The 137,565-nt window shown below is 36.2% G+C and overlaps 29 protein-coding genes across 29 annotated transcripts in view; 16 read left to right on the forward strand and 13 right to left on the reverse strand.

Annotated features, from left to right (window-relative positions):
• Positions 1 to 2,158: 2,158 nt before the first annotated feature.
• On the forward strand, positions 2,159 to 5,004 carry MONOS_15748 (uncharacterized protein; the record flags this gene model as incomplete). The annotated part of the gene is made up of 1 exon (XM_067868641.1): positions 2,159 to 5,004. The coding sequence occupies one exon, from the start codon at positions 2,159 to 2,161 to the stop codon at positions 4,667 to 4,669; it is 2,511 nt and encodes an 836-aa protein (XP_067719194.1). The 3' UTR covers positions 4,670 to 5,004.
• A 5,108-nt stretch (positions 5,005 to 10,112) lies between these two features.
• On the reverse strand, positions 10,113 to 11,273 carry MONOS_12143 (Rab7b; the record flags this gene model as incomplete). Its single annotated transcript, XM_067864738.1, has 7 exons — positions 10,113 to 10,176; positions 10,306 to 10,351; positions 10,454 to 10,697; positions 10,758 to 10,835; positions 10,892 to 10,941; positions 11,021 to 11,097; positions 11,161 to 11,273. The coding sequence occupies 7 exons, from the start codon at positions 11,271 to 11,273 to the stop codon at positions 10,113 to 10,115; spliced, it is 672 nt and encodes a 223-aa protein (XP_067719195.1).
• A 71-nt stretch (positions 11,274 to 11,344) lies between these two features.
• MONOS_18328 (uncharacterized protein) lies at positions 11,345 to 13,416 on the forward strand (the record flags this gene model as incomplete). Its single annotated transcript, XM_067871338.1, has 7 exons — positions 11,345 to 11,443; positions 11,513 to 11,565; positions 11,615 to 11,676; positions 11,825 to 11,882; positions 11,930 to 12,131; positions 12,588 to 12,655; positions 13,290 to 13,416. The coding sequence occupies 7 exons, from the start codon at positions 11,345 to 11,347 to the stop codon at positions 13,414 to 13,416; spliced, it is 669 nt and encodes a 222-aa protein (XP_067719196.1).
• A 906-nt stretch (positions 13,417 to 14,322) lies between these two features.
• On the reverse strand, positions 14,323 to 15,192 carry MONOS_12144 (putative Dual specificity protein phosphatase 19; the record flags this gene model as incomplete). Its single annotated transcript, XM_067864739.1, has 1 exon — positions 14,323 to 15,192. The coding sequence occupies one exon, from the start codon at positions 15,190 to 15,192 to the stop codon at positions 14,323 to 14,325; it is 870 nt and encodes a 289-aa protein (XP_067719197.1).
• Positions 15,193 to 15,814: 622 nt separating this feature from the next.
• On the reverse strand, positions 15,815 to 17,584 carry MONOS_12145 (putative PX domain-containing protein kinase-like protein; the record flags this gene model as incomplete). Its single annotated transcript, XM_067864740.1, has 7 exons — positions 15,815 to 16,069; positions 16,150 to 16,468; positions 16,569 to 16,867; positions 16,956 to 17,030; positions 17,083 to 17,235; positions 17,306 to 17,459; positions 17,550 to 17,584. The coding sequence occupies 7 exons, from the start codon at positions 17,582 to 17,584 to the stop codon at positions 15,815 to 15,817; spliced, it is 1,290 nt and encodes a 429-aa protein (XP_067719198.1).
• Positions 17,585 to 17,632: 48 nt separating this feature from the next.
• On the forward strand, positions 17,633 to 19,539 carry MONOS_12146 (putative cell cycle checkpoint control protein RAD9A). The gene is made up of 7 exons (XM_067864741.1): positions 17,633 to 17,764; positions 17,822 to 17,944; positions 17,996 to 18,110; positions 18,162 to 18,244; positions 18,302 to 18,416; positions 18,523 to 18,937; positions 19,070 to 19,539. The coding sequence occupies exons 1-7, from the start codon at positions 17,660 to 17,662 to the stop codon at positions 19,155 to 19,157; spliced, it is 1,044 nt and encodes a 347-aa protein (XP_067719199.1). The 5' UTR covers positions 17,633 to 17,659; the 3' UTR covers positions 19,158 to 19,539.
• Positions 19,540 to 19,614: 75 nt separating this feature from the next.
• Positions 19,615 to 28,006, forward strand: MONOS_12147 (uncharacterized protein; the record flags this gene model as incomplete). The annotated part of the gene is made up of 11 exons (XM_067864742.1): positions 19,615 to 19,673; positions 19,833 to 20,080; positions 20,156 to 21,016; positions 21,209 to 24,372; positions 24,544 to 25,469; positions 25,633 to 25,858; positions 25,967 to 26,059; positions 26,151 to 26,213; positions 26,269 to 26,328; positions 26,417 to 27,536; positions 27,740 to 28,006. 11 exons carry the CDS (start codon positions 19,615 to 19,617, stop codon positions 27,988 to 27,990), a joined length of 7,071 nt encoding a protein of 2,356 aa, XP_067719200.1. The 3' UTR covers positions 27,991 to 28,006.
• Positions 28,007 to 28,405: 399 nt separating this feature from the next.
• Positions 28,406 to 32,677, reverse strand: MONOS_12148 (uncharacterized protein). Its single transcript, XM_067864743.1, has 5 exons — positions 32,554 to 32,677; positions 32,379 to 32,503; positions 32,254 to 32,329; positions 32,132 to 32,200; positions 28,406 to 32,080 (listed from the first exon to the last, which is right to left on the reverse strand). The coding sequence occupies exons 1-5, from the start codon at positions 32,632 to 32,634 to the stop codon at positions 28,685 to 28,687; spliced, it is 3,747 nt and encodes a 1,248-aa protein (XP_067719201.1). The 5' UTR covers positions 32,635 to 32,677; the 3' UTR covers positions 28,406 to 28,684.
• Positions 32,678 to 35,068: 2,391 nt separating this feature from the next.
• MONOS_12149 (uncharacterized protein) lies at positions 35,069 to 36,472 on the forward strand (the record flags this gene model as incomplete). Its single annotated transcript, XM_067864744.1, has 1 exon — positions 35,069 to 36,472. The coding sequence occupies one exon, from the start codon at positions 35,069 to 35,071 to the stop codon at positions 36,470 to 36,472; it is 1,404 nt and encodes a 467-aa protein (XP_067719202.1).
• Positions 36,473 to 44,542: 8,070 nt separating this feature from the next.
• On the forward strand, positions 44,543 to 47,545 carry MONOS_16413 (uncharacterized protein; the record flags this gene model as incomplete). Its single annotated transcript, XM_067869317.1, has 1 exon — positions 44,543 to 47,545. One exon carries the CDS (start codon positions 44,543 to 44,545, stop codon positions 47,543 to 47,545), a length of 3,003 nt encoding a protein of 1,000 aa, XP_067719203.1.
• A 2,659-nt stretch (positions 47,546 to 50,204) lies between these two features.
• On the reverse strand, positions 50,205 to 52,159 carry MONOS_9325 (uncharacterized protein). The gene is made up of 4 exons (XM_067879814.1): positions 52,078 to 52,159; positions 51,914 to 51,941; positions 51,361 to 51,851; positions 50,205 to 51,283 (listed from the first exon to the last, which is right to left on the reverse strand). Exons 1-4 carry the CDS (start codon positions 52,078 to 52,080, stop codon positions 50,519 to 50,521), a joined length of 1,287 nt encoding a protein of 428 aa, XP_067719204.1. The 5' UTR covers positions 52,081 to 52,159; the 3' UTR covers positions 50,205 to 50,518.
• A 1,751-nt stretch (positions 52,160 to 53,910) lies between these two features.
• Positions 53,911 to 55,373, reverse strand: MONOS_18329 (uncharacterized protein; the record flags this gene model as incomplete). Its single annotated transcript, XM_067871339.1, has 3 exons — positions 53,911 to 54,801; positions 54,864 to 55,000; positions 55,127 to 55,373. 3 exons carry the CDS (start codon positions 55,371 to 55,373, stop codon positions 54,040 to 54,042), a joined length of 1,146 nt encoding a protein of 381 aa, XP_067719205.1. The 3' UTR covers positions 53,911 to 54,039.
• Positions 55,374 to 64,180: 8,807 nt separating this feature from the next.
• MONOS_9326 (uncharacterized protein) lies at positions 64,181 to 64,483 on the forward strand (the record flags this gene model as incomplete). The annotated part of the gene is made up of 1 exon (XM_067879815.1): positions 64,181 to 64,483. The coding sequence occupies one exon, from the start codon at positions 64,181 to 64,183 to the stop codon at positions 64,481 to 64,483; it is 303 nt and encodes a 100-aa protein (XP_067719206.1).
• A 973-nt stretch (positions 64,484 to 65,456) lies between these two features.
• Positions 65,457 to 65,924, reverse strand: MONOS_9327 (uncharacterized protein; the record flags this gene model as incomplete). The annotated part of the gene is made up of 1 exon (XM_067879816.1): positions 65,457 to 65,924. One exon carries the CDS (start codon positions 65,922 to 65,924, stop codon positions 65,457 to 65,459), a length of 468 nt encoding a protein of 155 aa, XP_067719207.1.
• Positions 65,925 to 68,731: 2,807 nt separating this feature from the next.
• Positions 68,732 to 69,808, forward strand: MONOS_9328 (uncharacterized protein; the record flags this gene model as incomplete). The annotated part of the gene is made up of 1 exon (XM_067879817.1): positions 68,732 to 69,808. One exon carries the CDS (start codon positions 68,732 to 68,734, stop codon positions 69,806 to 69,808), a length of 1,077 nt encoding a protein of 358 aa, XP_067719208.1.
• A 276-nt stretch (positions 69,809 to 70,084) lies between these two features.
• MONOS_9329 (uncharacterized protein) lies at positions 70,085 to 71,267 on the reverse strand (the record flags this gene model as incomplete). The annotated part of the gene is made up of 2 exons (XM_067879818.1): positions 70,085 to 70,267; positions 71,013 to 71,267. 2 exons carry the CDS (start codon positions 71,265 to 71,267, stop codon positions 70,085 to 70,087), a joined length of 438 nt encoding a protein of 145 aa, XP_067719209.1.
• A 1,376-nt stretch (positions 71,268 to 72,643) lies between these two features.
• Positions 72,644 to 75,844, forward strand: MONOS_9330 (uncharacterized protein; the record flags this gene model as incomplete). The annotated part of the gene is made up of 1 exon (XM_067879820.1): positions 72,644 to 75,844. One exon carries the CDS (start codon positions 72,644 to 72,646, stop codon positions 75,842 to 75,844), a length of 3,201 nt encoding a protein of 1,066 aa, XP_067719210.1.
• A 2,660-nt stretch (positions 75,845 to 78,504) lies between these two features.
• MONOS_9331 (uncharacterized protein) lies at positions 78,505 to 80,569 on the reverse strand (the record flags this gene model as incomplete). Its single annotated transcript, XM_067879821.1, has 5 exons — positions 78,505 to 78,670; positions 78,760 to 79,541; positions 79,734 to 80,082; positions 80,440 to 80,476; positions 80,533 to 80,569. The coding sequence occupies 5 exons, from the start codon at positions 80,567 to 80,569 to the stop codon at positions 78,505 to 78,507; spliced, it is 1,371 nt and encodes a 456-aa protein (XP_067719211.1).
• A 4,377-nt stretch (positions 80,570 to 84,946) lies between these two features.
• Positions 84,947 to 94,709, forward strand: MONOS_9332 (uncharacterized protein; the record flags this gene model as incomplete). The annotated part of the gene is made up of 8 exons (XM_067879822.1): positions 84,947 to 84,968; positions 85,027 to 85,106; positions 85,183 to 85,882; positions 86,274 to 88,667; positions 88,859 to 92,419; positions 92,952 to 93,103; positions 93,327 to 93,743; positions 94,128 to 94,709. 8 exons carry the CDS (start codon positions 84,947 to 84,949, stop codon positions 94,596 to 94,598), a joined length of 7,797 nt encoding a protein of 2,598 aa, XP_067719212.1. The 3' UTR covers positions 94,599 to 94,709.
• Positions 94,710 to 95,293: 584 nt separating this feature from the next.
• On the forward strand, positions 95,294 to 105,448 carry MONOS_9333p1 (uncharacterized protein; the record flags this gene model as incomplete). Its single annotated transcript, XM_067879823.1, has 2 exons — positions 95,294 to 95,329; positions 95,396 to 105,448. The coding sequence occupies 2 exons, from the start codon at positions 95,294 to 95,296 to the stop codon at positions 105,446 to 105,448; spliced, it is 10,089 nt and encodes a 3,362-aa protein (XP_067719213.1).
• A 79-nt stretch (positions 105,449 to 105,527) lies between these two features.
• MONOS_9333p2 (uncharacterized protein) lies at positions 105,528 to 109,163 on the forward strand (the record flags this gene model as incomplete). Its single annotated transcript, XM_067879824.1, has 1 exon — positions 105,528 to 109,163. One exon carries the CDS (start codon positions 105,528 to 105,530, stop codon positions 109,104 to 109,106), a length of 3,579 nt encoding a protein of 1,192 aa, XP_067719214.1. The 3' UTR covers positions 109,107 to 109,163.
• Positions 109,164 to 111,784: 2,621 nt separating this feature from the next.
• On the forward strand, positions 111,785 to 113,162 carry MONOS_11368 (BUB3-interacting and GLEBS motif-containing protein (BugZ)). Its single transcript, XM_067863893.1, has 4 exons — positions 111,785 to 111,994; positions 112,063 to 112,154; positions 112,199 to 112,500; positions 112,586 to 113,162. The coding sequence occupies exons 1-4, from the start codon at positions 111,798 to 111,800 to the stop codon at positions 112,655 to 112,657; spliced, it is 663 nt and encodes a 220-aa protein (XP_067719215.1). The 5' UTR covers positions 111,785 to 111,797; the 3' UTR covers positions 112,658 to 113,162.
• Positions 113,163 to 115,175: 2,013 nt separating this feature from the next.
• Positions 115,176 to 117,471, forward strand: MONOS_11367 (uncharacterized protein; the record flags this gene model as incomplete). The annotated part of the gene is made up of 3 exons (XM_067863892.1): positions 115,176 to 115,247; positions 115,322 to 115,426; positions 115,494 to 117,471. 3 exons carry the CDS (start codon positions 115,176 to 115,178, stop codon positions 117,303 to 117,305), a joined length of 1,989 nt encoding a protein of 662 aa, XP_067719216.1. The 3' UTR covers positions 117,306 to 117,471.
• Positions 117,472 to 117,501: 30 nt separating this feature from the next.
• On the forward strand, positions 117,502 to 120,053 carry MONOS_11366 (putative Ubiquitin carboxyl-terminal hydrolase). Its single transcript, XM_067863891.1, has 7 exons — positions 117,502 to 117,544; positions 117,620 to 117,780; positions 117,844 to 117,995; positions 118,065 to 118,182; positions 118,245 to 118,390; positions 118,525 to 118,648; positions 118,870 to 120,053. Exons 1-7 carry the CDS (start codon positions 117,532 to 117,534, stop codon positions 119,866 to 119,868), a joined length of 1,713 nt encoding a protein of 570 aa, XP_067719217.1. The 5' UTR covers positions 117,502 to 117,531; the 3' UTR covers positions 119,869 to 120,053.
• Positions 120,054 to 124,248: 4,195 nt separating this feature from the next.
• On the reverse strand, positions 124,249 to 124,869 carry MONOS_11365 (uncharacterized protein; the record flags this gene model as incomplete). The annotated part of the gene is made up of 1 exon (XM_067863890.1): positions 124,249 to 124,869. The coding sequence occupies one exon, from the start codon at positions 124,867 to 124,869 to the stop codon at positions 124,249 to 124,251; it is 621 nt and encodes a 206-aa protein (XP_067719218.1).
• A 45-nt stretch (positions 124,870 to 124,914) lies between these two features.
• Positions 124,915 to 126,197, reverse strand: MONOS_11364 (uncharacterized protein; the record flags this gene model as incomplete). The annotated part of the gene is made up of 2 exons (XM_067863889.1): positions 124,915 to 125,819; positions 125,882 to 126,197. 2 exons carry the CDS (start codon positions 126,195 to 126,197, stop codon positions 124,915 to 124,917), a joined length of 1,221 nt encoding a protein of 406 aa, XP_067719219.1.
• A 1,349-nt stretch (positions 126,198 to 127,546) lies between these two features.
• MONOS_18330 (uncharacterized protein) lies at positions 127,547 to 129,482 on the reverse strand. The gene is made up of 4 exons (XM_067871341.1): positions 129,420 to 129,482; positions 129,257 to 129,321; positions 128,703 to 129,196; positions 127,547 to 128,637 (listed from the first exon to the last, which is right to left on the reverse strand). Exons 1-4 carry the CDS (start codon positions 129,422 to 129,424, stop codon positions 127,885 to 127,887), a joined length of 1,317 nt encoding a protein of 438 aa, XP_067719220.1. The 5' UTR covers positions 129,425 to 129,482; the 3' UTR covers positions 127,547 to 127,884.
• A 1,402-nt stretch (positions 129,483 to 130,884) lies between these two features.
• On the reverse strand, positions 130,885 to 135,826 carry MONOS_11363 (putative Peptidase C13 family protein; the record flags this gene model as incomplete). The annotated part of the gene is made up of 10 exons (XM_067863888.1): positions 130,885 to 131,882; positions 131,983 to 132,186; positions 132,364 to 133,143; positions 133,206 to 133,409; positions 133,494 to 133,548; positions 134,136 to 134,535; positions 134,710 to 135,409; positions 135,470 to 135,643; positions 135,691 to 135,771; positions 135,821 to 135,826. 10 exons carry the CDS (start codon positions 135,824 to 135,826, stop codon positions 131,139 to 131,141), a joined length of 3,348 nt encoding a protein of 1,115 aa, XP_067719221.1. The 3' UTR covers positions 130,885 to 131,138.
• A 324-nt stretch (positions 135,827 to 136,150) lies between these two features.
• The window catches only part of MONOS_11362 (uncharacterized protein), a gene marked incomplete at its 5' end in the record, with an annotated part of 7,563 nt that continues 6,148 nt past the window's right edge, over positions 136,151 to 137,565 (forward strand). Inside the window, 6 exons of the mRNA XM_067863887.1 lie at positions 136,151 to 136,165; positions 136,227 to 136,391; positions 136,497 to 136,622; positions 136,693 to 136,839; positions 136,900 to 137,007; positions 137,205 to 137,565. The exon at positions 137,205 to 137,565 is cut by the window's right edge and continues 6,148 nt beyond it. Of these exons, the coding sequence (XP_067719222.1) occupies positions 136,151 to 136,165; positions 136,227 to 136,391; positions 136,497 to 136,622; positions 136,693 to 136,839; positions 136,900 to 137,007; positions 137,205 to 137,565 (922 nt within the window). The remainder of the gene's footprint in view (positions 136,166 to 136,226; positions 136,392 to 136,496; positions 136,623 to 136,692; positions 136,840 to 136,899; positions 137,008 to 137,204) is intronic.

Below are 137,565 nucleotides of genomic sequence, written 5' to 3' on the forward strand. Positions count from 1 at the left end.
TGAAGGTGTGAAAGTGGGATAATTTTGGTTTATTCATGGCCAAACACACTCAATTTTGAGGTTTGAAAAAATCGCTTTTGTTTTACGGTTTTTTATATTTCTTACCAAACCATTAAAAATTCGGAAATAGACATGTTTGGTTGAAAAAAGGCATCTTAATTGGATAATAAAAGAATTTTTTTTAAAACTGCTTTATGTTGAAAGAAAATAGGAAAATCTTGGATAGATTGCGCTCCATTGAAAAAAATCATCATTGCCGATGGAATTATACATCAAAGCTGGCATTTATAGAGGTTCGGAATGTTTGCATATGTTTTCATTGGTATTTTTGAATCGATTTTATTTTTCAGACTGCTTGAAACACGAAAGATCAGAGAGTTTTTGAAAAGAATTGGAAAAGTTAAGATGGATGCAGAAAGGAAAGTGAGAGAAAAGGCAAGAGCGCAAAGATTAAAGAAGAGCAAAATATTGCACGTTATTTGATATTGGGTTTTAGGGAAGAATATTTTTGAGGAAATATGATTTGAAGGAAAGAAGGGAAAGTTTGAAACGGAAGAGATGGAATAAAATAAGGAAAAGAGGGATTTTCATATTGTTTTTGATTTTTTTGTTGGAAAGAGAAAGAGGGTTAAGTTGAAAGTGTGTAAAATTCAAAGACTACTCCTCGCTTGAAGAATACGCAGAAACAAAAGATTAAAGCTCAAAGATTTGAATTTCACAATAATTCTCTTTTTATTTGTTGTTCCTTTCCACAAATTCGATTTTCAATCATTTTATCATCATCGTCAATTTCTTCTTCTTCTTCTTCTTCTTCCTCCTCCTCCTCCTCCTCCTCCTCCTCTTCTTCTTCTTCTTCTTCTTCTTCATTTTCTTTTTCGTCTTCATCTTCTTCATCTTCTATTCATTCTTCTCCTTCTCCTTCTTCTTCTTCTTCTGCATCATCATCTTCTTCTTCCTTTTCTGTTTCCTCTGCGCGATCATTGTGAAGCAGTAGCAGACATATGAGCAGAGAAGAGCGGAGTGAATGGGGAATATTTGGAGTTGAGCTGAAGATGAACTTTGCAGAAGTAAAGCACCAGTGAAGAGAGAAGAAAAAGAAAAAGAAGAAGAAAAAGAAGAAGAAGTAAAAGGAAAAGGAGAAGGAGAAGAAGGAGAAGAAGGAGAAGGAGAAGGAGAAGGAGAAGGAGAAGGAGAAGGAGAAGGAGAAGGAGAAGGAGAAGGAGAAGGAGAAGGAGAAGGAAACACATTTCCAGCAAAAATGCAACTTGAGCTGAAATTTCTCTGAGAATAGCACTCGACGAAATAAAAACTATTTTAAAGAATGGAAAAAGGATTTGAAAAAAAGGAAAATAAAAATAAATTGTTTTGTATTTCTTTTAATAATTCCTTAAAAGAACACACGCCTACCCTTTTCAATGCAAATATTGAAGATTGTTCAATCACTGAAGCTGTCAGTCTCCTTTTCCATTGTTTCACAGTGCTCCTTTCTCCATCATCCTTTTTTCCCAATAAACATCCAACTTTTAATGTTGTCTTCCACTTTCTTTGTCAGAAAAAATATCTCTTCATTTTTCCTCTTCAAGAGCCGTCCTATTGTTGTTATTCCTTTTCACTCTCATCCAAATGCTTTTTAATTTTATTCATTTTCTTCCACTTTCTTTGACTGAAAAGAAACATTTTCATTCCAAATACCGTCTTGTTGTTGGCATTCTTTTTTGAAGGGAAAAAAAATTTCCATTCGAATCAGCGGGGAAAAAAATATTAATTAAAATAATTTCTGTTTTCTTTTTGAAAGGTTATTGAAATAAACAACAAATCTTTGATAATAGCTCATCACACAGGATTTGATTTTGCATTTTCTTCAAAACCATGTTTGTTGAAGCTTCAACGAGGAAGATTGACTTTTTTAACAAGAATTTTCTGAAATAATTGAAAATGATGAGTTCTGTTGATGGAATGGAGGATTGAACGCTCAACAGAGCTGTGACAATAAAAATGCTCCAGATTTTCTGATTTTAAAAATGCATTAATTGTTTCCAATTTTTTTTTCAAGAAACATTCACATATGAAAATTGCTTTTAAATGTAATTCATGTGATTGAAATTTTGTGTAATATAAAATTCGATCAAAAGATATTGATTGAAGTCATCTTTAAAGAATGTTTTTGGGATTGTTTCTTTTGCAAATTGTATTATCGACTTACGCACAAGAAGAATCATCTGAATCAATTACAACGGTGTTTGTTAAGCAAAGCGGGAATAATGACTATAGCGGATTGGCAATCGATCAGGAAAAGCAATCACTGAAAAGTGCCTACGGTTTACTGGACGTTAATAATGCATGTGACATGAAAATAGTTTACGATGCAAATCCATTGACTGCAGAAGCGATAACCTTCGAAAAGAACAAAGGAATTACGATCGAAGGAGTGAATGGTGATGGAAGTGGAAACACTGAAGTGACAATTAATTGTGATGTGCGTCCAGGAAGTGATCTGTTTTCATGCAAAGAAGCAGTGGAATTCAAATATTTGGTTTTTCTTTTTCCAACAACATTAAGAAAAGAGGGACAAGGATACGGGGAATATTTTTTAATAAGCAGTCGTTCAGCATCTTTGTCAATAAGTAACTGCAGATTTATTCGACCAGAAGCTGGAAGCGACAATGTTAATTATGGTCTTCTGTACGTATATGAAGGATCATTGACTTTGGAATCTGTTGAATGTGCAGACGAAGAAAATACATTTACAACGGGAAGAGATTTGTTTTCGATTAGTGAATGTGAAACTGTGATATTGTCTAATTTGACTTTGAATAAGATTGAGACAACATCCTATTCTATTATAAATGTATCCAGTTCAAATATAATTGATGTTACTTTGAATGGGAGCACTTTTTCAGAGTTAAAATGTTATCATTCAGTTTTATTTGTTGGATCAAATCATGACAGCAGCACGTTTTCGGTTGGAGATGGAGGTGCAACAACGTTTTCATCATGCAGTTGTGATGATTTTGAAGGCTCTGGAGGAATGTATCTACGAATGCTAGCAATTGAATCAGCAAGTAAACTTAAGTGGCCCGAAGACGGAAGGAATCTTATATTTGACAAATGCACAGCTGGAAAAGGATCGTGGGAGACTGGACTATCATTGATGATGGCGAATGACTCATTATTCGAAGAAATAGCAGCGGCAATGAAGAGAAGTTTCGCAGCCAATTATACGAGGAAGGACAATTTTATGTTCGTTATGGGATTCATTGAAGATAGCTATAACTCTTACCCTTTTGTTGTATATTATTTTGATCAATCTGGAAAATTATTTGTAAAGAACGAAGGAGAAGGAAACGGATTTTCAAGTGATGATCCCTTGTATTCATTGAAGTTTGCATGTGAGAATATAAATTTAATTACTTGCACCGACGGATACTACGTGGAGATTGTGAAAGATGACAGTCCATTGACAGGTGAAGAAATGACAATTAGCAACGAAAAGGGAATAACCATTGAAGGAGTGAATGACAATGGAGAGGGAAATACTGAAGTTGCCATTAATTGTGATGTTAGCGCATCGTCTGCTTTATTTACATGCGAACAAAAGGTGGAATTCAAGTCTTTGGCGTTCAACTTTCCTGCTTCTGGAAAAAAATGGAATTCTTTGATTTTTGGAAATGAAAGGTCAGAATCACTTTCGATCAGCAATTGCCGATTTGTCAGAGCTGGAGCCAAATCGCTAGAGAAAATGACTGCAAATGCAGATGGGGATGATGTTGTTGTTGGCAGTCTTGTGAGTGTTGATGGCGGGAAAGTTGCAATGAACACAGTTTCATGCGCAGATAGCAGCAACACAGTTTCGTTTTCTTCATCGCCATTTTCTTTGGGCGGTGTGAGTTCGGCTTCGTTGAATGGAGTGGAGATCAGCAATGTTAATGTTCAAAATGGAGCAGCGATTGCGATTAAGAATGAAGGTAGCACGCCTTCAGAAGTTAGCATTGAAGGGCTGAGCATGAATGGAGTGAATTCAGAAAATGGAAAAGTGGCTGGGTTGGAGATTTTTTTGAGTTCGAACGAATCTTCAGTGGCAATTGGAAGAAACAACAAATGTTTATTCAAGTCGTGTTCAGCATCAAAGGGGAAATCAGGAGCAATATTAATTGAAATGCCAAAGACGAAATCGAATCTTCAGCTTCCATCTGCGAACAACCTGGAAATAGACAGCTCAAACACAGCTGACTCAAAGTCAACTTCTCTATTCATCATTGCACCAGATTTAGATGAGTTCTGCAAACAGGAAGATGCATTTGAGTTTGCAAATGATTATGACAATTCAACAGCGGGCTGGATTGTGGGAGCAAAAGACACGGAATCAGATCCGGAGGATGCGCACAAAAAATACATGAAAGCGAAGCAAGATCGAATCGATGAACAAATCAGAGAGCAAGAGAGAGAGCGAGAGAGAGAGCGAGAGCGAGAACGAGAGAGAGAGCGAGCGAGAGAGAGAGAGCAAAAAGAAAAGAAAAGAAGGATTATTGCTATTGTTGTACCTATAGTTGTTGTCGTCGTTGTTGTTGCTGTAGTTGTGGTTGTAATTGTTATTGTGGTTGTCAAGAAAAAGAAGGCCAAAAGCAAGAAAGACGAGGGCAAAGAACAAGAAATGAGCACCCAAGAGTAGAATTGAGATTTCCAATTCTTTCAAAGCAACTTAACTTTATTTTAATTTCATATAACATATATTTGTGAATTAAATAGTTTTTTTAGTCTTTTTTTTAGTCTTTTTTTTTTTTTAAATTAATAGCATTGAAAATGTGATTAATAGTTGAAATGTGATTCACAGATTTATTTAATTTCGCACACAAATTGTTATTCATCCTCATTTTTTTTCCCGTCAAATTCAATAATCTTCATTGTTTTCGAAATCTTTTCCAAAATTCAAATTTTCTTCAATTATTTTTTTATTGTTGAATAATCTAAGAAATTTGACAATATCGAACAATATAATAATTTTATGAATTTTTATTTTTTGTTTGTAAGTGTGAAACTGCAAAAATAAAAAATGGGGTATTAAAACATTTTTTGAAATTATTCACATACGCTCAGGACAAAAAGGACATAAGTCAAAAACAGAAACAGTCATATCGAATAAAATCAACTTGGCATCTGTGACATGAAAAGAGAAATTTGAAAAAATAAAAGAATATGAGTGATAAGATTTTGAGAATATATCAAAAATGGGTTTTATTTTTCAGTTTGACATTTTTATATCACAAAAAAAATTAATTTGAAATACTTTATCAAACAATTTAAACTAAAAAAAAAATCAAAATTGTCATTTTGAAGATCAAACTCCCAACAATTATTTTTTTAATTACAGATATCGCATAAAATACCGGACATCGCACAAAATACCGGACAAGATCGATTTCACAACAACCGCAAGAGGAAAATTTCTGGAAAATTTCCTCAAAATATATTTCATCAATACAAACTCGCGTGACATAAAAGACTTCACTTCAGCTTTATTTGTGCTTAGAAAAAAATAATTTTTGAAATCTCGGAGAAATATGATTTTAAGTTTCTCCGAAATTTTCAATATTATTTTTTCCAAGCAAAAACGAGAAAGTGATGAAAGTCTTGTATGCCACATGAGTTTGTATTAATGAGGTATATTTTGAGGAAATTTTCCAGAAATTTTCCTCCTGCGGTTGTTGTGAAATCGATCTTGTCCGGTATTTTGTGCGATGTCCTGTATTTTATGCTTTATCTGTAACTGGAAATGTCTATGGAGGAATTGTTTTGTCTCATTTCGTTATTGAACATAAACGACAAAATTGAAAATGACTGATGCTTCTGATGCCATCAACATATCTTTTCCAAAGAGCTAAGCAAAGTCTTTGAAAGTTTTTGTGGCCGTTTATCTTATTATTTCTTATCTCATTATCATACACCAAAAATTATTCAAAGTCGAAAAACTTTCAATCGAAATCGAAAAACTTTCAACCAAAGTCGAAAAACTTTCAAACGAAATCGAAAGTTTTCATTCGAAGTCGAAAAACTTTCATTCAAAGTCGAAAACTTTCATTCGAAGTCGAAAAAGTTTCAATCAAAGTCGAAAACTTTCATTCAAAGTCGAAAAAGTTTCAATCGAAATCGAAAAAATTTCAATCGAAATCGAAATTTTGACAAAAATAAAAACGTTTAATAAAGAGAATTCAATTGAAGTGGATCTTTGTTCTTTTGTTTTTGTGATTATTATTAGCAATGTTTGTGTTATTGTTTTCTGCATATTTTGAAATTTTCGAATCAAAATAAACTCAAAAATAAACTCTGAACGAAACACTAAACATTTGTTTCCTTCTACAATAAATGAGTTTTTTGATATGAAAAACGCGAAATAAGAGAGCCAATGTTGTATGCATCATTTTTCATTTATTGTGAAAAAATATAAATATTTATTTTTTATGCAAATCTTTTGAAAAGCAGTGTTCTTTCAATTAAAATAAGATAAAAATACATCAGTATTACTCTCACATTTCTTATTTTTGTGATTGGACAAAAGAAGGCAAAGAAAAACATCTGAAAAAAGATGAAAAATCATGAAAATAACAAATATCATTGATATTTCAACAATAAAAATGTTTTTTGACTTTTATTGAATTTTGTCAACTTTTTGAAATTTTGAAAAATTTCGAACTTTCGACTTTGCTTGAAAGTTTTTCGATTTCGATTGAAATTTTTTCGATTTCGATTGAAACTTTTTCGACTTTGAATGAAAGTTTTCGACTTTGATTGAAACTTTTTCGACTTCGAATGAAAGTTTTCGACTTTGAATGAAAGTTTTTCGACTTCGAATGAAAACTTTCGATTTCGTTTGAAAGTTTTTCGACTTTGGTTGAAAGTTTTTCGACTTTGAATAATTTTTGGTGTATCTTATTCGAAATAAATTAACAAATTATTCGAAATTGTTTAATTTTTTATTAGAAATTTTTCATTTTGAGTGTTATTTAATATAAGATATTTTGAATTAAATAAAACACTGATTGAGTGTCTGAAAGTGATCAAAATGTTTTGTTTTTTTATTATTCATTAAAAGGATGAAAATTTGAATCCCAATAAATATTATTTGTTAATAAACATAAAAATATCTGATTCAACTGAAAAAAAACTATCATCTTTGAAATCTGATAATTTCCAAAAGAATTCACCTCAAACATCGGCTATTGAAATTATTATGTTGCATTTGGAGCAAGAATGAATATATGTTGTCTTATGAAAAAATGTTTTTGAATCTTTTGCACACTGATAAAAGAAAATTTTTCAAAAATTATCACTCATATTATTTTTTCAAAAGTTACTGATTTTCTGTTAATCAAATATGAGTGTTTATTATCTTTAAGATTTTTTTTTTCATTTCATTCGATCAACACATTTGTCAATGAAAATCGAATGTGTGAATGGTTGAAAAAGAATTGAGTTATGAATCTTTTAATGAGTATTATTCAAGTTTTTTCGAATATTATTTATATATTCAAATATTATCATAAGTGACTTGATTCAAATAAAAAGAAAAAAAAACGGTTTCTATCTGGTCCATCTTTCACACAAATTGAAAACAAAAAATTATTTGTATTCAATTGATATTGCAAAAGCTCTATCCTGGCATTCAATTCAAAACAATTCACTTGAATCATTTTATTATATAAGATACAGTTGGAGAAAGGGGATTTTTTATTCGGTGAGCTCGCTCACAAATGTGGTAAGAAAGACAACAAGTTATTGGAGGAGCAGGAATAACAGTGGAAAGTGATTAAACGATTTGGAGAAAATGAAAGAAAAAGCAAGTGAGGATTTTAGGATGCATGGAAAGATTGAAATGTGGTGGAGACGGAAAACCGTTAATGGTTGTTGTTTCTGATAAAGAAATGGAACCGTTTTCAACAAATATCCAGAGATTTGTCAAAAATGGGGCATTCATATAACAAGATGAATGGCATTATTATTCTTTGCTTGAAGCACAAAAATTTATTTATCAAAGAATTTTCCACAAAGAACAAACAAGAGACTGTGAAACTGACTTGAAAACAAATGCAATAAATGGATAATGCCAACAGATGCGATGCATTTCAACAAGATTTGGAACACAGATCAGGTCAATGAAGGATAATTCTACAATGTTTTCAGTGACATCAATTCGTTATTAGAAGTCCAACAAGATAAATACATTTCCATTCTTTGAAAAGTGCAGCGTGCCAGTTCAAATTGTTAAAGAAGATGTTTTAATTGAAGAAATCCGAAATAAGGAAGATATAGGAAATAAAGAAAATAAAGAAGAACTTGATGAAGATAATAAAGAAGATGATGATGCATGAACAATTCAGCATAGACATTTATTCTTTTTTCAATTTTAATTGCAAATAATCTTATTTATTTGAAAATTTAAAAATCCTTTTTTTTTCCATATCAGTATCTTTTATTAATTAAATTTAAAAAATTAATTATTGATCAAAGGTTCTTATTAATTAATATTTCCTGTGTAACAAACCCTGGACAATGGAAAAATTTCAGCTTTGGTTAAACTTTTCGTTCATTCATTTATTTCAAATTAAATAAAAGAAGTGTTTGAAAAATTTATAACTGCTTTTTTTTATTGAGAAGTGGGCATTCTGCAACAAAAAGTCCATCAGTTATTTTTCACAATTATATCATTCCAAGAATAAATTTAAGATATTTCAGTTAATTATGATTCCTTAGTGATGAAAGCATGAAAATTTTTAAAATAAGATTTAAATTGATAAAGAAAATATAAAAAACAAAAAATATTGATCCTATAATCACTTTGATCTGGGTGATAATATTTGAAATCATAATTTCTCTTTCATAATTATCTAATCTGAAAATTTTTTTGAACATTAACAAATGAACACTGAAATATGAAATGGCTTATTGAAGACATCTTCATCTTTATTTTCACAAAGATATTGGTTTGTGAAACAATTGGGATGTATCTAGCATTTGAATACAAAATAACTTTCCAAAGACAAACAACCATATAAAAATGAACACGCTGAAAAAAGTTATAATTTCTTAAATAATTTCACATCTGATATTTTCAAATTAGGTATTCTCTCGAAATAAGACTTTTCTTATTTGAAAAAGAGTATTTTTGCGAAGACGTGAAATGTATGTGTACGTATATTAAGAAAAAGAGACAAATTTTTAGGATAAAAAATGGTTTGTGTTTTGAACTCTCTCAGTTTTGGTTATTTTTTTCTCTTTTAAAACACTTCATCGTCAATTTATCCATTGATTTCATACATGTTAACTATCCTGGAGTGAAATAAAAACTTTTGAAACAGAATAATAATGATTAATAAATATTATTTTGTTTCATTGATATCCTTCAAGTTTCATTATTCCGAGAAGTGTGCACAAAAACCCTTTTTCTTCTTTTTTTCTTTCAAATACAAAATAAGAAGAAAAAGGGTTTTTGCGAACACTATAATATTAAAAAAGCAATTATTATTCTTCAAACGCTTCCTTTATTTAATATCAAACAAATAAAAAGGCGAAAAGTTTATTAAAAGTTGAAATTTTTCCATTGTCCCGGATTTATGACATTTCACGGATTTGTGACACACTATTCTCCATAGACACATTTCCGAAATTTGTCATACTCATATTACTTATGCACAACATGCATTATAATAAACAGCGAAGTTTCAAAGAAATCTGAACGTACCGATATATTTGGATTATTCAGGCATTTAACTCAGGAAAAAATTAACATTTCAAAATTATGAATTACTAATAAAAACATGAAAAACAAAACAAGAAAAAAAAGATTCAAAATAATAAAAATCAAAATTCAATATCCTATTGAAATGATTTCAACGTAAAGCAAAGCACAAACGGATCTTAATGCAGAAATAAACTGAAAACGCGATGAAAAAACTTTAAAGAATAACAATTTACTCCAAGATTAAAAACGAAAAAAGAATTTCATATCATGAAATGAACTCAACGACTTTGAAAATTGAAGCTAATTATGTATTCGTTATGAAGCTAAAGCCAATATTGATCTTGATCAAAAAAATTTCCCTATTTTTGTTCGAAAATGTTCAACAACAACCTGAAGGTTTTTGTTCCTCCAATTCTACAGGTTGCAAAGAAGGTTCAGTGGGTCTTTATGATTCCATAAGGTTATTTGTTGAATTTTGATCAGGGAATTGAAATGATAATTATTTAAAGAATATTAAAAATAATCATGAAATAACATTATATAAGAAAAGATGAAAATATAAAAGTTCACACTCTGTTTCTTTCCTTTGAAGTGTAATTGTCGCAATTGTTGTGAAAACTTTTTCAGTTACAAGTTCGAATTAGGTATGTTCATAAAAACAAAAAATAAAAAATCAAAATAAAGAAAATTATCAAGATAATGATAATATAAATTTCAAACTGTCATCCAAATTAAATCCAGATTTAGCAGAAGCCTCGAAATATGGATGGCCCATTCCTAACTGTCTGCAAAATCGTTCAGCCTCAGCAGACGAGACAGCACGCTCAGAGACCGGTTTATCAATTTTGTTCCCGATAATTATGAAAGGAAATTCCTCAGCTTGATCTTCCGACATTTGAGAAAGAAAATAATCATGCCAAGTTTGAACATGCTCAAACGATTCACGGTTGGATACGTCAAAAACCTAAATAACGATAATATTTTGTATTCAATCAACTTTAGCAAGATCTTAATTATCACATACCAAACAACAAATATCTGCTCCATGAAAATAAGATGTTCCAAGGCTTCGAAATCTCTCTTGTCCTGCTGTATCCCAAATCTAATTCAAATGAAACATATGTTATGAATTTGAATATAAGAGAGAGAGAAATGAACCTGCAGAACAACAATAACATCTCCTATCAAAATTTCTTGAACGAAAAAGTCTATTATATCAGTTGTTATGTTTTACAAATTGTGAAATAGAAAAAATCATTAACTTCATTTTTTGAAATAAAAGCAAACCAGCGCCTAATGTAGCTTTATACCTTTTTTGAAACTTTTTTGATATGTACTGATTAAGAAGTGACGTCTTCCCAACACTGCATTTAATTATAAGGGTAGAAAAAATAAAAAATTACCATCTTTCAATAATAGATTCATACAACATATCGCCAAGAAATACGCACTTGACATAAACATGATTGCCACCTGTTTCACTCGACCATAATGCACCATTTAGCAATGATGATGAAATTGTCGTTTCAGGCGAACTCATAGAAACATGAATTATTGACCCCTAATTTAAATTTTGTTTTTGAGAGGCTTTTCGAAACAGACTGTTTTTTGATGGAAGTGGAAATTAAATTTGATTTTCCCGAGGAAAAAGTTTTTTTTGAAGCTTTATCATTATTTCCCGGGGATAGAATTGTGGAGAATCAAAGAAATGTGTGAATTAAGAAAAATTAAAAATTTTAATTTCGAAAAGCTATTTCTGTTTTCCAAAAATTAAATTAGATAATGCTTATAGACGTAGACAAGAAAATGCATGAAAAGAAAATTTCGCTAAGGTTTGGAAGCGAAACTTTCTTTCATTTTCATAATAAAAATTATCTTCAGATTGAGAAGGACAGATAACTGCAACTATATTACCGTTAAGCATTCACCTCAACTGATTGATGGTTAAGCGTTATTGTTAATTTTTAAAATTTGTTTTATTGTAGTTATATGTTTATCATCAGGGATCAAAAGAACAAATGAGGAATGATTATTTTGTTCAACTTCACATGTATAAATAGAATTTATCAAAATAGATTGAATGCACGATAGGCAATGATGTTGCAGATCTGATAGAAAAAGATCCGAATAATATTTTAGATGTTAAATGGTATGATTATTTTGGTTTTCTTTATTTCTAATTTTTTTTCCTGTAAGCGAACCAATAGACGTACTCAAAGAGCTTGTACCATCAATTGGAATGATTGAAAACTTTGGAAATTTCGTTACCCAAAGAACAAAAGTGAAGTGGGAGTGCAACATATCAAGCACACAAAGCTGCAGTCAGTCATCATCAGCAGTTGCAGAAAAAGCAGAAGACGAAACTTTGCAATTAACGTTGGAATTTGACAAGTCAACGGTTTGCCTGAAAAACTGAAATTCTCATTTTGTTGAAGCGTTCTTTTTGTTATTTTGAAATGTTTTCGACTTTGGAAATTTTTTTTTATTTCATGATTTTTAATTTATTCTTTTCTTTCTCTCTCTCTTTCTCTCTCTCTCTCTCTCTCTCTCTCTCTCTCTTTCTTTCTTTCTTTCTCTCTCTCTCTCTCTCTCTCTCTCTCTCTCTTTTTTTTTTTTTTTTTTTTTTCTTTCTTTCTTTCTTTCTTTCTTTCTTTCTCATTCTCTTTCTCTTTCTTTCTCTTTCTCTTTCTCTCTCTCATTTTCTTTCTTTCTTTCTTTCGTTCTTTTTTCCTTTCTCTTTCTTTTATTTATTTATTTAATTATTTATTAATGAAAAATCGCATTCGTTCCAAATTATTCCATTTTGAAATGTTTATTTAAATGAATTTATGTCTTGCTGCTTTCACCTTCGAAGTTTCCAACATACATGTGGTATCAACTTGAAATTGAAACAACAATCCCAGAGAAAGTAAAGCCCATAATGTTTGCAGAATGAATTCGCTTATTGTAGAGCTTTGTTTTTATACATGTATTTTTTTCTTTTCTTTTTCTTTTCTTTTGTTTTCTTTTGTTTTCTTTTGTTTTCTTTTGTTTTCTTTTGCTTTCTTTTGTTTTCTTTTGTTTTCTTTTGTTTTCTTTTGTTTTCTTTTGTTTTCTTTTGTTTTCTTTTGTTTTCTTTTGTTTTCTTTTGTTTTCTTTTGTTTTCTTTTGCTTTCTTTTGTTTTCTTTTGTTTTCTTTTGTTTTCTTTTGTTTTCTTTTGCTTTCTTTTGTTTTCTTTTGTTTTCTTTTGTTTTCTTTTGTTTTCTTTTGTTTTCTTTTGTTTTCTTTTTCTTTCTATTTCTTTCTTATTTTATTTTGTTTCATTCTATTTTATTATTCCTTCCCCCCCCACCCCCCTTCCCTCCCTTTTCCTTTCCTTTCCTTTCCTTTCCTTTCCTTTCCTTTCCTTTCCTTTCCTTTCCTTTCCTTTCCTTTCCTTTCCTTTCCTTTCCTTTCCTTTCCTTTCCTTTCCTTTCCTTTCCTTTCCTTTCCTTTCCTTTCCTTTCTTTTTCTTTTTCTTCTTTATTCTATCTATTATTTGATAATTATTTTATTATTTTTTAAAAAATACATTAGTGAAGAAAAGTTCAAGACAGCCTCAATTCCGTATTCAATGGGAACAACCTCCAAAATGCTGATGTTCATGCAATCACTTGAGCAACTAAGGAAAGAAAACTTAGGAGAAGAAAAGAAAGATGAATAATTTCGAGTTTTTTAATATAATTATTAAGAAAATATTTTTGATTTATTGATTATTATTATTATTATTATTTTTAACGATTTGGGACGATATTTTTTGCTTTATGAATTTTGTTCCATTCTGCACATTTAATTAATTTATCAATTTTGAAAAATTTCTTATGTTTTTTTGACATGTGAACGAAAGATTTCTCATGATAAGGTTATGGAAAAAGTGTGGAACAAATTGAAGTTTTTTTCATAAATGAAAGAATTGTGCCCCATTTGGGGTAAAATTCTTTCATTAATATAAAAAACAACGATTTGTTCCAAACTTTTTCAAAAACCTTTTCATTAAAAGTCTTTCATTCCCATTTCAAAAAAATATTGCAAAATTTAAAAATGAGGAAAATACTTGAAAGTGAAGAACGGAACAATAATCATATCGAAAAAAATTTCTTCCCATTTCAAATTAAAATGTCGTTTTTGAATAATTCAAAGAAAATGAAATTCATTTCATAAGATGGCACAAAGCTCACAGATATGCAAACATTTGGGAAAAAAAAATCGTTTTTGTTAAAATAATATTTGTTTTTGAATTTGAATCATTGAGAAGATCAAATAAATTGCAAAGAACAATCACATCATCCCACAACAAAAAACAAAAAAAAAAACAAAAACAAAACAAAAACAAAAAAAGAAAGACAAAAAATAAAAATTCAAAATTATTAAAAAAAGAAATGAAAGAAAATTAGAAAAATTCAACTAAATTTGGCTTAATAAGATTTAAAAGAAAAGAAGAGAAAAGAAAAAAAAAAGAAGAAGATGTAAATTAAAATAAAAGGCAAACCATATTCTCAAATATGTTCCTAAAATTACAGTTAAAAATTGTCCAATATTAAATAACTGGAAATTGCTCAAGGTGAACATTTCAAAAAATCACACAATTCTCAAATGAATTCATTTTGCCCTTTCCCCTTTTAACCTGTAGCTTCCTCACAGTTTCCAACAAGCACTCAGTTTCTTCTTTATTTGGAGGGAATGGAATCTCATCAAAATTAACTTCTTCTTCTTCTTCTTCTTCAGTGCTGCCTTTCGAAACAGTCTCCGATGGAGTTGAAGAAGACGAGCAAGACATCTCGTCATTCGCTTTATGCCCCTCATCGAAGTTGCAATCTTCTCTACAAACTTTCTTCTGATCTTCACAATCTTCTTTTCTGCTTTCTTCAACTTGACACACTTTTCTGCTTTCTTTCAATTTCGCTTCATATTCAATCAGCTGCTCCAAAAACCCATCGTTAGGTCGAATTATCCTTCTTCGATTCTTCACAAAAACTAGCGCCTTGCTTAAAGGTATGTTATACCTCCACATCAAATAAGCAATGATCATTGATGAAGATCTTGAAATTCCAAGATAACAGTGAACTAGAACTCGTCCTCCTTTGTCCAGCGAGCGAGAAATAAACTGAACGCCATCATCAAAATCGAGTTCCACAGATTCAATGTCGTCTACGCAAATGAATTTTCTTGAAACTCCTTCAGGTAAAGTGTAATCATTTTCAAGTGATATATTCAAAACATGTGTTATTCCAAGTTGCGTAAGAAATTCAATTGAATCCAATTTAGGATAATGCCCAAGGAAGAGATTATGCACAATCTCACATGGACATAAATAAGGCCTTATTTCAGGAGATGTAATGGAAAAGGGCGAAGTGCAGATAAACGGATAAACTTTATTAAAATTACAATATGTTTCATCTAATATAAAGCAGTATTGGACTGCAATAAGTTCTTTAAACATATCGTCTAGGCAAAAAGGTATTTCTTTGAAAATTCAAAATTCAAAAAATTTTCATTTCGCAAAAACTCATTTTCAATTAAAAACATACCAATTTCTTTCTCCCCAACGATTAATATTTCCGAGTTTTGAGCACTCAATAATATGTTTATGATATCATTTTGTTTTAGCTGTGTGTTTATCGAATCCAAATTTATTTTGTCGCTTTTCTTTAAGAGCTTTAAAACCTCCGTTGATAAGTCGAAATTAATAGATGCACAAATATGAGACTCATCAAAATCCATTTTGCTTCTGAAATCAATAACTTTTTTAATATCAGCTCCACATGTTGTTCTGTTATAAAAATCTTTCGAATTCAAGTGTTTAATCATAATTACTTTATGGTTTTTGATTTGGTTTTTTTTTAACATCAAAATTTCTCCAAATATCCTTTTTAATCATCAGCCTTTTTTAAAATCATGTCATGATGAAATTCATTAAATATTGGATTCATGCTTATTTTTGATATTTTCAAAATTATTATCCACACATTTGTAAATTGTAATTAAAAAAAGAAAACTGAAAACTCTCCTTGCTGAAATGAAAGAAACAAAAAAATAACACATGTGAAATGGGCACATTATCATCATATCGAGGTATTTCTCACTCTTGCAAATTCCAAACGAAGTTGGTTCATTGCAGAGAGGAACGAATCACTCACTTGTGTTGTTGCAGCGTTTTTCCTGCGCGTAACAGAAATATGCTGCTTGAAAAATGGATGGAGAAGAAGAGATATCAAAGACAAATGAGGGGTCGAGAAAATATGTGTGCAAAATGAATGCAAAAGAGGATGAGTTGGAATTGAAGTAGGAAGCTGCAAAGGATGGGTAAGCTCAAATCCCTGTGAAAAATAATATTTTGAATAAATAAGATAATAACAATCACAAAAAAAAATGTCAGAAACAATCAGAGAAATCAAACTGAAGCCATTTCATAAGCAACAACAGCAAAGGAGAGAACATCAGGATCGATCTGCGAAAGAGGCAAAAACTTTCGCGGCTGTTGCATGTTTTCTATGCATGACTGCTCTGCGTTATCTCCACTGCCACTTGATGATGATGTACTTTTAGTCTTCTCTTCATCGTCTGAATCGTCTTCGTCTTTCACTTTCTTCGCACTTTCAGCATCTTCCTCTTCATTTTCGGAAGAGAGTCCAGCTTCTGCCCTTTGATCGATAGCATCTCGCAATATTTGTGGGCGCGGAGAAACTCCAAGCAGCGAATTCCAATAATCAGTCAAACTTTCATTTGAAATAGAAAAATATTTGTAAAAATTTTTAGAAATAGATTGACAATGAAAGAGAAGATAACAAAAAATCAAAAAGAAATATCAAAGCGTACAATGCTGTTTCGCTTCCCTGTATTAGAATGTTACTAGATGTGATGTGCCCGCATTGATAGTGATGCTTCCTCAAAAACAGAACTGCTTCGAGTATCTGAAACAGAAACTCGCTAATTAGTTCCTCGCTCATTGTTGGTCTTTTTTTGAGCTTTTTCTCCGAAAGAAGATTGAAGCCTACAGAACATCCCATGTCACGGAGAGAGCCATTTGTTGCTATTGGCGTGATGATAAGCAGAGATGGAGATCCTCCACGCGACTTAGAAAATGACACATGAAGACATGGGATGATGTGTGGATGCTGTAAGTTGTCAATAAAACAATGAGCACATAAAACCAGGAGACCGTTAACAAATTTTCAATTGGAAAATTAAATAACTTAAGCAAACTCGAATGGATGTTAAAACAGCAGACACAGCTTTGCGAATTCCATCATCTTCTAACAGCAAAGTACAGTCTTCTCCCTAGATTCATTTAAAAAATCTTAAATTTTCTCACAAACATTAGAAATCAAACCTTTTCAATCAGTTGGGCCATGCAAGGTAGATTTTGCTTTTCATGAGTCACCTGGAAGTAGTGTTTGTCAAGCCTTGTTCCTATTAATCCAAATGAACCAGAATACTCCCATTTATCAATGCTTCTCAAGCACAACTGAACAGCAATTTCGGCCTATTAAATATACGTTTCAATTATGAATGAGGTAATGTGGGTCTTTTTGGGAAATATATTAATAAAAAACCTGATTGTTTCTTTGAATCAAATTTGCTTTTGAATCGTCTTTAACTTTCCGAGGTGCTAAAAGAGGATATCTTTCAGGATCTATTGCAATTTTTTGCGAGCGTCTGCAACAGCATACAATTACTGTTATTAAGACACACACAAAAACAAAAGATCTTTAAAAATTACACAGAAAAACAGAAGTGCACAGTTAGAATTGTTAAAAATTTAAACATCAATAAGATATTTTAGATTATTTTTCAAACGTGCTTGCAATTGTGGCTATGAGCCACACTTCCATCGAAATGAATTAGAATAATTTTTATGAAGGGTTGCCCAGAATTAAACATTTTTGAAATCAGTTCCACTTTTTTGTATGGAAGCGCAGATTCCATCGCAAAATTTACGAATATTTCTCCGTGCAATTACTTGTTGCGCAAAAATTGGCGATGAACTTTACTTGAGAGGTCGCCCAGATGGAGTTTGCTAGAATTCATTTGAATATGTTAGTATTTAATTGGATAAAACATTTGTTCAGCTTAATATTTCCATTGTGAATTCTACTCGTTCTGTGTTTTTTTCATTCGCATTTCATTCATTATTCTTTGATAATTACACGGTTATTGATGAAAATGCCACAAGATGTAAAATTCAACTAAGAGTATGCTTTTAATAATAAATTTGCACAATTTATTTTTTAAAAAATAATTAGCAATTTTTATCTGCGCTTAAAGTTTTTAAGCCATTTGATGTTTCTAATGAAAGCAAATATATTCTTCGAATCACAACTGAACCTCCAAGAGTCGTCGTTCAATACACAAGTTCAGGTATGATTGAAGCGCATGCACATAAAAATTTAACAATTGCTTTTTTTTAAGATGGAATTGTGCGAGCGAAGTCATTGACATTTGAATCATCAAGAGCTGTTCATGCAGCAACTGCACAGAACACCCCAGGAAAAGTATGCAAATTTTCAGCATTAATCACTTTTTGCGTTTACGCAATTTTGTTGAAATAGATCCAGTGCAGTCCAGCTGTATTTGATCATCCTTCGCTTGCAAAAGTGACAGAAGTTGAACTGCAATTTAGAGCGGACAGCATAAAAATGCTCAACTTTGTTGAATCTCAGCCAGGTTAAGATAATATTTTCCTGAGCGAATAACATTGTTTTTAAATATTTTCTTCTCTTTTCTCAATTTGCTCTGTTCTTGTACATGCGGAAACAAACAAATATCACAGGCACCGAAAAGAGGATGAAGACCGCAATAACAATAAGAGTCGCACCACCACATTTTTCTCAGTACGAAATACCTTCGATGGACAGAGTCGAGGAAGAGGGCGAAAAAGAAGGCAGAATGGAGCCAGATGAAAGCAAAAGTGATCGAATGAAGGAAAGAGGCGATGAAGAAAATGATATCATGACAACACCTTCAAAGCGAACAACTTTTGAAGGAGGAAGCGCTCTTCCTTCGTTCACTTCAATTTCCTCTTTCTCTTCTTCTTCTGCTTCTTCCGCTTCGAATGCAAGCGCCTTGACATCTTCGTATTCAAAGCCCTTTTCGCTCATCTTCTGTGTGAAAGAGTTTCGCGCTCTGCTTCACTTCACGTCGGGCATAGGCAGCCCAATCACTCTTTCTTTTAGTCAGCCTGGAAAGTATGTGCAATGTCATTTTTATTTTTTTCCTCGTTCTCTTTTAAATATCTCTTTTTTTCATTTAATTTTATAATTTCACTTTTTCATCTTTTTCGTTTTTTTCTTTTCTCCATTGAATTCTTTGGCTAATAGACCTCTTTGCATTTCGCTCAACATTGACAGATATTTGCAAGCCAACTTTGTTCTGGCAACTCTTCTTGTGAGATCAGATATCGAATGAAATCGAGTCATTTTTTTATGTCAATTCTTTTATTTAAAGTCTTTTATTCGTTTATATCTTCTGCTCCCAGTCAAAATTGGTATTTCAAATGATTAATATGAGATTATATACATGTAATTGAAAAAGGAATCCATTTATTTGCATATATAAACACTTGCATTTATGTTTCACGATCTTTCGAACTTTTTTGCTGTAATTAAAATGTTTTGTTTCGCTTTTCTTTGTTTTTTCAATATCCAAGTTCATGAAGTAATTTTTTTTTTCGAATAAATGTTTAGTTTTTCAGTAGCCTTGCTTCTAATGATTAAATGTTTCACTTCTCTTTTTGTTTATTATAATTTTTGCAGATTGAATAATCCAAGATTGAATATATCGAAAGAAAGTAATTTTTTCGTTTTCCATTACACAAAAACTCTGTTATGGCTTTCGCCCACAATAGCTCCTTTTGTTGAAAAGAATGAGGACTGACGGGTCTCCACCTCTTTGGATCGATTCATCTTTAGTCGAGAGAGTTAAGTTTGATTGTTTCATAAATTTAATAATGATATATTCTGTTTTAAACTTATATACTTGATGCTCAAAAATTAACGCAATAACTTACCATTTGCGACTTCATAATTAAAAATCAATGAACAAACGCATTATATTTATTTAATTTCAACTTTTTATTTTTAGGGATCCTCAGCTGTTCATTCCAGATTCATCCTCTTTCCATTATATTGCTGTATCAAATGAAATAACTGAACCTTCAGATGTATCTTCACAGCCAACCCCTTCAGATCGTTATCCTCTATTTCAACTTTCACAAATGTCTCAAAGTGGTACAGAATCTCAAACACCTCCACCATTTGACGCAGAATTATTTTCATTTCAACTTTTTCATTCACTTTTTCTACCACCAAAAGGTCCAAGAGATCTTCGAAGTTTGAATTTTTTGATGCATATTTAATTGCAATTCTTTATTTTATTAAAAATCCGTTGTATTCTTCTTTTTTTAGACATTAACATGGGAGCAATGTTTTTTCCTGGATATTCTGTTTGGTCATTGGATTTTGCCCCGAATTCTCCTCAATCGCCGGAAAATTCACCTCACTTTTTGGCTATTGGAACTCGAAGCTGTGATACGCACAATTTGCACACGAAATGCACAGCGCCAAATTTCATCCAGATTTGGGATTGTGGAGAGTTAAACTCGCCCTCAGGCCCTCAGCACCCTCCGCTCTTCCAACTTGGGCTCTGCCACAGATTCGGGTGCATCTGGTCGCTCAAGTTCTGTCCCCATGTTTACTCCAGTAATTGCATGGACCCGTTTTTTGCCTCAAAGATGGATGACAAGCAGAAATCAGCAGCTTGCAACGAAGCATCATCATCATCATCTTCTTCTTCTTCTTCTTCCTCATTATCCTCCTCTTCCTCCTCCTCTTCTTCTTCCCCTGTGCCTATTTTGGGGCTACTTGCATTCTCCAGCGGCAACACCGCACATGTTACGCTTGTGCCTCATCCACACTCACCACACACACCTTCATTGATTCATCTGTCAACCTCCTGTGAGGAAGAGAACACACATTCTAATACACAGTCTCCCAATACTTCCTCTTCTTCTCTCACTTCTTCATCTCCATCTTCTTCTTCCCCCTCTTCCCCCTTCTCTTCCTCTTCCTCCTCCTCTTTCTCTTCCTCCTCATCCCCTCCCTCCAAGCGCCCTCTCACCATCTCCCTCTCTCTGCCTGCCAACAGCGAGTGCTGGGACGTTGAGTGGTGTCCTCTCAGTCAGAATGGCTGGATTCTGCTGTGCGTCTGCAGCGACGGCTCTGTCTCCTTGTTCAACATTTCACCCGAGCTGTTCCCGTTCTGTGTGGGTGTGTGACATAAGGATTATTATTATTATTATTATTCAGAAGACATTTTATTTTATTTTATTTTATTTTATTTTATTTTATTTTTTTCAATCTGTCTTTTTATTTATTTTTTTGTAATTTATAACTTTTCTTTCCTTCTTTCCCTCTTCATCTCCCTTCGCCCACCTTCCTTCCATTCCCACTCCCTCTCAGAAATCAACCCCCACCTCCACATATCCTCCCCCTTCTCCCCCTTCTCCTCCTCCATCCCTTTCCCTCTCTCTCCTTCTCAATATTCCATTCTCCCCTTCCGCCCCACTTCTTCTGTTGATGCGTTCCCTTTCACTTCCACTGGGATTCAGCTGTCTGTTGTCCCGCCTTATATGAGGGAACTGAACAACGCTATAAACAATGCTAGTATTAGAGCTAATAATAATGCTAATGCTAATAATAATGTTTATAGTAATGCTAATGCTAATCTTTCTTCTTCTTCTTCTTCTTCTACTGCTTCTTCTATTTCTTCTGTTTCTTCCTCTACAAGCAGTTATTCTTCCATGCAAAACATGTCATATCCACCATCACAATCTTCTTCTTCTTCTCCTTCTCCCGCCTCTTCTTTTCCTTCTTCTTCTTCTCTATCTTCCATATCTTCTTCTCCTCCTCCTGTTTATTTCGGTTCACAAGCATCTCTTCCTCCTCTTCCTTTGTCTTCATCATCTTCTTCTTCATCTTCTTCATCTTCTTCATTAACATTAGCTTCACCTTTATCATCATCATCATCATCTTCTTCTTCTTCTTCCGCTTTTCCTCCTCCTCCTCTTCCTCCTTCCTCCTCCTCCTCTTCTTCTTCTTCAATTTCATACCCATCTCATTCTATTCAATCATTTCATCAACCTTCACAAGATATCAATTCTTCTTCTTCATCCCTTTCTCTTTATCAGCCTCCATCTTATATAACTCAACAATCTCCTTCTCATTTCACAAATTCTTCATTTCCTCCTATTCCTTCCTCTTCTTCTTCTTCCTCTTCTTTTGTTCCCATTCCACAACCAACTTCCCTCTCTTCTTCTTCTTCTTCTCCTTCAAAATACCCTTCTTCATTCAACTCAAACACTAACACTAACATCAACATTAATTCACACCTCAACCCTCCTCTTCCTTCTCCTCGTCCTTCCAATCTTCATCCTTCCTCAAATCTTCCTTCTTCTTCCTCTTCCTCTCCTTCTTCTTCTCCTTCTCCCTCTCACACTTCTCCATACTTCCTCCTCTCTCCTCCTCTCCACACTCCCTCCTCACTTCCCCCGCTTCACACCCTCCGTCTCTCCGTCTACCCTCTCCGCTGCGGTGTCTTCTCCCCCACCAATCCTTCTCTCTTCAGCGTGGCCAGCCACGACGGCAGGCTGTTTCTTGTCACTTTCAGCTCGGATTCGATCAGTGCGATTTCCCAAACACTCGCCAGAAACTGGATTTTGTGCATGGATTGGATGAGGGTGCCGGCAGATGCATACCGATATGATGGTGGAGTGATGGGAGGAATTGGGGGAATAGGAGGAATAGGAGGGATGGGGAGTGTGGGTGGAATGAATGGAGGAGGAAGTGGTTCTAACAATTCAACAGGGAGTGGGACAGGGAGTGGAATTGTGCTGAGCAGAGAGACAGGAAGGATGGAGATGACAAGAGCAGATAGTATGAATGTGAATGCATCTTCATATTACTCCTCAACAGTATCATCATCGTCATCATCTGGCTCTCCATCAGATTCAACCTCATCCTCTTCTTCTCCTTCGTCTTCTCCTTCCTCCTCTTCTTCTTCACCTCTATCATCATCAACCTCATCATCTCCACAGCCATCATCTTCATCTTCATCACCTCAACCTTCTTCCTCTTCTTCCTCTTCCTCTCTCTCTTCCTCCTCCCTCCTCCCCAACACCCTCACCCGCCCTTCTCTCCCTGAGATGGATGTGATTGTCGTAGGACTCGAAGATCACACTGTCCGCTTTGTCGTCTTGAAGACAATGAAAGATGCAGAACGCACATGGAACGAGGAAGAGCAGAAGCACCCGTGGCTCACTCTCCCTGCGATGGAGACGCTTTCTATTCCTCTGCTGCCAATCGGGAGAGATGCAATGGCAGAACACGATGCAGATGCAGAGAAGATCAAAGCAGAGGTGCAAGGAGGAGGAGTGTATAGCTTTTCAAGTGGGTTTGGAGAGAAAAGCCAACAGATACAGATGCAGTTGCAAATGCAGCAGCAACAACAAACTGGAAAATTAGATGGACAGGATGGTGCAATGAATGGAACAACAACATCATCATCGTCATCATCTTCCTCTTCTGCTTCCACTTCCTCCAACCTTGACTCAACCTCTTTCAGATCGACTGGTCAATCATACCCCTTCAACGATCCCCAGAGCAATTTGAACTCCACCCTTTCCTCTCCCCTGCCTTCTTCTTCTTCTGTGCAGCTTCAACCACAGCCATCTGTGCGTGTTCCCAGAAGAGGAGTGTTTGTCTTTCCCTCAGATGCAATTGAGAGGTCTATGCGGGATGCCAGCTTTGCATTGCCAAGCAAGTGGCTCACACCTTCTCTGGACTTGTCGATGAGTGCACTGGGAGGAGTGTATGGGGCAGGCAGGTTTGGAGATATTGGGAGAGTGATGCGGAGGAGAGGGAAGAGAGGAGGGAGAGGAGGTGGTGGGGGAGGAAGCAATGGAGCTATTGGAGGAGGAGGAAGTGTGGGAGGAGGAGTAGGAGTTGGAGGTAGCGGGGCAATGATGGGGATGGGAGGAGGAAGGCAGCGTGGAGGACAGATGGGAGGATTTCCGATGTTTGCAGATGAAGGAGACGAAAGATTGAAGGATGGAATTGGTGGGAGAATGGGAGGGAGGAGAAGAGGGAATGGAGGAAGTGGAGGAGGAAGTGGAGGGGGTGTGGGGAGAGGAGAGAGAGATGATGCGGATGGGATGGGGGGAGATGGAGGAGATGGGAGTGGAGATGTGCTGCTGGATGGAATGATGGGAGCAGGGATGGGAGAAGACGTATATGGAGGAGTGGGGCTGGGAGGAGAAGGATTAGGCGGTGTGGGTGGAGTTGGAGTTGGTGGAGGAGGGAGAGAATCAGGAGGTGGAGGAGGGCTGGGTGGAATGGGGGGAATGGGGATGGGAGGAGGAGGCGGAGGAGGAGGCGGTGGTGGTGGTGGAGGCATTTCAGCAGTGAATGAGAGGATTGTGATTACGTTTGGATCATCACATCAGTTTGATTTCCTTGATACACCATGCTGGGCACTTTCATATAGTGCTGCGGGGAGTGTGATTGTTGCCTGCTCTACTTCTGGATTGGCCACGCTGCTGTCAGTGGCGAATCATTCTTCTCTAATTGTGTGCTATTTAAATCTTATTTATTATTTTATTTATACTAAAATTTCTTTTTGTTTTAAATGCGATCATTAAATGGTTGTTGCTTTTATATTTATCATTTCATTCTGTTCCTTCCTTCCTTCCTACCTACCCTCTTTTCCCAATCTTAATCTCCAAACCCTCGAATCTCAGATCTCCTCCACCACTCTGCAGCAGTCCATGATCTCCCAGACACCACTTGCTGTTCAGATGAACGAGTCCACGCTCAACCGCCTTCTCACCCCAATCCTCCACTTTGTGCAAGCCCAGCTGTCGAGCCAGGCTCCTCCTGCCATTCAGCAGCCATCGCAGCAACAACTGCCACAACCCGGCGAAACTGCTATTACACCTACATCTTCTTCTTCTGTTTCACCTTCATCCGCATCCTCATCATCTACCACGACATCCTCTTCCACATCCTCCACGTCATCCTCCAACCCTCTCCTCCTTGTCAGCCAACCCTTGCAGCTACCTCTGCAGTATCTCTTCCCTCTCCTCCAGACTCTTTCACTTACCATGCCCCGGCACATCCTCCTCTGCTTCTCCTGCCCGCCGATGCCTGTCAAGATGCACAGGGCATCAAAAACACGTGTGCTCTCTCAGATGCGCTCGGCAGACGCAGCAGCGAAGAGGTGGATGAAGAAGATCGCAGCAGAAGAGGAGAAAGGGGTGGGAGTGTCTGCAGTGGCAGCAGCCGCCGCTGCAGCAGCTGCTTCTGTTTCCTTTTCAGACGGGCTGGTGATGATGATGCCATCGTCAGCACAGCAGAGCGCACAAGCAGTGGCTGCACAGTCACAGCAACAACAGCAGCAGCAGGCATTGGGAGTGAATATGGGTGTGAATGTGGGAATGGAACAACAAGGGAGAGGAGGAGAACTTGGAGCAAAGGAGATGCTTTCTCCTTCTAAAACGGAGATGGGCCAGGGGAGAATGGGTGAAGAAGCTCCCGGACAGCTCCCATCTTCGTTTATGATTCCGCCTTTTAACGACCAACCTGGACAGGCTGTGCAGATCCCAATAGCTGCTCTTGCACTTCAATGTGTGTGTTGGAATAGAAATCAAGGACTGAGCTCGCAGTGGTGTGCTTTTGGAGCAAAAAGTGGCTTTGTCAGACTTATGCGTATTGATGTTTTTCATCCATTTTTCAAAAATACTTAAAAATTTTTATGAAATGTTAAAAAATATGAGTATTAAAATAAAAAAGGGTTTATCGATCTAGATTTTTATGTTGATTGATACCAGCATTAAAAAGCCCAGTAGATTCTGGACAATTGTTTTTCTCGTTCTAGATGCTATTATAGCAATTGTTGGACTACTTCTTACGATCGCATCTATTTATACATTCGCATCATCAAAAGAATTTGACTTTTTCTTCTTTTTGCTTCTTGTGGTGGGTCTTGGTCTTTTAGCATTTGCCTTAATTGGTCTTCTAACAATTGTAACTAATGTTGGATTTTTCCAAAGAATTGTTTGCTTCTATTTTGCTTTTAAAGCCATTCTAAATGGAATTTTTAAAAATTTTAATTTTGTTTTTTATACAAATAATCATCATTTTTGCAAATCATTTTCAAACTAGTTTTTCTTTGGATCGTTGATTTTGTGCGTTCTTCTATTTATCGTTTCGACAATCTTTTTGTTTAGTCCTTCTCTATTAGACTCAATTATCTCAGTGTGCAAAAAAAAGTCAAACTTATTTTTAATGCTAAAATTTTCATTCTCTCTTTTTTTTTTTTGCATCTTTTTTTTTTAATTTCAAATAGTCGATAGAATTCAGTCATAATTGTGAAAAGGATAAAAGTTCGACATTGTGCACTGTTCTTTCAGTTTGTTTCATTTGCATTCGATATCAAGACTTTTGAAATAAAAATATTGTTGCAGGCGTTACGTGGATTAGTTTCTGCTGTTTCCATTGTTGGATTTATTTGCAGCTTCTTTTTCGTATGTGTTTTTTTGAAAAAAAGCATAAAGTATTTTTTAATTTTTTTTTCAAACATTTATGTAACAAAACATTTCGACAATTTAACAGATATTTGAACTGTTCATAACCGGAAAGCTGATTGGACTTCGTAAAGTGGTTACCACGTCTCTTGCTGTGGGGTCAATAGCCATTTTGGTTCTTGGTGCACTTGTGATTATATTCACACTGTATTTAATGGTCGGAAAATTCCGCCGTATTGTCGCTCTGCTTGTGATTGCATGCATTGTGGGAGGCATTCTGCTTGCCTTTGGCATCTACGCGACATGCGGCGCAGTCAAGAACCTGATGGGGAAAGGGAGGCAGTCGACGATCATCGTGATGGGTGTTGTATACTTCATCATGGGCATCGCCATGTTCATCGTCGGGATTGTGGGCTTTGTGCTGAACGACAAGTCTGCGCGTCTGGTGACGGAGACGACGATGCCTTCTCTGTGCGACACGGCGTTCAAAGAGGTGCCCACAGGGAAAGTGGACAGAGACGGAAACCCGATCACGATACTCGAGCCGATTGAGAAGGACACGTCGCTTGGCTATCCAAAGGAGTGCTGCACGTTCCTGGGGGTCAGACTGGACAATGAACTGCCTCAGACGAAAGAGGCGACGAAGGAGAAGATGGCAATGAAGGAGATGAAGGTGATGAAGACTATGAAAACAATAAAGACAGTGAAAGGAATGAAGGAGATAAATGAAGCGAAAGGAAAGAGGAGCAAAGGTTTCATCGCTTCTGGATCTGGAAGGTATTTTGGAGGAGAATCCAACGCTCAAATAAAAGACAAGACATTTCAACTTCTCTTGTCTCAAGATGAACTCCTTTTAGCCAGCAACAATCGCTTTTCATTGGGAGATGAAGAAGAAGAAGGGAATACAAGCACACATTGCCTAGTATCTAAGTCAGTTTATTCAGTCTTCAATTTGTATATGAAGACAGTTACTGGCCTGGTGTTTCCAGTGTGTGTGATCGTGTTCTTCCTCTCGTTTTTTGTGGTGTTTTTGGGCATTTCTGGGTGCATCGTCTCGTATTACACGGTTGAATGGAGGCAGGAAGACGAGCAGGAGATGATGGTGAAGAAAGGGGAGATGATAAGTTCAGGCAACTTACAGGGAGGGCCGTCGAATGAGCCGAAGATATACATGCCGGTGAAAGGGGGGATGGGGGTGTATACACACGGTATGAAAGAGGATGAAGGGGAAGGAGAAGAATTTGCGTTGTGTTGGGAAGGAAGGTGAAAAAAACGTGATTATTTGTTAGCTTTAACAATTTTCTTATTCTATTTTAAATAAATGACTCTTTATTAATTTATTTATTTGCATTTGTTTATTATCAATATTTGAATTTTGTGTTTCTTTTCTTTTCTTTTTTTATGTTTTCAGAGAATCTTTCCAAAATCGATCCGAAAACGAATGCTGAACTTATGAAAAAAGAGCAACTGAAAGCAGAAAAGAAAAAGAAAACCAAAGAAAGCACGAAAAAAGCATTGGGAATCGATGGAGAAGCAGAGGCAGAAGAGTCAAGTGAGAGTGAGAGTGAGAGCGAGAGTGGAGAAGATCATATGGAAAATGAAGAGGATGATGAGGACATTGATCCAGCTACACTGGGAGTGGCTGCGACGACTTACTTTTGAGGAGGAAGAAGAGAAAGAAGAGAAAGAAGAAGGAAAAGGAGAAGAAAGTGAAAAAAGAAAAAGAATTAAGTTAAAAACTCCTCAAATTTTTCTGTTTCTGTTCAGAAATGCAATTATTTTTTGGAAAGATATTCAATCAGAGAAATTTTATATTTGTAAAGGAAAAAACAATTAATTAGATTGGGAACTAGTCAATACACTTCATTTGAGCGTGTTTATTAAGTGCTTTTTTATTTTATTTTATTCTATTTTTAAGTTGTTCTTTTCAAGAACATGATTTTTTGTGTAAACACGTTTCACTTCGCCTCCATTTCATTTCATTCACAGCATCGCTGCCTTCTTTTTTCGCACATCGTTTTAATTCTTCGTATTTTATATCCCTTTTTTGACGTATGAAATAAACAAAAAATTGCAATTTTTTTTTGTTTCACCTTTTTTTGGTGCTTAACATGCAACCATTCAACAAGATTCACTTTAACATTTCCATTCTTTTAACAAATTTACTTTTATTTTCATATTTTTGATAATTTTTCCTTATTTTTTTTTTTTTTTTTTTTTTTTTTTTTTCGTTGCAGAAGAATTTTAACTTTAAAATTCTAATCTCCGTTTAAGAATTTCAAAGAAAAATGAATTGAAATGATGTATAACACACAGATGAAGTGAAAAAGCAACTTAAAAAAAAAAATTGTAACAATTAATGCTGAGAAGGTGATAAAGGAGGTTTTTGCAAAGATGATTGAGGTGTTGAAGAAGAAGAAGAAGAAGAAATTGTCTTGTTTGAAGTGGCAGTTTTTGGAGAAGAAGCAACTTTTGGAGAAGAGCTGACTTTTGGCGAAGGAGAAGATTTTGATTGAGCTGTCGATGTTGTCGCTTTATTTGCAGAAGAAGAAGAAGAAGAAGAAGGCGTTGAAGGAGGTTTAGGTGAGGCTGGCGGTGTTGCCAAGCCTTTTGGAGCAGAAGAAGGGGTTTTTGGTACAGAAGACGAAGGTTTTGCTGAAGAAGAAGAAGAAGAAGAAGAAACAGAAGCAGAAGCAGATGATGTGGAAGGTGAAGTGGAAGAGGAAGAGGAAGAAGAGGAAGAAGGTGAGGATGAAATTGTGGATGCTTTCTTAACTGCAGGCTTTGGAGAAGAAAGCTGAGACGCTGTTTTCGGTTGTGTAGCTGACTGCGAAGCTGTTTTTGCAGCCACTTTTGGAGAAGCAGAAGGAGATTGAGCTGTTTTTGGCTGAGTTGAAGATGAATTTGAAGCAGAAGAAGAAGCAGAAGCAGATTTTGGCTTCGCAGTTGTTGTCTGAGGAGAAGCTACAGTCTTCTTTGGAGAAGCGGCAGGGCTTGCAGACTGTTTGGAAACAGGTTTTGGAGTGGCTTTGGATGATGAAATGGAAGGAGAAGGAGAAAGAGAAGAAGATGAAGAAGGAGAAGAAGAAGAGGCAAAAGAGGCAGAAGAAGCAGCAGAAAGAATGGAATGAGAAGAGGCCGAAGGAGGCTTGAACTGCAACTGCGCTTTCAATCTTTCAATCTCTCTTTCGCTTTCCAGAATCTTCTTTCTGTCTTTCTCTCTCTCCTTTTCCCACTCATTCTCCTTCTCATTCACTTTTCGATTTCCTTCCTCGTATTCCTTCCGCTCTGTCTGCAGCTGTGCTATCAGAATGTCCATGTGATACTTCAGCTTCTCAATCCTCCCTTTGCAGTCGCTCGATATCTTCTTCTCCATCTCCACTTCCTTCTGCAGAATCCTCTTGTTCTCCTTTAGAATTCGCACCTGCTTCTGCTGATGCACACACTCATCCTTCAATTTCTCGACAATCGCCCGCAGCGACGTAATCTTCGCCTGATGCTGCAAAAGAACACTTTGCATCCTCCGCAATGAAATGCCATCGACTTCTTCTCTTTCTCCTTCTCCTCTGTCTTCTTCTTTGTCTTCTTTGCTTTTCCGACTCGACGACATTTTTTTGCTTTTCTTCTCTTTCTCCGCAAATCCTTCTGTTTCACTCTCACTTTCCTCGCTTTTACAACATCTCACTTTCGCCCTTGTGGATGAATGCGATGATGACACTGCCAAGCCCTCTCTCTGCAATCTTTCTTCATTCAGCTCCCTTTCAGCATCCATCCTTCTCACCTGCTCGTCCTGCCTGTCCAGCTGCGCCTGGCACAGCTTCTGCCGCAGCTCATCCACAACATGCTGATATTCTGTCTCTACTTTCTCTATCGTTCCCCGCAAATACTCAATCTCAGCATCCTTCAGCTCCAGCGAGACAAGCATCTGTGGATCAGTCAGCATCGATGTGGATGAGCTGTCACAAGAAGAGGAAGAAGGAGCAGACGAAGAGGAGGAAGAAGAAGAAGAAGGCGTTGTGAATCTTTGTGATGCATCTCCAGCAGGTGATGGAGAAAGCGCAGAAAGCGAAGAGCTCGCTCCAGAAAACACAGGCACACCTGCCGTTTCTGGTGGAATGGCGCTGGATGGAAGCGGCTGCGGTGGCTCAGACAGGCTCATTGCTTGCATTTGCACTGGCATTTGTGTTTGTGATTGATACATTTGTGGCTGTTTGTGAAGTGTGGGCTGTTGTGTGGTTGGGTATTGCTGGGAAAGAGAGGGCTGCTGCTGCTGCTGCTGCTGGTATTGCTGTGAAAATGAAGTTGGAGCTGACACTGCGCTTGGCACTGGAAGTGCTGAAGGAGACGGTTGGACATCATTAGCCATAGGAGCAGGATGGAAACTGCTGATGTTGTTGCTTTGCTTTGGATCCTGTTTAAAGTTTGATGACTGGTTTTCTTTCTCTTCTTCGAATTCTTTCGAACTTTCGTCGCTTTTTGACTGCTCCTCTGACGAAGAGCTGTCGTCGCTGCTGCTTGAATCATCTGCACTTGACTCATCTTCTGAATCTTCTTCATCTTTTTCTTCTTCGCTCGAATCAGAGCTTTCTTGTTCAGAAGGAATGGCAGCGCGCGATTTTCTCTTTGAAGCGGAAGGAAGACTGCCATCGTCTTCTCTTTCTTCTTTTTCAGGATCTGATTTACTATTCAATTCTTCGTCTTCTTCTTCTTTATCTTGTCTATCTTTATGCTTGCGTGTTTTTGAAGCATCTTTTCTGTTTTTGCTGCTTTTCCGTGCTTCAGAAGACGATGGAAGCTGCTTTGAAGAAGTACCACTTTTCTGTGTTTTTTTGTCCTTTTCCTTAATTTTTGATTGTGCACCTTTATCAGCTTCATCAAAATCTGGTGAAGAAAGCGAGTCTCTTTGCTTTTTCTCCTTCAAATATCTCGGGATGATCATCAAAAGCGAATTCTCAACTCCGCTTGTGCTTTCTATTGTGGACGACAACTCAGAAGTGTCCGCAAAGTCGTTCTCTTTCCCTGATTGCTCCCTGTGCTTCGATTGTGCAGCTGTCCTCTGCCCATCAATGCGATGCTTGCCCTCTGCTGATAACGAAGAACACTCTTCGTATGAAATATCACTCGAAATGCTGCTGCTGATGCTGCTGCTGAGTGAAGTGACTGTCCTGTCTGAGGAATGAGGAGCATGAGAAGAATGGCCTCTGGCTGAGCTGTATGAAACAGACGATGGAGAGGCGATTGGAGGAGAAAGTGTTCTTGAACTTGATCTGCTGCTGCGGCTATTCTTCCTTCTCTTTGCGCTTTGACTGCGCGACCGATGATTGAGATGTCGATGGTTCGCATGACTAGGCGAAGACGAAGTGGGGCGAGAAGAAGAATGCCTTGAAGAAGAATGTTGTCGTAACGGAGAGTGCATCTTTTGAAGTTTGATTTGTTGCTCTGCAATTTCTTCGCTCATTTCTTTGATTTTTTCTTTTTCTTTTTGCAATTCTTCTTCAAGAAGTTTATTTTTTTGCTTCAAAGCAATGTTTTCTTGCTTTAGCCCTTCAATCACCCCAATGAATTTGTTTGTACTGCTTCTGCTTCCAAAGATAGAACCTCCTCTATTTCCATCAAGTTCATTTCCGGATATCAAATTATTATTAGCTGTTTCCAATTCATTTTCAAGGCGTTTTATCTTTTCATTTAAAGCATCCACTTCAAATTGATATTTCAACTTATTAACATCATTTGAAGACTGAAGCTCATTTTTCTGACGAATATCAAAATAAAATAAAAAATAAAAATGTTGAAAACAAAAAACCTGATGAACAAGCGTTTCTCTTTCTTTGATATACCGTTCATTTAAAAGTTTCATTTCTTTTTCGTGTTCCTGAAATTTTAAATTAAAACAAACGGAAACAAAAATTTATAATTAATTCGAACCACACGAAGCTCATTTGCTGTTTTTTTTTCATTGTCTGTCACTTCTTTCAGCTGTAATAGTAATGCTTGAAAGTTTCTGCAAAACAATTAATTTCTTCAAAAAAAAAAAAACAAATAGAGCAAACTCATCGTGAGATTGTTTTTCTCTTTGAAGGTGTGCAACTTGTAAGTCTAATGCCTCAATTCGCACTTTTTGATTATCTACAAGTTGTCGTAATTCATTTTCCGATTGTTTTACAGCATCTGCCAACTGAAAAAATAATTTATAAATACTTCAAATTTTTTAACTGATTCAAATACCTCATGAATATGAATAACAAATTGATTAAAAAATGCGCTCATCTCTTGAGAAGAGGTATCCATCTGATCATTAAAGCTCATTTCAGAAAATTACAATCGGTTATGAATCTTTTTATTTAAAACTGATCTTTTTTATTTAATAATGGCGACAAATATTTGATGAAATATGTTTGTGTTAAGTGAAAGATATCATAAGCAAATTAATATATATTATTAAAACATCTGTGTTGCGTTGAAAAATGAAAATCCACATTAGTCAGTGCCCGTCAGTTTATTTTTCATCTTTTTAATTTTTTTTTTATTTTATTTAATTTTGTTTTATTTTTTAAATTGATCCATTTTTTAAAAATGTTAAATGAAAAATGAAAGATTGTTTTGGTTTTTTTGAAATATCAAATCATAATTTTTATCTCATTTATTCATCATGTCACATTTAATTAATCTAATTTCGTTTTGATTCTGTTTCATGCTTTGAGAGTATTCCCAGCATTCACAGTGATAACTCAACAAATTTCTTCCATTTGTTAAAAAATATTTTGGTAAATAAAAAGAATATCGGAACTTTCGAATTAAGATAATTTTTGTTTCTATTGATTTCTTTTGTGTTAATAAAGTGTTGAAATGTGAAAAAAGTTGTCGGAAAATTTTAAAAAAACTTTCAGTAATCTTTTATTCAAGCTGATCAAATGAAAATTTCTGCTTATTCATCAGAATAATTTGAAGCTTCCTCTCCGTCATCAATGCTATTTGAATCTTCTTCTTTTTCATCATCATGCAGCTCATGCAGAATATCGTCAGTATCAGGAATTTCTTCATTTTCAGAAAAATTAATTTCTTTATCCTCAATAATTGGTTTTTCTTCTGGAATAAAATGAATCATTTTTTGCTAAATATCAGCAAAACTTGGTTTAAGATTCTTTTGAACAAGCCACATGGATAAGCAATCTTCAATGAATGTTTTTCTGACTCCATGCTTTGGAAAAAACGCTCTTAAATGACTCCACAACACTTCAACGGAATTGGCACATGCACCTGTTTCTGGATCTTTGAAGTTCCTTTTTTGACAGACTGTAATATGATCATTACGTGAATATTTCAAACTATTGAAGCTTTTCGATTCGTCACAAATAATTGTTGTGTCTGCTTATATCCTTTCTTGAATAATTGGGATCAATGTTTCTTTTTTCCTGTCTGGCACGATGATAACAAAATTTGTTCCAGCTCCTCCTCCTTCCTTCCTCTCAACTCATCCGAAAATCCACAACAAATCCTTCTTTCTTCCTCGTCTAAATTTCCTTTTCTATAAAACAGCCTCTTCAATATGAACACATTTTCATGGTTCTCCAAATGGGTGATTATTTTTGAAATCATAACATTTTTCAGAGTGTTTATTCCACAAAAGTTTTATTTTTTTTGGAAAAGAATTAGACAACCAAAAGAAAAAAAGTTTGATAAATGTTTAAATAGTGATTTCAATAGTTTTTGTCATGTTGAAATTAACTTAAGAACGAGTTAAAACTTCACAGTGTGAATTTATCGATATTCGAAGTGAATTCTCAAACCGAAGTTTTTAAATAAAAAAATATGAATTCTAAAATAAACATACAATTTTTGACAACATTTCATTCTGTGTTTGTGTTCAAGCAACTCGTGCAACGCTTGTCCAATAACCAATAGTTGGATATGAAACACCTATCGGTTATTGAATTTATTTCAATCCAGTGTAAATTCAATAGTCCAATTGAATTTTTAAAACTATATTAATCGAAAATTTCATTTTGGAAAAAATAAAATTTTTAAATATTGATGTTTTTTCCTGCAAGTTTGAAACAAAAAATATTTGTATCCTTCTGTTTCCTCCCCGATTCTCCTTTTGCTTCTGTATTTCGGGCAATCCTTCGTGGCGAACTCTTGAAAACATTGGAAAAACAAATTCCACATTTTTTCTACATCATGGAAGATCGTATTCAATTGAAATACTGTTTAACTATTTTTCTTCTTGAGATCTTTCTAAAAAACTCTTTTGATCATAAACCATATATTTGAATTTCAATGACTTTTCGATGTTTATTTCTCTTCTGAAAAAGACTTTCCGATAGCTGAAAATTATTTAAATGTTTCGGTTGAGAACGTAAATGTCTTTTGCTGTTTTTTTGTCCAAAATTGAGAATTCCGATAAACATTCATTTTGCTTCAATATGCATTTCTATTACACATGATTTATTTGTTAATCACATTGAGAGAAAATTTTCGATCAAAACTTGAACAAAAGTGTGATTTCAAAAAGGATCAGCCATGTCATATTTATTCACCTCCAATCTTTTCAAAATAAAACTTTTCTGTGTATTCTTTTTGCGATATATATGAACTTTTAAGTCGAACATGTGACACATATTTTTAGTAAGGAATTCTGATGAAAATCTTAAAAAAATATAAATGACAACTATCACACTTATGAAATATTGGAATGAAGACTGTAACAATTTTCAATTAATAAACGTTTGTCAATGAAAATATGATTATTCCACTTGCAATACTCACGATCAAGTTGTTGTTTGTGATTTCTTTGTGTTGTTCCGAAAAGGGCACAAGCAGCAACGAATTCCAAGGGGTTAGAGAAAATTCTTCAAAATTCAAGTATCGATTTGAAGATGATGCAGAGAAGCACAGCATCACCAAACACAGCTTGGAAAATAGTTTTTCTCAGGTGTGGGTTCCGCGTGGAAACTCAACAAGCGTCCTCAGTTCGAAGTGTGAAAAATGGATGAAAATGCGATCAACAGTTTTATCCTGCATGAAAATGAAAAACAAAAGCGCGAATTTAAAAGAATTGGAATTCCGCCAATTTGTTGATTTGAGTGTGATGGAAATGGATGGATGCGAAAAAGTGATTTTGTTTCCATGTGTTTTGGAACAGAATGGGAAAAGTGGAGCGAGTGAATTTATTGTGAGCAATGGTGAGTTTTATCTTCAAAATGTGAAGATGGAACTGGATGAGCAGAATATGATTCAACACTCGATTGTTTCAGGAGGCGGTGAAAAGGCAGGATTTCTTCTGAGAAGAGGTGCATATTTTGATGGTTGCTGTGCTTCATCGATATGTGCTTGCTCTCCATCTCCATTTTTGTGCAGCGAGAAGCTGGAGATGGCAGAGGTGATGGATTGCCTTTTCTGCAACGTCACAATGCACCACAACGGGAAAGGGTGTTGCGACAGGACGTTGCAGAGAAGCGTTGTGGAGAACTGTGAAATAGAGGGATGCGAGGATGTGTTTGGGGGGGGGATAGTGAGTGGCGCGAGAGGAAATGAGTTTTCTGCACGAAATTCAACATTCTGCAGAATGACAAGTGCCTACCATGATTCGCATTACACCACGCCCTTTGACGAGTTCACAACAGGAGAAGTCTCGTTTGTGAACTGCGATTTCGAAAACTGCAGAAGCACAAGCCACGGAGGAGGGGCGATCTATGTTGGAGGAACAGCCTCACTGTCTGTTCAGAGGTGCACATTCACCAATGTTTTAACAACAGTTGGCAGGGGAGGAGCAATCTACAGCTATTCGACAAGTTCTGTTGAAATAAATGGAACAAGTTTCACAAGATGCTCGAGTGATGGCTTATTTGGTGGTGCTTTAGCAGTTATTAATTCATCTTTGTCCATGGGTTTATGTGTTTTTGAGCAGTGTTCATCTTCATATGGAGGTGCCATTAATGTGGAATATCAAAGTTTTCTCAGAATTATTGGCACAAATTTTTATAACTGCAAAGCAACAAATCAATGTGGAGGCGTTGCACATTTTTATGAACCTTGTTCAAATGAAGAATTTGAAGAATGCAAAATTTGTTTTTGCTCGTCAACAACACCAGGAGGAGGAATTGATATATATGGAAACAACCAAAACAAAGAAATCCATTTTTAACGTTGCTTGTTTGTGAAAAATATAATATTTGGAAATAAAAAATACGGACTTGACATATATTTTGGTTTCGGTTTTGCGTTGAAAGCGACTTCAGAATGGATTATTGATTCATTTACAATTTCAAATGATGCTAATAGAATTTGCATATGCGATTTTGATGCTTTTTCTTGTGAAAACCCATCTTTTAAAGATGAATGGTTGCCAGTGAGTTCTTCTGAAATGAACAGGATTATTCTTGTGGATGTGAAGCAAAGCACAACAGAATCCACAGGCGATTATTACCTGTGTGGGGCTGTGTCGCATGAATGCAAGACACTGAAATACGGTGTATCAAGATGGGTGGATTGGTATCATGAGCTGATCAGGGTGCGAGGGGGAACATACGAGGAGAGCGAGATGGTGATTGCGCAGATGAATGTTGTGATAGAGCCGAACAAAGACGAAAATGAGGAGGAGGAGACAGTGACAGTTGTGACGAATGCAGTTGGGCATGCGATGTTTGAAGTGGAGAGTGGATCTATGCAGATGGCTGGGATGATCCTGAAACACACCATTTCAAATGAATGCCAGCAGGCGTTGCTGGAGATGAGCGGCAAAAGATCAGAAGTGAGCTTTCTGAGGTGCGAGATCATGTCTGCAGCGACAAGTGCGGTTGGGCAGCATTCGTATTTTGGAGTGAAAGCTGGAAAGATGAAGATGGTGCAATGCACAGTGAAGAACATCGAGCTGGAGAATTGTGGGGTGATTGAGTGGGGGATTGGGGGGATGGTGGAGATGGATGGAAGCAACTTCTCAAATATCACGCGCAGAGAAGGAAACGGGGCAGTTGTTGGGAAGAATGGGGGAGCAACAGAGAAAGTGTGGATTCAGAACATTAGCATGAAAGACTGTGTGTGTCAGAAAGGGAACGGTGGGGGAATTGAGGTGGTGGTGGAGAATGGGTGTGATTGTGGAATTGGGGGAGCAGGGATGGAGGCAGGATTTGAGAGATGCAGAGCAGAAGAAGGAAGTGGAAGTGGAAGCAGAAGTGAGACAACAAATGAAAAAACGAGCGGAGGTGGAAACGGGAATGAGGTGGAGGAGGGAAGGAGAGGATGTGGAGGAGGGATATGTGTGAGAGTGTTGGGAGAGGAAGCAGGGTTCAAGATTGGGGCTATTCAATTTTCCGGAAACAGTGCAGCACACGGGGAGGATGTGTGTGTGTTTGCTCCGCACCTGGAGAAGGTTGTGACAAGGGCAAGCTTTGGATATTACTCTGAGAGAGAGGAGTTCAGTATTGAGAGTGCAGAGGGGATGAACGATGGATTGCGTGGAGTGTGGGTGCCGCTGGTGTTCTATCTGAGAAGCAGAGAAGGGAATGTGTCAGTGGGAGAAGATGGGACAGATGTGAGGGCCTGCGGGTTTTCGGAGTATCGGTGTCTGAGCGTGGGATATGCACTTGGGCAGCAGTCAGATTGCCACCAGGTGCTGGTGTGGGGAAGCTATCAGCTGAACGAGAGCCTTGTGCTGGATGATGAGAAGGGATATGTGTGGAGCGGGACAGAAGAGATGAGCAAGATGAGGATGGTGGGGAGCAGCACGGGAGTGAACGGGATTATTGAAGTGAAGACGAGCGCCAGACTGAAGAAGTTGAGCATGACGGTTGGAGGGGCTCTGCCATCGACACAGCGAAGTGTGATTATTGTGAGCAATGCGAGAGCCAGCTGTGTGATTCAAGACTCGCGGATTGGCTCGGAAAGCAGCGTTGGGGAGATTGGGTTTTCGATATTGGTTGTCGAAGCAGGGCAATGCACAACATCGGGCGTAACTTTCGAGAAGCAGGAGTTTTGTGATCGGGCGATGATTGGATGTTCAGGATCTGGGTCAAAGCTGATCATGAGTACTGTGAGGATTGAGAATGTGAAATGCAGGAACACAAACGGAGTGATGAATGTGGATGCGTCAGCAGAGCTGACTCTGAGCAACACGACAATATTGGGGATGGAAAATGGAGACAACAGCGAGTCTGTGATTATTGGAAACCGACCTCGGCTGGTGATGATAAGCGGGGTGAGTGTGAGTGGTGTTGGGTTGGAAGCAGGAAACGGCGGGGTGGTGAAAGGAACAATCGGGAGCGGACAGAGGCTGTGTGTGGAAAACAGCAGTGTGGATGGGGAGTGCATGAAAGGGAATGGTGGAGGGATGGAGCTGAGGCTGGAGAAAGGAGGAGTGGTTGAGATTGGGATGAGTGAGAATGTGGCATTTGCGGGATGTCGGGCTGTTGCTGCGGCAGGAGCCGGAGGGTTTGGAGGAGGGATGCATGTTGTGTTTGTTGGAACAGCAGATGATTTTGTGGTGAAGAAAGCAGAGTTCACAGGATGCAGCGCAAGCAGGAAGGGGAGTGGAATGTTTGTGAAGGCGCCTCTGCTGTCAAAAGTGATCAACAGCACAACAATCGGGTTTGGGCCTGACCTTGGGGATGAAGAAGGGCTTGCTGGGGTTGAAGGGGACGATGAGTCGTTTTATGTGCCACTGGAGCTGTATCTGCGGGGAGAGCCAGATTCTGTTGCAGTTGGAGGAGGGAATGCGAAGGATTTTGATCGGTGTGGGTATTCGGGCTATCCGTGCCAGACAATGGATTTCGCATTGTACAGGTGGCAGCAAGACAGAGGTTTGACATGTGTGGTCGACAGGTCGACGAGTCTGTCATGCGAGGTTGGATTTCGAAAGGGGATGTTCAGCATTGAAGGAAAAGAGCAGAAAGCGGTATTTGTGGTGAATGAGAACTCGGAAAAGGCTCAAGAAGGGATGATTGAGCAGAGTGCAGAAGAGACCAACATGAGCAGGATGGAGTTTAGTGTTCCACAGCAACTGAATGGCCGAGTGGCGCTGGGAAAGTGCATTGAAGGGTTGATGAGGGTTATGGAGTGCAGTGTGAGTGTTCGGCTGTCGACGAACATTGAGTTTTCAGTTTTTGTTGTTTCAGGAGGAGAACTTGGGCTAGTGGGTTTTAGGGTTGATGATGTGATGTTTTCAGGAGGATGGATGGTGAGGGTGATGGGGATGGGAATTGGATCAATGAAGGGATGCGAGGTCATTGATGTGCAGAGCGCAGAAAGCAAGGAATTATTAGAAGTGAGGGATGGAGGGGTGATGAGAGTGGAGAACACAACTATGGAAGGTGTGGCGGATAGTTTTGGATCGGCAATAAGTGACAAGAAAGGAAAGGAGGTTTCAGTGAGGAACTGTTCGATATGTGGGATGTGGAAGGCAGAAGGGAATGGAGGGATGATAGAAGGAGAAATAGAAAATGGAATGAGGATTGAAGTGAGTGGGGTGAGGGTGAGGAACTGTGGAAGCAAAGCGGGATGTGGTGGGGGAATGAGAATTGCTTTGAAGGGGAGTGGAGAGTTTGAGTGCAGCAAAATGGAGGGGTTGAGTAAAGAGGAAATGAGGATTGCGGAGTGTGGAGCAGAAGGGAGTGGAGCGAACGAAGGGTGCGGAGGAGGATTGATGATTGAGTGTGTGGAAGGAGGAAGTGGCTTCGCCTTGAAGAGTGTGGTGTTTGGAGTTGGAGAGGAAGAAAACAAAGCGAGCAGGGGAGGGAAGAATGTGTTTGTGAAAGGAGAAGGTCTTCGGAGGCTTGTGAATGAAGAATCATTTGGGTTTGAGTTTATGAAGGATGTTGGGGGAACAGACCTGAAGGAGTTAGAGGGATGCGAGGATGGCTTGGAAGGGATAGTGATTCCGCTGGTAATGCTGTTTCGAGAGGCGCCGGAGCGATGCTATGTGGGCGAAGATGGAGAAGATACATACGAATGTGGATTCAATGATTATATGTGCGAAACAATAGAATACGGGGCAGAGCAGCGTTTTGGTGGGAAGAAAGCAATGATGAGGCTAGACAGGTCGTTTGTGATAAGAAATCGGATAGTGGTTGCTGAACAGGAGATGGAAGTTGATGGGGAAGTGAACGGGTCAGTGATTGCAGTTGAAGGAAGCAAAGGGGATTCAGGAGATGGGGTGATTCTGATTGAGAATGCAACGGTATTCACTGGCCTTCAGTTTTCTATTGGAGAGCTGTCTGATGTGCCACGAAAGTGTCTTTTTGAGTGCAGTGGAGGGGAGTTGACACTGACAGATTGCTCGATTAACGCTCAGTCAGGAGAAGGCTTGGGAATGGTTGAATGTGCGAATGGAGGAAAAGTGAATGTCATGAGACTTCGACTTTGCGATGTGGAATTAGGATCGGTGGGAGCAATTGAGGTGAAGGGAAACGGGAGCACAGGAGTTATTGAGTGGAGTGTCTTTGAAGATGTTGAGACGAGAGGAAAGGAAGGGGTGATAGTTGCGGAAGAGTGTGGACATGTGGAAGTGATGAACAGTTCAGTGAATTGGTCTTCATTTGGGGACAACAGTGGTGTGCATGTCAGCGAAGGAGCATCAGGGATAATTGTGAAGTGCAACATGAGCGAGCTGAGGAGGGAAAACGGGGATGGAGGAGGAGTGAGTGGGGTTGCAGGAGATGGAAAGAAGATAGAGGTGAGAGAATGCGAGTTTTTTGATGTGAAGTGCTTGAGAGATATGGGAAAAGGAGGGAGTGTGAGTGTGAGAGTGAGGGGAGGAGGAGCACTGGAGTTTGAGGGGAATAGCGTTGGAAAGAGCATGGTGAAGGAAGAAAGCGGTGTTGGAGGAGAGGTGTATGTGAAGTTTGATTCAGAGGAAGGGGTGTACTGGATGAGATACGACAGATTTGAGGAGAACAAGGCGAGTGTGGGAAGAGATGTGTATTTTGAGTGTGTGGGTGCAAGCAAGATGTTGAAGCAGATGCGATGGGTGGACACGGCTGATGAGGACGAAGAGGAGGAAGAGAAGCAGCGGCTGTGGGTGTATGACAGGAGCAACGAGCCGGTGATCAATGTGACGATGTTTGCGTTTCTGTTTCCGGCTGGTGCAGACATACTGTTTGTGGACAAAGGCGGGACCAATTTTGAGGAGTGCGGGATACAGGCAACGCCGTGCAAAGATGTGTCGTTTGGGTTTGAGAAGCTGGGGAGCACACGAACAACGATACGGATTGTGGAATCGGCAGCTGGGAAGAGCGAGATGAGACAGAAGGATGAATCGTTGACTCTGCAAGGGAAGAACAAAGCCGAAGTTGCATCTGTTCTTCGGATGGAAGAAAATGGGGGCTTTGTTGTTGAGGGGAGCAGAAAGATGGAGCTGAGTGTCCAAAGGCTGCAGGTGGTTGTTTGTGTTTCTTGGGCGAAAGAAGCGGTGTTTGGAGTTGGAGGAAAGGGGGCAGTTTCTGTGCAGAATTGTTCAATCTGCGGGGAATTGGGATCAACTTTAAGTGGAGTGGGGAATGGATGGATTGGGAAAGGAAGTGGAGGGGAGATAAGTTTTGTGTCAGTGAATTTTGAGCAAATGGAATTGGGAGCAGGATGCGGAGTGGCAGAGATGAAAGATGGAAAACAAATTGTGGAGAAGTCTAACATGAGTGGGCTGTGCGGGAGCGTAGGAGGGTTGATCTGCGGGAGGGGAGAGAGCGATGTGAGTATTCGGGAGACAAATGTGAAGGGATGCAGAGTGTTCGGTGGAAGTGTGGCAAGAATGAGTGGTGTGTCGCAGATAAAGGTGTGGCAGGGAAGTTTGATTGAAGAGTGCAGGTCCGATGAGAACATGGATGGAGGTGGGATGTGGTGTGAGCTTGTTGGAGAAAGCGAGGTGATGATAGAGGATTGCAGGTTTTGCAAGTGCATGCTGACGAAAGATAATGGAAGAGGGGGAGGAGTGTTTTTGGATTTGCAAGAGAGTGCAAGCAATAATTTTGCGTTCAAAAGAGTGACATTTGAGGGGAACACAGGAGCCAAAGGAGAAGATGTGTTTGTTGTGAGCAAATCCTTGAATGAATCGATCATAGCAGATCGCTTTGTTGATGTATCTGGGGCTGAGGAGGGTTCTGGCCGGGCAAAGATTGCAGGAATAGACAGTGAGTTTTTTGTGGAAGAGGCGATTGATCTGTATGAGTTTCTTGTTGAGCGCAAGTCGGAAGAGATCAGAGTTGGAGAGAAGGGATACGACTTTGCGGGGTGTGGAACAGACAAGTATCAGTGCAAAACGCTATGGAGAGGATACAGAAACATTGATGGATTGGCGGCGAGAAAGAGGCTGTTGATGGATGGAGAAGTGTATGCAGAAGAAAGCTACGATCTTTCATCATTTGAAGTGAGTTCGATGCAGGACCAGGTGGAGTCTTGTGTTCGGATTCAATTGAAAGATGAAGAAGGGGTGAACGGATGTGTGTTTGGATCGTCCACAGTGCTGGAGATGAAGTGGATTGTGTTCAAATATGAGGAGTCATTGGAAGCGGGAGCGGGATGTTTGGTGTATTCCAGTGGCAGCAAGCTGACTTTGAATCGAAGCCGATTTGAGAATATGACAAGAGGAAATGTGAAGGTGACGTTGGTGAAGTGTTCGAGTGGAGTAGTGATGATGGAAGAATGCGAAGTGTTGTGCCAGGAGTTTGATAGTGTTCCGTTTACGCTTTGGAGCGGAGCGGAAATAGAAGGGTGTGTATTTGATGGCTTGAGAACACCAAAGAGCATGAAAGGTGGGGCGATATATGCCGTGCTTGGAAAGGATGGGGTGTTGAAGATGGAAAACAACACGATAGCGAGAAGTGAGTGCTCGAGGAGCGCAGGGAGAGGAGGAGGGGTGTATGTGGACAGTTTGGAGAGTGAAGCTGAAAAGCCATTTGAGTTTTGCAGGGTGCTGAAACTGGAAGGTAACGAAGCAGCAAGAGGGAAGAACATGTTCATTGCAGGCAAAGACCTGAATAAAAGTGTGAACAGAGCATCGTTTGGGTTTGAGTATGAGTTAGCTTTGGAAGACAGGAATCTGTTTGCAGGAAGAGAAGCAGAATCAAAAGAGACGGATCTGATGCGCTATCTGGTGAAATACACAAGCTGGGAGATTCATGTGTCTTCTGGAGGATGGGATGTGGAGCGGTGCGGATTCGAGGAAGATCCGTGCAAAACGTTCTGGAAAGGGATGGAGCATGTGGATGCGCTGGCGCCGGAAAAGAAAATTGTTGTTGAAGGAGAGATTGTTATAGCAGATGGATTTGATGTGACCAACTTCAGGATCTGTTCAGAAGGGCAGGAAAGCGGAGAGCAGATGCACTCGATGCTTATTTTTGAGGAGAAAAACGAGCATTGTGGAAACGCTTCGCTGTTCAACAGAGGAACGTTAGAACTGACGCATATAGACGTGACTGTGGGTGAGCAGTTTGAGAATGAGGAAAAGGCGATCATTGTCAGTGAAGGAAAGATACTGCGCATGCAAGAATGTGACTTGAAGTCGAAGGCCATATTTTCTGAAGCAGGAGATTATTCGTTTGTTGTAATGAAAAGCGGAGGAATTGATGTGGATAGAGTGAGTGTGAAGCAGACGAATGTGATTCGCAGCGTATTTGTGATCTGCACTGGGAGCGGTGAAGGCGAAATGGGTGAGGATGGGATGATTGGGGTACGAATCAATAGGCTCGATGTCGGTTCAGTGAACATTAGCAGCGGATGTGTGGTGGATGTTGTGTGTGTGGCAGCAGAGAGAGGAAATGGAAGAAGCAAAGATGTATTGAGTATTATTGTGAACGGGTCAGAGTTCAGAGAAATTGCAGGGAAAAAGAATGGGGCTGGAGTGATGAGCTCGACTTCAGAAGGGTCAAGAGGGATTGGGATAGAGATGAATGAGAGTGTGTTTGTGGTGTGCAAGGCAAGTGAGTCTGAGCGAGGAGGGGTGATGGAAGTGGGGCTGAATGTTGGAGGATGGTACGAGGTGAGGAAGTGTGGGATTGAGCAGTGCAGCTGCTCGACAGAAAGGGGAAAAGGAGGGGGTGTGCATTTGCATTCATCGGTGCAAACAGGACTGGACTTTCTGTTCCAAGATTCGGTGTTCGTTTCGAACTCAGCGCACATTGGGCGAGACATTTTCATCCTGTGCTTCAGCATTGCATCCCAGATCAACGAGACGCAGTTCCGGTTTGATCTGCGGGAGTCGCATTACAGCCGGCTGAATGCAGTATATGGGATGGATGAGACAGAGTATTTTGCGGAGGCAGTGGACCTGATGGACTTCATTGTGGTGTATCAATCAGACATAATATTTGTGTCGAGCAAAGAAGGAGAGAGAGGCGAAGACACAAAGAAGTGTGGGATTCTGACACTACCGTGTGCAACACTGGGATATGGGATAGAGCATCTTGCGTTTGAGTACAAGAGCCAGCTTGTGGTGATTGAGGAAGGGAAAGTGGACAGCGAGATTGATCTGTTCAATGTGAGTGTGACATCTCGATCGTTTGAAGAAGCGGTTGTGAGAGTGGAATTATTTGGAAGGAGCAGCAGAAGGAATGTAATTAAGTGTTCAGAATCAGTGATGTTTGTACTGCTTCATTTTGTGTTTGGAGAAAGCACAACAACAGATCACAGCAGCTTCATAAGGGGCGGAAATGGGATAACGCGAGTGTCGAATTGCTCATTCAGCAGCATGACAGAAGGAGGTGGGCCGGCTGATGTGCTGTGGCCGCTTGCCGAGGCTGTTTGTGGGGAGGTTGTATGGGAGAATGTTGTTGTGAACAATCTGAACTTTCAGAGAGGCATCGTTTGGGCAAACACGATGGCAAGAGTGGTGTGCGACCGTGTATCCATCAGGGATATAGGATTGGGAAAAGAGGGCTTGTTTGATGTGAAAGGGGCAGGAAATGATTTGAATATGGATGAAAAGACGAATGGGGTACTGACTGTGAATCTTTCATCAGCAATGAATGTGAGCAGTTTGAGCAACGCCTCTGAGGCACTTATACAGAGTGCATCAAGTGGGGTGTGCATAAGCATGTTCAATTGCACATTCTCAGATTGCAGATCGGTATTGGAGAAGGGGAGCATGATGAAGGCGGCTTCTTGCTCAGATGTGAGTTTGGACTCATGCCTATTTGATGGAATGAGCAAAGAAGAGGATGACCATAACAGAAGGAACGGCTTCGAAAACGCTATGGAGCTGTGCAGATGGAACGGGTCGCTGATTGATGTGGCAGGATGTGAAACAGCAATGAAGTACACCACAATATGGAATTCATGGAAAGGCGGACTGTCCGTATCGGGAGGGAAAACAACAATAGAGAAAGGAGAGTTTGCGAACAACACTGGGCTTGCGGAGAAGTATCCCTCGCTTCGAAGAAACGCATTGTGTTCTGGAGGAGGGGAGCTGAATGTTGCGAGCTTGAAAGGAGGGGATGGGATAAAAGATAATGGCTCGCTATGGTTTTTGAATGAGGGATGTGAGCTTGGCGGAATTGCTTCTGAAAGACTATCAGCATTGTTTATTCCCATATTGAATTCTGTGGAGACAGAAAGGTCGGGGAGTGATCTGAGCCTGAGATTCAAAGGGCTGCTTCTTCTTCCGTGCAACTTGTCTTTTCGGCTTGTTTCGACTGCCGGAATTGCAGAATCTGTGGAGACATATGAGCTTGAAGAAAACGAATTTGTGTCTGAGTCCGAGGTTTGCACATCCATATCATTGGCAATGATTGAAGCTGCAACAGAAGAAGAAGAAGTGTTTGTGGCAATTGCATTTGGAAATCATTCATCAGCAAGCTCCACAGAACGCTTCATAGTGAAGAATAGAAGCAAGCCTGAGGCGAGTAGAAATGATAAAAGTGTAGAGGGAGGAAAGGAAGGAAAATTCTTATGGGTTTTGATTGTTTGCATTGTGATTGTGGTAATACTGTTAATAGTATCAATAATATTCATTGTTCGATGGAAGAAGGTGAAGAATGAAGCAGAAGATCTGAGAGAAATTGTAAACGACAACATCAGAAAGGATCCGAAGGCATTTGAAATGGTGACAATGGAGATGTCACCCGAGGAGCAATGGAGGAGAGCAGAGAGGGAGGCAGAAAAGAAGAATGAAGAAAGAATAAAGAAGAGGGTGTATGAAAAGACAATGGAGCATTCAGAGTCATCGGAGCATTTGTTGAGTGAGAGTGGATCAACTGAATACATTCTGGGAAGAGATTCAGATAAGATCCCTGATTGGGCATTGGAGAAGGTTGATGAGAAAGAAGAGGAAGAGACAAGAAAGAGAGCACCATCACCATCCATTTCATCCATTTCGTCCACAGACACTTCAGACACAGATTCTTCTTTTATTCATGGGGAGGATCTGTGCCCAACCACCTCATCGATGTCGAATCTGGTGGATGCAATGGCATGCTCATGTCCATACGAGAAACTGATTGTGGATTTGAGGGATTCGCTGTTTATGTTGTTGCACGGGCTGAATAAGACAAAAGAGATGGCGATTGGCACACCAAAGGAGAGGGAGATGACAGGTGCTCAGATTCTGTTCTGGGTTGCGAATGGGGCACTCCATTCATTTGATGAGATGGAAAATCCACTTCAATCATTGACAAATCTGAGTCCACACATTGTGTTGTTCTCAGAGCACATGGTGATCACAGTTGCAATGCACTCAGATTGCTTTTCTTCATCCGATGACTCTGATTCTTCATCAATCTCTTCATCAACCATTGTCACCTCTTCCTCTGACATTTCATTGATGAGTAGGAGAGGAAGAGACTCGCCACTACCTTCATCTGCGTTTGAGGATGATGAAGACAATCGATATGAATGTTTGCGGTGGAAGGCACCAGAGCTGCTGAATGGGATCAAGAAGCACACCACAAAGAAAACAGTTGCGTTTTCAATAGGGATGATGCTCTGGGAGTGCTTGACTCTGAATGTTCCGTTTGGGGAATATGAGGCAGCGGTAGCTGGGCAGAAGATTGCTAATGGGGAAAGACCAAACACAGAAATGATTCGAAGCTCCAAATTGTTTGGCGCAGTTAGGGCATGCCTGTCGCAAGAGGCAAAACAAAGATTGCAGCTGGGTGATTTGAAGAGAGAGTTTTTCCAACTGTTTCCGGCCGGAGCCACAATAATGACGATGAGTGATGCAATCATCGATGAAGAAGTGTCTGGAGTTATCGAGAGCAAAAGCGGCAAGGGCACGATGAATGCAGATCAAAAGATATAAGACAGGCACAAGGGATTACTATCATCAAGCAAAAGAACCGTTCAATTGGAATGTGAAAGTCAAGTCAACTGGCTTTTGGAACTGAGATCGATTTTTTTTTAAGTCATCCACACTACAGCAAAGGCAGCAACAGTAAAAACAAAAGAATAAGAGCTTATTTCAGATATTGAAATATAATAATTGATCGAATCGCATTCCAAAAGAAAGAGAGAAAGAAAATATGTATTGATTTATCTTCGATATTTTTATCTTTTCTTTTCATTTTCCAAATAATGTTGATTTTTTTTAAAAAAAAAATAAACAACGCTAAAAAGAACCTTGTGCAAAAGCACTTTTCATTTCATAACAACAAGAACAGAAATTTAATGTTTCAATTTTTTTTTATTTTTTCACCTTCATAATTGTCCATTGACTGATGGCTGAAAAATACATTTAAAAAAGTCACCAATGATTGAAATCTACCTTGACTTGGCTTGCACAACCTTGTTGAAGTGTTTTTTAAACATCCACAAATGAGTTATGAATGATGCCAAATAATATTTGATAGCTGCCATTTTCGAAAATAGAGAATTTTACAGGCAATACTTCAACCATTTATGGTTTGTGATAATGTTCAGGGTTGTCATCAAATCTTGTGTTCACTCTTTTTTTATTAATTAAAAATTAGTAATTTCTCGTTGAAAATAGATTTTTATTTAAAAAAATTCAAATCAAGAATCAATTTAACGAATCATCTTTCTTTTCTTTGTTATTTTTGCGTTTCATCATTCTCTTTATCAAAAAAAAAAAAAAAATACAATTTGATCTCGTTCTTTTTTTCTTTTTCTTTCTTTTTTTTTAAATTACCTCTCAACCATTTGTTCAATTTTTATTTATTTTTTCTTTCTTTCTTTTTTCTTTCCATTTCCTCATTTCGCTTCAAATGCGCTTCACAATTGTTTATCAGTTATTTTTCTGGATTTGACGGACAAATAAAATAAAATTTGTTTCTGAACGAAGAAAGAGGATATTTTGATATTTTCAATATTTTTCGAAGAAATGGACAAAAATAATTGCGGAAAACACAACTGCACATAAAATCATTTTATCAGAGCAAAATTATGTTGTTAAAGTGTAAATGGCATATGGAAGAAAACTTCAAGTGAGTCTCTATCTATCTTTCTTTCTTTTTCTTTTGCTGAATAAGAGTACAATTACAGAACGTTAAATAATGATGACAGAGAAGCTTTGAGTATTTCAAATGGTCCTCTGCAAAGAAGTTGGAGAAAGTGATTGTTGTGAGGAATAAATGCGACAATATCGATATTAATTTCACTGAATGATTTGCAAATAGACGGAATTCCACATGAAGAATGTGAATAAATGAGAAAAGGAGATTTTTCTATTTCTTATGATAGAGTCGAATTTTTAATGGGACATTATTTTTTAACTCTTATTTTTTTATTTATGCTTGCCAACTGCTGAAAAGAAGTGAATGGCTTTCAGCTCTTTCATAAACTTTTTTAAAAAAGTTCAATTCATTTTATTCAGTGTTTATTTTTTATTTTTATTTTTATTTTTTGATAATTTAAAAAGGATTTTTTCCAGCTTACTGATCATCGCACAAGAAATCAATCACTTGTTTCACATGTCTAAATTTATTTGAAAAGTTCCTTTTGCTTAATTTTCAAATAAAATTGTTAATTCAAATGTCGATCAGATTTCAGTTCTCTCTATTGAAACTTCACAAGAATAGAAATAATACAATTGTCAAGATTTTGTTTTCATGACGGAGAAATTTGGTTTGTTAAAACAGTGATTTGATCGAAATATGAATTTATAATTTTATTTGAAAATTAAACAAAAGGAACTTTTCAAATATATTTAGACATATGAAACAAGTGATTGATTTCTTGTGCGATGCCCAGTAAGCCGGAAAAAATCCTTTTTAATATTATCAAAAAAAATAAAAAATAAACACTGGATAAAATGTATTGAACTTGTTTTAAAAAAGTTTATAAAAGGGCTGAAAGCCATTCACTTCTTTTCAGCAGTTGGCAAGCATAAATAAAAAAATAAGAGTTAAAAAATAATGTCCCATTAAAAATTCGACTCTATCATAAGAAATGGTGCAAATTTTTTTGCTTTATGAATTTTGTTCCATTCTTCTCTAACAAATATTTTTCTCAATTTTTGAATTTTTCTGTAATTATTTGCATTGTTTCGGTTGATTTATAATGAAATGATTGTAGAAAAAGTTTGGAACATTTCTCAGTTTTTTTCATAATTGCAAAAATTTTGCCCCAAATAGAAAAATTTCCTTTTCTCATTTATTCACATTCTTCATGTGGAATTCCGTCTATTTGCAAATCATTCAGTGAAATTAATATCGATATTGTCGCATTTATTCCTCACAACAATCACTTACTCCAACTTCTTGGCAGAGGAGTATTTGAAATACTCAAAGCTTCTCTGTTTTCATTATTTAACGTTCTGTAATTGTACTCTTATTCAGCAAAAGAAAAAGAAAGAAAGATAGATAGAGACTCACTTGAAGTTTTCTTCCATATGCCATTTACACTTTAACAACATAATTTTGCTCTGATAAAATGATTTTATGTGCAGTTGTGTTTTCCGCAATTATTTTTGTCCATTTCTTCGAAAAATATTGAAAATATCAAAATATCCTCTTTCTTCGTTCAGAAACAAATTTTATTTTATTTGTCCGTCAAATCCAGAAAAATAACTGATAAACAATTGTGAAGCGCATTTGAAGCGAAATGAGGAAATGGAAAGAAAAAAGAAAGAAAGAAAAAATAAATAAAAATTGAACAAATGGTTGAGAGGTAATTTTAAAAAAAAAAGAAAAAAGGAAAAAGGAAAAAGGAAAAAAGAAAAAGGAAAAAAGAAAAAGGAAAAAGGAAAAAGGAAAAAGAAAAAAAAGAAAAGAAAAGAGTGATTTTTGAGTTACAAAATAACGTGAGTTTCATTTTCTTAAACATTCACATTATAATCAGAAATATTCAACGATAACTCACGATCATTTTTTTCTTTTGCAAAATAAATGAATCCGTAAAGGCTTTCAATGACATCTTCGTATCCTTCTTCTTCCAACATTCTGAACAATTGCTTTTTCAACTCTTTTCTTTTCGCTTCTTCAACTTCGCCTTTCGTCTTTTTCTTCAATTTTTCTGAAAGATCCAAAAAGAACATCAAACTCTTTCTCACTATATTTTGATTAAATGTCAATTGATGAATCTCCTCCAAAAATGCATCGATAGCTCCGCCTTTCAGCAAGCAATCAATTTTTATATCTTTATCACCGATGGCTACGTACAATACATAAATGCATTTCCCGAAAAAATCTCCGTGTTTATCCTTTGCTGCTCGAAGCACCCGAACAATGCTTTCAATAAGCGCAGCAAATTCTTCATTCCACATTCCGCAACTGCGAAAAAAAAACACCAACTTTCGGAGCCATTCCATCAAAAGAATCTCTTCTTTTGTTTCATTCACTCTTTCTTCTTCTTTCTCTCTCCTCCAATCCACATATTTTGACAGATCTTCGATTTCTCTTGCTGTCTCTCTCGCAAAATGCAAATCATTCACTATAACTTCTTCCACACTTACATCGAAAAATAATCTGTCTATCAAAAATTTCCAAGCACACCAATAGGCAAGTCGAGAGAGGTTACGATGCTCATGATGATATTTGATAATCTCTTTGATTTCATTAAAATATTGTTTTTGCATCAAAAGCTAATTAGAAATAAGAAAAATAAGTAAAATAAGAAAAACATGCAAAAATATAAAAAAGGAAATAGAAGTGCCCATACACAAAATCCCATATCTCTCAAAGTCAGCAAGGCCATATCCACTTCTTTTTGTGTTTCCTCGCTTTTCTCTTTCTTCAACGCAACTTTCATAAGGTAAGGCATACACATTAAAAGCAATTCAGGTTTGAAACTAATGTTCAGAGAAATATAGCATTCGCAAAGATCGACAAGAAGTTTTTCATCCTTTTCATCCATTTTTTTGTTCTCCGCAATTATCATCTGTTCGAATCTTTTGTTCAACGAAGATTTTTCAAAGCGAAGACTTCGCATATTTTTAAGCACACAGTAATATCCAACACGCTTCAACAATAAAAGCACATTTTCCATTGACAGTTTCTTATCTTCAATCATTTTGAGTATTTTATTGAAAAGTTCAATCGTGAAAACAGATTTGAATTCTTTTTCATCCATATCATCCATTGGTCTATCCATTTCTTTGATTGTCCGTTTCTGCCCGTCCTCATCACAATCTTCAAGCTCAGAAAACAATTCTTCAAAAAAACAAGAAAAACATATAACAAGCAACAATTCAAATTCAACAATAAGCACAAACCATTAAACCTTTCAGTTCCACTCGTTGTCTGCATTTTTGAAAATGCATTGCGAACAGAAAACAACGAATATTCGTCATTCGAATTGAATTCAGATATCATTGGATAAGAGAAATTGGTGCAAAATATGAACTCAAAACAACCATGAAAATATAAATTGTTACACCATTCAAGGTTATTAGTATTATTTGACAAGGCGCTACAAAGAAAGAAAGAAAAAACGATAAATATTTTTCTGGTTTGTTGTTATGGATATAAGATCATCAGATTTGAAAGAACAACAATATTCCTTGCTAAAATGAGAATTCCGTGAGTAAACATTTCCTGTTGAATTAAGAATATTATTTCCTATGATGGAATGAATGAAGAAAGGCATTCCCAACAATGGAATAATAAATGATATTTTTTGTTTTTGAGCCAAGTGGGATAGAACAATTTGAAATTTGAATAAAAATATCAGCATGCGTGTATTTTATATTATTCTTTTGATTGAGCAGATATTTCCATCTATATCCTTTTCAAAGTGCAGGAATGTGAGTTATTGTTGAAATGGCCAATCCCCGCTTTGGAGAGCAATACGATGAGAATGGAGCAGATTATTATGTATCCATTGGGAAATAAATGAAGTTACGAAAGATACATGATATTTATTTGGAATAAGAGGCGAAGGCAAATTAAAACAATTATTTATTAAATGAAGATTGTAAGAAGGAATTATGTAAAGGACAAAATCTGCACAAAATTATATAGCATTTTGGAAGCATAAGGCAGTGGGAGAAGCTTTTTGGGCAAGGAAAGTGGCTGGCCAAATGGAAAGCTGGACATTTATTGTGAAAAAAAGACCAAGAAATCTGAGAGAAGCAAAAAGACAGGAGATAAGCAGCATTAACTTGGGTGATATGACTTTTCTGACTTTTTGGGAGTAAAAAAGTTTTCTATCCTTTTTGGAATTTTTACAAGCGAAGCGCAGTTTTGTTTGTCGATGTGCTGTTGAGGCGAGGACGATCAGCAGCTTCAGTTTTTGCACATTTCATGCGAAAATCGCAAGACATATAAAACCAGCTAAATATGTTTCTTATCTTGCACCTTTAATGGCATTTGCTAGAGGATAGGACAGAAGTCCTGGAACTTCAACATCACAATCCACTTTTGATGATTTGAAATGGCAATATTCTTCTGTTATTTCATCTTCAACAACAACATGAACAACAACTTCATTGTCTTCTTCTTCTTCTTCAATGCATTCTTCACTGATTTTATAGAAATGTTGTTTTATTCATTCCATTCAACTCTCCGTCAATTCTTCTGAAAATTTTGTCTTCTATTTCTATTCACAAACACAAAGGTTCTTTTTCTTTCTGTAAAGAGGAAGCAGCCAAAGGGAGGAGGTACTGGACTGTGTATGATATTGATGTCCAATCAATGAGAACAATTCCGACTTTTTTTATTAGGCTGTTGAATAAAGTGCAGATGAAAAGGAAAGAATATCGAAATAATTTTGATTTGGAATAGATGGTTAAAGAAATGGCATTCAACAGACTTCATAATGTGTCATCTCTTTTGTGAGTGGCAGAAGAGTCAAAAGGTGATGAGAGAAAGACAAAAAATTTGAAATGGAGAAGGAAACTGTCACAAAAGAATATTGGAAATGACAAATGGAGATAGGATTATTGGGTGCAGATATTTGTGTGTAATGTGTGATAATTTGATGATGATGCAATTGGTGATCTTTCAGAATAACTGAAAGGGAAATTTTTTAATTTGAAAATGTTGGCTTCTGGAAATGATGTGAATGAAGAGGATCCAAATAAAAAAAAATGTTCTTTTTCCTCTGTTGTTATCAAATAAACTTTTGAATGTCTTTCTTTCTTGTTTTTTTTCAATCAAAGAAATGATAATGATTCAATGTTCTTTTTTGAGCATTCTTTTTTCCAAATGCAAGTCATTCAAAATTGAAAAATAAAAAAAAAAAAAGAAAGAAAGTTAGCATTTTTTTTTTCAGATATATTTTTCTATTTGCATTGTTGGAAATTAAGATTTGAAATGAAGCAAAACCTCAGCCAACTCCTTTTCAAACACTTCCTCTCAAATGATAAAAATAAAAAAGGAACAGAAAAGCACTCTTAATTCATATGTTTACTAAAAAATCTCCATAATATTCAGGAAGAAAATTAAAAAAATTGAAATTCAGATAATGTAAAATAATATGAAAGCTGGTGATGATGTCTTCGTATCCTTCTTCTTCCATCTTTTCAAATATCTTTCTTTTCAACTCTTTTCGTTTTGTTTTGTTCGTTTCTCCGTCCCTCTTTTCAATCAGCCTTTCTGAAATCTTCAAAATGAGCTGCAAATAATTCCACGTCAAATTGTGATTTAATGTTTGTCGCTGAATTTCCACCGGAATAACATCAATGGCTTCCCCTTTCAGCAAGTCTTCAACTTCCACAGCTCTATTTTCTGCTGCTATTCTCAAAGATTGAATACAAAAGAAGTGAAAATCCCCATTATCATCGTTTTCTGCTCTGATTACTCGAACAATGCTGCCGATAAGGTTACAATTCTCTTCGTTCCTCATTTGGCATGAGTAGAAGAAACGATTCAGTTTTTGGATCCATCTCAATAAAGCAAGCTCTTCTTTCGTTTCTTTCTCTCCTTTTTCGTCTTTTCTCTTCCAATCAATGCATCTTGTCAGCTCATCCAATTCTCTTCTTGCCTCTCTCACAAAATGCAGTTCTTTCGTAATCATCCCTTCCAAGCCGCGGCCTGAGGAAAATTTACTGATCAAAATCTTCCAAACAAACTGATATGCAAGTCGTGTCAGATTGTGATGCTCTTGATGATACAGGATAATTTCTTTGAGTTCATTCAAATACAGTTTTTGTTCAATATCCTTGTTAAAAATGAAGAGAGATAAAATCAGTTACATCAAAAAGGAAATAGAAATGTTCATACGTAACATTCTGGAGCGCAACACAAAGCCAACAAAGCCATTTCCACTTCTTTCTGGACTTCTTCGCTTTCCTCCTTCTTCAACGCAACTTTCAGAAGATACGGAACACATATTGAAATCAATTCGTCTGAAATGAATCCTACAACCAGAAAAACAAAGCATTCACAAAGGTCAACAAGCAGCTTTTCATTTTTTTCTTCTTTTTTCTCTATTTCTTCAAAAATCATCTTTCTAATTTGTTTTCTCAATGAAGAATCTTGAAAACCGAAAAGATAAATTTTTTTCATAACTTTGCAATATCCAACGATCTTCAACAACAAGATTGCATTTTCCATTGAAAGTTTCTTTTCTTCAATCTTTTTTGTAATTTTGTCGAACAGATTTTTTCTGTCCATTGTTTCAAATTCATCTTTACTCATTTCTTCAATAAGTTCATTCATTTCTTCAACTTTGAATTTCTGTTCATCCTCGTTGCAACCTCCAATTTCGTCAAACAATTCTTCGAAATGCATAAAAAAAATGAAAAATCAAACCTTTTTTAAAACAAGTTAGAAATGAACAGACCCCAAAACTTTTCGACAAGTGATGTTCTTTGCATTCTGATTTTTAGAATGCTCGTTCTGTTTATAATATGTTCAGGATTCAATAAACACAATAACAATTCAAACATAAGATTATCAGCAAAAACAAACCGTTTTATCAATCAGAGTTTTTGAAAATGCTATCGATTCAATACTAATTGCAAGGCTTTTAAAAATAAGTGTGTAATATGCCACGTCAACAAAACCAATGATCAAAGCTATATCCGACAAGAAAAGCACACTTTTTTTCTTTTTGATCGAACCAAAAGCTTATTTTTTTGTCAAGAGATCAGATGAGGCAAAATTCTTTCAATTGTGAAAAAAACAACAATTTGTTCCAAACTAGCCCTGGGTGACGTGAAGAAAAAAATTCGTTACGTCCGTCACCAATTTTCCACTTCAAAAAAAAAAAAAAAAAAAAAAAAAAAAAAAAAAAAAGAAATTTTTTATTGAATACATAATGTATTTATTTTAAATAAAATTTTTTCAACTCTGAAAACAGAAGTAGAAATCATGAATACCATTATAAAAGATATATCGATTTTAAAACAATTTTTTTCCAATTAATGCATTGTTTTTGACACCAAATAATGGATGAACTGTGTTAATGAAGAAATTTTGATAGTTATAGTAAGTGTTTGCTATGTGCGAATATTTTATTTCCCATCTTGTATTCATCGAAATTAAAATTTAAAAGTGGCATAGCATCAAAGTGTCATATCATATAGTAGTGCAGGAGAATCTTGAATCTGAAAAAATTGCATGTGTGCAATTGTTGAAATATATGAATTCTTGAAGAATTGGATTGTCACTTAATTCGAAATTCAGACATTAAAAATGAATTTGAAGAAAGTACTGTGAATGTGCGGGAAAAGAAAAATGAAGAAGCGATTTGTATGACTTATTAAAAGCACGTTTGTAATTGATTTATTTTTCAGAATCGTATTTATCTATCAAATCGAAAAAATATAAAAGAAAAGATAATATCAATTGATGATACATGTTTGCAGTTGAAGCAGATTGAACAGCGGAAGCAATGAAACTTTTAATGATTCATTTTGGAGTTGAAGTTGAATTGAAGAACAATAAAGATGATAATGAATGAAAATGAAAAGATAGCAGAAAAGGATTAAAGGCTACTGGCTGATCTTTGTGAATACTTTGTTTTGCTTTGTGATGATTTCTGTTCAACAAATTTACGATTTATCATCGTGACTTGCATTCTGAAAGCCTCATTGATCAAAGAAGATAACAAGGAAGCTCAAAAAGAAGTTGAAATGGCTTCATTGTGTTCAAGTTGCATTGATAACGAAACTGTGTGAGTATTTCAAATTCCTTTTTGATATTATAGATTGTTTATCTCTTTTTTTGAAAGGAAAATGAACAAAAACTGTATCTGTATGAAATCAAAGGAATTATCAGATATCAAGTGATGCACAACTTTACTCATCTTGCCTGTCAGTCTGCCTTGAAGTTATTGACAAAATGGTGCAATAACGTAGAAAAGTTGAAAGAAACTATCGTTTATCGGAAACATCCAGGGAGAGAAGCAGCCAGAAAACAGGAAGAGTCGATAAAATGTGTTCAATGGAAGAGAAAAAAGGAAGAAAAAGGAAGAATAGAAGTTTTAATAATTAGGAGATGACTTGATGAAATTTTAAAGTTCTTTACTGTGTGCAAATTGAGAAATAAAGGATATATTGGACTCATAGTGAAAATTCTTCAGCTGTTTAAAAGCTGCAACAGAAAACAACGGGAGAATGAGCAAAAGATGTATTCGCATAATGAAAAACGGAGCTTCCAACGGGGGAAGCGAAAACTGAAGATTTGCAAATAGTCAGAGCGATTGATGTTGTTTTTTTACGATTCATCAACCCATTCAAAATGATATAATGACACTCGAATTTTCACTGTTTTTTGTTGATTGAAAGAACATAAGAACTGTTTATTCTGCGAAAAAGAAAGAGCAAAAAAACGATCATTTTTATTAAGAAAGAAGAAAAGGAAATGAAGATGTCCAAAATTTTTCTTGAAATATTGGATTTTCACAACACAAAGAATTTCCTGCACTTATCGTTGAGTTTTTTTTTATTCTTTAGTGATATTTTGAGGAAATGAAATGTTTGTATTTTCCAACGATAATATTCTATTATTTTCTATTTTTCTCATTTCACAAATAGAAAACAATTGCTTTTGGCTTTGATAAAACAATTATATTTATTTATTATTATTATTATTTACTATGAAGAGAAACTTCAACAAAAAATCATTAATAAAAAATAGAAATGTCTTGCGTTTGTGACTTGACCTTTCTTCTTCTTCTTCACTCCTCCTCTAACTTCTTTCACACTTTTTTATTGGAGAGTAACAAATTCTGAGTTCCTTATTCTATTATTCATCTTCTTCGCTTTCATAATCTCCGTTCTTTTCCTCAGTTTTTTCTGGATTTTTCTCGGTTTTCTTTAATATTTTTATTTTCAAAAAACATAAGGATGAAACGAAACAATGAAGAAAACAGGATTAAGCAGTAATAATTACAATGGGATAAAGAAGATGCACTTCCATTTCAATCAGACGATGCTCAGAATGCAGAAAAGAAAATATATTGATCTGATTAGCTGATAATTAATTCACAATCACAGTTGAAATATAATAAATAATCATTCACAAAGCATTCCTTTGCAAGACTTTTCAGTTCAAGCAGTTATGAGAAATCAACATCACATGCATAAATAATGTGGATTTTAACTTGTCTACACTTTGCACGAGGGATTCCACTCCATTGGGGGAAAATGTTCATATTACTTCCAATTCAGTCTGTGCATTTTCCACATATATATCTTATGCCAATATTTCTATTTTAATTGGGAATAGAATGGATGGTTTCATTCCTTTTTGTTTGTTGATTTTCATCAAAAGCAGAATTGGATGTCGAAAACGATTCATTCTATAGTTATAAAAAAGACATGGCTTGATGTGAAACTTTCTTTCAATGATAATTGCTCACTTCAAATCGAATAAATAGAAAAATGAAATAATCAAAAATAATTGTTGAAAATAATGAAAAACTTGTTCCCAATTCAGTTTCATATTGAACATAATATGAATAAAGTTATTATTGATTCGGTGCTTCATCTTTTGAGTTTTAAAGTGATACGTTTACGAGAAAATAGAGATTCTCTTTTCACAATTGATTTATAATGGGCAAAAGTCACTCTGAAAAGCTATGAATCAGATTCCAGTTTCATTCATCCGATGTTGAAGTTTTGAAAGTTCTTTTGCATTTTCAAATAATCTGACTTCACCTGACGTCAGCGCCTTGAGACGTCAGTGACGAGTAAAAATTCCGATTGCCGCTATCACGTCAGTCAAAAATGTGATATAGTTATTTTGATTAGAAGAATTAGAAAATAATTTCTCACAAAAATTGAAAAATACAGTTTTTTCAAGAAAAATATAAAATATAATGTTGAAACTTTTATTTTTCTTTTGTGACTTGGAAAAATCTGTCACGTCCGTCAAAAATAGAAAATGTCACGTCAGAAGTCACCACGTCACCCAGGGCTATTCCAAACTTGGTAAGTGGGCAGATAGCGGCCGGTAAAAAATGAGTGTTTTTCATTTATTTTTTCATGGATAAGAAACAAAGACAAATGCAGAACATGATTATTCTTTGTTTTTCTGAAAATGAAGTGCAGAAAAATTTGAATGAATTTTTAATCAAAAAAAAAAAAATTATTACTAAGATCGGAATTATTCATGAAAATTCTGCATATTCAGATGCAGATTCACCATCGCCAGCTTTATATATGTCACTTTCAGTTGATGAAACAAGATCATCAACTAATGGAGTTAATGATTCATCTTCACTTTTAGATTCATTAGAATCACTATCATCGCTTTCTTCTTCTGTTGGAACAGGAAATTGAATTTTTTTCACAAAATCTATGAAAGAGCATTTTTATGAGGAGTGGAACATGTAACTTGCATAGTTGTCATCAATAAACTTATTGTTAACTCCTGTTTTCTGCAAAAACTGGAGAAATCTGGACAATAATCCCTCTATTCCGTTCGTGCAGACCACAGAAAGTGGATTTTTGAAAGTGAATTTATGGCATTCTGATAAATATGAATTATCGTATTCAGATAAGCAATGGAAAGGATGCAATTCGTCACTGTAAATCATTGTCTTGGGTTTTATATTTGCTAGGATGATGGGAATTAAGGTATTTTTTTTTCTATTTTTGACACTAACAATAATGAATCTTCATCCACATTTTTCGCTTTTTCTTTCAATACCTCCGAAAAGCCATATCTTCGATTTTTTTTCTGCCCTTGTGGAATTTTCTCCTTCTCAGAATAGCCTCGTCAATTTCTACAATTTCTCCATCACCTCCAATTGGCTGAAAATCCTGAAATGTGATTTTCGAAGAAATTGTTCGACACTAAGAATACCAAAAACTAACGGTCTTTCTGTTGATGTCTAGGAGAAAACTTGTTTGAGTGATATTCAATTTCAAACAAAAATGCAAAATGATTCTGAGAAGTTTGTTCAATGGTATTTTCGTGTTAAAGAATGAAGTATTTTCAAATAAGCTGATCGATTTATCGCATTTTGCACATCTGTATTGTTTTCTTGTTTCTGATCTTGAATAAATGTTCATTTTATTAAAACATCTCTGACATTTTTTGTTGAGAACGTTCAGCACATTATTGATGATCCAACCAAATGAACATGAAACGCAAGAAAATTTATCATTCAAATCTGCAATATCCTTTCTCGAATCGTTGATACTTGTTGACATTGAATAGAAATCAAGCAATAAATCATTTATTTTATTTTGTTATATATTATATTCAAATTTAATTGATTTCAATTTGAACACAAATTTATCATTTTGTTAATGGGAAAATTGAGTTTTTATTAATTTTTATCAGTTATAATCAGTAATAAAATATCAAAAAAACTAATTGAAAGAAATCATTATATCCAATTGTGTTCAAATAAATTATAAAATTTCACAAAATAACGAAAAAATACCGGTCGCTTTGCACCATCTTACCCCAAACTTTTTCCACAATCTTAAACATCTGCATCACATGCCTTCTAACGTGAACATTTTAGGAGTGACGTGAGGTGACTGAAAAAAATTACATTCACTTATCAAAAAAATATAAAAAAATAATAAACAAGACATTCAAAGAAAAAATGATTTTTTTTGTAATTTATCTTTCATTATTGAGTGGGTTTTTTAATTTTTTTCATATTTTTCAAATGTTCATTTTCAATTTTTGTATGAACAATTGGTTGTGTCGTGATCGATTTTTTATGGTATATATATAAAGGCATTCGCGTCACTACCTGTCACTGACGCAATTCAAGTCAATAAGGCATTTGGCAAAATTTCTTTTTTTGTTATTCATGGATGCCTCACAAATATGTTTTTCTTCATAAAAAATACCCAAAAAATGTTTCTAAACAGTTATAATTTATATTTTTATTTTTTTTTTTGTATTTTCAATAACACTTTTTTATTCTTCTTGATCAAAAAAGTTAAAGATGGATAAAGAAACCGAGAAAATGCTCAAATCACACAGATGCGAGTGGATAAAACTGAAAAAAAATAGAATCCAATGAGTACACAAACTGTTTGAATTTATTGATTTATCTTAAAATTTATTTTGAACAAATATGTAATATTAACATAGGTTATTATTATCCTATGCCGGAAGAATTAATTATTTCCAAACCTTCTCTTGATATTGTTAATCATTAAATATTTGTTGCATTCACTCCATTGTATAAAGATAGGATTGCAAAAAAGGATATGCACAGACTTTATATGTCTCCGTGCGAAAAAGATGGAGTTGCTAGTGGAGAAACGCGTCGGAAGGATTCCTCTTTGATTTTTAATCATAAATGTGATTTGATTGCGAATAATCATATCTCTTTATTTTTTTCTCAGAAGTCCAATTTATCAACAATTTCTACTGAAAGGTGAAAAAGCAATGGAACTTCTCAAACAACATTGAAAGGTGAGCTCGCTGAATCTTTCATCAATATCGTTGCCCATAGTAATATTTCTTTTCTATCAGAAGCAACAAATGAATTCAATGATTTTATTTCAGCATTAATAAAGTCATCACAAGCGAATCCACACATGAGCAGAGAAGATATTTTCCCTCTCTTAACAGAGAGAAATGTGAGGAGACTGCTTCATGAAACGAATTCAAAGAAAAATAGAAAAAGCAATTTCAATTATTTCTAATAATCCCCTTGGAGTTGTCATTGACGGAGGAGTTGTTGGGGGAGAAAGCTACACAGCAGTGGGCTTTTCAACAATGGATCAATTATCGAAACCTATCTTTTGGAAATTGTACAAAGGCTGTCGATCAGAATCCGATTATAACAATTTGGGAACAGAAATAATGACAGAGTTGAGCTCTTATGGATGATCTGTCAGAGCTTGGTGCTCAGATGGACTGAAACCACAAGTTTTAGCTTTGAAAAGGATATCAACTTATGATGGCAAGGAATTATCTGGTTTGTAACACACAAATAATTATCCCAAACCAATTTTTATAAGATGTCAAAACCATTTAATCAAATTGGTTGTCAGTCATGCTTTTTCTGAAAATGTTAAACTTAAGAAAATGAAGGAATTGATTAAAAACTTCAGTCAGCAAGCACATTTGTCAATTTTCAGAAACATTCTGAAAAAAAGATGCACATCATTTATTGCTACTCGATGGCTGTGCTTGCATAATAATTGTTTCTTCATAAGGCAGTATAAATCAATAACAAACAAATCCAGCATGCTTTCAGACAACGAAATCTCTGAAATTGCACTCACTGAATTGTTGCTGTATCCACTTTATTCGATGCATCTGATTTTTCAAAAAGAATCGACAAAACTTGGAGATGCTTTTCCTATTGTAATTCAACCAATGAATTTGTTTTATTCTTTTTCAACAAATGTGTATTTCGTTGATGGAGAATGGCATAACGCATTGATTGATATAGTTATTCTGTTATATAATTACACACTTTGTGATTTTTCTGGACAACTCATAGCAACATCACACGCGCTAACTCCAATAGGATCACATAAACATCGAATCAACAAAATTCACTTGTGACCCTAGGAAACGTTTGAATATTTTCAAAAAATAAATATTATTATAAAACTATTCAAGTTTTTCTTTTATCTCGAAAATATTATTTTATTAAGTTTCTAAAACTATTATTGATGTGTCCAAAAAATCAAGTGAATCTTTATCACATAATTGCGGGGAAGATTCATGTGGATCAATGTGTCTGATCCAAAACTCATCAAATACTTCTTCTTTGTCAAATTCATCATCTTCTTTTTCATCCTCCTCTTCATCCTCCTCTTCTTCTTTATCTTCCTCCACCTCAAATGTTTCCTCTTTAACCATGTTTCCTATTTTCCAGAATCCTTCTTCGTTTCAGTCAAAACAAAATCATTATAACACAACATGTTCGGATACACATTTGTCAAACCTTCCATTTTTATCTACTGAAAAGTTGAAAACTGCTTTTGAAAATTCTGAAAAAGAAAATGATAAATATGGAAAACGTGTTATTGGATCTTCTTTTTCAACTTCTCTAACCACAAATTGCACAAAAGCTATGAATGTTGAGTCCTCAAACTCAAAACTGCAAAGTTTGTTTGATTTCATTTCGACTCTTGATTCGAATTCTCAAGAAAACACAGAAGAATGTGAAAAACAATACGAAATCGAAGATTTTGATGAACAAGATTTGTTCAGATTGATTCTCGCAGAAGAAGAAAAAAAGGATAATGAATATCAACACAAATCCAATGAAACGGATCGTATCAATTTCTCCTTGACTAGAAAAACAGCTCAGCATGATGAAGTGTCAGTAAGAATGTCAACAGACATTACAAAAAAATGACAAACTGAAGAAGAAATTTCTTGAAATGAAAAAGAACCAACGAATAATGAAGAAAACAACGAAAGTGAAAGCGAAAGCGATAGTGATGTGGATTTCATTTGCAATTTTTCTCGTTTCAGAAGAATCGAAGAATGTGATGCTGATTTTGAAAATCAAACTTAGAAAAATATTTGTGATAACACATTTTCTGATTGGTGTGGAGGGATTGTGGCAGGTTTTTGAGTTATGTTTGATCACATGATGTTCGAAAGGCACAATAGAAGAAAATCTCAATGCATGAAGTTTTTTTTAGAATTATCACTTTTCAAAGAGAAAGATGAAATCACCGAAGAAGATGGTAACAATTTTTATCAAGATTTAAGTAATTACAGAGAAACACATTCAATACTTACTAACATTGCTTTCAGCATAACAACCTCTCCTTGCCGTGAATCATTATATGAGAGAATATTTTCAAATTGCTGCATAACAATTGGAGATCATCACCTCAATATTTCAGACAGAACACTCAATGCTCTTCTTCGTCTTTAATTTCTCATGGGAATATTTTTTTTTCAGTTTTGAATCTGTTGAATCGATCATTTTGTTTGTCACTTATTTATTTTCTTTCCCATATCTCTCGACCTTAATAAAAAGCTGAAATATAGTACAGAATTTTAATGTTTTTTTGTTTAGACAGAAAATCGAAGTTAATTAACTGAATATTGAATGAGCTGAAGCAAAAAAAAAAAATGAAATATGTGATCTGAGGAGAATAGAATCGAACCTGCATGGAGATGGAGCAAAGAGTGCGTTTATGGTGGGAGGCGGGGCTCTGGATGTGTTGGATGGTCAAGTTGTGTTTAACAGTCTGGAGGAAGAGGTGGAAGCAGAGGCATGCAATGCGGAAGAGTTTCAGCTGGTGCATGGCACAGGCTTGGAGCTTCCGGTGAGGAGCACTTGCGTCGTGCTGCAGAATGAAGTGAGCGTGCTTTATGAGACAGCGATTGAGGTGGTGCAAATGAAACGCAAGTCTGTGGAAATGATTCTTTTGAATATAGGTGTTCCAGAAAGCATGGGAGGAGGAACTGTGGAAGTGGATCTTGGATCTGCGAAGTGACTGAAGCAAAAACAGAAAAGCAGTATTAGGAGGAACAACTTCAGTGCGCTTGCGCTCGGAGTTCTGTGGGCGATGCGAGTTTTTGTATGTGGGGAGAGCTTGGGAAGCACGGAAGTGGAGGTGAAGCTGTTGAGGTTCAGCAAGAACAAGACGCGGCGGGGGAAGAATACGCATGTGCGGGAAGTTTGTCAAGGGGTAGTGGCGAAAAAGGAGCGGATACTGTTTGGGTGATAGATGTGGATGGGAGACGAGGATTCTGAGGAAGAAGAGGAAGAAGAAGAAGAAAATATTTGCTGTTGATTGAGTTTTGTTGAATAAAGGAACTGAATTTGATCTGCCTCTGCCTTTTTGATCGGAATTGTTGAGCTGAGAGTCTTCAATATCAGCTGCTGAATGGTTGATGGAATGCTTTGTTGTGTGTTGTGTTTTTGAGATTCTCTTCGAAAGACCATATGAATCTGTGTTCAAAGAAGAAGCCAATGAACTTGATGAAGACAAAAAGGTTTGCATCTGAAGAAGATAACTAGATTTTTCAGAGGGCATGTGAATTGCTTATGATTTGTGTGGCACACTGCACATGCTTCCCATCCACTAATGCCATCACACACGGCAGAGATGAGTCAAACAATAGAACAGTCCCACACAGAAGTTGAATGCTGCTTCTGGACACTTCTCTCAGAAACATTGAGGATGTGAACGACTCTGCCCGCTTCTTCAGAGAGAATATCGTTGACTGTGTGCGATTTTGTGTATGTGTCTGTGTCTGTGATTGTGATTGTGAATGAGAATGTACCTGTCCCTCTGCTTTGCCTGGTGAAACAAACAATCTTCCTGTGCTCGCTTTTTCCAGCATTGCCAAGTGCTTCGAGGAAGCAGAAGAAGGCAGAAGACAATCGAGTCTGGCTGTGTTTCCATCTTCATCTGCAAATAGAGGATAATCTGTGATTCTATTGCTTCTATTGTTTCTATCATTTCAGCTTCTTCTATTGCAGTTGCGGTTGCTGTTGTTGTCTTCGCAAAGCAGAGAAAGCAAAGAAAAAGAAGCCTTCATCGATAGGAGGAAAGATGTCACTCCTTTCAGCATTTCCACATCATTTGATGGCAGACGCAGATAAAGCAAGGCTGCCGGGGTACGCGACGACTGCAGAACAAGAGGCCTTTCACGGAGCATTGAATGTCTTTTGAAAGAAGAAGAAGAAATGTTGATGGAGCGAAGGAAAGAGGATGTTGAATGAGACTGCAGCTCGTCAAAGTGGAGGGAGGACTTGAGAGAGGAAGGCTGGTATGTGCTTTGTTGGGTGTAGGGGTGCTGAGAAGGATGTGAAGATTGTGAAGAAGAAGAAACAGAAGAAGAAACAGAAGGACGAGAATTAATCACATCGCTCTTTGTTCTTCCATGGACTGACTTCACAGGCACAGCGGAAGGGGCTGACAAGAACATCGACTGATAAGAAGCGAAGGATGTGGATGAATGGAGCTGATTGCGAGAGAAAGGGAGCATTCCATTTGTGTCCTTTTAGGAGTGCTTTGTGGCTGCTTCTTTGCCTCTCAGCAGCAGACTGCCTGCGGAGTCAGCTTTTGCAATGGAAGAGTGAGGGTCATGTGGTGATTGATATGATTGAGATGATTGCAATGAATTTAATGATTGATGTGATTGGGTAGATTGAATTGGTTGAGATGACTGAGGCGATTGAGGTGTTTGCAATGGAATAGGAGAAGAATGAGAAGGAGAAGAGGCTGAAGGTGAGGCTGAAGAAGGAGAATTGTCTGAGGTGAGTTAAGGGGAAAAAGAAGGAGTGACTGTTGATAAAGATGAAGATGTGGAAGAGAGGCATAGGTGTATTTAAGGTCCTTTTTCGATTCTTGATTATTCTTTAAAACATTATGATAAATAAAAAGTAGAATTAATAATAAAACATTTGTATGGACTGGAATTTTGAAATTCTTTTTGATCCTTGAGAAAAAACTATTTTTAAAAATCACCCATAAATCTGAGTATTTTTTCAAAATTTTGATAATAATTGATAATTTTAAAATAATAAGCAGCTGAGAAGTTGTTAATTATTATATACTCTTATTATAAAAATGATTTTTCAAAAAATAAAACATAAAAAAAAATAAATTAAAAAATTAAAATATTTTGATCTATCCCACAATTATATTTTTAATATCCAAAAAATAAGAAATTACTTTCTTTCGTCAAGAATTGAACCCCAGCTTGTAAATCTGAGACAAATCAAATGTTTAGAAATATTATTAAAGTGTGCAATTAAAGATTATTAAAATTTCATTCTATCCTTAATGAATTTTGTTTATGATTTTTAAGCTGATCAATTTTGTGCAGTTTGAGGATATTAATGTTATGCCGTGATGATCTTGAATTAAGAAACGCTGGTGACGCCAACAAAGTTTGAATTTCATATGAATTAACTTATTTATAGAATATTTTAACGATTTTCATTATATTTTAATTTATTTTCTTCTGAAATAAGATAGAATGCAAAATGCAAGAGGATATTTATTGGATTTGAAGAATGCATTCTGAAAACAGAATCGCTGGCAGAAATAAAATTCTTTGGGATTGTTGTTCCATCGAGTTTTAAAAGGACAATCTCTACAGTGATTGAATCGAGCACTCGAAATGGAGAGTTACACATGTCGAACTGCGCAATGAGTGTGAATGGAGTGAAGGGAAACACAATTGGATTTTTCTTGATCAAATCTACAGGAAAGATGGTTGAACCGGACTCTCTCATGATTTCAGATGTGAAATCATCAGTCTCGCTATTTTCAATTTCGCTTTCGTCTGGAAATGTGAATAATCAGAACTACAAGATGAAACTGTTGAATTGCACACAAGAAAGATTGGAGATTGATAGCACATCAGCAGTTGATGGAGAGGCAGCAGCATTTGGAGGGAATATGTGTGATATTTTATGAGATCATAAAATCGTTGCATCGTTGATCTTTCATGAGTAATTTTTTTTGTTGTTTTATAATTTTCATTTTAAAAAATATTTGTAAATCTGAAGAGGGATCCTTTTTGAATTAAACAACAAGCAATCGATATAATGTTTTTCAATTAAAGATTTATTGGAAAAAATGTTATGGCTAATTTGATTGTTCAGTTATCTTTTTTCCATGAAAGTTTATAGACCGGATAAGAAAAGGGATAATGAACATTCTATGTGGGATAAAAGATATAATTTTCCTCAGAAACAAGGTCAGTGAAGATTGGGAATTGATGATGGAATTTGACAAGATGATTTTTGTGAAAAGCATCTTTGAAGGAAATACATTTTCCAAAATAACATATGAAAAAATTAATGTATGCTTTTTTCTTTTGTTCTCATTTTGAACGAGGATGTTTCCATCTGTGGATTTCTCAGAGCTCAAGAATCTGATAAAAAATATAAATGGCTATTTGTTTGTTTTTCTGAGGAGAACATCAGAAGAGGCTGGATGACGAGAGACAACCATCAGATGGGAATTGCATGCATTTTGTTTTCATTTGGTACAGGGGAAGAAAATGAATAAAATTGAAAAGCATTTGGATGAAAGCGAAAAGGAATGAAAACAATTGGGCAGCATTTAGAAAGAAAATAATTCGAGATATTTTTTTCTGAAAAAAATTGTAGACAACATCTAAAGCAGGACATTAATGTTTGAATAAAGGATTATGGGAAAAGGAGCGTTGGGAAACAATCGAAAAGGAGATTGACAGCATTAGTGATTGGGCAATCCTCTGCATTTGTGATTAGATGGTTAGGTGCGTTCTTTTGAGGAATTTTTTAAATCAATGCAAAACTAACTATTTTAATATCTTTTTTATAACTTTTTTTCTCACAGACAACAGCCTTTTTTTATCGAGTGTCATTCGCAGGGACAATCCATTTCAAGCAACATTTTACGAATTATGTGGTTTCTTCTCAGTCTTCTCCTTCTTCTCATTCTTCGCTATCTTCGCAATAGTCTGCTTCACATGCATTGAATGTCGGGAGTCAGCCTCATTTTGAGCATCCAAGCAGCAGTGCTTCTGTTCCAATGCAACAAGAAGAAGACAGACAAATTCCTCTATCATCATTTTCTTCCTCATCTTATTCATCTTGTTCTTCTTCTTCTCTCAAAAATGCATATTATTCTATTATACATTTTAAAAACCACATGTTTTCAAGATTAGTGAAATGTTTGTTCATTTCAAGAAATTCTTTAAAAGAAAACGTGGGGAATAAGTTAAAGATGATTTAAATGAAACAAGAAGAAAAAGAAAAAGGTTTCGAAGAAGAAGACAACGCGGATGATGATTTGGGCTGCGAAATCGAAGGATCGATCACACACAATGCACACTCAAAGGATAGCAGCATGTTGTTGATCGTTAACTCTTTCTCGCTCGGGAACTGCTTGTGCTGTGCTGAAGAAGAAACAGCAGCAGAAGATAAAGGCAAGTCATCTCCTCCTTCGTCCTCCCTCTGCCACGCAATCTACTCGTGGAACTGCACCACACCTTTCTCGTATCACAGCAGCATCCCAAAGCAGTTCGCCACTTCAACCTCATTCCTCCTCAGCTACAGCCCCACAAACTCCACCAGCAGCCGCACAATCCAGAACAGCGCCCGCCGCCTTCTTTCTTCTCCACCGCCGACTATACAGCCTCCACACGCAGCTTCAGCCCTGCACCTCCCGACACTTCCGATAGCACCCGCACGCAGTCGTACAGCTCCGGCTTCAGCAGCTCCAAGTGCAGGCTCACAGTCTTCGCAGCTGCTCAATTCTCAGACGCTGTCAGAGGCGCCTGCCGGTCGGACAAATCGCATACCTTCAGCAGCCGCGGGAATCGCGCGAAGATGTTGTTGGGCTGTCACACCTCCCGCACAGACGCAAACGATGACAGACAGCTGCCTGACAGCCTGTACGCATCCCGGAAGATCCGCAGCGACAGCGACTTTGGAGTATGCAAATAACACACACAGAAGTGATTCCAGTTCTCCAAACACAATTCCTCTGAAAACTGCCTCTGATGGTAAAAATGAAGAAGTCCATGCATTTCCAGAACATTTGACATCACACAGCACCTTCATCTCCTCCTTCAGCTTCGCTGCCTCTGCGCGGCAGTTGTTTGGCAGAAACCTCCGAAACACAGATGCATCTGCCTCTCCCTTCTCCGACTTCATCCTCTCAAATTCACAAAAAAATATCTTGATCTTCTTCTCAGAAGCCCTTTCAAACAACGTGTTGGAGCACTTCTGGTACATTTGGAACGATTCTATCAGGAAGTTTTCGCTCTCTTCCGTCAGCTGCTGTAACAGAACACACTTCAAGCAGTAGCGTGTCACAGTGCATGAAGAACAACAGTTCATCTTTAGTGAACAATTCATGAACAAACTTTCCAAACACCCGTTCCTCCGCAAAATCCTTCAGGAACAGCTAAACACAGTGAATCATCGCCTTCTGCACAGCTTCACTCTTCTTCTGATTCTCAATCACCCCTTGAACAGGGCCCTTCTGCTTTCTTGTTATCTGTGCGTGCACTTTCAGCAGCTTTATCAGAATCTTCGTTTCCTTCTTCATCTGGTTCGTCTTCTGCTTCTCAGTTGTATCCACTCATCCTCCATCACCATCGCCAACGTTTTCTGCTCCACCACTGCTTGCTTCTCCCACAACACTCACTCCGCTTCCCACTTTCATATCAACCCGCTTCCAGCTCGGGTTTGTGTCGAACATCACAGCGCTGCAATCTTCTATGCTCGCTGAAAACTTCTCCTGGAATTTTTCAAACAGATGCGACTGAAGTATCAACGAAATCAAAAACAGAACCATCACTTCTTGCACAGAGAAACCAACGAAGAAGATATGAAAAGCTTAACCCCCATCCACAAGTTTTCGCTAACCATCCACACTCACAACTCCATCCTGTTGCATCTTGCGTTTCTTTTCATTCGAAATCCACTCAACACTCAGTTCAACATTCTCATAATCGCAACATACTGACCTGCAGCTCCTTCACCTATTCATTGCACTTCTCGCTCAGCTGAAGAATCTTCCAATCACACATCTGGATGAGATTGCCATTCCCTCACACAACTCTTTTAGTCACTCGTCAGCTTCAAAAGCCTCTTATCATTTCAAATATAATGCATCCTCATGTTGAACTCCATAAACTTCTTATCCGTCTCCTGTTTCACCACTTAATGTTTTTTTTTCTCTTCTACTACTCCTCCTCAGTCTTTTCCTTCTTCTTCCACTTCTTCTGCTTCTTCTGCTCCTTCTCTCTCCTCCATTACAACCAGCACAATCGCTTCCATCACATGAACGATATCCTCCATCTTCAACATTTCCGCCTCCATCGCCATCTCCCAAAATTTTCCTGCACTTTGTTCACTGCAACCACAAGCCGCATCACTTCCTCTTTCATCTTATTCGTCATCACAACGCTCCTCGACTTCATCGATTGCAAAACCAGCCACGCTGTCTCCAACGGAAGCAGCTACGGACAAAAAAGATATGTAGATCGATGGGAACGCATCCACACTTGCACAACAAAGACATTCTTGCTTCCAGACTTTATCAACAGCGATTCATCAATAGAAGGAAGCGGAGCAACAAGCGCAATAGAAAGCATCATCGAAAGCACAACTTCAGAGGTGCACTCAACGGCCCCAAGCAGCACCGCCTTCCGCGCCACAACATAACCTAGCAGTTTCTGCAGCAGCATCTGCTTGTTACGTACATACACCCCAGCCGCCTTAGGCACCAAAATCCGTAGTCGAATCTCGATTTCATTCATAGCTGCTACCGACATCTATGATGCCACAGCAGCCGAGGCACCCGATGGATAAATCGCAGGCGCTGATGAAGATACGGATGATTTATTACACCTGTCACGTTCTTCTCTTTTCTTCTCAACATCTAGATTGAAGAGCCAAAATGGAGTTATGCTCCAGTTGAAGAAGAAGATGAAGATGGAGAAAATAATAAAGGCGCAGAGTGAAGCGAAGACTTTGGTGAAGGATCAACCTCAAGAAGCTTTTTCAAATACTCCAAAACGTCAATCCGTAGCTCTTCCAATAACAGAAACACTTCATTTATATCAGGATCAGATATATCGATCATCGGCCAATGCTCACCGTTTTTGTGTGATAAGAACTTTTTAACAATAAATTCTCCTTGAAATATCTAAAAGAGGAAAAAAAAGATGAGAAAAAAGCAAAAGAGAAAATTTCATCCACAAAAGATGTGATTCGTCATAAGATTCAAAAAATGATTCATATCATTTTGAGTTTTTGATTTCAGGTCTTTTGATGTTGATATTGCAGATAATATTAGATTTTTTGAAACATAAGTAATCAATTAATTTGTTTTAATTCTTGAATATAATTTTTCGTTCTTGAGTATTATTACGTTTGAATTCTCGTTATCATTAACTTTCAAAAAAATAATAAAAGACATACGACTTTTCACCTTTTCGTATTTTCAACTCATTGAAATATAGAAATGTTTATGAAAGTTCAAAAAATAAAAATGTCTTTTCAAATGGATGAAACAAAAAAGGCAAAAATTAATGGAAATAAGTGTTTGCAACAAATAACAACAAATAGTTAACTTTTTAAATCAAATATGAAAAGTTAATTCAAATATTTTGTGAAATAGATCTTTTTGAAACTTTATATTCGATGATACGCAAAAGAAATACAAATGTGAAATTCACAAAAATAAATGATGGGAACGGAATGATCAACATTTAATAATCATTTTTTTTAAAAGGGATAAAATAAATATCATGTAACTTTTCAAAGAAAAATACCCATTTGTTATTATTATAAATATTTTTATTAAAATAAATTGTTTTTTTCTCCAATTCAATCTGTCACATTTGAAGAGTCGAATTTAATGATCCCATAAAAAATCACCCATATGGGTCATTCTTTTTGAAAAGTCGCAAATGGTTTATTTTTGGGTTTAATAAAATTGAACGTTTTTTGACCAATTTTTTCTTTAAATACTGAAACCTTAATAATATCTTGAATTTGAATTAACGAACCAATTTGATGTGAGGAAAAGTGCATGCTCGAGAAATCTGATTGATTCTTTCCTAAAAATTGTCAAATTAGGAACATTTTTTATTAAACTCATTAATTAAACATTTGCGATTTTTCAAAAAGAATGACCCATATGGATGTTGGGATGATACTGAATGGAAGCAATATTGAAGGGGCATTATCAGAGAAGAGTGAAGAAGGAGGAGCATTGAAGATCGTTCTGAAGAATGGAGGATATATGACAATTCAAGAGAGTTCATTTACTGGATGTATTTGCAAGAATATGAGTGAGGGAGGAAAAGGAGGAGGGATGTATCTGGATTGCTGTTCGAATGGAGGAGGATTTCAGCTTTTATTGATATCCTTTTCTGGATGTTCAGCAACAGTTGGGAAGAACATGTTTGAAAAGAGCAGCAATCTGGTAAACAGTGTGAATACAGAGCGTTTTTCAATTGTTAACACAGATTACGTGGAGAATGGGAATGCATTTGTTGGGGAAGATGAGAAATATGGAGAAATGGATCTGCGAGTGTTTCTCGTTGAACTGAAGTGGGTGGAGGTATCTGTATCGACTGGTGGGCATGACACATTGGGGTGTGGAAGTGATGCGTTTCCTTGTTATTCGATATATCACGGCCTGGTGCATCTGACATCAAAATCTGTTTGTCTGATGTTCATTGTTGATGAGAGTGTGATTGATAGAGAGATAAATCTGGAAGAATTGAATTTGAGTTCGAAGAGCAGAGAAAATTGTAAAGTTGAAGTGAAATCAAGAATTGAAAAAACAAAGGATTCTTTGATTTCAACAAGAGAAACAGTCTCGTTGGTGAGAGTGAATTTTATGTTTGATTCGTATTTCATCTCTTCACATGAATCATTGATGTCACCCGAAGGAGGAATTCTTGAGATAAAAAATTGCTCATTTGACTCAACACAATCAGCTGGAGAAGGAAGTATAGAATTAGCAAACATTCCATTTCACATTATCAACATGGAAAAAGGAGAATTACAACTTGATGGATACACAATATCAAATCTCATTCTTCAAGAATCTGCATTATATCTTTCATCATCACTTCCATCAGTGATTTATTTGTTTGAGATCAGCAATCCAACAGTTTCTCATTCGCTTGTTGAAATTATTGAATGTGGACAGTTGAATGTGGATAGATTATTTGTTGAAAATATCACAGTTGAAGGAAATGAAGAATCATTAATATCTTGCCTGTCAATGAAAAAGACAATTCAGTTAGCAAATTGCACAATAGGTGGAGTCAGTTCAAAGACTACAAAAGGAAAATTGATGAAGTTGGAGAATTGTTTGGATGTGAAAATGGACAGTTGCATTTTCGATGGAAGTTCAAAGGAAAGAAATGAACAATATTTGAATGTGAAAGAAGAGATGTGCAGATGGTCAGGATCTCTTGTGGATGTTGTGAAGAGTTCTGTGATGATGAAAGATACAGCAATCTCGAGTTCAGCAGAAGGCGGAATAACAATGAGAGGTGGAAATGTGATTATTGAAAAAGGAAAGTTTATGAACAAAAATCCATCAATTGAAGGATATCCATCGCTGAGAAGGAACATGATATGTTCAGATTCTGGAACATTGAATGTGAGGAGTTTGAAAGGTGGTGATGGAGTTTTGCCAAATTCATCACTTTGGATGTTGAATGATGGGTGCAATTTTGAAGGGATTGTTTCAGAGAGAGATTCATCGTTTTTCATTCCTGTGTTGGAGAGTGTGGAAGCAAAAGAAGAGACAGATAGAATGAAGCTGACATTTAAAGGGATGCTTCTTGTTCCATGCAATCTGTCATTTTCAGTTGTGAAGAGGAAGGGAGAGGAGAAAGAGATTGAACATTATGATTTTGATTCAAATGGATTCTTTTCGGAAATAGAAGTTGAAGGAAGCGTGTCAAAAGATCTGATCAGCAGTTGTGAAGATGAAATTGATGTGAGCGCGCATGTTTTGTTTGGGAATGCAGAATCTTCATCTTTAACAGATTCATTCATTTTGAAGAATGCGAGCATTACTCCACCAAAAGGAGATGAAAAGATTGTTGAAGGAGGAAAAGAAAGGAGGCGGTCATGGGCGTTGATAATCGCTGTGATATTTATTTTATTGTTTTTGATTGTTCTTGTAGTGTCTATTATTCTGGCAGTTCGATGGAGAAAGGCAAAGAACGAGAACAAAGATTTGAGAAAAATTGTGAATGATAACTTCAGAAAAGATCCGAAGTTGATTGAGATGGTGACGATGGAGATATCGCCTGAGGAGCAGTGGAGGAGAGCAGAGAATGAGGCAGAGAAGAAGAATGAAGAGAAGATCAAGAAGAGGGTGTATGAGAAAACCTTGGGGCATTCAGAATCATCAGAGCATTTGCTGGCTGAGAGTGGATCAACTGAATATATTCTGGGAAGAGATTCAGACAAGATCCCTCAATGGATGCTGGAGAAGGTTGATGAGGAGACGAGAAAGAGAATACCATCACCATCGGTCTCATCCACTTCATCCACTTCAACAACTGACTCAGATTCAACATTTGTTCGAGGGGAAGATCTGTGCCCCACCACCTCATCAATGTCGAACTTGGTGGATGCAATGGCATGTTCATCTCCGCACGAGAAATTGATTGTGGATCTGAGGGATTCATTGTTCATGTTGTTGCATGGAAGGAATGCGAAGAAGGAGATGGCGATTGGATCCTTGAAGGAGAGGGAGCAAACAGCTGCTCAGATCATGTTCTGGGTGGCTAATCTTGCTCTCCACTCATTTGATGAAATGGAAAATCCTCTTTCTTCTCATTCCAATCTGAGTCCTCATATCGTTCTGTTCTCAGAGCACATGGTGATCTGCATTGTGATGCATTCTGATTTGCTTTTGTCTGATGACTCAGATTCATCGTCGATTTCTTCATCGACTGTTGTGACTTCTGCAAGTGATGAAGATGAAAGTGACTCTCTTCCCTCATCAGCATTTGAAGATGAAGATAGCTTCAAAAAAGAGTGCCTGAGGTGGAAGGCATCTGAATTACTGATCAACAAGAAGATGGGCGCAACAAAGGAAACAGTTTCATTTTCGATTGGGATGATGGTGTGGGAGTGTTTGACGCTGGAGATCCCATTTGGAGACTTTGAGGCAGAGACTGTGGGAGAGAAGATAAAGAATGGAGAGAGTGCGGTTGTGGAGTTAAGAAAGTTGTGGAGAGCACGCACAGAATGTGGAAGAAAGGGATATAATGATGGATGTGAATTGTGTATTGTTCAAGCGCATTCCATTGGACATAGTTTTTTCGATGATGATTCATTCAAAAATTGTTGAGACAGAGTCTTAAAGCGAGAATGCATTACTCGAGTATTTTCATATGTGTGGAGTGCGGATGGAAAAATGTTGAGAAGAAAATATTCTTTCCTAACAATTCTTTAGGAGAAAGACCAGAATGATAATATGAAACAAAAGAAAATTTGATTCAAATGAGTTTTTATATGTTTGAAAAAAATTGAGTTTGCAGCGATGAGTTAACAATTGGAATTTAACAAAATGGAAAACAAATTCAAACTTTTTAATAAATAAACTAAATTATCACGTAGGGTTAACCTTTTGAAATAGTGTTCTCATTATTTTTATGAGTGAAGACAATGCTGTGATCATGTTTGTTTTTGATTATTTTTTTTTTTTGTTTTGTTTTTTTGCAAAGAGAACATGATAAAAATTTTGCAAATTATTAACAAAATATACTTAAATTTTATATCAAAAAGAAATTTAAAATCTAATTCCAAATGCAATTTTTTTTGAAATTTTTCCATTATAAATATTCAAAAATTTAAAAATTTGATCATTTGCAGAACAATTATATCAAAAACATGAGTGAGAACGAATTATTGGAAAAAGAATTAACTTTCAGTGAGTTTATTATTCAATAGAACAACAAAAACCATCTTGCAGTAGAATTGTTATCAAAATACGGATTAATCAGAAAAAATAGGAAATGTTGGAAATACAAAAAAAATATGAATCTGAAGTTGCAAAAAAAGGAAAACGATTACTATGCCTACAAATGTTCAAAATGTGGAAGAATTTTTCGTTGGAGTTATAATTCAATATTCATGGAATTTCACTTATCACCAATTAAAATTGTATCTCTTTTATATCATTTTTGGTACAAGCATTCAATAAAGGAAGTTACTTTCGAGCTGAATGTTGCAAACAAAACTGTTGTGAAATTTAATGAAAAGATGAGAAGAATATGCTGCTTTTTTGAAACGAGCAAAATAGAAAAAGTTGGAGACAATTGCATTGTTGAAATCGATGAAACTTTAATACACAAAAGAAAAAATGGAGTGGGGAGATGCACAGAACAGCAGTGGTTGTGGGGTGTTATTGAAAGAAAGGAAAAAGGAAAGCCTCAAAAGCTGATAGTTGAATTTCTTCCTGATAGAAAAGCAGATACAGTTTTTTACTTCGTTAAAAAAAACATTGAAAGATCATCAACAATAATGTCTGATAAGTTGTCAGCATACAACTGCATAAGTGATAATGGCTTCACTATAGACAGCGTAAATCACACTCTTAATTTTGTTAAACCAGAAAATCCAAAGGTTAACACGCAGACTATTAAAAGCATCTGGTCTCATTTGAAAAATCATATTCCAAAACGAGGGAGATCATATTAAAAGACAAAGGAATATGTTTACGAGTTTCAATACAGATTCAACAATCGACTTTCTCCAACCGCATTTATGAAAGAATTATCAAAGATTGATAAGAAAAATTTGGATGTCTTTCTTCGTGCTTACAATGATAGTGCTGAAAATATGATAAGTGTTTTGAATAAAGAAAGAAAATTCAAATTATCATCTTATTATTTGAAAAAAGAGGAAATGAAAAGAAAAAAAAAAGAAACTATGAAATGGTTGATGAAAGTGAGCTGGATGAAGTTTTAAAGAAAAAAAGATTATCGAAGAAATTGATTGAAACAAATAATATTGAATTTTTAAAAAGAAGAAAAATTGATGATGAAGAAGAGAAAGAAGAGAAAGAAGAGAAAGAAGAGAAAGAAGAGAAAGAAGAGAAAGAAGAGAGAGAAGAAGAAGAAGAAACCATCTCAGATTTAGAAACAAAGACTGTTAGAAAAAAAAGAAATATTAGAAACAGATCAAAAAATGGTAGATTCGTGAAAATTACAGAGAATCAACAGATTGAAACTTTTATTCTTGAATCAAAACTGTTTTGTGAAAAAAAGGAAACAAAAATTGAGGAGATGGAGAAAAAAGAAAAAGAAAAAACAAAAACAATTCAAAATCGAAAAATTCTTGGAAGTTTCATCAAATCAAAAGATATTGGAACCGAGCAATATCCTATTGGTTTGTAGATAAATGTATCACAACACTTTATTTCACATCACTTTTAAACGATGTTCAAACAATGCAATAAAATTACAAATTATCTTTTTTTGTTTATCATCAAATTTGTCAAAACATGTGAAAAGATTCTTATCTAATTGTTGGAATTGCATTTATTGAACTGAAATTCAATTATTCTATTTGAATATCCATATTGCAATAACAATCAGATTGAATACAATCACTCAACCACAATTTTCTCATTCTCAAACAGCATGATTGTTGTTGTTTCAGAAAACAAACTGGAAATCAAGTTCTTCCCAAAATAACCATCATCTCACCATTAATTGAATTAAGTTTCGCCTCATCTTCTCACTTCACAAACTTTCCTCTCCTTTTTTCTTTTCCAGTTTCTTTTCACCCGTGTCCACATCACTCTCTTACTCCACACCATTCCTCAAACAACCCAGATAGTAATTCCACAACTTTCATCTACTGTTCCTTTCACAAATACAAACTCAAATCAGTTCTTTTTTAAACATCGTTCTTTGATGTTATTCTCTTGAAACTGTTTTGATCTCACAAACTTCAGCACATTAGCTCAAACACTCTATTTTTTTCATCCACATTACAACCACATCATTCTGCAGCTGCACTTCTCAGAACAGTTTTCTCCTCTCCACTCAGCTCAATCTCCATCACTCCCCCTTCTCTGCTCCTCTCACTTGTAACTCCATCCCCCTCAAAGCTCTCCACAAACACACTCGAATGCACAGCAAATGGCACATTCTCAAACGATGCTCCCCTGACAGAGCAGTTCTGCACATTCAGCATCCCAATCAGCGTGCTCACAATCCTGTATCCAACAACCCCACTCTCTCTCTCCACTCAAACCCCACATTCAACACATTCACCACCCCACCTTCTGTTCCCAGAACTATGCTTTGCCCAGTTCCAAACACCTGCGGAAGACTTATCGCAAACATTCTCACACTCAGGCGCTCATCACTCCACATCACAGCTTCACATCCATTGCTCTTTAGCTCCCATTCAACATGCATCTTCGCCTGCTTTGCTTTTTCTGCCTCATGCCCACATATTATTGTTCTTCGCTCATACACAAAGCAGTCACTCACCACACATCTGTCGATCACCACAACCTTCTGCTCTTTTTGCTCACTCTCTTCCTTCAGATGCACTATCCCACACCAAAGCATCTCACATGCAATCTCCTCTTTCCCACGCCCCAGAACATCCATCCCGCGCCCTTCCGACACATGCACCTCATCTCCGCTGAACTTCACCAGGAACAGAAGCAAATCAACACTCTCCCTTGCAAATCTTCCATCATCCCTCCCTCGCAGCTCCACTTTGCTTACACCATCTTCGCCCACAAGCTCCATGTCAAACCGTTTCGGAAGGATTGTTGCATTCAAATCCTCACACACCACAAACATATCTGCTCCTTCCCCTGCCCTGTTCCTCTCAAACACACACCCCTTCTCCTCAAAGTAATATGAGCAGCTCTCCCCAACAACACTCATACACATCCCTCCTCCTTTCTCTTCACTCCCCCTTGCCGAGCATCCTTCAAATGTGCTGTTCTCAACAACAACCACCACGCCTTCTGCCACCTCACACTTCAACTCCCTCCCACTCCCTTCTTCAGATCCACACTGAAAATATCGAATTGTTTCCCACTCTGCATCTCTTTCCTCGTTTTGCAACAACCCCGCTCCTCATTCTCATCTCGCATCTGTTAATCCTTCTCCAACTTATCTCCAGCTTTGATCGTTTCTCTCCAACAACTACCCCTTCTCCTCCCTCAGAATCACTCCTTCATAAAACTCAGTCCCTCTCACAAATACGCTCTCCTTCTGAATCTCTATGCATTTCACGCTCACCATCCACATATCAACCACCAAAGATCCACTTTCTTCTTTGCTTTCTTCACCTCCAATCTGACAGTCAACAATCATCACAACCCTAACACTAATCGTTGCATTCTCCTCCTTTTTCATGTTTTTCATCCCTTTCCACGTTGTGAAGCACGGCTCTTCTTCACTTCCACATCTTGCAACATCAAATCCTTCTGATGAAATAAATATCTCCATTGAGTTGTATGGAACGAGGAACATGAACAAATCTTTATTCGAATGATGACTATCACTTCCTACAAACAAATTGTTATCGCCTGTCATTGATGAGTAATCAAATCTGAATGCTAAAGTCGTAACAGAAAAATTAAAATCCTTTCCCAAAATGAACTCATTCTTTCCTATGACTGCATTGCTGTTCTCAAAAATTACATCAACATCAAAAAGAAATGGCTTCTCATTCAAACAATTTTGGAAATCCAAATAAAGAAATCCTCCTTTTCCATTTATTGATGAAAGCGAACAAGATGACGCATTTGTTGATTTTATTTCCAGTTTTTCATTCCTTTGCAATGTGATTTTTGCAACACCACCTTCTCCACTGCCCTTGTTCTCAATATTTGTTAAGTTGCTGCTTTCAAACAAAACAGAAGAAGCCATCACCATGGAGATTCACCAAATGAACGCTCTGCCAAACTGCATCCCTTGAATGTGAAACTTCAACTGGTTGTTATCTACGAAATTTGATCAATATACTTTGTTAATAAAACATTAAATATGTATTTCATACATTGAAGATGTCCACATGATAAGATCAAGGACTTCATGCTTAGCGCATATTGATTTGGGATGTGATGTTGATGTAATCAATGTAAATATCATTTCCCACTTTTGCTGTGTTTGCATTGAACTTCATTTCAACAAATCCATATTCGAATCTCCTCTTTTTTGCTGCCAAATACACTTTTCCTCCTTTTCTTGTGCAGTTGTTGTTGCTTCAATAAATATCTTCTTGCATTTTGCATTCTATCTTATTTCAGAAGAAAATAAATTAAAATATAATGAAAATCGTTAAAATATTCTATAAATAAGTTAATTCATATGAAATTCAAACTTTGTTGGCGTCACCAGCGTTTCTTAATTCAAGATCATCACGGCATAACATTAATATCCTCAAACTGCACAAAATTGATCAGCTTAAAAATCATAAACAAAATTCATTAAGGATAGAATGAAATTTTAATAATCTTTAATTGCACACTTTAATAATATTTCTAAACATTTGATTTGTCTCAGATTTACAAGCTGGGGTTCAATTCTTGACGAAAGAAAGTAATTTCTTATTTTTTGGATATTAAAAATATAATTGTGGGATAGATCAAAATATTTTAATTTTTTAATTTATTTTTTTTTATGTTTTATTTTTTGAAAAATCATTTTTATAATAAGAGTATATAATAATTAACAACTTCTCAGCTGCTTATTATTTTAAAATTATCAATTATTATCAAAATTTTGAAAAAATACTCAGATTTATGGGTGATTTTTAAAAATAGTTTTTTCTCAAGGATCAAAAAGAATTTCAAAATTCCAGTCCATACAAATGTTTTATTATTAATTCTACTTTTTATTTATCATAATGTTTTAAAACATTATCAAGAATCGAAAAAGGACATTAAATACACCTATGCCGAAAATATTATAATAGAGAAGAGAAATTATCAAATAATTACAAAGAAAAGCGTTATGCATTGAAACTGATTTGAATAAACAAACTCGTATATACTTTGTTCTGAGGCTACACAAATACAAAGAATTAGGAAATAAATTGGGAAGAGAGAGAGAAAGAAATAGAAAAAGAAAAAGAAAAGGAGAAGGAGAAGGAGAAGGAGAAGGAGAAAAAAAAGAAAGAGAAAGAGAGAAGGAGAAAATAAATATGACATGGATAAGTTAAAAAAGAAATAGAGAAAGACGATTAATTTGACACAAACATGTTGCTGTTGCTTTCTCGAATGCAGTCTTTGTTGAGCAGCTGATACACTTTGCTCCATCCTCAATGGCTCAGATGTCAGCTCTTCTATTTCCTTTGACAAACTTGATGCAACATTTTCCAAATGCTGGAGGTGAAAGAAGAAGTAGAAGAAAAGAGATAAAAGAAAGAAATGCAAATATTCTGATGGAAGAAGAAGAAAAGAAGAATTAATAAGAAGTATTCGAAATGAGTTGATGGAAGATGAATAATTGAATCAAGTAATATCGATACGAGGAGAAGGAGAAGAAGGAGAAGAAGAGAAAGAAAAAACAGAAAAAGATAAAGATAAAGATAAATCAAAATAAAAAAGTCAATGCGAATCGCTGTAATGATCACTAACTTTTCATTTGAACAAAGCTAAAACTATCACAAAAAATCAGAGCAACAATTAAATGAAAAAAACAAATAAAAATTATAAGAGACTTAAATAAAAATGAACTTTTAATTCAAATCAGATTGTTTTTAAACATTTTCATAACAAATAAAATTTATTCATATTCATGGAAATTGATTCTCTCAAGTCAATTTATTTCTGAACAACATATCAAACAAATATTTTTTGAAAAAATAAACAATTGTTAAATAAAAAGGAATGAATTTTCTTTAACGAATTGCAAAAAAATGCAAAATAAAAATTTCGATAATTATGACACTCAGAAAAAACTTGTTAAACATGAAAAATCACTACGGTTTTAAGCCTTTGAAAAATGATAAATAATAAAAATGAGATACTGAAAATAATGCTTCAAAAACATTGAAAAATGAATTGGAAAATCTTTATGTGAATTTGCATAGAATGATAAGACGTCTGTCAAAGCGAAAATAGTATTTTAATAAATGAAAATTTTGGTAAGGTTTATTGATAGTGAATTGTGAGTAAATTTTTGTTTTGAAAATTTTGAATTATTGGAAAGTGTTTTATTTTTTTCAAAGCATAATTAAAAAAAATTGTTTGCTTTTATCTTTTAAAAAAAAACAGTGCCGGGCACTGACTGACGAGAGATCCACATTTTTCAAGGTGACGCAGATGTTTACACAATCTAATCATGATAAGTCTTTCATTCTCATTTCAAAAAAAGCATGTGAAATTTTTCAAAATTGAAAAATTTATTAAACGCGCAGAATGGAACAAAATTCATTGGGCAAAAATTTTTATCCCAGACAGGTGATTTATTTTTTTGAAATCATAAATTTATTGTCAAAATATTATGTTTGAAAATTTGTTTTTCATTTTCGTGAAAGAACATTGAATAGTGATAACAATGTCTTCAAAAAAGAATTTTCATGAACGAATCTCGAATGAATGCTTTCGTGACAAAGGAAATTCAAAAATATATGGAAATGATGATTTCCAAGCCATTCACAAAAGATAACTATTAATTCATCTCCCCGAAAAAAGTTATGATTGTTATTATTATTTCCAAAATTTAATTGAAATAATGCATGACAAAATTTTTGAATTAATTTGAAATACAACGAATTGTTCCAAACTTTTTCTCCATCGCATCATTTTTTATCTATCATTCCCATGCATAATAATGAAAAAAAATACAATTAATTTGTCCAAATTTTTTGAAAAGTTCATTTTATTTAATTTTCAAATAAGACAAAAATATCATATTTCGATCGAATTTCTGTTCCCACTGACAATACTTCACAAAAATGGAAACATAAGCATTGTCAAGATTTTGTTTTCATGGCAGCGAAATTTGGTGAGAGGGAACAGAAATTTGATCGAAATATGAAATTTTTATTTAATTTGAAATTTAAACAAAAGGAACTTTTCAAAAAAATTTAGCCATATAAATGATAAATTTCATCTAAACCATTTCAAATACTAATGTTTAAGATGAAATAAAGAAAAACATTTGTTGGATAAGAATGTTCACTTTTCAGTGATCATTTACAAATATTCAGATAAAAAATTTTTTTCAGTATTTTTTGATAGAAAAAATTGATTTCAAAAATAATCGCCCATATGAACACTAAAATAAATTATGCGCTTTTATTTGTCAGAGAACAAATAACAAAATAGGGCATGAAAGTGACAAAATCCAATTAAAAAGTGAAATCAATTAAAGCTTGACATTCTATTTGCAAATTTCAGATCGAAAGAAAGATGTTGATGAAATTAAGGACAAGGAAAGAAAGGTTGCATAATGATGTTATTATAGACGAAAGAAATGGAATTGAAAGACTTTTGAATAAGTTTTCAAAAAGTTTTTTTAATTTTGAATTTTTTGATGATTCTATTCTTTAAATTTCCTCAGGTTATTAATAAAGAATTATTATTTTTTAAATGGGACAAAACATTTGTCTTCAGGCATTTTAAATGGAAAATTTTTCATCTTTGATGAACTTTTTGTGATCAAAAATTTTGAAATAAACGGGTTTGTTTTTTGAAATACGTTTGATGTCACAAAACATAATGTTGTCATATCAATGATGTTTGTGTTCATATTTGAAAATCAAATTTATTTTGAAATCTGAAAGTTATTGAAAAAGTTATTTGTTAATCAATTTTTTCATGCATTGTACAAAAAAAGCTTGAAAGTCTATATTTTCCCTCATATTTTTTCTTCTTTTCATAAACTCTTATCTTTTATAGTATTATCACTCCTTGACGCATATATGCGGTCCACAAATAATTATAAAAATTGTTTGTTGTTTTATTTTATTTTATGATACTGTTTATTTTCGAAAATGTCCAATATATATTAAAAATATTATCATAGAATTTCATCTTCGAACATTATTGAAATGTCTTTCATGTGAATTCTTATCCTGAAAAGGTGAAAAACAATATTTTCTCTATGCATCATCTTAATTAATGGATTTTTTTATCACTTATAATTTGTTAACAGTATTCACATTCTTATTTTTGTATTTTTTTCGTTTTCCTTATTTTTGTTTAATTTTTCAATTTCATTTATTCAAACATGAACACTCACATACACAAACACATACAAAAAAAAAAAAAAAAAAAAAAAAAAAAAAAAAAAAAAAAAAAAAAACATTGACCTGACTTACATACATATATATTTTTCTCTTTTAGTTGTGCTCAAAAAATTGTTTTTGCGTTTTAAAAACGTTTCTTTAATATTTGAGTAAAGTTTCCTATGGGCATTGATCATATTGTTAACGGTTTTTAAATAGTCGATAAGACCAGGAAATGGCTGAACAAATTGCTTTAGGTATTTTATTGCATTCTCATTTACTTATTATTGCAACTTATGTGAAAAAATTTGAAAGCTGTTGCCGTTAACGATTGCACGCGATTGAAAGGATCAAAATCCGTTGTTGGGTTCGAATTTGGTGATGAATATTGCGAGGTTGCTCTTTTTTACATATTTTAAAATTGATTATTCCTTCAATATTACTGTGATTTTTTATTTTCTTTTTGTGAAGTCAAATGTTGTTGAATGTGTTCAAAATGGGACAGAATTTAGGGCAAGCTATGATTTTATAACGACATTTAGTGATATTACTGTTGATGAAGATTTTGTTAATCAATTAGCTTCGACTCCTTTGGTTTTTCGATTTTACGAATTTGTCGAACCAATTGGAAAGAAAAATGACAAGCAACAAAAGAATTCTTCAGGAAAAGCACCTCTTTCAAAGGGAGTGGGAGCGCCATTTCCAACTGGGAATCCTGCCGATCTTCCCCCAAACACTATTGCAAATCCGCAAATCGGTGATCTACAGAAGAATCTAATTGGCACTGTTGAAGTGTCGCTTCTGCCTTTTGTATCAAATGCAGGATTGCAAAGTATAGACACAGGAAGAGTTACTATTCAGCTAGCACCAGATTATGATTTACCAGCATTTGCAACGCAAAAAGATAGCCAGGTTGAAAAAAAGGCAGTTAGGTCTTCAACCGATACAAAAAAGCAGAAGGACTTGCAACAACAGCAACAAGACTTGCCTGCGGCCATTGAAGAGGAGCTTCCTCCAGCTACAACACAAATACGGGTTGAGCTCTCTCAGGCGTTGTGCCGTGTTGTGGATCTGCGTGAATGGAATGTGTTGACTGTTGCTGTTGGTGGACTATGCGGCCTTCCGCGTGCGTGGGAAGAAAAAGCCAAATACAATGTGGATGCGAAACAATGTTTGAATGTTTATCGATTTTTTGATCATATTTATATTTCTGTTTGTTTTTCTTTCTTTTTTCTTTTCTTTTTTCTTTTCTTTTTTCTTTTCTTTTTTCTTTTCTTTTTTCTTTTCTTTTTTCTTTTCTTTTTTCTTTTCTTTTTTCTTTTCTTTTTTCTTTTCTTTTTTCTTTTCTTTTTCTTTTCTTTTTTTCTTTTCTTTTTCTTTTCTTTTTTCTTTTCTTTTTTCTTTTCTTTTTTCTTTTCTTTTTTCTTTTCTTTTTTCTTTTCTTTTTTCTTTTCTTTTTTTTTCTTTGTGTTCATATTTCCTAAATGAACTTATCTTCTTTTTACAAATTGAATATGATTTTCAATCAATTTATTAATTTATTTATTTATTTGTTAATGCAGTGCCTGTTTCATACACACTGGCCCTTCCGCTTCCCTTCACACGGCGCGACATCAGCGCTCTTTCAAGCGACTCTGCCAGAACACAAACGCAGACACAGACACAATCTCAATCACAATCTCAATCACAATCTCAATCACAATCGCAGATGCAGATTGCATGTTCACTCAGATCTTCTCGTGCAGGCACCGCAAATGGAGGAGATAATTCATCTTCATCGTCTTCTTCTTCTTCTTCACTGCTTAGCTCAAGCGAAACAATGCAAAGTCCACTGCCTGCTTCCAACTCTTCTTCTTCAGCTTCTCTCGCTCCATCTTCATCAAACGCAATTTCCTCTTCCATCACCATTCATTCATCATCATCATCATCTTCTTCTTCTTCTTCTCTTTCCCTTCTTGCCATCCCCTCCACTGCCCTCTTCACAAACGGCTGCTTTGTCCCTCCTCCTCCTCTCCACAGCACCGACCCTTTGTCCTTCCAAAAGCCCTCTCAATTGCAATCCTCTCTGCTTCAGTCTCAATTCCAATCCCAATCGCAGTCAGCATCCCAATCAACTGCCCAGCTTCCCTCGCCTTTGCAGGCACAACTCACACAACTGTCTCAACCCACTCCACTGACACAGCTGCCTGATGACCCTTCCTCATTCACAGATGCGGCGGGCGTTCCTCTTCCCTTTGAGGCTGCCATCCTCCCTTCTGCCTCTGCTGCCAGGACGCTTTCGTCGCAGCTGGCTGGGCAGCCAGAAAAGAGCGAAAAAGCAGAAAAAGCAGAAAAATCGGAAAAATCAGAGAAGAATGCAAAAGGAGACAAAGATGCTTCGCTTTTTCCCGGAGGAGAAAACGGAGCTGCAGGACTTGTGGATATTGCGTGGAATGTTGTGGATGATGGCCTTCCGCCAGTGGGAATGCTACGCCTCGCCCCGCCACGCCCTCAGCTTCCTCAGTTTTCTCAGCTGGGGCAGTCAATGTCTGCCTCACTCTCGCGCAGCAACGGATCACATCTGAATGCAAGCAACGGGATGAATGGAGCTTCAGGTGCTGGTTCTTCTTCTTCTTCTTCCTCCTCCTCCCCTTCTTCTTATCCATCCGCCTTCTCCTCTCTCGATGCCTCGCACTCATCAGACACCAACTCCCCCTTTCTCGACCGTTCGCAGGGGCTGTCATTGGCAAGCACTGGGTTAGGTTCTCCTGCATTGAGCAGCATGAGCATGCTGTTTGGAGGGGTGAATCCGCTTGTGGACGATCCAGACGATGAAGGATGCCTCAGCAGCCAGATGTTCATGGCAGCGCTTGCAAACCACGAGGGGGAAGAAAAGAAGGAAGTGGAAGGAGAAGGAGAAGGAGAAGTGGAAGTAGAAGGAGAAGGAGCTGCTTATGATTCGATTCAAATGAATCCATCATCATTGCCTTCTTCTTCTTCTTCCTCTTCCTCTTCCTCTTCCTCTTCAGAGGAGAAGAAGCAGAATGAGTCTTCTCTTCTGTCTATGTCCCTTCTCACTCTCCATCAGTCTTCTTCTGAATGGCGTCGCCCACACGTCGCCTTCCAGTCTGCCCTTCCTCCTTCAATGGCAGCTGTCTCAACAGTCAAACTGCCATCAACGATGATGATGTTGCCTAATGCTTCTGCTTCTGTGTCTGCTTCATCGTCATCTTCTTCTTCCTCTTCCTCTTCCTCTTCTTCTAATAATAATAATAATCAAAATACAGCTCTTCTATCTCTTCCTTCTCTCCTTCCACCAAAGGAGCATTTATCTGCCTCGCTCAACACCATTCCTCCATCAGTTGCTGCAAAGGAAGCCAGTTTATCAGCCAGTTCTAATCAGAATGGACAAAATGGATTGAATGGAATGAATTCTTCTCTTCTTCCTTCTGCTCTGATGGCAACCGCACAGCTGAATTCTTCGCAGAGAGGAGGAGGTTTGGATTCTTCTTTGGCTCAGACGAGCTTTTCGCTGTCAGCTTTTGCAAACACAAATGGATTGCGTTCATCAGCAGATGGAGGGAAAGAGCTGGGGAGAAGCGGGATTGGAGCACAGGGTGTATCAGAGGGGGAAGAAGGAGGAAGAGAAAGAGGAGAAAGAGGAGAACGAGGAGAAATGAATGAGGAAGAGGATGGGATGCATGGGTTGCCACTGTTTGTGCCTATAAACTCTTCGTCTGCTGTGCATGTTTCGTCGCTTTTTGCCTCTTTGACACCTCAATTGCCAAGTGTTTTGAGTGGGATGGTACCTTCTTATGCAGCAGAAGCAGGAGAGGAGGGGGGAATAATGATGGGACAAGGGCAGAGAGAAGGAGAAGGAGCTGGTGAAGATGGGGCGAATGCGCAGAAGGAGGAGAAGAAAGAGGAGAAGAAAGAAGAGAAGAAGGAGGAAGGGAAAGGGAAAGGAAAGAAAGAAGGTTTGACTTTTTATTTATTTTTTATTTTATTTTATTTATTTTAATTTTTATTTATTTATTTATTTATTTATTTATTAATCTTATTCTTCACTCACATATTCCATCTTCTTCTTATCTAATTAATCCCTCCTGCCCAATAAATAAAAAAATAAAATAAAATAAAATAAAAAATAAAAAATAAAAATAATCAGCTCAAACAGAATCTCATTCATTGCATCCTTCTCTTCCCCAGTTCCCTTGTCTCTACCGTCGCATTCTTTCTCCTCAGTCAGTTGAAGCACTGAAGAATCTTGCACTGGAGAAGGAGAAGAACGATGAGAAGGAAAGGATGAAGAGAGAAAGGAAAGAGAAGAAAGGGAAAAATGCGAAGAAGAGTAAGAAGATGACAGGAAAAGAAGGGAAAAGAAGCAGAAGAAGCAAATTAGAAGAGGAAGAAGAAGATGATGAGAAAGAAGAAGATGAAGAAGATGAAGAAGAATATGATGAACTTAATTCACAAAAGAGCAGAAACAAAAATTTGAATGGAAATCCATTTGAAGAGTCAACAATAGCCAAACAAGAGCGATCTTTGCTTCTTTCCTCAATGGGATTGGAAGATCCGATACATTCACATCTTTCTTCCTCTTCCTCTTCCTCTTCCTCTTCTCATTCAATTCCACCAACAGCTGCTCCTCTTGCCTTCACAGGTGGCATTGGCCATCCTCTCATCCCCCCTCCTTCTTGTCTCTCTCTCCTCTGTGACAGAACCTCTCCTGTTACTTCTCTTCTGTCAGACAACAACTCTTCCTCCTCCTCCTCCTCTTCTTCTTCTTCTTCTTCTCATAACTCTTTTGTTCCTTCTTATCCCAATCCTTCTTCTTCTTCCTCTTCTTCTGCCTTCTCTGGTTATAACTCAACCACTTCATCAATTGCTCAGCTTCCATCTGTTGCCTCTTCATTCGTTGGAGAAAGAGGAGAAAGAGGAGGGTATTTGAACAGCAATTCGAATGTTCCCTCTGTTTTGCCTTACAGACACAGTTTTGCAGCTTATATCCCTCTTCAGCCATTAGCTCAGCCCGGAACGACTGTTGTGTGTGGGAGGTTTGATCTGTTTGACTTGAATGCCCAGGGGAAAAGCGTTAAAAGGGTGGAGTGGGAAGAGGAAGAGGCGGAAAGGAAGAGGAGGGAGAAGGAGAAGAAGGAGAAGAAGAGGAGAGGAGAGAGGGAGGAGAATGGGGTTGAGGGAGGGGATGAGATGTTTGGGAGGGAAAACAAGAAAGCGGATGAAGGAGTTGATATCAGAAAGAGCACAGGATCAGTGGCTGGTGGAAGGGGCGATAAAGGAAAAGGAGAAAAAGAGAAAGAGAAGGAGAAGGAGAAAGAGAAAGAGAAGGAGAAAGAAGGAGATAGAAAGAAAGGAGGGGAGAAAGGGAAGAATGCAGAGCAAGACAAGAGCGATGCGTATGATGATGGCGTTGGAGGAGCGAAATGTGTTGAGAGAGCAAAATCCTTCGCAATTGTTGCATTGGGCTTGGAACACCCGCTTATTCCTGTTACTCCGCCTCCTGCGCCTCCTCTTCCGTTGGCAAGTGGCAAAAAACAAGGAAAAGGAGAAGAGAAGAATGGGACTTCGGGAAATTCGATGAAGAATGTGAAGGATGTGAATGGGCAAGTGTCAAATTCATCATCATCATCTTCTTCTTCTTCTTCTTCTTCTTCTTCAAATTCACAAAAATCAAAATCCTCTTCCTCCTCTTCTTCTTCTTCCTCCTCTTCTTCTCTTCTCCCCTTCTCTTCCCCCATCGACCCCCACCATCTTCAGCAGAGCCCCTATTCCCTCTCTCCTCTCCACTGCATATCCCCTCATGTTCTGTCTGACGGCCACATCATCGACACCTCTTCCACTGATGTTTCTTCTGTTCCTCCTTCTCTCTTGTCCAATTCCACTCTTTCATCTGACTCTGCCCTTGCCTCAACAATCAACCAGACAGTGGAGACATTCGCACACGCTGTGTTATCACAGACGGATCCTGAATTTGTTGCGGCTTCTTCTTCTTCTTCCTCTTCCTCTTCTGGTTCTTCTTCTTCTTCTTTTGATTCAGAAACAGGTGGGTTTGGATTTCAGGGTATTGAATTGCAATCACAGCAGACCCAACAACAACATCAAAATTACAATTCTTCTTCTTCTTCTTCAGTCTCCAACACACCACGTGGCATCTCCCGCACTCCTCTCAGCCCCTCTGCAGCTCAGCTCCAGAAGGGAATGAATCCTCAAAGCTCTTCAAAAGCCATCTCCTTCTCAACTCCTCCAACAGACAGAACAAGCAACGACGGCTTGCAAACAGTGCGTTCCTCTTCTTCTGCGCTGAGTGGCTTCTTCTTCCCTTCCTCTTCGTCTTCCACAGCCCCTTCCTCCTCTTCTTCTTCGAGTGGGGCGGTGGCAGAGATGAAAAGAAGCATCCGAAGAGCGCTGGAAGGGTCAGGGCAGATGGCGACAATACAAAGAGAGATGATGGCTATTCTTTTGATGCAGATGAGGGAGCAAGGAGTGGCTGAACAAGCAGAAGGAGAAGGAGAAGGAGGAGAAGGAGGAGGAGGAGGACAAGAAGTGGCGGTGGCGAAGCTGTTTGCGAGTGTGAGGGAGAAGATGATGGTGCATTTGGAGAGGAATGTGTTTGGGGTGAGTGAGAAGGAGAAGGAGAAGGAGAGAGAGAGAGAGAAGAAAGGAATAGCTGGGCATTCAACAGGAATAGTTGGAGGGAAATCGCTTTCATCGTCTTCTCCTTCGATTGCTGGAGGAGATGGGAGAAGCGGAACAACAAGAACAGGAAGATCACAGCAAGGGCAATCACAAAATACAACTTCTGCCATCTTTCCTTCGCAGAATGCTTCTTCTTCTTCTTCTTCAAGCTCATCATCTTCTTCTTCCTCCTCTTCTTCTTCTCGCAAGTCAAACATTCCCTCTTCTTACCCCACTTCATCTATTCCACCCACACCATCATTTATCACCTCCTCCTCTTCCTCTTCCTCTTCTTCTTCTTCTTCTTCTTCTTCTTCCGTTCTCTCTGACTCCCACCTCCTCTCTTTATACGATGAAGCCATCCTTCTTGGCCTCCACTCACAAGCAGAAGCACATCTGGATGAAGTGATTGCGAGGCATCCATTGAGTGAAGAGCTGTGGCTGATCAAAGGGAGCACAGCATTTCGAATGGGGGACACACCCAGAGCAGAGGAATGCTTCAGAAGAGCTCTGCATTGCAATCCACGCTCAGGGATGGCGCTGTTGTGTGTGGGGTGTCTGAAATCAGCAAACAGAAGGAGTGAACAAGAAGCGGAAACGTTTTTGACTTCGCTGGTTGTGGAGAAGGATAGCAGGAATCCGATCTGCTGGGCGGTGCTGGGGCTGCATTATGCGTATGTGGGGAAAGAGGAAGAGGCAGAGCATGCGTTCTCAAGGGCAGCACAGCTAAGGAGGCATTTGTTGGGTGCGGCAGGGGTGGAAGGAGGAGGAGGAGGAGGAGGAATAACAGGGATGGGAGGGATGGGGGGGAGTGTGTCAACAACAGTTATTAGGAAGCCTGTATTGCAGAGGGAGAACAGCAAGATTCGGATGGGCGAGCAGACAGGAGGGAAAGGGCAAGGGGGAAGTGGAGTGGGGTCGATGAGATCATCAGTGAATAGCGTGGGAGAAAGAGAAAGAGAGAGAGAAAGAGAGAGTTTGGTTGATTTGGATCCGTTTTCGCAGAGGAAGGATGTGAGAGGGCCGGGAATAGGTGTGAAGAGGGAGGAGAGGAGGGAAATTGGATTGCGATATTTGTGAATATGCATTAATTTATATTGCATGAATTTGTGTTTTATGAATATTTTATCTGTTTTCTTTTTCTTTTTCTTTTTTCTTTTTTCTTTTTTCTTTTTCTTTTTTCTTTTTCTTTTTTCTTTTTCTTTTTTCTTTTTTTCTTTTTCTTTTTTTTTTTTTTTTTTTTTTTTAATGTTAATTTTCGATAAATTGCAATATATTCTTCATTCATCTTTTTATGATTTTTATTCTTAATTTATGAATTCTTTTCTTTTCTCTTCTCTTCTTTTCTCTTCTTTTTCTCTCTCTCTTCACTTCTCTTTTGTTTCTCATTTTTTTCTTTTCTTTTCTTTTCTTCTTTTTTTCTCTTCTCTTCTCTTCTCTTCTCTTTTTTCTATTCTCTTCTATTCTTTTCTCCTTCATCCTTTTCTCCTTCATCCTTTTCTCCTTCATCCTTTTCTCCTTCATCCTTATCCCTCTCTTCTCTTTTCCCTAACCCTTCTCTTCAGATGAGCCTAATTATGAGCGATTCCAGATCCCTGTTGTGGAGAATGGGCTGAGGAGGGAGAATGTTGGGCATGACCCCTTCTGCTTAGAAGTCGCTATGTTTCTGTTAGAACAGTGTGGATGCACTCATCTAGCTGAAGTGGCTGTGAAAATGGTTTGTATTCGAAAAAAAGAGAATAAATAAATATAAAAAATAAAAAAACAGAAATAAATTTAAAAAAGAAAAAGATAAATTTCGTTTTTTTTTTTAAATTATAACTAACATTTATGAAATCAACATTTAATTCTTTTCCTCTTTCTCTCTTTCTCTCTTTCTCTCTTTCTCTCTTTCTCTCTTTCTCTCTCTCTCTCTCTCTCTGTCTCCTTCTCTCACTCAGGATCTCAACCACATTGGCCTCGCAGCGTACTTCCCTCTTCCCACAGCCACTCAATCGAGACAATCCAAATTGCGGGTGACAATTCCAGGCGCCGGAATAAACGATGCACAAGGCGAAGAAGGGGATGTTGGGCAACTCCGAACATCAGTTACATCAGCTGTGTCTGTTGGAGGAGAAGAAGAGGAAGAGGCAGGAAGAGGAGGAAGAGGAGAAGGAGAACAAGAAGGAGAAGGGAAAAGAAGTGCGAAGGATTTAGCATTCACTTATCCCTCAGCGATGGGGCTGTTATGTCTGGGGAAAGTGGCATATGACAGAGGAGAGGTGTCTTTTGCAGCAGAAGTGTTTGCGATGGGGCTGGCACTGGAACAAGAGAGCTATGACTTGCACAGATGGCTGGGCCATGCACATTACTTGATGGTGTGGACTTTATTTATTTATATAATTATTTATTTATTAATATTATTATTATTATTTTTGTTATTGTTATTGTTATTATGTTTTTTTTTTTTTTTTTTTTTTTTTTTTTTTTTTTTTATTTATTTATTTATTTATTTTATTATTATTATTGTATATGTATATGTATTGTTTTTTCTTTCTTTCTCTTTAAATATCAAATATATTTCTCTTTCTCATTTCTCTTTCAAATCTTCTTCTCTTCCTTTCTTTCCATCTCCCCATCTTTCAATTAATAATTTCTATCTATCTACCTTTATTTATTTATTTATTTATTTATTTATTTATTTATTTTTTCGCCCCTCACCCTCTTCACCCTCTCCCTCCCTCTCTCTCCCTCTCCCCCAGAACCATTATGATGACTCCCTCCGTGAATACACCAAAAGCATGGGCATACACGGCATCACCAAAGACGCCTCAGTCTGGCTGCGCATCGGAGAAATTCAGCTGAGCGAGCAAAAATTGAGCGAAAGCAAAGATGCATTTCTCCGGTCTGTGGCAGTGTGGAGGACGTGGAGGGGGCTTTTGGGCATTGGCGTGTGCTGCGTGTGGGAAGGGAACTATACAGACGCTGAAGACGCTTTATGTGCTGCTCATACCCATAATGTGCATAGTGCTGAAGTGTGGGGTTATTTGGCGCTGCTGCTGAGTCTGTGCTCGCGCGCGGAAGAGGCGCTTATTGCGCTGTCGGAGGCATTGTCGCTTGGTTTTGCGGATGGAATGGTATTGTCAAGAGTAGCTCAACAGCTGGCAGAATTAGGATTTGTAGAAGAAACAGAAAAAATTAAGAATAGAATTCAGGCTGCCCAAGAAGAATAAATAAATAAAATAAAATCATTTCTAATGTTTTCATTACATTCGTTTTCTTTCATGTCTCAATTTCGTTCTTATATCCACGTCACATTAAAAATTCATTTGTTTGAATGTACGTATGGCTTAGATCATTTTTGATCAATATATCAAAATAAAGACACCGTTAGCGTCTTATTGTCAGGTATTAAAGCTACTCTGACTATGCCATGATAATAGACAAAGTAAAAGAAGACCAAATTAAGCACTATTGTCATGTTCTTGACAGTACTGCAGTTGGAAAAATCATGAATGACGATTCAATTGCTGCTGTTAAGCATTTATCACACACAATTATTGACTGTGAAAAAACTGGAGATGATTCTCTTTTTGGGTTTGTTGGACATTTTGTTTCTTAAATTTTGAAAGCCTAGTTATTTTTTTATTTTGAAATTATATCTTTCCTTGCTTTTTTGTACAGGCTTATGGAAACAGCAATTTTCAAAAGTTTTAAAAATGTTCTTTCATCAAAATGTAATCCATCTTTCAAAATGGAAATTTTGCAATCTTTGAGCCTTATTGTACAAAACTTTAAACATGAGACATCTCTCCTGTATATTCTGTCTGGAAATAGAATAAATGATATTATACGGATTCCATTTGACTTCGGAAATCATGAAATGGTTTCATATTATGTATCAGTTTTAAGAGCGCTTGCATTTAAAATGACTTTAAAAAATATACCTCTGTTCTTTGTAGATGTATGCTCATTTTTTTTAAAAAAATTGTTCATTTCTTAATGCTAAATTATTTGATTCTATTTGCAGCAAGCTACTGTCCAACAATTCCCTGTCTTTATGCTGACTTTACGATTTTTCTCATATCCTGACAATCTCATCAAAACTGCTGTAAGAACGACATTACTCACCATCTTAAAACTATCTAAAGATGAAATAATCGACTACGCAATGAGCACTCAAAGTCAGTTTCTGTCAACTGTTTGCCTCTATCTGATGTGTCTCAGTTTTGACATCGCCGAGGCCGTCTCAATAAACTCCCCTCACAACGGCAGCTCAGCTTCATCTCTCCATTCATTCAAGCCATATTCGCTGAAAGTGTCTGAGTGCCTGTCTGTTTCGTCGCTTGTCCAGTCGCCTCAAACGCAGCACAGAACAGCTGTTATTCTGTCACTCACTCAGCAGGCGTATGCCACTTCACCTCTTTCATTTCAAAAGGAAACGAACACACTCAACATGTCAAATAGCACTTCACGTTCGAATTCTTCTTCAACTGCTTCTTCTTCCTCGTCTTCTTCTTCCTCTTCTTCCTCTTCTTCTTCTGCCATTGCCTCCCACATGCGTTCATTAGACGATCTTCTTTCAGACTTCTCCGAAGCACTTCTCTTCATCTGTGACTTATACCGTCTCAATCATTTGGAATTTTCATATACCCTTTCTCGTCAGTTCCTATCTTTGTTCCTTATCCCTCTCATTCGACACTTCTGGATGTTCAACCTGAAAGTGAAGGAGGAAGAAGAAGAAGGAGGAGGAGGAAGAGGAAGAGGAAGGGAAGGGAAAAAATTCAACATTGGACAGAAAATGAGAAATAGCAAGAAATTATCGCAATCACGTTCTGAGGCGAAGATGGAACCGTATCATCCATTTAACTCCTCTCCCTTTGGATACCCTGCTCCTTCTCTTCTCAACCGATCGGGGACTTATTCTTCTTCTTCTTCTTCTTCTTCCTTTTCGCCTTTTTCTTCTTCTCCTCATTTTTCTTCCTCTTCTCATTTTCCTTCTTCTTCTTCTCACTCTTCTCACTCTTCTTCTGCTTACTCTGTTTATTCTGCTCTTGTTCAGTCATCTCCGCCTCGTGTGGCAGCAGCAGGGGCAGCAACAAGGCCTGTTTCATATTCATTGACAACATCTTCATTGCCATCTGTTGAGAGGAGGATGTCTGATTATGATGTGAGGAGTGGGTGGATTGATAGGAAGGGGAGAGAAGGAAGAGGAGAAATGAATAGAATGTTGCAGTGGGAGAGAGGGAAAGAAGAAGAAGAGGAAGATAAAAATGAGCATATGCAAAAGCAAAATGAACAAAAACGTAAAAAACATAATAAAAAAGAGAAGGGAAAAGGAAAAGGGAAAGGGAAAAAGGAAAAGGGGGAAGCGAATGATGATTTAGATTTTGATGATTTGTTCAGTTTGATTCGGAGTTACAATAAGAAAGAATCAGAAAGAAAACAAAAAAATGAAAAGAAGAAGAAGAAGAAGGAAGAGGAGGAGGAGGAGGAGGAGGGTGTTGACAATGAAGAAGGAGAAGGAAATGGAAGAGAAGGAAATGATGAAGAAGAAGAGGATGAGGAGGAAGAAGAAGAAGGCGAGGAAGATGAGGAAGGCGAAGAAGAAGAGGAAGAGGAAGAAGAAGATGATGATGATGATGAAGACGAGGAGGAGGAGGAAGAAGAAGAAGAAGAAACCGAAGACTCCAGCACAGATGATAAAAGAAAGCACGTCAATGCAAGTGGCAAAAGGGAATTGAAAACTTCTGAAAGTTTTTGTCTCTTTGAAGCCAACAGCTCCTCTTCTGATTTTTCTTCTTCTCTGAAAAATTCTGCTAAGTCAAAAAATTCCTTTTTCAGCAGCAAAACCGAAACGAATGCGAAAATGAAGCAAAACTCAGGGGCAATCAACCACACGCCATTTATCCCTCCATCTGTCTCTCTCTTTTTGTTCTCGATGATTTTGACTTCTCCTCTTCCCCCTGTGATTATCCATTCGTTATGCACTTTGCTATCATTTCCTACTAACCCACTGAATTTGGGTTCGATTTCTCTTTCTTCTTTGTCTTCTTTATTTTTGTCATCATCATCATCTTCTTCTTCTTCTTCTTCATCTTCTTCATCTTCTTCATCTTCATCATCATCATCTTCTTCTTCTTCCCCTTCATCTTCATTTTCTTCTTCTCCTCTTTCTTCTTCTTCTTCTTCTTCTCTTTCTTCTTCTCTTCCTCAATTGTTATGTCTCAGAGAAGATGCTGTTGACATCCTCCTTCCAATTTCTGCCAAGTCAAACGAATTTTTCAGCTGGTTTGCCATCAGAGAAGAATTCAACAGCAAAAAGAAAGCGAAAATTGATATTCATACAAATCCCATTGAAACAAGGTTTTTCAGAGGCATTATGAAGGAAAAGAAGGAAATGGAAGAGTTTGAGAAGAAGAAGATGATTATGAAGAAGAAAACTTATTTGAATGGTTTTTGTGCTTCCGAAGAAGAAAAAACAAATTTTGGTGAAATAACATCATCATCTTCTTCTTCTTCTTCTTCTTCTTCTTCTTCATTGTCATCTTCTTCATTTCCTCTTCCATTCTCCCTCTTCCTCTCTTGCTTAGAAGAACAACATCTTCTTCCACCTCCTCTTCTTCCTGATATTTCTTCACCATTCTCTTCTTCTTCTTCTTTCTCTCTTTCTTCTTCTCCTTCTTCCTTGTCTGCCACTTCTTCTTCTCCTTCTCCTTTCTTCTTCTTCTCTTCTTCTTCGGATATTCCACCATTGCTCAAAAGATATTCAGTGATTGATGAGTCAAATGTGAATGAATGGAGTGTTGTTCAGTGTGTTTACAGGGAGAAGTGGAAGAAGATGGTTGAAGAAGCTATAGAAGGATGGAAGATGTGGTCTGGAGATAGAGGAGAAGGAGAAGGAGAAGGAGAGGAAGAGGAAAGAAAAGAAGAGGAAAATAAAGAAGGGAAAGAAGAAGAAGAAGAAGAAGAAGAAGAAGAAAAGGATAACAAAGAAGAAGAAAACAATAGAAACATAGAAGATCATGAAGGCAGCACAAAAAAAACTGAAAGGAAAGCAAATAGTGAGCCATCATTTTCATCATCACGTTCTTCTTCTTCTTCTTTTCCAATTTTGCCTTCGTTTTCTTCTAACTCCTCATCTCCTTCATCTTTCCATTCATTTTCTTCTTCCTCCTCCTCCTCTTCTCTTCTTCTTCTTCCTCTTCTTCGCAAAACTCCTCTTCGTGTGCTTGTTGGCATTCCTTCTGCTTCTTTCTTCAGAAGAGCATTTTTCGAGTCATTTTCTTTGCTTTCTTCTTCTTCTTCTTCTTCTTCTCTAATTTCATTGGCTTCTTATTCTTCTTCAATTAATTCTTCTTCTTCTTCTTCTCTTCCTCTTCCTCTTCCTTCTGTCTCTTCTGTCTGCTCCACCATTCGCTCTTCTCCTCATCTGTGGCTGTCTCTTTCTGGCTCTTTCCTTTCGTTCATCAGCAGGCAGAGGAAAATCAGGAGAGAAGGAGCGGAGTATGTGTGGAGGGAGGAAGAGGAAGAGGAAGAGGAAGAAGAAGAAGGAAGGATGAAGAAGGAGAAGGGGAAAGGGAAAGGAAAGGAAAGAGAAAAAGAGAAGAAAGAAAAAGAAAAAGCAAAAGCAAAATATAGATCATATGATATGGATGATGAATATAACAGATTTAAAAGTGAATGGAGAAAGAGCATAAATGTGGAAGGAAGAAGAACGAAAAGAGGAGAAGGAGAAGGAGAAGAAGAAGAAGAAGATGGAGAAAAAGAGAAAATTGCAAATGTGATAAGAAACAGAATGAGTATGAATTTAGAGAGAAACAAGAACTATCAGTTTGGTTTGGCTTCTTCTTCTTCTTCTTCCTCTTCTTCTTCATTTGCTCCTTCTTCTTCTTCTCCTTCTCCTTCTTCTTCTTCTTCATATTCTTCCAATAACTTCCTCAATTCACCAACACACAGAGAAATTTCAAGTAAAACCGAAAATCTTCCATTGAATGAAGAATCCGTATTGCTGATACCTCATTCTGCTGATGTCCCTCAAAACACAGAAAGAACTGTTAATTCTTCTCTTTCTTCTTCTTCTCTTTCTTCTTCTTCTCTTTCTTCTTCTTCTCCTCCTCCTCCTTCTCCTTCTCCGTTATCTTCTTCTTCTCCTTCTTCTTTATCTTTATCTTTGTCTTCTTCATCGTCTTCTCCTTTATCTTCTCCTTTATTTCCTTCCTCTTCCTCCTCTTCCTCTTCCTCATCATCATCATCATCCACTTCTTCTTCTTCTTCTTCTTCTTCTTCTTCTTCTTCCTTTACTTCTTCTTCTTCTTCTTCCTTTACTTCTTCTTCCTCTTCTTCCTCTTCTTCTCCTTCTCTTTCTTCTCTCCCTCTCACGTTCTCTTCATTGCAGCGTTCTCTTCTTCCTCCTTTTGTTCCTTCTCTTTCTCCTCCAATGCTTGTTTCATTGTTGTCTTTCATCATCAACAGACAGAAGAAGAAAGAGAAGGAGAAAGAGAAGAAGGAGAAAGAGAAAGAGAAAGAGAAAGAGAAAGAGAAAGAGAAAGAGAAAGAGAAAGAAGAGAATTTCAATAAAAAACAAGGAAATAACATAAAAATAAACACAAATAAAAAATCAGATGAAAATTCTGTTGGAAATGTGAATGAAGAAAATAATAATAATAATAATACTTTAGCATCAACATCTTCTTTTTCTTCTTCTTCTCTTCCTTTCTCCTCTTCCTCTTTCTCCTCCTCTTCTTTTGCTTCATGTCACAGCAATCTTTCGTCTATCCCTTCTTCTCTTCCTTTCTCCTCCTCCTCTTCTTCTTCTTCTTCATTGGAAGAGAAAGAGGTATCAAATGATGTGTGGGGTGAAGCACTTGTTGAAGGGATAAGAGAATTGGCAGATGTGGAAGGAATAAGAAGAATTATTGAATGTGGAAGAAGAAGAAGAAGAAAAGAAATGGTGAAGAAGAAGAAGGAAGAAGAGGGAGAAGAGGGAGAAGAGGGAGAGGGAAAGGAGGAAGAGAAGGAAGAAGAAGAAGAAGAAACAATCAATAAACCTCCTCAAAGCATTAAACCTTCTCTGAATTTCGCATTAAGCTCCTTGTTTCAGAAAGATGAGTGGGAAATGGCTCTTCTTTCTCTCCATTCATCAAGCGATGTTTTGACACGGCTGTTTCAAAAATTCATAAGTCAAGAGCCAAATTCAGTTCCGATTGGATTCACACATAATGTTGAGATGAATGGTAATAATGATAATGATAATTCGAATTTTGCTTCTTCTTCTCTTTCTTCTTCTTCTTCTTCTTCTTCTTCTTCTTCTTCTTCTTCTTCTTCTTCCTTCGAGAAAAACGAAAGGAAAGGAAAAGAATCTAAATTGGAAGCGAAGAGAAAGAAAGAAATAGAAAAGGCAAAGAAGAAAGAAGACAAGCGAACGAAACAACTGCAAAAACAAGATTCATCTTTAGCTTTACCTTCTTCTTCCTCTTCTTCTTCCTCCTCCTCCTCTTTCTCTTCTTCTTCTTCCTCCTCCTCCTCCTCCTCTACTTCCTCCAAACCTTCTTTTCCCCAGAAATTCAATGAATGCGAATGCAACTGCGAACTTAACTCAGGTTATTCTTCTTCTCATTCCTTGTGCTCTTCTTCTGTTGATGACACCCTCCCCATCGCTTCTTTCCTCTTTCTCTCTGCTCTCCTCCAAAACTCCTCTGTTCCTTTCCTCTTCTTATCTGAAATCGGATTGCTTCCTCATAAACGGCTGGCTTCAGTGAAATTCTGCAGAAAAAAGGAAGAGGGAAAAATTAAACCAGAAATTGAGTCTAATTTAGAGATAAAACAAGAATTGAATCAAAAACTTGAGAAAAAACTTGAAAAAAATCAAAAAATTTCGAATTTTATTCCATTTTCTTCTCCATCCAATCTGAACAATGTTCTTTCTTCTCAACAACATCAACAGCATCTTCAACAACAAACAGAAAGCAATAAGTTTATTTCTCCGTTCGAGCCTGCTTCTATTTCTCCGGAGTTACAAATTTCTCCGTTTGCTCCTATTTCTCCGTTCGAGAACAAACAAAACTCCGATTTGTATCTCATTTTCCCTCCAATTCATCATTCACATCTTCACTCTGCTCCAACTCAAATATCTTCTTCTTCCTCTTCTTCTCATTCTTCTCCTCCTCCTACTTATTCTTCATCATCATCTTCTTCTTCTTCCTTCTCTTCTTCTCATCGTTCAATAGATTGTCCTCTTTCTCTCTCTCCAAATGACCCTCGTTCCATTCAAAAGCGCAATTCTTCCTCTTCTCCTTCTCCTCTCTCGGAGAATTATGAAAGTGCTATTTCTCCGCCTCCAGAGCCTCTTCCGATGCAACTGCCTACACCTCTTTCTCCTTCTATTAATCTTCCTTCTTATGCTTCTTCCTCCTCTTCTTCCTCTTCCTCTCCTTCTTCTTTTCCTTCCTCTTCCCCAACATCTTCCATTTCACCTTCTTCGTTACCTTCTCCAGTTTCTCCGATTTCTCCTATTTCTCCGAACTCTCCTTCTTCTTCTTCTCCTTCTCCTTCTCCTTCTTCTCCAACTTCTTTGCCTTCTTCTTTTGTTTCTCCTTCTGCTCATCCTCTTTCCTTCTCTAATTCTGCTGCTTCTTCTTCTCCTCTCCAACATCTGTCACCTCAAAGAATTGCTTCTTTTCCTCTCATTGATAGAGAACTTCTGTCATCTTCATTATCTTCTTCTTCTAATTCTTCCTCCTCATCCTCGTTTTCTTCATTATCTTCTCCTTCTTCTTCTTCCTCTTCTTCTCCTTCTCCTTCTCCTTCTCTTCCTCTCAACACTTCAGAGCCTTCTCAATCAAACATGCCATTTCCATTGAATTCTTCGATATCTTCAGAAAAACTATCACCTCAATTGATGTCTGAGAAAGAAGCCAGAAATTCATTGCCTTCTAATTCTCCTCCTTCTTCTTCTTCACCTTCTTCATCATCATCATCATTTTCCTCTTCCTCTTCTTCTCCTTCCTCATCCTCCTCTTCTCCTTCCTCTTCTCCTCTCTTCCTCTCCTCTCCTCTTTCTCAAAGACACATTCATTCTGTTTTCGATGAAGCACAAGGATCAGCCAGAAGCAATGCAATTGATGCAATTTCATCTGAAATGTTATCTTCTTCTTCTCTTTCTCTTTCCTCCTCCTCCTCCTCCTCTTCTTCTTCTTCTTCTTCTTCTTCTTCTTCTTCTTCTTCTTCTTCCTCTTCCTCTTCCTCTTCTTCTTCTTCTTCTTCTTCTTCTTCTTCTCTTTCTTCTTCTCTTTCTTCTTCTCTTTCTTCTTCTCTTTCTTCTTCTCGTCATCAACATCATCAATATAATAATAATAATAACGTTCAAGTGAAAAAACGTAATGAAACAAGAAACGAAAGATTTTCTTTAGCTTTTGACCCTTCTTTCTCTTCTTTTTATTCTTCTTTATCTTCTTCTTCTTCTTCTTCATTACCTCCTCCTCCTTCTTCTTCCTTGTTTGTTGATGCATCCAATGGTGACATATTTGAACTTACCTCAGAAGGACAACTAACAAAAGAAGAGGAAGAAGAGGAACAAGAAGAAGAAGAAGAAGAAGAAGAAATAAAAGGAGAAATAAAAGGAGATAAAGAAAGAGAGAGAGAAAGAGAAAGAGAAAGAGAAAGAGAAAGAGAAAGAGAAAGAAGAGAAAGAAGAGAAAGAAGAGAAAATCGAGAAAACAATGCAATTTCTAAGAATTCGTCAGAAAAGGAGAAGATGAGTGAAATCATGGCAGATGTGGAAGCGATTGAAGATGAAGAAGAAGATTGGAAAGAGTTTTGTTTGAAAGGTCATTATTATCGGTTTCCTCAGTGTGAAAGGAAGAAAGAGGAAAATATGGAAAATATAGAAGAAATAGGAAGAAATGAAGAAGAGAAAGGGAAAGGAAGAAGAAAAGAAAAGGAAAAAGCAAATAACAATAAATATGAAAATCAATCTGGAAATGAATATGAATGCCAGCACAATCACAAATATGAGTGCAAAAGCAATAATAAATGTAATGATGAAAATAAATATGAATACGAATACGAATACGAATACGAATACGAATACGAATACGACCCTCGCCTTGTCTCATCCATTGTCGATTTCCTGTCAAATTCTGCTTCTTCTCTTTCTTCCTCTTACAAACATTCATCCAACAAAAATATTCACTTCCCTTTTGTTTCTCGAAGATTGTCTTCTCTTTCGCTCGCTTTCTCAACACTGAGCCAGATTCTGGAGTTGACTGGTGTGGCGACACGAATTAGCAAAGAAAAGAAGAAGAAGAAGGAAGAGAAGAAGGAAGAAAAGGAGGAGGAGAAAGAGGATAAAGAGAAAGAGAAGAAAGGAGAAGAAGAAGAAAGAAAAGATGCTGTTGTTAAATGCTCTGATACTCAAACAACAGAAAAATCAAATACTGATTCATCAAAACCCAATCCTATTTCTCCGGCTTCTTCTATTTCTTCTATTTCTCCGATTTCTCCGAAGTCTTCAATTTCTCCGCTTTCTCATCTTTCGTGGTGGCATAGCGACATTATACGCCATGCATATAATTCTCTTCTGTCGGTTGCAATCCAACTCATTTCTTCCTTTTCTGTCTGCTCTTTCTCTTCTTTCTCTTCTTCTTCTTCAGCGTCTTCCTCTTCTTCTTCCTCTTCTTCTTCTTTATCCTCTTCCTCCTCTCTTTCTTCTTCTGATTCTGATTCTATTTCTTTTCCTCCTCTATCTTCGCTCACTGAATCTTCTCCCCTTCATCCTAACACTCTTCTTCTTTCTTCTTCAGATTCAGGTTCTTCTTCTCTTTCTCCTCTTTCTTCCCTTTCTCATTCATCTCCTTCTTCTTCTTCTTCTTCCTCTCCTTCTCCTTCTCCTTCTTTGAATTGCCCTGATTCTTCCATCCAACGCACTTTTCGGTCATTTCAAACTTTTCTTTCTCCTTTCTTCCCTCTCTTAAGTGAATACATTCCTTCTGATTTCCTTCTTCCCCCTCCTCTTTCTTCTTCTTCCTCTTCCTCTTCTTCTTCTTCCTCTTCCTCTTCTTCTTCCTCCTCCTCTTCCTCTTCTTCCTCTTCTTCCTCTTCTTCAGATTGGAGCACAACTGACATTGAGACTCTTCTCCTTCGCTCTTCTTTGATTGCTCCTTGCGAATCTGTCGACACTTGCTTTGATCTTGTTCCTATTCATGTCACTTCTTCTTCTTCTCTTTCTCCCTCTTCTTCTTCCTCTTCCTCTCTTCCTTCTTCTTCTTCTTCTTTATCTTCTTCTCTTCCTCCCTCTCCTCTTTCTTTCAGAACGAGTTCTTCTTCTCATCCAAATGAACAAAACGAAAGAAACAAGAACATCACATCTTCTCCTCTTTCTTTCTCTTCCACTGCTCAAATCTCTTCTTCTTCTTCTTCACCTTCTTCCTCCTCCTCTTCTTCTTCATCCTCCTCCTCTTCTTCTCCTTCTCCTTCTCCTTCCTCTTCTCCTCCTTCCTCTTCCTTCTCCTCTCCCTCTAACAAATCTTCTGCTCCTTCTCTTCATCCATCTCCTTTCCGCCAGCCTCAAACTTCTCTTATTCCTTCTGCTGAGCCTGTTTCCTCTCTCTCTTTCTCTTCTCTCTCTTCCATTTCTTCTCTTTCTTCTATTACTTCTTCTTCTCCTTCTTCCTCTTCCTCCTCTTCCTCTTCCTCTTCTCCTTCTTCTTCTTCTTCTCTTCCTCTTCCCATTCCTTTGAACTCTTCTCTTTCTCAACCTCTTCCTGTCATCCCTTCAGAATTAGGCGATTCTTCTCCTGTTCAACCTTTTTCTTCTCAAATTGGTCCTCTTCAAGGCCAACCTTCTTCTCTTCCTCTTCCTCTTCCTCTTTCTTCTTCTTCTTCTTCTTCTTCTTCTCATTCTCTTCCTCTTCCTCTCTCTCAAACACATACTCCTATTCAATCTCAATCTCAATCTCAATCTTTACCTCTTCCTCTTCCTCTCCCCCTCCCCCTCCCCCCTTCCACAGCAAGACAATCAAAACATTTCCCTTTCTTCTCTTCCTTCTCATCCTTTCCATTCTCCTTCTCTTTCCATTGCTGAGTCCATCAGCTCCATTCTCTCTGACTCTTCGTTTGTTCTTATTCCTTCGCCAAAATACGGAAGCGATTCGCCCCATTCAATGAACACGCTATCAACTATTTCTTCTTCTTCTTCTTCTTCTTCAATGGATTCTTCTTCTTCCTCTTCCTCTTCTCCTCCCTCTTCCATTTCTTCTTCTTCTCTTTCCTCTTCTTCTTTATCTTTATCATCCTCCTCTTCTTCCTCCTCTTCCTCAATAATACCTTCTTCTTCCTCTTCCTCTTCTTCTTCTTCTTCATCATTGAATAGCAGTGCCTCTCTCATTCTCTCTGCTGCCACCACCCTTTCTCCTCTCTTGTCCAACTCTTCTTCCCTCCAATTTTCTGATCAAACAAACAGATTTCAACTTCCATTCGATGAAGAAGCAGAAAAGATGAAGAAGCAGTTGGAATTGGCTGCGAATAAACCAATCAATAAAAGGTTTAGATCTTATTCGTTTTCTCTTTCTCTTTCTTCTTCTCTTTCTCTTTCTCCTCCTCTTTCTTCTTCAATGCTGTTAAGAGAACATCATTATTTCTCTCTCTTCTCACCATCTTCTCATCTATTTCAATCAAATTATCAAAATTCTTCTTCTTCTCTTTCTTCTTCTCTTTCTTCTTCTTCTTCCTTTCTCCTCCACCAAGCCAAGCTCCAAGCCCCGCCAAAGCAGCAGTCTTCTCTTCCTCCTCTGCGTTTTCGCCTCCCTCTCAATGAAATTGAGGTGTTTCAGTCAATTTTTGGTTTTTTGGCTCTTTTGAAGCAGGCAGTGCATTCTCTGAGGGATTATAAGAATCAATGTGCAGAGATGGGGTTGGGGCTGAAAGAGAAGGAATTCGATGAGGAAGGAGGAAGAGGAAGAGGAAATGGAAAGAATGAAGAGAGAGAGAAGAAGGAGAAGAAGGAGAAGAAGAAGAAGGGTGAAAAAGAAGTGAACGAAAAGAGAGAAAAGAAAGAAAAAGGAGAGAAAGGAGAGAAAGGAGAGAAAGGAGAAAAAGGAGAAAAAGGAGAAAAAGAAGAAAAAGAAGAAAAAGAAGAAAAAGAAGAAAAAGAAGAAAAAGAAGAAAAAGAAGAAAAAGGAGAAAACAATAAAAATAATAAAGTTATTGAAAATAATGAAACGTCTGTGAATGAGTTTGGTTCTGAACAGCAAATGGAAAAGAAGCAGAACAAACAAGACAATCCAATGAAATTGATCAACCCAATCAATTTAATCAAACATTCGCAGCATTCACAGAAGAAAGATGATGATGAAAATTCCATTCAAAAATTAAGCTCTTCTCAAAATGCCATTGAAAAGCAGATGAATAGCACATTGCCCCCAAAAGTTGGAGATGTTGTTCCTTTTGACTCTTCTTTCTTTCGAGTGATTTCGTTTGTCAATCAGAAGAAAACACCAATGTTTTTGCAAGTAACTGCGAAGTTTCTTATTTCATGGGTTCCGTTTGTTCAGGAGGAGGAAGAAGAGAAGGAGAAGAAGGAGAAGAAGGAGGAAGAAGGAAGAGAAACGAATTCATTAAGAACAAATGTGATATTGGGTGGAGGTAATGGTGAATGCAATGTGTTTGCAGGTTCTTCTTCTTCTTTGTCTCCTTCATTATCGTTAACACCTGAAAACATAAACTTCAAGAAAGAAAAAGAAGAGGACAAAAAAGTTGAAAAGGAAGAAAAAGAAGAAAAACAAGAAGAAGAAGAAAAAGAAGAAATCATTTCCAACTGCAAAATCTATTTGAAATGCCGTTCGGTTCTTCCTCTTTCGAACCTTTCTCTTCTCTCCTGCACGCCAAACACACCAGATTTGCTTGTCTTGTCATTCTCTTCTGACTCCATCTGCATTCTCCGCCACCTCAACAGCGCTTCCGTTAAGCAAACATCTACAAATGCAACAAAGATGCATATGAATAGCATACCATGTCCGAATTCGTTGTTGTTGAATGGAATTATTTCTTCTGATTCTTCTTCTGCTTCTTCTTCTTCTTCCTTCTCTTCCTTTTCTTCTTCTTCACATGTTATTCATCCTCTTCATCTGCCTCATCTCTTCCCGCCTTTGATGCACCCAACACACAGACAAACACACAGCGTGGCACAAAACACTCAGAAATCAATGAATTCATTCAATTCTTTGAATTCTTTGAATTCTATGAATATTCAAAACAAACAAAGTTCTATTAATTCATTGAATAAACAAGAGAAACAAGAGAAACAAGAGAAGCAGAATAAACAAAGCAAGCAGAATTCATTGAATGCTCAATATGCCCTCACTCCACACGAACTGCTCTTTCTCCATTCTCTTTCGTGTGGCTGTTCTGAATGCAAAGACGCTTTTCATTCACTTCAGATTCAATTGCAAGCTCAATCATCTTCTCATTCTCAATCATCTTCTCATTCGAATTCGAACTCTTATTCAAATTATGATTATCATTCGAATTCGAATTCGAATTCTCTTTCTCTTTCCTCTCGATGGGATTATAATGGCTCACATTCTCAAAACCCGTCGGCTCTTATTTCTGCTTGTGTTTATGCTCTTCCTCGTATTCCTTCTCTTTCTTGTTCTCTTTCTCCCCCTCTTCCTCTTCCTCTTATCAAAAGCAATATACATTCAAAGTCATATGTTTGTTCTTCTTCTTCTTCTTCTTCTTCTTCTTCTTCTTCTTCCAATTCTTCTTCTTTTCTTCCTCGCTCTCATTCCTTCACTTCTGATTCTTTCTTCTCCTCTTCCTTCAAGCAATCCATTTCACATTCATTTCATATGAACAGCTCTTTCACAGACACACACAACAAATGCCACATTTCAAATCACCAGAAATCTTGTTTGCCTCTTCCTCATTCGACAAATGAAGAAGCAAATTTGATTCATTCCTCTTCTTCTTCCTCTTCTTCTTCTTCCATTCCTTCTTCTTCCTCTTCTTCTTCTCCTTCATCTTCTTCTTCTACTGCTACTCCTTCTTCTTCCTCTGTACAGCCAACTCCATCCGACATCCACCACACCACCTCCATCTCCACCCCAGCCACTTCTCCTCTCTTCCACTCCATTCATTCTTCTTTCTCTTCTTTCGCTTCCCTCTCTTCCCTCTCTTCCCTCTCTCTCTGCAGCATGAACTCCCTCTCCATCTCTCCTGAAATGAGTCTGTTTCCTTCTCAATCAGACACACAGCGGATGTTTACTCTTCCTTTCATTCTCCGCCCTTGTTTGCTCCGCCCTCAATCAACAGCACATTTTCTCTTTCCTTCTCATTCACACGCTGCACGGTTTATTTCGGCTGTGGTGAGGGCGCAGGCGATGGAGGACACAGAAATCAGAAGATGTGCTTCGAATGTTCTGACTCAGGAAAAAAGAGAGGTGAAGGGAAGTGTTCTGTTGATGGAGCGTTCTTCTTTCTCTGCTGTCGCCAGGCGTGCAGAGGAGGAAGTGCGTAAGATGGGGATAATCAGAAAAAGAAGTTCGGAAATATCTTGCGGTAAAGCCAATCGAACAGTGAAGTCGATAGAAAAGCAATTAGAAAGGTATTCTACAATTGTTACACAAAATGCAACTCTTGAACCTCCTCAAACAAAGGAGCAATTTTTTGAACTTCTTCATTCCTCTTCTCCTTCATTTGATTTTTTGTTTGCTGCGCTTCTTTCCGCGCGACGCTATGTGTAATATGTTTTGAATTTTTATTTTCTTTAAAATTATAACAATAGTAAATTAAAAAAAAAATTACTTTTGAAAAATAACAAAATCAAAAAATGCAAGCAGTGGGATTCGAACCCACGCACCCATACGAGTAGTAGATCTTGAGTCTACCGCCTTGGACCAGCTCGGCCATGCTTGCTTAAAAAGATGAAATTTCGTTACAGTATTAATTAACAGCAAAATTTTGCAACAATTCTTCAGAAAAATTTTTTCAATTCATTTTTCTTAAACATTCGATCTGAATTATAAAATTACTATGAATCGAAAATTTTTATTCAAAGTCGAAAAAGCAACAAGGAATATTGATAAAAATATTTTTTAAATTTTCAAATCACTAACAAAAATCAATGAAAGTTTTTTTTTTTTTTTTTTTTTTTTTTTTTTTTTTATCAATATAACCTCATCACTCATTCAATGAAAAATATTTTTTTTGTTCTGAGCGAGTTTTGATGTCAGTTTTGGTTTGAAAATACCAAAATTGGAAGAAAACAACAGTACAAACATTTTGAAAAGTGACAAAGAAAAATATATAAATAATTTTTTTATCTTGAAAAAAAATTTTTTTTTAAAGTTCATTATGTTTTTTTTAGGTGAAAACGAAAAAGGAATATTATTGTCATATTTTCATACAAACTCACCAAATTTCACTTGCATGATAGTGAAATCATTGAAAAGTGATTGCTTTTATTCAGATGTATTTTTGTCAGTTTTAATGAATAATTGATGAAAGCATTCGATTTTTATTTTCACCAGAAAATAAAACAAAAGAAACTTTTCAAAAAAAAATTAGACACACATATTCACTTTTTGATACATTTGTTTTTTTCATTAAAAAAACATTATCGATTTTGATTGATTGTATTTCGATTTTTTAAATTGTTTGGTGAGAAAAACAAAAAAAAGAATAATATAAAAAACAAAAATGATTAAAATTGATATCAAACTTTTGCACTTCAAAAATACGGTAATAAAAATATGTTATTAAAAAAGAATATAATCATCCAAGAAAAGGAAAACTTAATTAAACAGTTTCGAATTTTTTTTCACTCTTTCTTAAAGATTTGATGACAAAACAAAGCAAAGAGCATCTGATCAAAAATTTTCAAAATTGAAGATAAAAGCAATTCAATCATCCACACCAAAAAAGTGAATTTTATAAAATAAAAACACAAATAATAACATTTTTTAACAAAAATTATTTTTTTATAATTATTTTTTTTTCTATCTCAAATTTTCGACATTTGTTTTAAAAAACTTTATATTGAAATAAGAATTTTTGAGTTTTCATGATTCAATAATATTTTTATCTAAGAGTTATGTTCGAAGAGTTATGAAAAATGAAAAACAACAGTTTTGAAATATAAAACATTTATCAATCAAATGATTCGAACATACTTCAATGTTACAGTTTCTGTGAAATTTCAATTTTTGTGGGGAAAACAATTATTATGCAGATTTTTTTTTAATAAGAAAAAATGAGACACAAACTTGTTCATTGATGGAAAAAATAATGACTTGTATTTTCGAATTCAAAAATTAAAAATCAAAAATGTTATTTTTCTTTTCTTTTCTTATCTTTTTTTTTTTTTTTGATGAGCTGATTATTTTTTTATTATCATTATGAAAATTCACCAAATCAACATGCTTTTAATTAATTTTTGATTTAATTTTTATTTTGTGAATTAAATTCGAAAAAATTTTGGATAAATTGCAAATGGAACTTTTATTTGTTATCTTATTTTTTTCCAAATATTTCATTTTTCAAATAAGAAAAAAAAAAAAAAAAAAAAAAAAAAAAAAAAAAAAAAAAAAAAAAAAAAAAAAAAAACTTAAAAAAATATAAATAATTATTGGATGCATAATTATTTTAATTTGTTATTGCAAGTTCATTTCTCATTTTGATTTCATTAATGAAATCGATGGATTGAATGTTTCAACAAGAATTAATTTCCAAAACTTCTGAAACTTCTGCGATTATTTACAAAATATAAAACATTTTAATACAATAATAATCACTGAAATATTTAACACGAAAAAAAGAAACTTTCTTCATTTTTTAATGAATTCTTTTAATAAAAAAGAAACAAACCCAACTGCACATTTATTCACTCAACAATATCAATTACTTTTCATTTTGTCAAATATGAAAAATTTGAATGGTTAATTACTAAAATTTATAAAAAAGTAGCAAAAAAAAGGAGAGAGGAGAAAGACAGCTCAACATGAAAACTGTAAATGGAAAGAATTGAAAAAGATTTGTTTCAACAATTACTTATTGCAAACAAATTCAAAAATAAAAAAAAATATATATATAAAAAACTTTCAGCTCACATTATCTTGGGAATCAATCAATAGTAATAATCAACATTTTCCCAAAATATCACAAACAAAATACATTTTTTATTTTCCAATCAAAAAATTCAACTTAATAAATAGTCAAAAAGCTAGGAATAATGCATATTTTTAGTTTTTTAAATTTTCAAAAAATAAAAATTATTCAACTTTTCGAAGATTAATCCAATGCAAACAAGTTTTTCCACATAATTTAATGGAACTTTGAAGATATTTTTTTATTAATAATAAGTGAAAAACTGAATTTTAAAAAAGATTTTTTGTAAAATATAATGGGAAAAAGATAATAACCCAATATATATTTGAATGCCAAGAAGAAAGAAGTTGAAGGAGTTAACAAAGCCATGGTGCTGGTATTGCGATAGAATGTTCCAAGATTTACGTATATTGGTATCGCATCAAAAGGCCAAACATTTTTTGTGTAAGATTTGCCGCAGACGTTTCAATTCGGCTCCAGCGATGATTATTCATGCAAGGCAAGTTCATAAAGAACATATACCTCGGTATTTTCATAAAAATAATTTTACATTGAAAGCATTTAAATTTTTATTTATTTTTAATTGCTGAATAGTGTTCCTAATTCAAATCCAGGAACGGATTCTGTGGATATTGAAATATATGGAATGGAAGGTATTCCTCCAGAGGATCTTCAGGCACACAAATGTATGAAATCATTATTGGATGTTTGTATTTCAAAAAACTTTTAGCCCAAATTTTCCATCAGACGAAAGAAAGGAGGCAAAGTGCATTAATCAAAGAAGATGAAAAAATAGATGACTATACAATTGATTTGATGATTGAAGAAAAAGAAAAGGAAGTCAATTTTTTGCTTGCAAAATTTAAAGGAGAAGAATCCGAGTCTACGGAATCGATTGTTGGAAGACAAAATTCTGAGCCTGAATCAAGGATCGGAAGGACTCTTCCATCTGATCTTGGTGGATCTCAGTTGGCTGTTGCGCCTTCAACTATGGATGTTAAATATATTTATGAAGACAATCTGTTTCAAATGGTTCTTCTTCTTCTTCTTTATAAATTAATTTTTTATTTTTATGATATATTTTTTACATTTATATAATAATTACAAAAAAAATCAGGAAGAAAAAAGAGCAACACACCCCATGTATCAAGTGCTTGCACCACCTCCACCTCCTGCACAGGCTTCTTGATTTTCCTTGAATTGACACATTAGCACGAATTGTTTTCTTGATTCCCCAATCACTAAAGCAAATGGCTGACTATTTTTATTGGAATTCAGTTTTGTTTACAATGTTTAAAAGCGAATTGTTTTATGAAAATTATTTGCCAAATTCCTGCTTGAAAGTAATTTTATAATTTTCTTTATGACACTTCGTAAAAGCACTTCAAAATTTTTTTTTGAAAGAAAAAGAGGCTGCTCATATCAAATGAAAATGCAGTGACGTATGTTTCACTCAAAATTCTACATAATAAAGAGATTGAAAATTAATGAAACTAACATGATTTTGAATCTCACAATGGATGCACAAAATTCGTTTTGAATCTTCGGACTAAATTCCCATTCAATATCAAAATTATATCAGCAAGAAATAACTCGTATAATTTTTTCTAACAACTATTTTCTCATTTCTCTTATTTGAAAATCTTGAAATATGTTTATCAGTAGTTAATCGCAAAATTTCATGTTATCAAAAATCATTACATTTTTTTTTAATTACAAAAAGAAGAAATATGGTTAATGAACACGAAAATTATTCTTTTGTGAGTTTTCAGTTATAAACCAAAATCTTTATAAAGCATCATTATTTTTGTTCATACGCGTTGTTATGCAAAAGTGTAATCAAGAAAGCAGAATCGATTTTTTTGGAGACTCTTTTTCTCCAGAGCTTAAAAGTTTTTAAGCAAGACAACGTTTTTTAAGCTTTAAAATTTAATTCAAATGATTTTTTTTCCAGATATTGTTTATGAGTTAAATAAATACACTTATTTGGAGCAAAATGGGAAGATGAAAGTAACTTTTGGTGAATTCGATGAAATTAATGAAAATATGTTGAAAGCAGAGATCAATGAAGAATTGTTCGATAAAATTGGAGAATTGATCGAAGAAAAGAAAATATCTATGAATACAACCATATGGCTATTGAATCAAGTTGGATATTACAGTGCGTTGAGATACATAAACAATGATTGCTTCAGCGTTTCATATTTACGAATTATCATTGAAGATATGATAACTGATGTTGAATTGAAACAAGAAGAGAAGAATGAAACACAACTGCTTGGACTATGTGAGTGCTATTCGCTTTTATGCAAAGATAGTCGCAGTATAGAGCACAATTTTCTTTCAATTTGCATTCGCAATCTTTTAAAGGAGGCACTGAAAAAAATGAAAATGAAAGAAATGCAAAAAGAAGTGGAGATGGCCTTACTAGCTTTGAGTTGTATTAATGAATTTCAAGTGTGAATATTGCATATCCTCGTAAAAAGCATTCAATATTTTTATGTACTGCAATACAGAAAATTGAAAAAGAATTATATCTGAAAGAGATCACAGAAATCATTAAACATCATCAGGAGAATCACAACCTGACACAACTTGCCAGTCAATCTGCTTGGCAGTTTTTGATTTTCAGATTGTGCAATGATGAAAATGTTGAAGATATTATTATGAATGAATTGCATTTTGCGAGAGAGGCAGAAAGAGATATAGAAGAGCTGCTGAGTTGCAAAGATTGGAGAAATAAAAGCGAAGAGATGAAAAGAATGAAAGAATCATGCATACTGATGAAGTGGTGCAAGGCGCTTGAAAAAATCTTATTCGACAAATGCAAATGGAGAAACGAAGAACGTTTAAGATTGATTGAATGCATTGCAAAGATATGTTTGATTGTGAAAGAAAATCCAAAAACAATGCGGTTAGATCCTTTACGAATTTTGTTCAAAGCTCTCGAAATGAAATGTGTGAATGTTGAAGATTATGTGAGAATTGGAATAATTGATTGCTTTTTGGAAGTGACTTACCAACAAACACTAGAAAATGAGTTTTTAAAAATGTATTTGAACCTTTTCGATTATTTGTTGTTCATTATTGAATCTGAGACGGAGAAGAAAAACGATAAAACAGAACTGAAGTTAGTGAAAAGAGAGATAGGTGAAAAACTTGAGGAAAAAGGTTTTGAAGACGAAAATCTTTCTTTTCAAGAAATTAGGGAATGCATTTTCGAGCCTTTCGTTTATTCTGAAGATTAACATTTTTTTTCGAGAAAACAAAATTGAAATGAAAATTTAATTTTTTTTTATTTCATTGACCAGAAGACACATTCAATTATTTCAAATTTTCACAATAAGAAAAATATACCAAAGAATTAAGAAATATTCTGAAGTCCTTCATCGTCTGAACCATAAATGATAACTGAAGATACACAAATCACTGAAAACTCAAATGCAACCAGAGAAAATATTTTGATTTTTGCTGAGCAATTAGACGTTAGTGCTTTTGCTAATTATATAACAATCAAATTTAATTTTTATTCCTCATGGATTAAAGGGAAACGATATACCAAATCTGATTAATGAATATTTAGATTCTGACGAAAATGGAAAGATTGATATTTTAAATAAACTGCTCTTGCTAGCAGCATTTGGTATGCTTTTTATATCAAAAAATTTGCAGATTTAACGTTTTTTTTAGATAAAGATACAATTCCAATGTTTCTTAAAAACAACTTTTTAAAACAGTTGAGCTTTGATATTGTAAACAGCAGAAATCATTCATTAAAGGTTGACTATTTATTGGAAGATAAATTTTATAAATTTCACTCTCACATATTTTTTTCAAAAATTTCACAATTTAGGCTCAATCATTCGATTTTTTAATTCTTGTTACAAATTTTTATTCAAGAATAAGCAGCGAAATGGAAGCAACAACATTGGTCAATTTTATTTGTGCATTTATAGAGGTGTTTTGACTTTTATTTATTTATTTATTTTTTTTTTTTGATGAACACAATTTGAAAAAAAATTCAGTCATCTGAGGAGAATGACAGCGTTCCTTTAGCATCACTGATAACAATTTTAGCTTCCAGTGCATTGCCGATGAGAGGTGCTTTGCTTCAACCATCATTTGCGGAGAAGCTGATCAAGATATTAGAAACAACATGTCCAACCACAAAAACGCTGAAGATGATTCTGAAGCTGGCCAAGCTGATGTGCAAAGCGCGCCCTCCGCAGCAGACGCGCGAGCGGCTTGTGAATGTGCTTCTCATTCTGTGTAGTGTGAGTGATGTTGATATAGCCTCGTCTGCGTGTGGGGTGCTGACTTTCTTCTTTCAGGACATGCTGCCTTCTCTTCCGCAAAGCGCTTACTCTTTCTGCATTCCTCAATTTCAGACAGCTTCTGCTGTCTCATTTCCTGCTTCTTCTTATTCATCATCATCATCTTCTTCCTCCTTATCAACTTCTTCTTCTTCTTCTTCTTCTTTGTATTCGAATTCTTCCTCTTTTCCTCCTCCTCTTCCTTCTTCTTCTCCTTCCTCCTCCTTTTCCTCCTCCTCCTCCTCCTCCTCGTCATCATCATCGTCTTCTTCTTCTCATATCCCCTTTCCCTCTTCCATCTCTAATATATCAGACAATCATTCAGACTCCAACCAACCTGATTCTTCCTTCTCTCCCCTTTCTTCTTCATCCCACTTCCCTTCTGCTTTCCTCTCTTCCTCTTCTTCTTATGCCTTTCCAGACACAACCTCTGCTCATTCGACTGATTTTTCCCATCCTCTCTCTAATTCTCATCCTCTTTCTCATCCTCTTCCAAATTCTAATTCTAATTCTCATTCTCTCTCTAATTCTCTCTCTCAAACAGACAATCCTTTCTCTCTTCTTTCGACTTCTGCTGTCTCCTTCCATTCTTTCCCGCCGCTTCCTCCTCCTCCTCCTCCTCAACTTCAGCATTCATTAAATTCTTCTTTGAATTCTTCATTTCGTCCTTCATTTCAGTCTTCTTCTTCTTCTTCTTCTTCTTCTTCTTCTCCACAACAACAACAACAACAACATCGACAACCACCACCACCACCTCCTCCTCTCTCTTCTGCTCCTCATTCTTCTGTTCTGCAATTGCCTTCTTCTTCTTCCTCCTCATTACCTTCCTCTTCTTTTCACTTTCCTTTCTCTTCTTCTTCCTCATCCTCTTCCTCATCCTCATCCTCTTCTTCTTCCTCTTCTTCTTCTTCTTCCTCTTCCTCTCCCCCCTTTCCCTCCTCCTTCTCCTTCTCCTTCTCCACCCCCTCTTCTTTCTCTCTCTCCTCTCGTCTTCTCTCCACCCCAACCAACCTCAACACAGAAGCTACTCCTTCTCCTCCTCCTTTCACTCCTTCTGTCCCCCTCCCTCCTCTCTCTGTCACCCCTCCTCACTCAACACCTGAACTGCCATTGAATTCTATTGTTTCTTCTTCTTCTTCTTCTTCTTCTTCTTTAATTTCTTCTCCTTTGAATTCTTTTCCTATTAATTCATCATCATCATCATCATCTTCTTCTTCTTCTTCTTCGTCTCCATCATCTTCTTTTATTTCTTCTACATTTAATTCTTCTTCTTCTTCTTCTTCTTCTCTTTCAAATTTTTCTTCTCAAAGTGATTCTTCTTCATTTGCTACTCCAACATTTCCTCCTCTTTTGCCACTACTTCCTAATCTGGCAAAGCAAAACACCTCATATTCTCTTTCATTGCTTCCATCTCCTTCCAATGCCCTCGAATCATCAGCCTCTTTAAATGCTTTGCATTTATCTCCTCCTTCTCCTCATTCTATGACCGAAGACCAGCAATTTCAAGCCTCAAATCCATCATGAAATAGTATTTATCTGAAATGAAAATTTTCGTTTTTGCTTATGATTCAAAACTTTTCCGTTTTCGTTGTAATAATTGTGTTGCTTTTTTTTTAAAAAAAAAATAACACCAATTCATCTTTGATTTTACCGATAGTTAGCTTAAATTAATATTTCATATTTCTTTTAATCATTTTGTGATTATTTTATTCTGGGTATTGATCAATAGAAACATCGTTTCCTTTTCAAGATGAGCACCAATGGTTTATTGCTTAAATGCTTGATTTAAATTTATTTTTTAACTTTTAACGACCAATTTATATCAATTTTAATTAAAGATGCTCATCTCAAAGCAGATGAAACACCTCCAACAAATATTATTGTCCCCACAGTTCATATACAAAGGCGTTGGCCACCTTCTGGACTTACAAATAATGGAGGATCTTGCTTTGTGAATGCTTCTCTTCAAATGCTTTTTCATATCCCGCTTATGCGTTGGGTATTCATTTTCATTAAAAAACAATGATTAAAATATCTTTTTTTGCGAATTCGATTGCAACAGGCAATTCTGAATTATAGTAGAAGCATTGTAGCTGCTCGTAATTTTTCGGATCATTTACTCAAAAGACCAGCTGAACAAGATCCAACCTTGCTTGATGACACTTTATTATTATTACAACATCTTTTTGAAGAGATGCAAGAGGGAAAACAAAGGTTTGCGTAGAGGGTAATTTCATAATTATTTGTTAATAATTTTATCATCAAAATAATCAATTTATTTAGTGTAAATACCGATGGATTTGTTTATTATCCTCACTGGGAATCTTTTCCTTTATATGAGCAAAACGACACTCAATTATTTTTATCAATGCTTCTAGCAAGAATGAAAGAATTGTTCAAGGTTTTTCTGACAAAAAAATTTTCATCGAGTGAGCATATTTTCTTATTTTCAATTTTTTTTAGGCAACACCATTTCGGGGCTGCTGTGAACGTTTGCTTGGGGGAAAGGCAGTTTCAATACTGAAATTAGCTGGAAGCGAGACTGTAGTTGACGAGTCGTTGACACGTTACACGCAGTCTGTCCAATATATGCCATATTATGTGATTAAGTTTGATCATTTTTTAAATAAAGTTAACAACTCAATTATTAAAATTTTTTATTATTTTTTGATTGAATGCTCGTTGTTTTAATTGAACAATTTCATTTTTTTGATGAAACCACAATTGCAATTTGACATGTAAGTCTTCCAATTGGTGATGATGTGTCAGACATTCACACATCCTTGCAACGATATTGTGCTCCAACTCCAATTGAAGACGATGGGCTGAATCATTCTGATGGCAGTCCATATATCATTTCTTGGAAAGTGTGTTATTTTTGAAGTTTCTTTATTTATTACCCTTTCTTTCCCCCTCTTTTTTTTTTTTGAATTTGCAAAATCATTCATAATTTCATTTGCAAATCGGTTTATTAACATGGATCCGCCTTTTGCTTATCATTGCATTGCGTGAATAAATACTTAACCATTTTCACAACCATCAACACTTTTGAAAATTTTGTCAAACACAAATTATAACCATCACACAGCAAACATGCTTCCTGTCTTTCCCTCCAGTTCTCTTTTTCCAGATCCAGCGCTGGCGCTTCAACCCAACCACCTACGTGTTCGAGAAGAACACTTCATTCTTCTCGTATCCCTTGGAGCTCGACATGACTCCGTACTTAACCACTCTCACCCCGCAGCAGAAGGCAATGGCCGACGAACGGCGCAAAATCCTGCACTTTGAAAAGGAGGAGCGGCTGATGAGATCCTTCGGGCGTGTGAGGCAGAGCGTCGACTGGAAGACACAGCGGTTTCGCCCGCCGTTGTGCGACGAGATGGTGGAGAAGTTCTTTTTGGCGATGGATTCTGCATGGGATGAGAAGATGGAGAGGGAAAGCGAAGGAGTGGGAGCAGCAAAGAGCGTGCTGGAGGAGGCAGAGATAAAGTCAGAGCAATATGATGGACTGTTTGAAGGAAAGAGGAAAGAGGAAAATGAAGAAGGAAAGCGCAAAAATTCGATGTTTATTGCATTTTCTCCTGATGATGTTCCTTCTCCGTCTCAGTCTTCATCACACCAAGAGTCAGATAACTCCACACACTCACTTTCATTCGAACGACCACACACATCATCTACTTGTCCATCATCATCATCATCATCATTTTCACCTTCTTCTTCCAGTTCCTCCTCTTCCAGCGAAATGAAAAACTCTTCCTCTTCCTCCTCATCTTCTTCTTCTCCATCAAGTTCTTCTTCTTCAAGTGCTGCAAACAGCAAGTATTCGCTTCTTGGTGTTGCAGTCCACAAGGGGTCGTTGGACAGCGGCCACTATTACTCCTTTATCCGCCCGGACTGTGCTGACCGGTGGTTTGTGCTGGACGACACAAGCTGCGTGCAGGTCACTGAAGAGCACGCGGTCAGTGCCAATTTTGGAGGGCCGGATCCACGCGGAGAAACGGGGACAGATGACAGACAGTATTCAGCGTATATGTTGGTGTATGTGGCAAAGCATCTCATACCCAAAGTGATGTTGTGGGGGGAATGATGAAAGCTTGCTATGCCGCATAACTTTTATTTTTAATTATTTTATATCCTTTTTGATTATAATTTCGTGTATTCAAATCGGATCATCGAATCTATTATTTTGTTTAATTGTTGTTTTCGAAATCTTTGAACTTTAATTTTTATATCACAGCACGTAACATTTTGGCATAAGATCATATTTTTGAATTTTTGTATTTTTTTTAAAAAAAAACATTTTAAACATTATTCAGCCACTCAATCAAAATTGGGATTTATCATCACATTTACCCCTATGTGACTAATTTTTTGCTCAACGATTTTTGTTCAACTCAATTTGATCTTTTATTTTTCTCAATTTTCTTTATTTTCTTGATTATTGTGCCTGGAAGTGTTGGACTTATAATGGTACGATAAAGGAAAAAAAATTGAAACAAATTTGAGTTTTTTTTCATTAGCAAAAGAATTATTCCACATAATTAATATCGAGATTATTTTAATTTGTGTCCATATTTTTCAATATTCAATATTTAATAACTTGTTCCAAGCTTTTTCAACAATCATATCATATTTATCAGACTTTATTTTTTACACAAAAACAAAAACAAAAAAAAAAAAAAAAAAAAGAAAAAAGAAAGAAAGAAAGAAAGAAAGAAAAAGTTACCGATTTATTTCTAGTTTATTCATGCCAGTTTCAATGATCGAATCTCCTCAAGGGAGGCTCTCATCAGAGATGGAGGAGTGGCACCCACACACACTTCCTCAATTCGGAGTTTTGGAACATGAGTTAAATATGGTCATATTTTTATTAGTATATATATATATATATATATATATAATACAGACATTAATACGACACAATTTTCTCAATTACATCTCATAAGTACAAACTCATTTGATAAACGAGAATTTCAAAATAGCTTTATTTGTTCTCAGAGAAAATTATTATTAAAAACTCGGAGAAACTTAAAATCCTATTTCTCCGAGTTTTTTATAATAATTTTTTTCTGAGCACAATTGAAGCTGTTTTGAAAGTCTTATATGTCACGTGAGTTTGTACTTATGAGATGTATTTTGAGGAAAATTGTCAGAATTATTCCTCTTGCAGTTATTGTGAAATCGATATTGTCCGGTATTATGTGCGATGTCTAGTATTTTATACGATATCTAGATATTTAGTACCCATTTTTTTCGAAATGAAAAATTCAAAAAATAAAAAAATCAATATATATATATAAATATATATATAAATTCAAAACTCGAATCAAATTTGCTAACGACTTTTTTTTTCCCCTTTCCTCTCTCAGTTTCATCAGACGATTCTTTCTCTATATCGTTCTTATCTTGAAGTATTCTGAAATTTCTTTTCAGCTTTTTTGAGAAATTCATTGTTTCATCATTTTCTTCATCAGAAATATTTTCAGTTTCATTTTCCATTTCACTTTTCTTTTTCAAATATTCATCCCACTCGCTAAGCACCTTTTCTTCTTTATTTCTTTGATGTCGAAGTCAAATCGATTTTTATGTGAAGGAAGGGGATAAGTCGATGATAGAGGAAGCTTCATCAGAACTGTCTCCAACGAGTCTTTCCACTCTCAGTTGCATTTGAATGCTCTTTTGATAACCGAAGGTGATTGCACCGACTTAATTGATTTTTGAAGAGCCTCCACAAGAGCAGTTCTCTTCGCAGCTGAAGACAACGATGAAGGTGCTTCGTATTGGAAACTCATTTCTGACTTCAGAACTGCAAAAGCTCCTCGGTTCAGTGGCTGGCAGATGTGTGTGCTGCGAGGGATGAACGTCACAACATCCACATTTTCTTTTTTGAACACTCACCAGATTGTTGTGCATGCACGAGAAATGATGGAGTCAGTTCAAGACAAGTAATGAAATTCGTCGAGAAACATGAGTTATCTTCTTTCTTTGATAGAAGGGAAAAGAATTGCGAGGGAAAATTCTCTGAACATAGAAGATACCATCCATCCGCGTTTGTTCGGCCAAATCTCAAGATCTGAAAACTGAAGAGTCTACAAGTCATCAGGTATTTTGAGACTTGACCACAGAATCACTGAAGGAAGTGATTGACCATCAGCTGCAACCGCCGCAATCAGTGTAGAATTCGCTATTTGGACATCAGATTTAGCGAAACCTGGTTTTGCATTTGCCGGATGAACAACATTCAAATTTGAGCTGTTGGGAACCCTGAGTGAAGACTCATCCACGTTAAATATCAGTGCATTGTTGTTATTATTGTTCTGAAATAATCCATTGAGCATATTATCCCAGGGCTTCAGAACTTGTGGGCATGACACCGCAAGCATGTTTGTTTCACCAATTTACGGATTTGATGTCTTCAGCTTTGGATGTCTTTTGAAGAAATCCTATTCAACCAACGCAGAATCTTAAGCATCTGGAGTGTCTTCTGGTTTTTAATTATTAACAACATTTTTAATCTTATTAATTTTAATTAAAACATTTCAAAAAACATCAATACAATCCAGTTCACTCATTTTCTTGATGGTTAGCTAGCTCCAGATAATGATTCAATCATAATTTCGTCCGGCACTGTTTGCTCTTTTTCGCCAATGACAATAGCCGGTGTTCCCATTTTTAAACCAATCGGCCTTGCTGAACAGCCTTCACCGAACGCTTGATTCGAATTTTGCTAAATTTTTTGCTGTTGAATGCATCCGCCATTCGTGCAACTCCATCGTTAACTATATGCGCCATTCGCTCCAGCGGATTCATCAATTATCTCCATCCGAACGATAACATTTCCTCCCACAGCTTCAGCTGACCCGCAGTAGATTTCCTTGCAACTTCCTTTTTCATTTTTTATTTTTGGGTTATGATCATAAAGCCAATGTATTCATTTTATTGTGAAAAATTTCAATTCACGTTGATATTATATTTTTTGTCCATTGAAATGCATTTTTTTTTGTATTTTATTCCTTTGAACTAACCTATGACTGAATGAATTTCAACGGGAGCCTTTTATCCTCAAAAAAAAAAAAAAAAAAAAAAAAAAAAAAAAAAAAAAAAAAAAAAAACAAAAACAAAACAAAACAAAACATAAAAAAAAACAAAAAAAAAAAACAAAACAAAACAAAACAAAACAAAACATAAAAAAAAACAAAAAAAAAAAAAAACAAAACAAAACAAAACTAAATAATAATAGAATTAGTCATAATAATAATAATTATTATTGAAAATATTATGATAATAATATGTTAATTATACTGAAAAGCTTACTGTTTGATTTTTTTCAAATTTTATAATAAAATTGTTTTTCTACTCACGATTGAAATGATTACACTAGATTAAAAGTGAAATTTTGACAAGTGCCTTGAATGAGGACCACCATGCTTTTCCACCTCCCCTGCTTTTTGATTTCCACGTATCAGGTGGAAAGGATAAATGTGGTTGTCGTTGGACAACCACTTGCACCCTCCCAGGGGTTGTAGACAAAGTTCCGCAGACAGAACACTCACTCTGACAAAAAAAAAAATTTTGTCATCGACAAACATTTCTGACTTTGTGTTTTTTTCCAACTTCAATTTATGTTCTGTCTATTACAACACTTCATCCACATTCACTAAGTCTGATAGTTAGTCATTCCTAGTGAATGCTATATGCGCCTCAATAATATAACCAAAAGTTAGTCTACGACTATCATTTCTAACTTAATCATTTTTCAATGACAAGTCGAAAAGTTAGTCAACGCCTAACTTTGATTCTCAAACAGACTTTTTGGTACCTCATATTAACAAAATAATTTTATCAATAAAAATACCAAAGTTAGTCATTCTATCACCAACCAACTTGATAGATTTATTCATTTGATCCAAAAGTTAGGCAAAACCTATCTTTTATATACTTAGCATTTTCACCCTCTTTTCCCCAAAGTTAGGCATCACCTAACTTCTTCTAACTTAGTTATTTTTAAAATAACTTTAAAAAATTCACCAAATAAGTCCAACGTAAAAAGGGGAGAAGCCATCATATTTCTATAATGACTTCTCCCCTGTTTATCGTTTAGCCTCATTTCCTTTTATTAATATCCTTTTATTTATATCCAATTATAATTAATTATTATTTGTTTTTTTTTAAACCTTTTTTATTTGTTTTTAATAACCTTTTTTCTTATTTTTTATACCTTAGAAAGAATCCATATTTCAAACACAATTTCGATTCTTGGGGCATTCGAATTGATAAAAGACGATAACAACTAAGTTAAAAAGTTTAAAAATTTAAAATTAAAAAAACAAAAAATAATAAATAAATTAAATTAAATAAAAGTAAATAAAAATAAATATAAGTAAAATAACTTTAAATAATTCAAAAATAAAAATGTAATTATATTGGGGACTAAATACACACACTGCTCCCTGTTCATCGCTTCCTTTCATTGCATTGACTTCTTGTCCACTATTTCCTCCAGGTCATCTTCATCGTAATCATTATCATTATCATTACAATTATCATCATCATCTTTTTTATCTTCTTCATCTTTTTCGATCAAATATTTCTTCATATTCCATTTCTTCTTTTCTTTCTTTGCCTTCTTTTCCTTCTTTATCTTCTCAATCTTTCTTTCCTGTTCTCTTTCATCTTCCTTCTTCTCTCCAGCATGTGGGTCAAAACTGCATGGGGAATCAAAATGGTCGCAAATAAAGATATTGTTAGTTGATCCATAAATCTTATTCCTTTCCTGGCATCTTCTTCTGGAGAGGTTCACTTTGTGATTCTCCACTGTGAGGTTCAACACATTCGGATCTGTATCTCTGTGGCTAACCTCACAACCGGATGGAATCTTAGCTCCAAGATTCATCCAGCGCCATGCTATGGCATGGACAACCACTTTCTTTAAGGATCTTTTGAGGAGAAGTTCCTTTTCTTCCTTTGTCGGTTCGCTCAAAAGATCCGGCTTCTTCAAAACGAGCTTTCTAGTTTTCTTTTCCCCCTTTTTCCTTTCGTCCTTTTCAGCGATTCTTCTTTGTTCCCTTTCGCACTTTATTTCTCTCATCTGAATTACTAGCTCATTAATATCTTCATCATTCAATTTAGGGAACTATTTGTGCACCGTCAATTGGGGATACAATCCAGTCTTCGAATCACCTTTTCTGGTACCAGTTAGTTTTGTTTTGAAGAAGAACTCTTCACCTCTTCTGACCCATTCACCGTATTTCCTTGGGCCATTTATGTGGGAGCACATGAGACAGTGGAGCTCGACAAAGTTGAAAACATTCACCAGAGCATGTGGGAATGACGGATCATACTCAAAAAGGTACAGCTCTTTCCTTTTGTTGACTGGTTCAAAAGTTTTCCGATCAAATTTCTTATCACATGCCTTTTCGGCACTTTTAAGAAATTTAACCCACCAGTCAATATCCCGCACAGGCTCCTTCCTTGGAGCAAGAGCTGTCACATGCTCAGCTGGATCCAGCTTCACAATCTTCATCACCGTCTCAGCTAAGAATCGAGCCCATTTCTCGCACTTGGTATCATCCCAATATGTTAAGCCATGAACTTTCTTCTGAGCGGCATCCACAAGCTCTCTAGCCTCATCCATCACTTCGTCTGCATCGAAGCATGGAGGATCTGCATCCTTGAACCACCCAGGAAGAATTATTACACTAGGTAACATCAAATCCTCGAGGTCTGCATCATAGAGTCCATGTACTTGGACAAGGGGATGTTTGTTCTTTTCTTCTTTTTTCTTCTTTTTCCTTCGACCCTCGTTTTTGTCACCATCTTCATCCCTTTCATTTTTATCATCAAACTGTCCAGGATATTTTTCCTCGTCGAAAAGAACAATCACATCATCCTTGTCTTCATACGGAACACCCTCGATGATAAACAGAGGTTCAGGATCGATCTGTGTCTGTGCTGCAAAAGACACATTGAGGCTAGCCCTGTTTATCGATGGCAGATCATCAAGCAAAGGGACCTGCGATGCTTGATGATTGTCTGCCTCTGTGTCATCCAAGCAATATAAAAATCAGCAGTTAAATAATTATTCAATCAGAAAAGCAAACTGAAAGCACACACAGCTTCAGCTTCCACTTCAGCTGCTGCGCTACCAATCCGGCTGCCCTCGAGATCGGAAGAGCGAGCTTCCTTGTCCATCAGGACAACAGGAGTCATCGGTTGAGCGAAGGGAGGCAATCCTTCGGACTGCTTCTCTTTCTCTTCCTCTTTCTCCTGGGTGAGATCTATGATCCCACCGAGAAACGACATCTTCTTCTTCTCGAAGGGCAGATGTTCGTCTTTTGGACTGTCTATGTCAGTCCCGCTGCATTCAGTCTCAGCCTTTTCCTCTTCTGACTTATCTGACTCAGCAGACACAGTCATTGGTGCAGGTCTTTTTTAATATCCATATATATAAATCCAATAACAGAATATGCCCATCACACACCACCCATACCCTCAATAAGAAAGAAAGAAAAATGACACACCAGGTGTAATTAATTTTCTTCGAAGTCCCATCCGGAACCGTCTAATTGGTGTATTTATAATATTCGTATTCATATCTATTGATATAGAAATATAGACATATAAAGTGAGAGAGGGAAAGGAGATAATTAATTATGCCAACAAATCAAAAATTCAAAAAGAATCCAGATAGGCACAAGAACAACAGATACTGGAGCAGATGGAAAGAGAGCGTGAGCATGGAGGATGGAGTTTGTTGCCACCGCCCTGAGCAGGCCCAATCCCACTCAGGTGAAGTGAGCGCAGTTTGTCTAAATCATATTCGACAAGAGGAATAAAAGGACCCTCTGCCTCATACGATAAACAGGGACTGCCAATGATCCATCACTCTTCCCAGATGTGCACAGTCACATTAATTGAAAAAAGAGATATGGGATTAGTAATATTCCAGTCGTTATTAATTTTCAATATTCAGATGACTTCGCTTAGCATTATGCTAACTACACATCATCTTTCCTCCTGATACGGAGTCACAGCTGGCCCCCAACCCAATAGAAGTCCTGATCAAAGGAACTTCCACACACTGTGTTTCCACAGTGATCCCCCTTTTCTTCAATGTACAATGCACATGGTGTTCCCCCTCTCAATTCTACCTATTTCACCAATTTCCCCCCATATTTTTAAATATCAGAACATAATTATTAAAAAAATAATTATATTAAAAAAAATAAATATTTTTGTTATTATTATTTGCTATTTCATTAATAAACCGCAATAATCTTTAATATCTTATTTATCGGAAAAAATATGCAAATTTGATAACATGGGCGAAAATATGGACTTTCAAGCTTTTTTCGCACTTGGCATAGAAAAATTACTTCTCTCATGACTTTATTTTGATTTCTCAGAATTCAAAATAAAATTGATGTTCATATTCGTAAACAGGCATCGTTGAAATTAAAACAAAAAGATTTCCAACATTACACGAATGTCAAAAAATGGACCCAATATTATTGTGTTTTTTGTACTCAGAAAATCAACGAAATGTGCACAATTTTTCAATGAAAATGCTAAAAGTTAAATATTTTTCCACACATGAATTTTTCTTTGGAATAATATTTAATACTCATTGGAATAAGAATTCGTGCTTTTCATCAACATAAATAAAGTGTTGAAAATACTTTTTTTATTAACATTTTTTTAATTTAAAAAAGTTATTGTTTTCATCCTAAATGAATTTGTTTTCTCTTAAAAAATATTATCTTATCTTGAAATTCAACATTATTCATGAATTCTATGGAAAAATTTAAATGCAAAAAAAATAATACCCATAAGTATTTTCCAAATTTAATATTACTTATGGGGCGATGTGAGATCAAATGATCTGATAATCTAATAATTCAAAATTTTGAATCACAAAAAGTTTATTATTATTTTTATTTTCCCACAATTTTGTGATTTCTTAGGAAAAGCATCCACATTTGTTTTGACAATAAAATAGATTTCTTCATCGTTCAGCCAAACAAATTTTCTGCTGAGAGCAGAATAAAGTGGAAATACAAAAAGTGAAATGATAAAAAAAAAAAAAAAAAAAAAAACATTTGTGTTACAGATTAAAAAAATAATCTTCAACATTAAGAACGAAAGAATATGAAAAATACTTATCTTTAATCCAGCAATGGAGGTACCCGTAGACGCAATCTTCAAATCCCTCTTCTTCCATCTTTTCGCGCACCACCCTTTTCTTCTCTTTTCGTTTTACCTCATCATTTTCTTTTTCCATTTCACTCTTCAATCCGAATAAAAGTATCTTTAACATTCTCAATGAATTATCAACAATCCGAAGCTTAGCATTTAATTGGACAACTTTCTCCAAAACAGCTTCAATTGCCCCATTTTTCAAAAATGCATCAATTGCCTTGTCTCTTCTTCTTACTGCTTGTATAAAAAAATACATATTCACATTGTTTATTTCCCCATAATTATCATTTGCTTCTCTGAATCGACTGACAAGGCAATGAATCAGTTCATCGCATTCATCATCCCACGATTTACACAAATCCAAGAATTTCCCCAACGTTTTCAGCCATCTCGAGATCACTATTCCTTCTTTTCCCATCTTCATTTTCCCCTTTCTCTTCCAATTCGCACATTTTGCCAACTCTTCCACTTCTTTTGTTGCTTCTCTTGCAAAATGCAGTTCGTTCACAATCACTTCTTCCAAACTGTCTTCATTTCTTCTTCTTTTGATCAAAAACTCCCAAGCAGATTGATAGGCAATCTGTGTAAGATTGTGGAACTTTTGATGATACTCAATAATCTCTTTGATATCAGGAAAATATAATCTTTTCTCAATATTCTAATCAAAAACAAGGAGAAAAAAATGCAAAAATATCGTTAATAATGAAACAGAAATTATCAAACAAAATCCTCGATAATGCAGCTCAAAGTCAGCAAAGCCATTTCCACTTTTTTCTGGACTTCCTCGGTTTCCTCTTTGTTTAATGCAATAATCAAAAGGCAAGACACACAGGTCGAAAGTAATTGATGAGGAACTTCGTTATAAAACAAAAGATAGCATTCGCAAATGTTAACAAAAACCATTTTGTTCTTTTCTTCAATCTTCTTATATTCTTCAAAAATCAGCTCCTCAAATCTTTCGAGCAAAGAAGAATGTAAAAATTCAAAATCGTAACAATTGTTCAGTAAAGAACAATTCCCGATGCACTTCAGCAGCAAAAATGCATTATTCCAATTTAACTTCTTTTCTTCAATCATTCGGCTAATTTCGTTGAACAGATCTGTTGTGAAAACAGAATCCAAAGTTTCTGAGTTCATTTCTTCTATTAGTCTATTCATTTCTTTGATTTTCTGAATTTGTTTTGCTTTCTTGCAATATTCCAGTTCAGAAAACAATTCTATAAAAAATAACAAGTATTCACTTTTATCAAGAATTCAAATACAACAATTTCACAAACTATTAAATTTTTCACTAACAGTCAACTCCCACATTTTCACAGACATTGTGCAACCAGCAAAAACACTCATTTTTAACATTCACATGTGAAACAAAACATAACAAAATTGCAGAAAATTTCGCAAATAAAATCTCACTGCAATTATTAAAATTTAATGGCACACTCCATCCTTTTAACGCGAGTATTATTGGCAAGTAATTATGAAGAGAAGAAACGTTTATCTTTTCTTGCTTTGTTGTTATGGATTCAATGATCAAATTGATTTATATGAACAGAAAAATCAGTTTGCAAGATGATAGATAGGTGAGTGAACATTGACTGCGGAATTAGTAATATTATTTCCTGTATTGGAGCGAATAACCAGAAAGGCATTCCCAACAATGGAATAATGAATGATATTTTTTTGTTTTTGGTTTTCTGAAGAAATCTAACGATTTTATTGTTTAACAGAGGTATCTGTATGTGCGTATTTTTTATTGTTTTATTCATTGCGAAGATGTTTCCATCTATATCCTTTCCAATCCCCAGGAATCCTAATTATTGTTGAAATGGCCAATCTCCTCTTTACAGAGCATAACTATGGGAATGATGATAGCTAATGTGTTACAATAAGCAAATAAAAGAATGTGCGCATCGTCAAGCTTTTTATAATGTATTTTTATTTGAAACGAGAAATATTCACAAATTGATTCAATTATTTATTGAATGAAGATTAAAGAGGAAGGAATTCTAATAGGAAGAAATCCACACAAAATTATATAGCATTTTTGTACATAAGGAAGAGGAAGCAGTTTGTGGTAGTTTTTTTTGGGCAAGGAAAGTGGTTTTCTATTTCCAGGAAAGTATATTAATTACGAAAAAGGGGAAAACAATGCAAAGCAACGCGATTGGAGCTCAGAAGAATTTCATGTTGAACCATCTTTATCTTTTTTACGATCAGAAGAAAATGCTTGTGCAATATGGTATTTTTGCTGTTCATTCGAGAAGATAATCCATTTTGCTTCAAAACAGAATATGATAGAAATATGTGAGTTCTTTTAAAATGAAGCATTTGATTGGATTCTCCAGAAAAAGAAAATTTGTGTTTGGCAAATGAAAATGCTGTTTCCTCATCTTGTTCATTTGGGGCATATTGAACTGGAAGGAGCGGGGGCACAACCAATTTACTTTGATCTGCTTTGACTGCATCAGGGCTGCCAGTATGTTTTGTCATCGCATTCTTCTTCTTTTTCTATTGTAATTTTAGCTATCTCACAACAACACGGTCAGTGTTGGAGTCAGATGTTTACCAAATTTCGAAGTCGGAAGCAAAGTGTGCAACTCAAAGTTTGTGCTTCATGACATTTTTTATAATATCGTTTATTTTCGTATGTTACAAGATATAATACTATTGTTGAAAATGCTTTTGAATTCGATATTCGTGTTCTGTTTTTTTTTTATTGAAACCCAAGTTTTTGAAAGATTCATAGATTTTTGAACGATGGAAATTATTGTAAAAAGAAAACGATTCAATAATGTTTCTCAATAACAAAATTCCAGAAGAAAATAAATCTTGTTCCAGTTATTCACTGTGTTTTTGTTTTGAACTTTGTTTCAAACTGTTGATAAACAAATATTATTTCTTGATCTTAAAAAAAATAAAGTTTATATTATTTTGGGTAAAGTTTCAAAAATGTGAAGTTAGTGAGTTTTATAAGAAGTGAAAGGGAAGTGATTCAAAATAAAATTTTAAAAGTACATTTTAATTCTCGAAAAACAAGCACCATTAGATGATGTTTCAAAAATTCATCTGGTTTAAATTCAATACCCACAAAAGATTTGACAGAGACGAAAAGAAATGTTGAAAATTACTTTCACATCAGCTATAAAAAAATAAACCCAATCATTGATCTTCAACCTCTTCCCACACATTTGGATCAAGCGGCTGCCGAACAAATGTCTCCCCATACGTTGTCTGGAACTGCCTTCCTCCATCTCCCAAATCGTAGTGATGCTTGCGGAGCGCCGTCTTCGTTTCCGGATCAGCTGAAGACGACGAAAGAATCCCTGTCGAAGTGCCCGCCTGCGGAACCGCATCAACAGCGCGCGGGTCGTGCTTCACAAACGACGCGCGCTGTGTGGTGGCAAAAGCTGACGACTCTCCCGGTGGGAGAAGCGCAGAAGGAACAGCACCCATGTGCGCTGTCGGGCCGAAGGAGCGCGACACCACACCTCCTCCACCGCCCACAGGTGGGGCCGAGTTTGCTGTCGAGCCCGATAGCGCCACGTGGCTCCGCCGCAGGTCGTCGCGCGTGTCCTGGTCGAGCAGCGACGGGCCGGCGTCGGGGTGCGCCACGAAGTCGCCTCTGGTGGTGGAGGCAAAATGCGACGGAGGCACAGGCCCTGTCTGGTCTCCCACGGACCAGTGCTCTCTCCGCAGCTGCGTGACCATCTCGCGTGTCTGTGTGTCGCCGCGTGGCAGAGGCTTCTTCGCAAAGTCTGTTCGCTGAGTCGACTGGAACCCGTCGCGGACAGCCTGCTGGTAGCCCTCGGGGGACGCATCGCCCAAGCTCAGATGGCTCTTCTGCAGCTGGATGGTGTCTACGTTGGGTGTGTGCTTTTCAGTCAGAGTGTGGGGAACGTATGACTGAGTTGAGTGAAGTTTTGGTTATAATAATAATAATATAGAAAAAAATAGAAGTCGATATAAGAATAATAAATTTATAAAACAAAGTATAAATTCACACTCTTTGTTGTGTCGATGCAAAATCGCCCACTCCATCGCCCAGTTCAAAGTTGGATCTTCTGAGAACATTTCCAATTTCTGTGCGGTCGTCGCGCGTCAGCGACCGATCAATAGGATGTTTTGTGAATTGTGCCTTGTATTCGGGAACAGGCTGCTCTTCGTTGTGCGTTCTGTCTCCAACAGTCACAGAACTTCCACGCAAAAACTGGATAGAAAGCAATACATTGTAAATGACAGATAAATATGAAAGAGAAAAAAACAAAAAAATTAAAAAAAATTGATTTTCACATTAAACATCTCTTTTCTTTTTAAAAAACATAATCATCTTATTCATATGTCACATTTATATCCATAAGCATTTGCAACCCTCAACATTTCATACCCTTTCGTTCTCAAGTGGCTTCTTCCGATACATCATCTCTCCATTCTCGTCTCTAATAGCGTCCCACACATCTGGATCCAGTTCTTTTTTCACAAATGCATCTGAAGTGGTTGTAGAAAAGTGGCCAGTGCCATCTCCAAGTGAATAATGATGCTTCCGCAATGCCGTCTTCGTCTCCGGATCGCCTGCGCCAGGGAGAATCCCAGTCGCTGCGCCAGCCTCCGGTATGCCTCTTATTGAAGTGGGATCGTATTTCACAAAATCTGATCTTTGAGTCGTCGCAAATTGAGATGAATTGTCTCCAGGCTTCAGCTGCCCTGTTCCGCCCAGTCTGGCTGTGGGCCCAAAAGAGCGGGACACAACGCCTCCACCTCCACCCAGAGGAGCAAGCGAGTTTGGTGGAGCACCTGTCAGTGTGATGTGGCTTCTTCTGATGTCGTCTCGGGTGTGCGCATCAAGCTGGGCAGGACCTGCTTCTGGATGGGCAACAAAATCTCCACGAGCGGTTGTTGCATAGTGAGATGGTGGAACAGGCCCTGATTGATCTCCGACAGACCAGTGCTCTCGTCTGAGTTGAGAAACCATGTCTCTTGTTTGACTTTGATCACGTGGGATATCTTTTTTCCCAAATTCAGCTCTTGTTGTGGTTTGGAACCCTTCTTTCAGAGTTTGCTGAAAACTTTCAGGCGACTGATCTCCTAACGAGATATGACTACGCTGAAGCTCGGTTGTATTAATTGAAGGAGTATGCTTCTCATCAAGAGGATGCTTTGTGAAAGCCTAAAAAAATTTTATGAAATATTTTTATCACAAAAAAATTTGAAAATAATTCAAAATAAAACCTGCTGATTATAGCTAACGAAATCTCCAACACCATCTCCAAGTTCAAAACTGGACTTTCGCAACGTATTCCCAATTTCTGTTCTTTCATCTTGTGTCAGTGAACGTTCAATAGGATGTTGACGATATTTATCCTTATATTCACCAATTGGTTGATGATCATAATGCGTGGAGTCTCCAACAGTAACGGAGCTTCCCCTAAGAAACTATTGGTAAAAACAGCAAAAATTCAAAATAAAAATAACAAAAAACAATCAAATGCACATAATCCTAAAAAAAAGAAAGAAAACCTTTTCATTTTCTAGGGGCTTCCGTCTGTATGATTTGTCTTCTTTGAATTCCATTCTATTGAAATTCAACCACCCAATTAATTTATTAACACTAATAAAGGTATGGTCAGATCAAATAATGAAATGGAAAACTAACTTTTAATTCAGTATGAAAGATTTCATTTCACCTTCTTTTTGATTTTTTAAGGATATTTCGAAGCTTATCTAGCCTCTTCACATGTTCATGTGAAGGATCGATGACTAGTTGAGTCAAAAGATATCCAAGATTTTCTTTTATATTTTTTGATTTATTTATATTTATTAATCAATTATTTTCAACTGTTTTATTTCATAAAGCTACTCATTTTTGCTATATTATTCATATTTTTAGATTAAAATGATTCCATTGCTCACAAATTACATTTTTTATGAAGACTTCTATTTTTTAAAATTTTTGTGTTCAATTTTTTGTTCAAAAGCAAATACACTCACTGATTTTTTCAAAAGAATATTTTTGTGCTCGAAAAACTAACATGTTTATCTCTTTTTTAAATAAGACATAAAATATTTAAACAAAAGAAAAAAGTTAATGAAATGGAAACAATAATAACAATTCTAAAAACTTTTCACTTACAAATTTCTTCTCGAAGCGCTCGTTCAAACTGAACAAGATCATCTTGAGAAATTAGTCCCAAGTTTATAGAATTCGCCATGATTTTGAAGTGGGGAATTTGCGAATATTCGTCTGCAACTCCGCAATGATGTGTATAAATCTCAATCATCTTTTTGAAGAGATCCAGATCTTCAGTAACTTCAGCGGTATTTATAAGATATTTTTTGATGTCAGTGATTTGATTAACTTTTCCATTAGAATTCAAACGATTATTTTGTTTAAGAATATGTTTTCTTGATGCAAAGAAATCTGCCATTGCATCCGATCTGCTATCTGCCAATTTGACTTTAGATATTTCTTCCGAAAAAGCAGCAATTGTTTCGTGTGAGGGGTGATCCACCGAAGCACGAAGAAGCTTGTGCAGAAGATGGATTCCTTGTGGAGTTGTTTCTTCAATTGATAAAAATGCAGTGCAAAAAGAAACGAAGACATTATTGCGAAGATTTCAAATGAATAAATGATGTTAAAAGAAAATTGAGTAAAACCAATCGAAAAATTAAAAAAAAAAATAGAGTGGACAAATTAAATACTCAAATAATGAAAGGAAATAACAAAATAACAAACCGAAATGGGAGAGATTGAGCTGTCCAAAAGAGCGTATGATCATTGGCTTTTCAATCAATTTGTCTAATTTATTTGTCAGGGCAAAATTTTTTTCAGAGCCACGAGGAAGTGTGTTGATTATCTTCAATGGGAAAAATTCCTTTGGAAGCGTTTTCCAAGAACCTTCGTTTCTATCGCTCATTCTCAGCCTGTTCGTGCAAGGATATGGAGGCTTTGGCATTGTCTGCCTTTTCGTTCTTTCTCTCGTGAATATCGTATCGTTCCTAGCCTCAGGATCAGATTCCATCCCGTGCTTTGTATTGTTCCCGATCTGGTAAAAACCCAGCATATCCTGCAACATACTCTTCTGTCCGTATGTCTGAGGATGACTTTCTTCGACAATACGCAAAACTTCTTCGAATTGTGCTTGAATGTCTGTGGAGTTCAAGTCCACTTTTTCTGTGTGCTCCATCCAGGCACATGCCATCTCATCTCCCAAGCAAAGCTCTTCCTTCGGATCGTCATCGCAGTACGTTGACCAACTATTTTCCTTTTCATTTGCCGCTGTCATTGCCAAAACGTTTATATCTTCTGGCAAGAGTTTATTGAACATTGACCCAGAATAACATGCTTCAATATATATCAACATTTTGTTATACTTTCGATGCTCATGCATGCTCTTTATTGTTTCGATGAAATCTTTTGCATGAAGATAGCTACCCTGTGAATAAAAATAAATGAAGGAAGTGTGATATGTTGAAGAAATTAATAACTTACACACTGCTGGAAAACTCAAAGTTCCCACTGATCCATGATCACTAAAAAATATAAAAATATTGTCTTCTTCGGTTGTATTCAAAACAGGGCCTTTCGCTGCTGTTGTATTTCCTGTTAATACAGCAAGAAAAGTTTCTGCCTTAACACGTTCACCTTTATAATGAATATTTTCGGAACCCTTTGGAGGATAAATGATAAAAAAATCAAAAATACACAATAGCATACAGGGTAAACATCATCTCCTTCGGGATGGTTGTATACTTTTCCTGGAACAGGATTCTTGCTCCAACTCAAAACATCATCATACTTGTTAAACATAAAATGATACAGTGCGATGATAAAGAAAAAATCATACTGCCATAAGAATAACATGATCCTTATCAAAGCCTCTTTTTGTCAGAAGTTGGTAAGCGTGGAACACGTCGCTTTGATGCCTTAAAAAACGAAAAATCATTCATCGAAGTAGGAGTATTATCAAACCTGTAATTTTTATAATTTCGAGAACCTGCTGCAAGCAAGGCCCAATTTGAGGCGCAGGTGTTTTGAATGAAGAGAAAAACAAAAGAAAAAATGAGTAGTCTCATCATTAAGGTTAACAGATCAATAAGGAAAAAGTTTATAATGGGCAAATTTTTTTGAGTGGTTAAAATTTTAAATTAGAGAAGCATTCTCCATTTAGTTTAGGATGACAACAAAATGGGTTTGATTAAACATGTCAACTATGTGCTTTTTGTAAAAAAATGAATGAATTTTGATGATAGGTTGCACAAAAGTCGAATACTAATGTGTTTTCCCAATCCCCTTCTCAAAAGCCAGCTATCACATATTATCCAGATGGAACATGCTCTTTAAGTGCAGCGCTACATAATATGCAAATCCCAGCTGATGCAAAGCGATTAAGCGCAGTTGAAAAACTTGTATCGAAAGTGTGCATTTTTAAAGGCAGTATAATTTTTTTAATTTGAGAATTTCCATTTACTTAATCGAAATTATGATTATAAAAACTGCTATGCATGCGAACAACTTTATAGATCGATAAACTACCAGAAACCCTTCGAAATGTTGAGTCACTTTATTTGAGCAGCAATTCATTGAGCGATTTGTCAAATATTGATCAATTTCGTAATCTCAAAATCCTTACACTTACTAATAACAAAGTTTGCTGCAGATTATTTTTTTGCAAAGTCATCATTGAAAAAATATGTTATTATTTGATTTAAAAAAAAGATATCTGATTTTGATCGAATAAAAGCTCTTGGAAAATGCAAAAAATTACAAGCAGTAACATTAGACAATAACCCCATTACTGTTCTGCCAAATTATAGATTGCACATTATCCATATCTGTCCAACAATAAAAACATTAGATCAGGAAGTTTGAACTCAATTCTCAAAATTTTGTAAATTTAAAATTTTTATGATTAATTTTAAACAGCCGGTTACAGAAAGAGAAAGACTGCTTTCTCAAACGGTTCTTGAAAATGAAGAAACGAAATTAAATTTGATGTTTGGAAATGACAAAGCAATTCGACGATTTGAACAAGTGTGCAATTTTATTTTTTGTTAATCTTTCATTAATAAATTCATTTTTTCTTTTATTTTTAATTTTCATTTAAAAAAATTTTTAATTATCATTTCTTCATTGGATATTAACTTTCTTTCTTATTCTTCAAATTGTGATTCATTTTTATTTATTTATTTATTTTTTTCAAATAACTTTATCTCCTCTTCAACATCCAGATCAGCACAAAGCTGCTTCTGCACCTCGAATTGCAAGCGCTCTTTTTCGACAAGCGGTTTGCGCTCATTTCGAGGAAAAAAGCGCATTTCCTACCAGTTGACATTGACATTCTGATTGAGTCCTCAAAAAATGCCTTTTATTTGTGGAGGCAGTCTAAACAACAACAGCAACAGCAGCAACAGAAGAAGAAAAAGCAACAAAAGCAGCAGAAAACAAAGAAAACGAAGCTATATCGATCGAAAAGAGAAGAAGAAGAAGAAGAAGAAAAAGAAGATAAAAAATTAAACACGAAAAAGCGCAAAAGCCTTCGAAGCAGCAAAAAAAGACTTCACAAAGGAAAAGAAGAAGAATACGAAGATG

Source organism: Monocercomonoides exilis (assembly GCF_001643675.1).
Source record: "Monocercomonoides exilis strain PA203 chromosome Unknown scaffold65-413564, whole genome shotgun sequence".
NCBI lineage: Eukaryota > Preaxostyla > Oxymonadida > Polymastigidae > Monocercomonoides > Monocercomonoides exilis.

Excerpts from the sequence above, each read along its gene's own strand:
- MONOS_18330 (XM_067871341.1), bottom strand. Across the intron at positions 129,197-129,256 it reads TGTTAGTGAAAAATTTAATA|AATTGTTTTCTGAACTGGAA; the intron begins GTTTGTGAAATT and ends TATTTTTTATAG. Across the intron at positions 128,638-128,702 it reads GCTGCATTATCGAGGATTTT|AATATTGAGAAAAGATTATA; the intron begins GTTTGATAATTT and ends GTTTTTGATTAG.
- MONOS_12148 (XM_067864743.1), bottom strand. The coding sequence starts at position 32,634 with ATGAGCTTTAATGATCAGATGGATACCTCTTCTCAAGAGATGAGCGCA. Across the intron at positions 32,201-32,253 it reads CAGCAAATGAGCTTCGTGTG|GAACACGAAAAAGAAATGAA; the intron begins GTTCGAATTAAT and ends TTAAAATTTCAG. Across the intron at positions 32,081-32,131 it reads GAGAAACGCTTGTTCATCAG|AAAAATGAGCTTCAGTCTTC; the intron begins GTTTTTTGTTTT and ends GATATTCGTCAG.
- MONOS_9325 (XM_067879814.1), bottom strand. Across the intron at positions 51,852-51,913 it reads TGGAACTGAAAGGTTTAATG|AATTGTTTTCTGAGCTTGAA; the intron begins GTTTGTGCTTAT and ends GTTTTTTTGAAG. Across the intron at positions 51,284-51,360 it reads TGAGAGATATGGGATTTTGT|CTTTTGATGCAAAAACAATA; the intron begins GTATGGGCACTT and ends ATTTCTAATTAG.
- MONOS_11368 (XM_067863893.1), top strand. The coding sequence starts at position 111,798 with ATGCCAAGAAGAAAGAAGTTGAAGGAGTTAACAAAGCCATGGTGCTGG. Across the intron at positions 112,155-112,198 it reads GGATCTTCAGGCACACAAAT|CCCAAATTTTCCATCAGACG; the intron begins GTATGAAATCAT and ends AAAAACTTTTAG. Across the intron at positions 112,501-112,585 it reads AAGACAATCTGTTTCAAATG|GAAGAAAAAAGAGCAACACA; the intron begins GTTCTTCTTCTT and ends AAAAAAAATCAG.
- MONOS_12146 (XM_067864741.1), top strand. The coding sequence starts at position 17,660 with ATGGAAGCGCAGATTCCATCGCAAAATTTACGAATATTTCTCCGTGCA. Across the intron at positions 17,765-17,821 it reads TGAGAGGTCGCCCAGATGGA|CTTAATATTTCCATTGTGAA; the intron begins GTTTGCTAGAAT and ends ACATTTGTTCAG. Across the intron at positions 18,417-18,522 it reads CTTTGTTGAATCTCAGCCAG|GCACCGAAAAGAGGATGAAG; the intron begins GTTAAGATAATA and ends CAAATATCACAG.
- MONOS_11366 (XM_067863891.1), top strand. Across the intron at positions 118,183-118,244 it reads GAATGAAAGAATTGTTCAAG|GCAACACCATTTCGGGGCTG; the intron begins GTTTTTCTGACA and ends AATTTTTTTTAG. Across the intron at positions 118,649-118,869 it reads CATATATCATTTCTTGGAAA|CAAACATGCTTCCTGTCTTT; the intron begins GTGTGTTATTTT and ends ACCATCACACAG.